Source organism: Bubalus kerabau, chromosome 2 (genome assembly GCF_029407905.1).
Source record: "Bubalus kerabau isolate K-KA32 ecotype Philippines breed swamp buffalo chromosome 2, PCC_UOA_SB_1v2, whole genome shotgun sequence".
Taxonomy (NCBI): domain Eukaryota; kingdom Metazoa; phylum Chordata; class Mammalia; order Artiodactyla; family Bovidae; genus Bubalus; species Bubalus kerabau.
Window position 1 is genome coordinate 132,753,388 of NC_073625.1, and position 144,179 is coordinate 132,897,566.

General features: G+C 37.6%; 2 protein-coding genes across 8 annotated transcripts; one reads left to right on the forward strand and one right to left on the reverse strand.

The window, feature by feature from the left end:
• Positions 1-35,164: 35,164 nt before the first annotated feature.
• On the forward strand, positions 35,165-86,901 carry CCDC39 (coiled-coil domain 39 molecular ruler complex subunit). 2 transcript variants are annotated; one of them, XM_055568965.1, is made up of 20 exons: positions 35,165-35,445; positions 43,594-43,713; positions 45,399-45,545; positions 47,491-47,649; positions 48,633-48,725; positions 48,822-48,950; positions 51,511-51,702; positions 54,495-54,598; positions 54,919-55,051; positions 57,669-57,863; positions 58,693-58,857; positions 62,039-62,176; positions 65,842-66,050; positions 69,995-70,118; positions 79,852-80,011; positions 80,458-80,564; positions 81,741-81,881; positions 82,022-82,201; positions 82,342-82,427; positions 86,340-86,901. In XM_055568965.1, exons 1-20 carry the CDS (start codon positions 35,356-35,358, stop codon positions 86,491-86,493), a joined length of 2,826 nt encoding a protein of 941 aa, XP_055424940.1. In that variant the 5' UTR covers positions 35,165-35,355; the 3' UTR covers positions 86,494-86,901. The 2 variants fall into 2 exon arrangements, with proteins under 2 accessions (XP_055424940.1, XP_055424941.1); XM_055568966.1 differs by lacking the exons at positions 43,594-43,713; positions 45,399-45,545.
• A 2,257-nt stretch (positions 86,902-89,158) lies between these two features.
• Positions 89,159-99,297, reverse strand: TTC14 (tetratricopeptide repeat domain 14). Of its 6 annotated transcripts, none has more exons than XM_055568969.1 (12): positions 99,213-99,297; positions 98,024-98,148; positions 97,725-97,924; positions 96,725-96,809; positions 96,498-96,627; positions 96,014-96,169; positions 95,535-95,606; positions 95,013-95,132; positions 94,786-94,908; positions 92,522-92,639; positions 91,498-91,607; positions 89,159-90,699 (listed from the first exon to the last, which is right to left on the reverse strand). In XM_055568969.1, the coding sequence occupies exons 3-12, from the start codon at positions 97,908-97,910 to the stop codon at positions 89,781-89,783; spliced, it is 2,019 nt and encodes a 672-aa protein (XP_055424944.1). In that variant the 5' UTR covers positions 97,911-97,924; positions 98,024-98,148; positions 99,213-99,297; the 3' UTR covers positions 89,159-89,780. The 6 variants fall into 6 exon arrangements, 5 of the variants coding, with proteins under 5 accessions (XP_055424944.1, XP_055424942.1, XP_055424945.1 ...); XM_055568967.1 differs by lacking the exon at positions 99,213-99,297 and adding an exon at positions 98,610-98,938; XM_055568970.1 differs by lacking the exon at positions 99,213-99,297 and adding an exon at positions 98,473-98,589.
• Positions 99,298-144,179: the final 44,882 nt, after the last annotated feature.

Below are 144,179 nucleotides of genomic sequence, written 5' to 3' on the forward strand. Positions count from 1 at the left end.
CTCAGGGCATTGAAAAGAATGTCTGAACACTCAGAAATGTTTAAGATTGAACTTCAGCCATTACCTTTGACTGTCATCATCAGCATATCCTGAAGTTGGAGCTCTTGAAACTTACTATGATTTCAGCAGTACAGGGGTTAAATTTTCTTCCAATTTGCTCTAGGTTTTCTCAGGAGCTGGGAAGGCAGTTCTCCCAATTCCCAAGTAAGTTATTCAAGACAGCATAAGGCAGAGCTCAAATTCTTCTGTTGAGAACTTATCACTGTACTCAAACCGAAAGGAAATCTAAAGAAGGCTGCCAGAACACTTCTCTGCTGCCCTCCCCAACCAAGAGAGATATAAAAATGGATGAGTTACAAAGCAAACTACAGTATATGGAATATATATATATATATATATATATATATATATATATACATTTTTTTTAAACCCCACCACTTTGTCTTATTTGCATGAGCACAAATCGCTTTCAACTTAATGCCAGAGAAAAAGGCAACATTTCCTGTGATGACTTGCTGAAAAGCTCACTGTATTTGTTTGATAATGGATTTTCATTCATTGTCCTGTACTTCACTCTTCATCAGCAGGAGCACTTCAGGGTAAAGAAACAGCCTTTTACCACACTGGAACAAAAGCTATATAAGAAAAAAAAATCCTGAGCAGATGGAATATTATTTGCATTTGCACAAATAGTGGTTTTTAGCACAATTCATATTACTCCATTGTGAGCTAAAGTAAGCCAGATGTGTCTACAGCATGCTGCAGACGTGGAATCGGCTTTTTGTTTGTCAGACTCTGAGGTCCCAACCTTATGATATCTTTGTACTTGTATATCCATTAGTTTTATTTCAGTTACTTATCAGGAGGGAAAAGAAGAAAATGGTGCTATGTATTTAAGAGGACCATTGCTGAGAGGGCCAAATTAGCATTTTTTATTTTCATGAGTGAGGATCAAATAGGTTTCAGTTATGTGAATGTCCATCTAGAGGTCTAGATGATGATGCAAAATTAGAAAGCAGAATATAACTGTAATAAAATTCAATTCTTTACGATTACATTAAATAATCCATGACATATATTTTTTTCTTAAGTATCTCCCATGCGAAGTAGATCAACAAATTGTTTCACATGACTGAAATGGAATTTTATATCTGAAAATGATATTTGATACTATCTAGACCAATTTCCTTATTTCACAAATCAGGCAACTTAGTGATTGAAGTGAGTTGGAACTGAAGTGAGTTGTAGGAACTGGTGCAGACAGAACCGAAGACTGGTCTCCTGACCTTGAATCCAAACATCTATCCACATTTCACCAATTTCTAAAATGTTTTAGTTGGGCTACAAACTTAGACAGGTTTGATAATTCAAGCATTAAAAAAGTGAAGCTAACAAATTTTTCTCAGCCTTTAGTATGTTATCTGTGCTATATCTTTCTAAGAGCAGGAAATAATAAGCAGCATTTCCCAAAGTTTCCTGGCCCAGATTCCCATTTTCCACAATACATACAAAAGGTCACTTGTGTACAATGTTCTTTTGGGAATTGCAGCAATGGAGTATTACATCTCCTTTTTCCTTTTTTAGAGTGAAAAGACATTGAGCAAATTTAAAGAAATCACAAGGGAAAAAATCATGAATGACATCGAAATTCTGATAAAGATAAAATAAAGGTATTCAGTTTAATTAAAAACAATGAGTGATATATTTAAATATAGCTAGACATTTTTGATCAGTTAACATTTATTTATTTCATTTCTTAAACAAGACTCTGCTTTCCATATTATTCTCTATGTCTTATATTTAAAAAGTGTCTGTCCATGCTGATAGTGGAATAGTGGCTGCTCTCTATCTATATTAATTCAGGATCTAGTGAGTAGCTCAAGAGACATTTTTATCTGGCTTTGAGATTCTCTCATTCATTTGTCCATTTAATCATGGAATGATATAATTGAGCTCCTACTCCTATTGGTGCTCCTATCAGGAACTGTGCCAGGCATTGAGACTACAGAAGTAAATAAGTAGAGCACTTCTCCTCCAAATAACAAACAAATAAGTATATATAATCAAGTAAACAAACATACAAAAAAAAAACAATTACAATAAAACATGTTACACTATATTCCTTACCACATCTTATCATAGCTTACTTTCTGATAGTATAATACACACAAGTGCTTATAACAGGATGTTCAATTCAGTTCAGTTCAGTCGTTCAGTTGTGTCCGACTCTTTGTGACCCCATGAACCGCAGCACTCCAGGCCTCCCTATCCATCACCAACTCCCAGAGTCTACCCAAACCCATGTCCATCAGGTCGGTGATGCCATCCAGCCATCTCATCCTCTGTCATCCCCTTCTCCTCCTGCCCTCAATCTTTCCCAGCATCAGGGTCTTTTCAAATGAGTCAGTTCTTCGCATCAGGTGGCCAAAGTATTGGAGCTTCAGCTTCAGCTTCAGTCCTTCCAATGAACACCCAGGACTGATCTCCTTTAGGATGGACTAGTTGGATCTCCTTGCAGTCCAAGGGACTCTCAAGAGTCTTCTCCAATACCACAGTTCAAAAGTATCAATTCTTCGGCCCTCAGCTTTCTTTATAGTCCAACTCTTACATCTATACATGACCACTGGAAAAACCATAGCCTTGGCTAGACGGACCTTTGTTGGCAAAGTAATGCCTCTGCTTTTTAATATGCTGTCTAAGTTGGTCATAACTTTCCTTCCAAGGAGTAAGCATCTTTTAATTTCATGGCTGCAATCACCATCTGCAGTGATTTTGGAGCCCAGAAACACTGTCTCCACTGTTTCCCCATCTATTTGCCATGAAGTGATGGTACCAGATACCATGATCTTAGTTTTCTGAACAGGATGACATGGATGCAAGTGGAAAGGCACATCACACAAAGAGGTCAAGGAAAGCCTCCTGCAGAAAAAGCTATCTGAACTAAGACCTGGAGGATAACCAGGTATCAGCTATTGTTAGGCACAATGAGAAGGGGAGAAAGAGGAAAACATTCAACGCATAGAGACCAGACTGTACAAAGATCAAGAGGACATGGCTAAGGCCATGGCATATTCTAAGGGTTCTGGTGCTAGTGTTTGCAAGTGCTGGGGCATAGAGTGTGACAAGGAGGCTAGAAGACATAAGGCTTCTTACGTAATTAAGTAGACTCCATAAGACGAGGCTATCATGAACTGTGTTAAAGAGTTGAGACTTTGTCTCCTGAACACTGGGTATGGGAAGCCTCTGAAGGATTTTATTGATATTTTGTCAGATTTGAAATTCAGGATAATCACTATGCTGACTAGCTGGGCTGAAAGGGAGGGGGCAAGGCTGAAAGTATACAGACAATTTAAAAAGCTGTGAAAAAAATCTAGGAAAAAGATGGTGGTGAACTGAACACAATAATGGTGGTGATAAAAAGTAGACTGAAGACTACTAAGGGGGAAACATATACCATTCTTAAGGCTAGATGATGCGTGTAGACTGGAAAGAGAGATAACTCTAGGTGATTCACAAGTTTGGGGCATTGATAGGTTGCTTTACTTAGTTATATCTGATTTTGATTATTTTTTTTAAATTTTCATTTTATATTGAAGTATAGTTAACAATATAGTGATAGCTTCAGGTGCACAGCAACATGATTCAGTTATACATATACATGTACCTTCTTTTTCAAGTTTTTTTCCAATTTAGGTTATTATAGAATATTGGACAGAGTTCCCTGTGCTATACAGTAGGTTCTTGCTGGTTATCTATTTTAAATATAGCAGTGTGTATATGTTTTAACCACTTGACAGCAAAGAAAAAAAAAAAGTACCTTAACTTAAATTTGAAATGATATAGAATCACAGGGTTGCAGTGACCTCCTAAAAGCTGAGGTTAAAAGAAAAATGCTTTTAATCTCTTCTTATTGTAACATAGAAATGTTTGTATCTTAACAACTTTTTAACTAAAAAGGAAGTATTTCAATTTAGCCAATGTGCCTAATCTGCAAAAGTAGGTGAAGAAAATAATGTCATTTCTAACTCAGAGATAGTTACTACTTTAACATACAAATGTTTCTGTCTGAAAGCTTATTATCTAATTTCAGGAAATAAATTTTGATATTTGCATTTCTTTTCACTCTTTTTATGTGTAAATTTCACAAAATTGGCTTCAAATGCATGTATAATTGTCTCAGTTTTTTTATTTAGCATTTTGTTGCTTACATTTACCCTGTGTCATCATATAATCTTTAAAAATGTGATTATACTGATAGGACAGTAATCTACTGTACTAAAATTTTTTGATCCATTTCCCTACTGAAAAACAGTAATTTATTTTTTTTCTCCATAATAAACACTGTGACAATGAACATTTTAAAATGCAATATTAGCCTTTGATTGTTTATTTAGGATACATTCCTTGAAGTGGAATTGCTAAATCAGAATTTACATCTTGAAGTCTCTTAATAGATAATGCCAAATTGACCTTATACTTGATAACAATGTTTTGAGTGTTCCCTGTGTTCCTGGAACATCGTGTTTGAGTGTTCCCAGAAAGCAGCAACATTTCAGGTAATGTCTTTAAATCAGGAGAACATAACAGAGATTTGAGTTGCGGGAAAATATGTTTTGTTATTTTCTTGAAAAGCGGCAGTACAGATACCTCCCATAAAAAAAAAAAAAACAAGTGCTTAGTGTCTCTTCATACTAACTGAATGCACTGCATTTACCATGGCCTCACAAAAGAGGGGACAATGAAAGCGATCTAGTATGAAGTGAGCTCATCATTTTGTTATATAGTCAGTGGAGAGTAAATCAGACAATACATGATCAAGATTTTGACTTATATACTTCCATCAAGATATGTCAGACAAAGACAAATACTGCGTGATAACACTTATATGTGGAACCTAAAAAATAAAGTCATGACTATAACAAAAAACAAGCAGACTCACAGATATAGAGAATGAACTAGTGGTTACCAGTGGGAAAAGGGGAGAAGAGAGAATATAGTGCTGGCGGAGCTGGAGGTACAAACCACTGGGTGTAAGAGAGGCTCAAAGATACAACATGGGGAATATAACAATATTTTGTAACAACAGTTATAACTGGACATGGAACAACAGACTGGTTCCAAATAGGAAAAGGAGTACGTCAAGGCTATATTGTCACCCTGCTTATTTAACTTCTATGCAGAGTACATCATGAGAAACGCTGGGCTGGAAGAAGCACAAGCTGGAATCAAGATTGCTAGGAGAAATATCAATAACCTCAGATATGCAGATGACACCACCCTTATGGCAGAAAGTGAAGAGGAACTAAAAAGCCTCTTGATGAAAGTGAAAGTGGAGATTGAAAAAGTGTTGAATTCAGAAAACGAAGATCATGGCATCTGGTCCCATCACTTCATGGGAAATAGATGGGGAAACAGTGGAAACAGTGTCAGACTTTATTTTTGGGGGCTCCAAAATCACTGCAAATGGTGACTGCAGCCATGAAATTAAAAGACGCTTACTCCTTGGAAGGAAAGTTATGACCAACGTAGATAGCATATTCAAAAGCAGAGACATTACTTTGCCAACAAAGGTCCGTCTAGTCAAGGCTACGGTTTTTCCTGTGGTCATGTATGGATGTGAGAGTTGAACTATGAAAAAAGCTAAGCGCCAAAGAGTTGATGCTTTTGAACTCTGGTGTTGGAGAAGACTCTTGCGAGTCCCGTGGACTGCAAGGAGATCCAACTAGTCCATCCTAAAGGAGATCAGTCCTGGGTGTTCTTTGGAAGGAATGATGCTAAAGCTGAAACTCCAGTACTTTGGCCACCTCATGCGAAGAGTTGCCTCATTGGAAAAGACTCTGATGCTGGGAGGGATTGGGGGCAGGAAGAGAAGGGGATGACAGAGGATGAGATGGCTGGATGGCATCACTGACTCGATGGACATGAGTTTGAGTGAACTCCAGGAATTGGTGATGGACAGAGAGGTCTGGCGTGCTGCAATTCATGGGGTCGCAAAGAGTTGGACACGACTGAGCGACTGAAATGAGCTGAACTGAAGTATCAGATGGGGCTTCTCTGGTGGCTCAGATGGTAAAGAATCTGCCTGCAATGCGGGAGTCCTGGGTTCAGTCCCTGGGTTGGGAGGATCCCCTGGAGGAGGGCATGGCAACTCACTCCTGTGTTTTTTCCTGGAGAATCCCCATGGACAGAGGAGCCTGGTAGGCTACAGTCCATGTGGTCGCAAAGAGTCAGACACGACTGAGCTACTAAGAACACACACACATGTATCAGATACTTTTTCTGACCCAATAATGTCCTCCCTTTTGGTTAAATACATTTAACATTTTTTTTTCCTACTGTACAAGAATTGTCCTTCTTGTTTCACTTTCTTTTTTTTTTTTAATTTTATTTTTAAACTTTACATAATTGTATTAGTTTTGCTACACATCAAAATGAATCCGCCACAGATATACATGTGTTCCCCATCTTGAACCCTCCTCCCCCCTCCCTCCCCATACCATCCCTCTGGGTTGTCCCCTACCTCCAGGTTTCTTTCTTTCCCTTTCTGGCAAAAGTTATCTAGACTTTCTGTCTTCTGATCTCCTTATCCCATTTATGCCTCAGGCACTGTAATCTCCTTTGAGATTCAACATTTCACTAGAATCACTAAGTGATCAAAGTCCTGTCTGTGGAATCTCATGCCATATTTGCAGACCTTGTTCTTTCAGATCCCTCTAGAGCATTTGGTACTGTTCATCGCTCCTATTTCTTGAAATGCTCTTCCTACTTCTTTCCATGTGACTGCTCTCTCCGATTGTCCTCTTGTTTTTCTAACTCTGTATCTACTCCTGTGTGAATTAAGCACATATTTCCTGAGTGGTCATCAGGTACCTCATGCTTTGTCAGAGAACATAGAAATAAAGATGAATAAGACATGGGAGAAATCTGAAAAGTAGAAATAGATTCATACACAAAGCATGTCTTCTCCTAATCCTGTGTTTTCTGTGTGCTAGCTTCTATACCAGAGTTTTACAGCTATCTTCTTTATTCTCAAAAAGAGATATTTTCATCCTCTTTTCATATAAGAGAAAATCATGACTCAAAAAAAGATATATAATTTGCTAAAGACCACATAACTTGTGGATCATAGAGTGGAAATTCAATGCAGGTTTGTCTAAATCTGATCTCTGTGCTCTTGTTCTTGATGCTATAGAATAAAAGTATTATAAGAACTGTGATAAGAATATTACTGTGCAAAGTTCCAGGGGCCTAGCACAAAGGTTGAAGCATTCAGTTCTACTGGAGGATGAATAATGGAAGAGGTATCATGCTTGTGTAATGTCATTACAAATGTCTATCCATACACAAGGTAGACAAGGAGAAGTGCACTTTAGAGGGGCAGGAACAAAGGCCTACTCTTTAAATGCTGATGTTTTCAAATCTAGAAGATTCATTTTCTGCCATCTTTTTTTTTTTTTTTTCTCATTTTATGGGCTGTCTGTGGGGCTTCCCTGGTGGTTCAGTGGTAAATAATCCCCCTGCAATGCAAGAGACGCAGGAAACTCAGGTTCGATCCCAGGGTCAGGAAGACCCCCTGGAGGAGGGCATGGCAATCCACTCCAGTATTCTTGTCTGGAGAATCCCATGACACAGGAGCTTGATGGGATATAGTCCATAGGGTTGCAAAGAGTTGGACATGACTAAAGTGACTGAGCTCACTTGCACAGGTTTGTGAACAGTCCCATCCACTCCAGAGGCAAACACTAGTATAGATATATTAGTCTCAAACCTATGGTTTTTCCTCCTATGAAATAGGGAATCATAATATTTATTTTTGAGGTTGTTGTAAAGACTTAATATTATAATGTACATAAAGTACCCAGTACCATGCCTAATACCTAATAGGTGTTCAATAAATGACAGGTACTTTTTGAGGTAAATGGAATTAAGAGACAAATGAAAGATGAATGCTATTGACACAAGCAACTGGGAATTTCACTCTCACCCAGGGTTGACACAATGTCCATAGAACTTTTTTTCTCCTTTCACATATTTTTTTCTTTTATGTTAGATTCTATTTTACACAGACTCTGTGTAATGACAGGATGTGTATGTGTATGCTTAGTCACTCAGCTGTGTCAGACTCTTTGTGACCCCATGGACTATAAGCCCACCAGGCTCCTCTGTCCATGGGGTGGGAGCTCTTAGCTTGTACCTTTAGATTATTTTTCTGAAAGGATCTACGAGTTGACTTCAGGAAAGAACTCTGATTGGCTTTGCTTGAGTCACATGTTTGTCATGAACCGATTGTGTGTTCCAGGAAATACAGCATTAAAATTGACCCAACCTTTTAGTTCTGTATGAGACACTGATTGACAGACAGTCTCACTAAGACCACACATAGGGAGAGGAAGTTCTCACTAGGAAATGAAGGCTTTCAGACAAAACAACATGCCCACCATACCTTTCTACCCAATCTCCTTGTCTCTAGTATTTCTATCTAGCATATCCTCCATGATATTGGAAAAGCATTTTTCTGAAATACAGAGTGTATTATGTAACACTCAAACCTTAAAAACCTGTACCCTGCTTAGGAACACCAACTTCTTTATAGAGCTTCAAATATGCACACTATTGACCTCAACCAAGCTTCCATTCTTTCCCATTAAGGTAAGGTAAGGTAAGTAAACTTACCTTCAGTCAGTTCAGTAGCTCAGTCGTGTCCAACTCTTTGCTACCCCATGGACTGCAGCACTCCAGACCTCCCTGTCCATCACCAACTCCCAGAGTTTACTCAAACTCATGTCCATTGAGTTGGTGATGCCATCCAACCATCTCATCCTCTGCTGTTCCCTTCTCCTCCCACCTTCAATCTTTCCCAGCATCAAGGTCTTTTTAAATGAGTCAGTTCTTCCCATCAGGTGGCCAAAGTATTGGAGTTTCAGCTTCAAAATCAGTCCTTCCAATGAACACCCAGGACTGATCTCCTTTAGGATGGACTAGTTGGATCTCCTTGCAGTCCAAGGGACTCTTAAGAGTCTTCTCTAACACCACAGTTCAAAAGCATCAATTCTTCTGCCTTCAGCTTTCTTTATAGTCCAACTCTCACATCCATACATGACCACTGGAAAAACCATAGCCTTGACTAGACGGACCTTTGTTGGCAAAGTAATGTCACTGCTTTTTAATATGCTGTCTAGGTTGGTCATAACTTTCCTTCCAAGGAGTAAGTGTCTTTTAATTTCATGGCTGCAGTCACCACCTGCAGTGATTTTGGAGCCCAAAAAATAAAGTCTGCCACTGTTTCCACTGTTTCCCCATCTATTTGCCTTGATGGGACCAGATGCCATGATCTTAGTTTCTGAATGTTGAGATTTAAGCCAACTTTTTCACTCTCCTCTTTCACTTTCATCAAGAGGCTCTTTAGCCTTACTTTACTTCAGTCTGACCTTACCTTACTACCACCAATACCATCCAGTGTTACCCATCTTCTAGCCTTTGCTCAAACTATCTGCTCAGAATGACTCTTCTTTCCATCTTAGCATGGGAGTAGCCAGTTTATTTTTCTGGACTGCAGTGGATTTCTTTTGATCCACCCAGAACTCCTATTTCTGGGAAAACTTGCTTCTCTCACTTTGCAATGATGTGTTTCCAAAAGCCTTGCCCGCCAACTGAGGCCATATACATCATCATGCTTGTGGTCACAATGATTGACCGAAGTGTGACCAAGTAATCCAAACTGGGCCAGTTGGAGTCCTTCCAAGATTGCTGGTACTCAAGAGATACCCTTACCTTCTGAATCATTACTCTGGAGTGACGTTTAGCCCAAAGCTGCTGGTGACCGTGTTTCCTAAGACAAGGAGAAAGCTCACGTGTAGTAGGAGGTTCTGAGGCCAACATGCAAAGAGAATCAGATAAGAGAGTTGGGGAGACAGAGAGTCGGGGTGTTCCAGACCTTGATCTAACAGTACCAAATCATAATCTTCTTCTTTTTTTAGAATTGAGTCTGTCACTTAAAATAAATAGTCCTCCAGGTCCATCCACATTAAATATTTCTTTCTCTATGAAGCCTTTCTAGACTGTAACCTTATAGATCTGCTTTATCATACAACTGCCATCTGCTTTTTCTGAAGGTATAGCTAATTATTTTCCTATTCCATTAGGTTCAATCATTTAGTAATATTTGCCAAGTGTTACCATGTTTCCCACTGGACTAGACTGGAGCTTGACTCATACCCCACTCAGCACAGAGCTTAGTACACGATAGAATTTAAAAAAATATTTACTACGTTGAATTGTTAAGGTTGTTCAAAGAAGGGTTTTCTTCGATTGTGCCTGATGACATGTATTTCTCTCTCTGTTTCAAGCTCTGTGCTGGTAATAGAATCACTAATGATCTACAATATTTCACTGAAAATGTAATTTTTGAAAAATATGTGAACAAGTGAAGAACATAAGCTACATTCAAAGCAGAAAAAGGGTAGTTTTCAAATAATGAACTCAAGCCACTTCTGTGTCTTACCTCTAAATAGCAGGTACAAATTGGTTTATTTGCATTTTCTTGGTTAATTACACATTTTGGAATGATCTTTCCATGTGGAAGTCATTGATAACAGGATCTAATTCCAGAGACCGAAGTGCCATTAGTTTCATTGAATTGAAGCATTTTCAGAGGTTGGAGTTAAAGCCTGGGAATTAGAAATCGTGGGTCTTAATTACATCTTGGTCACAGATTGGTTGTTTTCTTGGAAGCATACAACCTCAAAAAATTCAAGTGCCTGTAAAATGAAAATGAGAATCTTTGCTTCCTTCAACATCAGACTTTTATGTGGTTTAATGAAATATTACCTATACATGCCTTTGAATTCCTAGGATAGTGTGCATTACTTTCCTAAGTCCTTGAATAGAGTAGCTATTTAGCATCACGGACAAATGGGTAAATTAAGGTCTTTGGTTCAGTGGAAAACAAAGTCTAGCTGTTTGTAAGGGAGGTACAGATATATAAAAGGGAAGGAACCCAACTTTCCCTTTGGAACTGGATGGTCCTATCTACCAACTGCAAGGGTATTTACTTATCTTTATTTATTTATTTTTTATCCCATGATATATAGTTTATAGATGATTACAACATGCACCATCACATTTAAAATCAACTAAAATTTTATGAAAATGCACATTTGATGTGTTCAGTACAAGTGTGTACACAAAGTTATTCATGCAATTAATATTACGGCATACTTCAGGTTAAGGCACTACTTGAGAGCAGGAATGAACAGCTTGTCTCTCTTTATTTATTTATTTTTTTGTATTTTTATTTATTTATTTTATTTTTTAATTTTACAATATTGTATTGGTTTTGCCATATATCAAAATGAATCCACCACAGGTATACATGTGTTCCCCATCCTGAACCCTCCTCCCTCCTCCCTCCCCATACCATCCCTCTGGGTCGTCCCATTGCACCAGCCCCAAGCATTGAGTATCGTGCATCGAACCTGGACTGGCGACTCGTTTCATATATGATATTATACATGTTTCAATGCTTTTACTTATCTTTAATCCTTAGAAAATTGTATGAAATAGAGAATACATTTTACCCATAATGAGACCAAACTTCAGATACCTTAAATAATTTTCTTTAAGGTCACCAAACAACAATTGGATGACGGTCGTGTGCTGATCTTTGTAGAATTAATTATGCTGCAAAAAGGCTATGCTTTTGGTTCTGGCATACTAAGCCATTTACTCATAACACTGAATAAAAACTAGGTATGTGTTTTGGATTTTTTCAAAAGTAGTGCTGTACATTTTATTATTGATTATCAGCAATAAGAGGAACTTTGAGCTGCAGGGCATTTTGCTCTATTAGAATGGCTCATAAATTTTAAAAGTTAGTCCTTGAATTTGACTCTAGCTGGGACTATAGGAATGCTGTGGGCAGTCATTCTCGCTCAAAGTTCAGATTAGGCATCAGATTCGCTTGTGAAGCTTGAAAAAAGCAACTCTGGAGCCATTAGAAGCAGATTCTGACTCTGAAGGATGTGTATATATGTGTATATGTTTGCATGCTCTTCTCTGAGATAGGAAGACAGTGATCCCAGAGCAAACGTTTCCCTGGGAGAAAACTAAAGCCAGTCCTGGGGAGGGGGTGAGAAACTCTAAGAAATCTAGGTTATCTCTGAGGTATCTGAGGTATCTCTGAGGAGTCCCTAAACTCTCCCTCCAGTTGTAGACATTTCTAATTTGATTTCAGAATTGACCTGTTCTCCATAAAACCTGTGTAGCAGTGACATCAGCTGGTCCTGACAGGTCATGATCTCTCATCCTGGAGCAAGTTCAAGTCAAAACAGCTCACAGAGGGGAGGAGACGAGAAGCAGTTGAAAGAGAGAATCCTTTGGCAACAAGACCAAACCTTACCAACAAGGAGGCTGCAACCTCTTTCAACTGCAAGATAAGACAGAATAATACCTTCCTGTTTCACTTGGCCAGTTTATAATGTGACACTTGGAGGGAAGCAAATGTGTCAAGCTGGAGTGTGTGTTATCTGATTTCCCCCACACTGCCCCTGCTGGCCCCCTTTGTGTCAGCAGTGCATTACTTGTTGGAGCAGTGAGCCTCAACCAACCTGGAGAGTGGGGCTAGGAGGATTACAGGGAAGAGCAGTGAGGCTCAACTAATGTGGGGAGTGGAGAGGGGTAGGGAGACATATAACAACACAAGCTCTGCTTTGACTCACAGACCGAATCCAGTTGAAAAGACAATTCAGATTTTGGTGTAATGACTCTATTAGCAAAAGACAGCAAGGGTTTTCCTCAAGCTGTTTCTTCAGAATTCAGAAGAAACAATGCTAGAAGGATGCAAATACTACTCTTTTAATTTATTTTATTGAAAGAGGTTTAGGGGTATGTGTGTGTGTGTGTGTGTACATGTGTGCACTCATTCATTCTTCCCCACACTGGCAGAGAAACATGGAAGAAGTCTCTCTTGGACAAGGCCATAGAGTGCTACAGGATGACTCTATTTCATTGCTACTTTCTATAACACACAGAATTTAATCTGATGTTCCTTTCCATAGAAACTGGCGATAGTCAAACAATATAGCATGGGTGTCTGATTAGGATTAGTGTGCATGAGGGTCCACAGCTTAATACGAGACTATACACAAAAGCAAATAGTTTGTGGTATAGCCAAAACAAGTATAAATTGACTATAGATTCTGAAAGTGTGGAAGTGTCAGTCACTCAGTCGTGTCCAACTCTTTGCCCTCCCTGGACTGCAGCCCACCAGACTCCTCAGTCCAAGGGATTCTCCACGCAAGCATACTGGAGTGGTTTGCCATTCTGTTCTCAATCCTGACTAGTTCATAAAATCATTACTAATCATTATAGGTGTAGTAATCAAATGCATTATAAAAACCGATCTTAGCAAACCATAGGGATCATTTAAAATATTGAAGTTTAACAAGTGTTTAAGTAGATCAGATCATAGATGATGCTTTGGTTTTTCTCATCTCCTTACTAAAGAAAAATTTAAGTCCCTCAGATGAATATACCTGAAGAAAGTGCATGGTAACTTTTACTGGAGAATCTCAAAAGTACTTTAAAAATGAACATTAAGCAATAATAAGCAGTTATAATGAAACAGCTATCCTATTTTGTACCTGACATAGTGGTATTTTACACAGATTATCTCAATTAATACTCTCAAAAGCCTCAGATTTATTTAGATAAATCTAAATATTACTGTAACCTAAAAGACTTGAATAGACTGAGAACTGGGTGGTGTCCTACTCTTTTGGGCACCATTGATCAGGCTTTCAGATAAGTAACAAGATATAGGAGTGGGTTTCCTGAGTAGGTGTGGTCTTACAGAGTATAGGATGTCATCAGAGGAGACCTATAATACAAATGGCTGAAAAGATGAAAGAACTTAGCATTATTCACTTTGAGGAATTTGTCAGACTTTTTTTTTTCCAGTACAGGCAAGATTCTCTTAGAGAGGAAAGTGTACAGTTGTTTATTTCCACTGATATTAGAATAATAGGAAGTGGCTTTCAAACTGCAGCATGGAAGATTTAAGTTAGGATGATTGAAAAAAAATTTCTAAGTAATGTGAACTGTAAAACATTGCAAATGATTACTAATTAATACTATGCAACATTTGTAGAATTATTTAAATTTAGACTTTTTTTAATTAGTTTCAAATTATTTTAGTAGGTCTTAACTAAAGGCAGGAGAATAGGCTGGGTACACTCTCAAGTTTCCTTTCTAAGATTTGATGATAAAAAAGACTTGATCCTATAAAGATTGCTCTGGCTTCTTTTCTATTGCAGCTACCCAAGGAACAGCTGTTGCCTTGACAACAAGGGACATTCTTAGGTTCCTCATATGCTAATAGGAAAACGGCCAATTTTCTTGTTCATAAAAGAAAACTGTTGGTTAATGTGTGCATCTTTTTCCCTCTCTCCCCCACCTGTCTCTCTTTCATTCTCTCTCTCCTCCCGTTACTAGCCGCACTTACATGAACCTCAGTGAGAGAGTTAAAAGAAGTTGAGAAAAGAGGGTAGAATAGTTTGTATTTTCAGCATCCTCACCGAAACTTAAGAAACTCATTCACAAAAGACTTTGGAGTAAGGTAAGACTAGAGGACTAACATGAAATCATCATTCAGTGTGTAGAGAAGAAAAACAATAATGGCACAAATTTCTTATAATGTGGGTAGACACACTGAACAGATTTCAAGAGGAAGGACTCACTATACCTTCAGCGATGTCTCCACACGAGATGACAAAACTAACCCTTTCAACTATCCAGGCACGAGTATACAGACATCCACTTTTGACTAAACTGAGTAGATGGCATATAGACCTAGCTTTACATAGGTTTACGTAAATAATACTACAAAACACAGCGGGAGAACAGCAATTACTTCACATACAATTCACTAAAGTAATTGGTAACACTTATTTCCCCTAGCGCAAAAACCATAGAACAATTCCTCCTTTCTCCTTTGCTACCTGAACTGTAGCCAAATGCAGGCTGGAAAACAGATTGATAGCTCATAAAAAGTGCTTTAAGTAAACTTACCCATATATTATGTGGAGAGCTATAGCTCACTGAATTAAAGCAGGACACCACTCTGTGGTATTTCTTAAAGCCTCAACTATAAAAAGCCAAATCTCTTAGCCTAGTGGAATGGTGCTTTGTCCATGTAGCAGCATGGAAGCCACAGCCCTGTTCCACCAGACTTGTTTTTATATTTTGTTCACATGGATGGCGTGTACGTATCATAACACACATTTCCTTGTATATTTACCCTACCTTTTTTTATACGGTAGTTATATGGTGGGTGTGCATTTTTGTTTGCCGTTTTACCACTCCCTGTTACCTCTCAAGGATTTTTTTTGGGTGGTATTGTTGTTAAAAGTATTTTTCTTTTGGTCATAAAAATAATTCAGGCTTGTTGTACAGAATATGAAAAAGTTCACAAAAGAACAAAGAAGGATATAAAAAAATCTCTGTATTGTTTTGAAGAGCAGTACTGGAAGCAAAGAAAGTTGATACCAATATTTTTTTTTATTAACTGCTAGGATAGCATAAAACGCAGGACATTGTTTCCTGCTTGTTTTCTTTTTCTATTTTTCTGTGTCTATCATGGACCAAGAGAATAAGAAAACTGATGATGTACACAAACATACAGGTACCAGTAGGTGATGCTATATATTCTGATGATGTAGAGTGGCATTGTCAAGCAAGTGGGAGAATATAGAGGGTTTGAAAGGCTAAGCAAAACCACATTTAGACGTCTATAAGATAATCTTAAGGATATTTTGAAAACACTTCTATTTGTGGCACAATATTGTTGACAGGTTTTGGAACTAGCTTTTCTTATCCCAAGCCCACTCGGCCCCAACATTTCCCACAGAATGAGAGGACCATCCTCTTGGTTGGTCCCACTTTTAAACAGTCACAAAGTCTTATCTTCTGCCTTTTTTCTCTTTCCCTATTTTGCATCCTCATTACCGATCTCTTTTCCATTCATCTCCCCCATTTAAAACTACTCAGTGTGTCCTTATTGTCTATATGAAAATTTTTTGTGATGTTGTACCTTTCAGTTCTCCCTGCCTCATCTCATATTTGGAGAAGGAAATGGCAACCCACTCCAGTATTCTTGCCTGGAGAATTCCATGGACAGAGGAGCCTGGTGCGCTACAGTCCATGGGGTCGCAGAGTTGGAGACGACTGAGTGACTAACTCTAACTCATCTCATATTCCTCTCCCACGCAAATGCTACCCTCAATAGTCACTCCCTTCCCCATTCAGTAGTACTGAACTGCTTGTAATTTCTTGCTGCTCTCCACCTCCCAGGCTCAAAATTTTCCACATTATTACATTATTATTATTCTCTCTACCTGGAATACACTTTCATCTCAGCTTTTCACCAGGAACCTTTGTATCACCATCTTTGAGGTTTCAGATAAGACCTTATTCTTTTTTTATAGAGTGTATATATTTTATTGTTTTCTCATTGGCTACATTATTTATTTTAATTTTTATTTTATATTGGAGTATAGTTGATTAGTAACGATTTGTTAGTTACAGGTGTACAGCAAAGTGATTCAGTTATACCCATACAAGTTTCTTTTCTTTTTCAAATTCTTTTCCTATTTCGGTTAATACAGAATATTGAGCCAAGGTCCCTGTACTATATAGTAGGTCCTTGTTGCTTTTCTGCTTTAAGTATGATAGTGTGTACATGCCAATCCCAAACTCCCAGACTATTCCTCCCACCTCACTTCCCCAGTAATGATATATTCATGCTCTAAGTCTGTGAACATTTCTGTTTTGCAAATAAATTCATTTGCATCATTTTTTTTTTAGATTTCTCATATAAGCAAAATCATATGATATTTATCTTTCTCTGTCTGACTTAGTTCATTTGGTATGATAATCTTCAGGTCCATCCATGCTGCTGCAAGTGGACTTATTTCATTCTTTTTAAAGGCTAAGTAATAATCCATTGTATATATGTATACCACATCTTTCTTATTCATTCATTAGGTTGCTTCCATATCTTGGCTATTGTAAACAGTACAGCAATGAACACTGGGCTGCATGCATCTTTTTGAACCATGGTTTTCTCTGGATATACACCCAGGAGTGGGATTGTTGGGTCATATGGTACCTCTAGTGTTAGTTTTTTAAGGAACCTCTGTAATGTACTCCATTGTGACTGTACCAATCTACAGTCCCACCAATGGTAAAGGAGGGTTCCCTTTTTTCCATACACTCTCCAGCTTTTATTGCTTTATAGACTTTTTGATGATGGTCATTCTGACTAGTGTGAAGTGATACCTAATTGTATTTTTATCTGCATTTCTCTAATAATTAGTGATGTTGAGCATATTTTCATGTTCCTTTGGTTCATCTCTCTGTCTTCTTTGGAGAAATGTCTATTTAGATCTTCCACACATTTTCTGATTGGGTTGTTTGTTTTTCTGATATTGAGTCATATTAGCTGTTTGTAAATTTTTGAGGTTAATCCCTTGTTGCATTGTTTGCAAATATTTTCTCCCATTCTGTGGGTTGTTTTTTCATTTTGTTTATGATTTCCTTTTCTGTGCAAAAGCTTTTGAGTTTAATTAGGTCCCATTTGATTGTTTTTGTTTTTATTTTCATTACTCTGGGAGACAGATTTAAAAAGATTTTTGTTGCAATTTATGTCAAAAAGTGTTCTGCCTATGTTTTCCTCTAAGAGTTTTATAGTATCTGGCCTTAAATTTAGGAGATAAGACCTCATTTTAAAAATATTTATTTTTAACGGGAGGATAATTGCTTTACAATATTACATTGGTTTCTGTCATATATCAACATGAATCATCCCAACCTCTCTTTTAAGACCTTTTTTAATAGTATGACAGCTGCGCCCCTGATTCTTTCCCACCTGCAGACAGACATTCTTCCCTGGTGAGTTCTGATAGCTTTGCCAAACTGTGTGTACTTGGTATGCTTTAGCTTTGTTAACAAAAGTTCTGCAAGGCAGCATTCTACTCTAGTTTTGCTCAATAATACATGTCCCTATCACTTACTACAGAGAGCATGTCACATAATAGGTGCTCAGTGACTATACAATGAATGAATGAATGTCCACTTCTGGGGACTTCCCTGGTGGTCCAGTGGTTAGGGTTTCATGCTTGCACTGCAGGGGCCATGGGTTCAATCCCTAGTCAGGGAACTAAGATCACACATGCCACATGATATGACCAAAAAATTAAAAAGAAAAAAAGCCATTTCCCTTGTGGCTCATCTGGTCTTTGGATGAATATAACTCCCTCCAGGTAATCTAGTTATAGAAAGGAGATTTAGTGGGGAATAGATGGGGAAACAGTGGAAACAGTGAGACTTTATATTTTTGGGCTCCAATATCACTGCAGATGGTGACTACAGCCATGAAATCAAAAGACGCTTACTCCTTGGAAGGAAAGTTATGAGCAACCTAGACAGCATATTAAAAAGCAGAGACATTACTTTGCCAACTAAGGTCCATCTAGTCAAGGCTATGGTTTTTCCAGTAGTCATGTATGGATGTGAGAGTTGGACTATACAGAAAGCTGAGAGCCGAAAATTGATGCTTTTGAACTGTGGTGTTGGAGAAGACTCTTGAGAGTCCCTTGGACAGCAAGGAGATACAATCAGTCAATCCTAAGGAAAATCAGTCTGAATATTCATTGGAAGTACTGATGTTGAAGCTGAAACTCCAATACTTTGGCCACCTGATGGGAAGAACTGACTCCTTGGAAAAGACCCTGATGCTGGGAAAGATTGAAGGCAGGAGGAGAAGGGGACAACAGAGGATGAGATGGTTGGATGGCATCACCAACTCAGTGGACATGAGTTTGAGTAAACTCCGGGAATTGGTGATGGACAAGGAGGCCTGGCATGTTGCATCCACAGGGTTGCAAAGAGTCGGACATGACTAAGCGACTGAACTGAACTGAACTGAACTCCCTCCAGGTAATCTAGTTACACAAAGAAGATTTAGTGGCAACTCTTCCCTGATCTGGTGGCTCCTCTTATATCCCTAAGTTGATTTATCTCACCTTACCTTGTCTGTATTACAGCTGACCAGTTAAATTGTATTTTTTTTGCTTTTTCATCAAGATGTCATTGCTGAATTAAGATCATGGCTTTTCCATGTTGCACAACCTACCCAAGAATAATCTATACAATTCTGTCTCTTTGTGTTTATTCAAAGACTGGTGAGTTAATGAAGATACAAATGAATGAAAGTATAAATGATGAAATAGACATCTGAAAGGTTTCTACTGACTTCCCTGTATTTGTATTAGAATCTAGTCATTAAAGTGATATAATTTACTGAATAAAATCATTTTATTAAGCCTTTGGTCAGCAGATTATTAATACCTATATTATGTATAGAACTCATCTAAAATTAGTGATTACAGCTCTCATTTTTCTTTTGATACAATGAAAAAGTGTAAAAGAATTTTCAAAGTATGTGAAAGGACTTTGTGAAATCACATCAAAGTTAACTCAATCAAAATTCTATACAATAAACTAATGCAATAATAAAACTGTTCTAATTTTTATATTAGTTACATCTTCTTATCCCTATTTTATGATACAATGACACTTTCAAATCATTATAAATCTGTGAACTAATAACATACTTCAAATCTACAAAGATAAAAAAGACAAAAAACTTGATGATTTCTGATTCAGATCATTAGTGTTTCATTATTGTGTTTCCAGTAAATGAGCAACATAAATTAACTATTTGTAGGTTGCTGGGTGACATGGATTAATTTTGCTAATACCTAACTAGAGTCCCTACTTTTCTACAGCTTTCAGCCTTTCATGATTCACAATGAAACATTAATTTGCATGGTTCACGTAATCAGATTCAACAACAAACTTTGTTTATAAAATTTCACATACCTAAACTTTTTAGTATACATTATCTTCTAAGTGATTAATTTATGTGTCCATTTATCCATGATGATCTTACATTTAAACTTTCATTGTTAATTATTATCATTGTTATGGTTGCTTCACAATAATAGTAACTAACAGTGTTTAGAAGAATAAGATGGACTATGATTTTGCATCTGGATGTTTTTAAATGGAATGACACAGAGTTCTGTGTGACACCAAAGATTTTGTCATTAGAGTGAGAATGAGATGAGGGGAAAAATTGTTAAGAGATTGTTAGGTTGGTATTTGGGCCAAAATTATTTCTGGGGGTTTTCTCCTTAAGTACATCCTTAACGCTGTACCCAGAGATTTGGCTCAGATGTCAGGAATAATGAGCTTCATTATAATAGTAGACCTTGATGAGAGTTCTAGCTAAAAGAAAGAAAAGATTGAAAAAAAGAGACATTTGTGGTACTTTACATAGACAGACATGTAGCACCATCTACTGGATTAGAATAAATGAATAAAATCTGTAAAACAAGTGTTTCCACTAGCAAAAGTATGAAACTATGAATATTAAAGCTTGTTATAGTATTGGTTTAGCCAGTTCTTTTGATTTTGAGGATTGTTTTACTGTTAGATGAGACTACTTTGCTATAAAGGGCCTTCTTTTCCCCTTTGTCCTTGCATTTAGGAAATAGTCACCAAAAAATTGGTAGGTATTATTTTAGGTTACCCATCTACAGCAATTGATTTTTTATGTACACATACACGCACACAGAGGCACATCAAAAAATAAAATTGCGTAATTTTTTTTACAAAGCAGTGGTTGCCATTGGCAAACTCAATTTGTAAATGTAATTTCCCAGAAAAGGGTATTAGAAAGTCTATAATCAGGGAGGTCTTTCCTCTACTGTTTTTCTGCAGTAGAAAATGTTTTCTTTAAAAATAGCTATGGCTCCATTATGAGGAGAAATAAATCCTTAAAAATGATCCATTTGTTGATTCAGCAAGTATTAATCAAGGGATTACTATATTCAGTAACAATGATAAAAACATTGAAAAAATGGAACAATGATTTTAGTAATATTGTATATTTGGCTGAGGTAAGTGCTCCTTTGTAAAAACTTACATCTATTTGTTTCATTAACTGAGCAGCCAGTCATCCAATAGAGCCTTGTAAAATGTATAAGTTTACAAAATGTTATAGATACTGGTTAAGATATTCAATACTAGAAACACATATCATATAGGGAGGGAAATTGTGGAACAGGACACTTAAAAGACCCCTCTGACCTTCTTCCAATGCGATCGTTATCTCATTATTCAAGTCATTTTCTATTTCATAAAAAGAATGCATTTCCTCAGGAGGGAGTCAGTACCTAAACCATACAGCAGCAGTATAAAAGCACTGCGTGTTGCTGAGGTGCACGTTGTAGCCGGGGGCAATCTTAGAATTTTCTTCTAATCCTGAGGTTACATAAATGTTCTGAATCTAGTCAAGTGCAGCTATATTAAGAACAAATTGCAAAAATGAAAATCTGACAAAATGAAGATGTTTACCATGTTTCTGGATATGAAGACAATAAAAGTTTAATTTCTTCTTAAATTTTCATCTATTTTCAAGGAATTTCAATGAAAATTCCCAGGGTTCTTCAACTTTTTTTGAGCTTGATAACTTGATTGCAAGGAAGTGTTTGAAAATAAGAGTAGTTGTGATGGTGGTGATAGATGATGTGTTTGGCCCTACCATAGTAAGAAGTTTTCTACTCAAAACAGTTTGGTACTTTTGTACATATAGATAAATAAATCAATAAAATACCAGACATCCAGAAATATGTAAATTGTGTATATGAGAATTTAGTATACAAAAAAGGACACATTTCAAAACACAGAACATAAACTATTTAACAAATGGTGTTGGGAAAATTCCTATTTGTTTTGGAAAAGAACTATGAATCTACTTTGCCTCGTACACAAACATAAATTTTATGTGCATTAAAATTTTAATATTGAATATATGATTTTAAAAGTAATTACATAAGTGTGGAGATTCCTTAAAAAACTGGAAATAGAACTGCCTTATGATCCAGCAATCCCACTGCTGGGCATACACACTGAGGAAACCAGAAGGGAAAGAGACACGTGTACCCCAATGTTCATCGCAGCACTGTTTATAATAGCCAGGACAGGGAAGCAACCTAGATGTCCATCAGCAGATGAATGGATAAGAAAGCTATGGTACATATACACAATGGAGTATTACTCAGCCATTAAAACGAATACATTTGAATCAGTTCTAATGAAGTGGATGAAACTGCAGCCTATTATACAGAGTGAAGTAAGCCAGAAAGAAAAACACCAATACAGTATACTAACGCATATATATGGAATTTAGAAAGATGGTAACAATAACCCTGTATGCTGCTGCTGCTGCTGCTAAGTCGCTTCAGTCGTGTCCGACTCGGTGGGACCCCATAGACAGCAGCCCACCAGGCTCTCCCATCCCTGGGATTCTCCAGGCAAGAACACTGGAGTGGGTTGACATTTCCTTCTCCTTTACGTGAAAGTGAAAAGTGAAAGTGAAGTCGCTCAGTCGCGACCGACTAGTGACGACCCCATGGACTGTAGCCCACCAGGCTCCTCCATCCATGGGATTTTCTAGGCAAGAGTACTGGAGTGGCTTGCCATTGAGACAGCAAAAAAGACACTGATGTATAGAACAGTCTTTTGGACTCTGTGGGAGAGGGAGAGGGTGGGATGATTTGGGAGAATGGCATTGAAACATGTATAATATCATATATGAAACGAGTTGCCAGTCCAGGTTCGATGCACGATACTGGATGCTTGGGGCTGGTGCACTGGGACGACCCAGAGGGATGGTATTGGGAGGGAGGAGGGAGGAGGGTTCAGGATGGGGAGCACATGCATACCTGTGGCGGATTCATTTTGATATATGGCAAAATCAATACAATATTGTAAAGTTAAAAAATAAAATAAAATAAATTAAAAAAAAGTAATTACATAATTATAAAACTACTTGGGAACTTAGGGTTAGCAGATACAAACTATTTTATATAGAATGGATAAACAACAAGGTCTCATTGTATAGCACACGGAACTATATTCAATATTATATGTAAACCATAATGGAAAAGAATATATAGAAAAAAAGAATGTATATGTGTGTATAACAGAGTCACTTTGCTGCACAACAGAAATTAACACAACATTGTAAATTAACTATATTTCAATTAAAAAAAGTTCTCAGGAAGCTGAAAAAAAGTACTAGAAAAATATATAAATAATTTAATGTATAATCAATAATACATTTTAATGACTAAATACTAAATTTTAATATTAATATAAATTTAATATTAAGTATATTAAATTTTAACATTAGTTGGACTATAAAGAAAGCTGAGTGCCAAAGAACTGATGCTTTTGAACTGTGGTGTTGGAGAAGACTCTTGAGAGTCCCTTGGACAGCAAGGAGATCCAACCAGTCAATCCTAAAGAAAATAAGTCCTGAATATTCATTGGAAGGGCTGATGCTGAAGCTGAAACTCCAATACTTTGGCCACCTGATGGGAAGAACTGACTCCTTGGAAAAGACCCTGATGCTGGGAAAGATTGAAGGCAGGAGAAGGGGATGACAGAGGATAAGATTGTTTGATGGCATCACTGACTCAATGGACAGGAGTTTGAGTAAACTCTGGGAGTTGATGATGGACAAGGAGGCCTGGCATGCTGCAGTCCTTGGGGTCGCAAAGAGTTGGACACAAATAAGCTACTGAACTGAACTGACTGAAACATTTAATAAATAAAATTACATATTATGTATAATATATATATATAATATATTAAAATAGATCATCTCTATAGTCCTCTGGGAAAGGATTTCCTTAGTGAGATGCAAAATAAATGTTATCAGGCAAAGGACTGACAGATTTAACTATGTAAAAACTTAAAACTCCTCTTTTTATTTATATATTTATTCTCTCAGAAGGTTTTTATTGAGCATGTTCAGGTATTCTTCCAGTTTCTGAATATAGGGTTAACAAAATGCATATGGTTCCTACTGTCTTATATATATTATATAGTGGCAATGATAGAAAACAAATAAGTTAACAAGGAAATAAAAACATAAGTATTCATTGTGGTGAATGTCAGATTTTAATTACTAAATGTGAAGATTTTACTATAAGAGAGAGTAACTGATAAGAGCTATATTCAGTTGAATGGACAAAGAAGACCTCTCTAAGAAGGTTATTTATAACTAAAGACTGTAGAGCTCTGAAGAATACTCTAAAACTAGACATTATGGAAGGAAAATATTCCAGGTGGGAGGATCAGCATCTATGAAGACTCAAAGGCTATGAGACTCCTTGGCGTTTCTGAAGCTCTGAGGAAATAACTTAAAAAAATTCAAGGTGGCTAAAACATGGTGAATAAGGGGACAGAAGCCAAGAGAAGAAGTTGGAAAAAAAAGATCAGCTGAGATAAGATTTTGTAGACCAGGTTAAGAAGTCTGGGTTTAATTGCAACTAAACCAGCAACCCACCGAAGAGTTTTAACTTGGGAGAAATCTGAGTTAATTTTTTAGAATGTCCTTAAAATGGTACAACTATTTTGGAAAAGGTATGGCATGTTTTATAAAACTAACCATGCACCTATCCTAAGGTCAGCAATGGTACTCCTTGGTTTTTATCCAAGGGAAATAAAAACATATGTCCTTGAAAAGGCTTGTACTAAGATAAGTTCGAAGTGTTAGTCTCTCAGTCGTGTCTGACTCTTTGCAATCTCATGGACTGTAGCCTGCCAGGCTCTTCTGTCCGTGGAATTCTCCAGGCAAGAATACTGGAGTAGGTTGCTATTCCCTTCTCCAGGTGATCTTTCCAACCCAGGAATCAAACCTGGATCTCCTACACTGCAGGTAGTTTCTTTACTCTCTGAGCCACCAGGGAACACATTAACAATTCTGAAAAAAATTTAAATGTACTTTGGAGTTGAACAAATAAGTAAATGTATGACGCATAGTGGGAGCAAGGTTTCTGGCTATTAGAAGGGAAGTTTCAAATAAATTAGAAGGAAGGCAAGAATGGACTTGTGGTACTGGATTGGAGTCAGAGACATCAGTATGTACCAGGGTTTAGCTTATACAGATACATAGACACAAAGACAATTACAGATATGCATGAATTCCTGGGTTAGTAAACATTAATATAATATCTAATTTGGTCTGCTGAGAGGGCCCAGAAGCAATGACAACCCAGCAACAGCAAGCAGGCCCAGAGCCTAGATCTCAATTTCTACATACCATTCTCTAATAAAAAGAATCAGAGCTCCTTGGAGAAATGCTAGTTCTTGGGTTGTGGAAGGAAAAATACAAGATAAACCTAGAGCATTTTGCAGGCCAGAAAGGAGATACTCAAAAAACAAAAAGATGAAAGGATATCAAAGAAATAGGGGCCAATGGCCCCTGGAACAAATTGAGTAACAAAATAGCATAGTTTGAATTATAATCCAAAGTGTAAAATGAGTCCATGGTAATATAAATAAATAATTGAATAAGTAAATGAAGAGATGATCTCACTTACAGAAGGACTTCAAATAATATATGTAGATACTCTCTCTTTGGGAGATAGAGTGTAATCTTTCTTCCTGAAGGCAGACTGAGCTCAGTGAATTATTCAGAGTATGGGAGGTGAAATAGTAGCTTTACAGTGAAGAAACCTGGAAAATGCTATTTAAACAAAAGGATGACAGTTAATCAGTAATGCTATGATAAATAACATCATGAGCCCTCTGATATGATGTAATGAGAAGTGTATTTCATCTCTGTGGTTTTCTGCCCCAAGCTCATAGCTCCAAGCTATTCAGGAGACAGCCAAGAGATAAACCATTAGGAGACATTTCGAGACATTCTATAAAATATGTAACCAGTATTTCTCAATACTGTCTAGCTTATAAAAAGCAGACGAAAACTAAAAACTTGTTACAGACCAGGGGAAACTAAGGAGATATGACAATAAAATTCGGTGTGGCATGCTAGATTATATCTTTGAATCAGAAAAAGAACATTAATGGAAAGACTAGAAAATCTGGAGTTTACATCACTGCAGATGGTGACTGCAGCCATGAAATTAAAAGACGCTTACTCCTTGGAAGGAAAGTTATGACCAACCTAGGTAGCATATTGAAAAACAGAGACATTACTTTGCCAACAAAGGCCTGTCTAGTAAAGGCTAAGGTTTTTCCAGTGGCCATGTATGGATGTGAGAGTTGGACTGTGAAGAAAGCTGAGTGCCAAAGAATTGATGCTTTTGAACTGTGGTGTTGGAGAAGACTCTTGAGAGTCCCTTGGACTGAAAGGAGATCCAACCAGTCCATTTTAAAGGAGATCAGTCCTGGGTGTTCTTTGGAAGGAATGATGTTGAAGCTGAAACTCCAGTACTTTGGCCACCTGATGCGAAGAGTTGACTCATTGGAAAAGAATCTGATGCTGGGAGGGATTGGGGGAAGGAGGAAAAGGGGATAACAGAGGATGAGATAGCTGGATGGCATCAATGACTCGATGGACGTGAGTTTGAGTGAACTCCAGGAGATGGTGAAGGACAGGGAGGCCTGGTGTGCTGCGATTCATGGGGTTACAGAGAGTCAGACAACTGAGCGACTGAACTGAATTGAACTGAACTGAATAGACTTTTCACTTCTTTTTGGCTTCTTACTTTTGTCAGACATACCATGGTAATATGTGATGATAATGTTAGAGGAAACTGAAACTATATGAAGGATATATGGGTATATTATCTTTGCGAGTTTTCTGTTAATCAAAGTTACTGTGAAGTAAAAAGTTTATTAAATGGATAATCAACAAGGACCTACTGTATAACACAGGGAACTCTGTGCAATATTATGGAAAAACCTAAATGGGAAGTGAATTTGAAAAATAATAGATATATGTATATGCATAACTGTATCACTTGTACACCTGAAACCATCACAACATTGCTAATCAACTATCAGTTCAGTTCAGTTGCTCAGTCGTGTCCGAATCTTTGCGACCCCATGAACCACAGCACACCAGGCCTCCCTGTCCATCACCAACTCCCGGAGTTTACCCAAACTCATGTTCATTGAGTCAGTGATGCCATCCAGCCATCTCATCCTCTGTCTTCCCCTTCTCCTCCTGCCCCCAATCCCTCCCAGCATCAGGGTCTTTTACAATGACAACTCTTTGCATGAGGTGGCCAAAGTACTGGAGTTTCAGCTTCAGCATCAGTCCTTCCAATGAACACCCAGGACTGATCTCCTTTAGGATGGACTGCTTGGATCTCCTTGCAGTCCAAGGGACTCTCAAGAGTCTTCTCCAACACCACAGTTCAAAAGCATCAATTCCTCAGTGCTCAGCTTTCTTCACAGTCCAACTCTCACATCCATACATGACCACAGGAAAAACCATAGCCTTGACTAGACGGACCTTTGTTGGCAAAGTAATGTCTCTGTTTTTCAATATGCTATCTGGGTTGGTCATAACTTTCCTTCCAAGGAGTAAGTGTCTTTTAATTTCATGGCTGCAATCACCATCTTCAGTGATTTTGGAGCCCCCCAAAATAAAGTCTGACACTGTTTCCATAGTTTCCCCATCTATTTCCCATGAAGTGATGGGACCGGATGCCATGATCTTCATTTTCTGAATGTTGAGCTTTAAGCCAACTTTTTCATTGTTCTCTTTCAAGAGGCTCTTTAGTTCTTCACTTTCTGCCATAAGGGTGGTGTCATCTGCATATCTGAGGTTATTGATATTTCTCCCAGCAATCTTGATTCCAACTTGTGTTTCTTCCAGTCCAGCGTTTCTCATGATGTACTCTGCATAGAAGTTAAATAAGCAGGGTGAAAATATACAGCCTTGACGTACTCCTTTTCCTATTTAGAACCAGTCTGTTGTTCCATGTCTAGTTCTAACTATTGCTTCCTGACCTGCATACAGGTTTCTCAAGAGGCAGGTCAGGTGGTCTGGTATTCCCATGTCTTTCAGAATTTTCCACAGTTTATTGTGATCCACACAGTCAAAGCTTTGTCATAGTCAATGAAACAGAAATAGATGTTTTTCTGGAACTCTCTTGCTTTTTATGATCCAGTGGATGTTGGCAATTTGATCTCTGGTTCCTCTGCCTTTTCGAAAACCAGCTTGAACATCTGGAAGTTCACGGTTCACATATTGCTGAGGCCTGGTTTGGAGAATTTTGAGCATTACTTTACTAGCATGTGAGATGAGTGCAACTGTGGGGTAGTTTGCCCATTCTTTGGGATTGCCTTTCTTTGGGAATGGAATGAAAATTGACCTTTTCCAGTCCTGTGGCCACTGCTGAGTTTTCCAAATTTGCTGGCATATTGAGTTCAGCACTTTCACAGCATCATATTTCAGGATTTGGAATAGCTCAACTGGAATTCCATCACCTCCACTAGCTTTGTTCGTAGTGATGCTTTCTAAGGCCCACTTGACTTCACATTCCAGGATGAGTGGCTCTAGGTGAGTGATCACACCATCGTGATTATCTTGGTTGTGAAGATCTTTTTTGTACAGTTCTTCTGTGTATTCTTGTCACCTCTTCTTAATATCTTCTGCTTCTGTTAGGTCCATACCATTTCTGTCCTTTATTGTGCCCATCTTTGCATGTAATGTTCCCTTGGTATCTCTAATTTTCTTTCTAATCAACTATATCCAGTATAAAGTAAAATAGTTAAAAAATAAAAATTGTATTAAAAAAGAAGAATATTTATAATAGAGCTATTCATAGTTTCCCCAAACTGAAAACAGTCCAGGTGTTCATCATTACGAGAACAGATAAACAGAGTGTGTTATATTTATTATAAGGGAATATTATTCAGCAATAAAAAGAAATGAACCATTGACACTGCAATATGGATGAATATAAAAAACATGAAGCTGAGTGAATAAAAAGGCTAACATCAAAAAGTACATATTTTTATCCATCTGGGTGCAATCAGGAGAGCGAAAAGTCACACAGTGATTTTATAGAGAAGGCTCAATAAAAGAATTATTAACTGTAACAGAGGATGCAGTAACAAGAGGCTGGCTGTTAAGAAGTAAGTAAAACTGTAAAGAATGTAGAAACAGCAGATATAAGAACAGTTACTATCATTAAACCTGAGATAGTGAGCCCCGGGAGGAAGCTTCTCACCCAGCCCTGCCAGCTAAATGAATGGCAAAGTCATTGTGCTGGTTGAACTTGTTGGAAATCTGTTCTCTTTGGGGCCAGGGAAATCTATTAAAGGGGTGATGTCTCACTGGGGGCACTCTGTTGCCAGTTTCTCAAGTTGGGGTGGGGGTGGATGCTAAGGAGAGCTGCTACTGTGCACAGCAGGAGATGGGACTTGGAGAAGCTATAAGCACTGCAGGAACCTGATGCTGGAAAAACTGCTTGAGATGCAGGAGCTGGCTGCTGAAGAAACTGTATGCTTGCAGGAACCTGCCAGGTGAGCACACTGAAACCAGGGAGAAAGAAAAGGCTTTTCCCCTCCTGCAGTGTCTTTCCTGTGCCCTTAATTGATAAAGCTTGATGGTGTGCCAACTGTCAAAAGAGAAAAATTTAAGGGCTAATATCTGTTTTCACAGAGCAGCAAAATGGGTGAATTTGAAGCTGAGAGGCAACAAATTGTCAATATGGTAAATATGGCATGATATAGTCTCAATGTTGTTCTATTTACTTGAAGTTTTAAAAGAGAGGAAACTAATTTATGATAGAGAAAATACTAGAACAGTAAGTTACCTCTGGGAGGTTAGAGGAGGGTAAGAGCAGGGACTGAGTGGATAAGCAAGAAGAAACTTTTTGGAGTAGTGGTGATGTTCCACTTCTTTAGCAGAGTCTAGGTTAACCTGGTATATGCATCTATCAAAACTCAAGATTTGTGTATTTGTATATAAATTTACCTATAGAGGGAAGAATGTCAACAAAAGTCGACATATGCATAGTGAAGCATTTAGTAGAGAAGTGTATTGATTACTGCAATTTACTTTGAAATGCACCAATAAATAACATGGATTGATAAATGGGTAGACAGATATGTGATAGCACGAATAGTCAAACATTCATGGTAGGACCTAGGAAACATCTAGATCCGGGGGATAATGGTGCTCACTGTAAAATTATTTCAGATTTTATGTATGGGAAGTACTTCAGAATTAGATGCTGGAAGTAAAAGATTACCTTAGCTGTTGAGGGAGAATGGATTTCAGGGGAACAAGAGTAGAAGTGGGCAGATTGTTGAGGATGCAATTACAGTGGTGCATTAAGAGATGATGATAGTCTAAATTGGAATGGTGGCAGTGAAGATGGGGGAGAAGTCATAAAAGCCAAAACAAGAAGATGTTTTAATAGGGAAGGAATAGCCGAGCTGAATGTAGCCCAGAGAGCAGAAGAAGTTAATGATGAATATAGCCATTGGAATATGAAGGATATTGATGGCAACATGAGCAGTGTCTGGGGTGTGTACAGCAAAATGCACTAAAAATAAATTTTTAAAAGACAAACAAAAAAGATTAGGTGAAAAAAATATTCTTCTTAGACATAGACACAAAAATGCACAAAGAAACTACCAATATCATGAAAAACACTGCCATAATTCAATAAGAGAAGACAACCTAATGGGAAAAAATGGGCAAAAGATATGCTATAGAAATTCTTTGCAGAAGAAATGTGATGTTCAGTCGCACTCATAATTATTGATTTATCAATAAACAATGAGATAATATATTTTTCTCCTTAGGTTGTAAAATATTTGATACTTCATAATTTCCAGAGATTGCAAGAATACTGTCATACCTACTCTATGGGTATCCAAGACATTTTGAAAGAAATCTAGTGTTATCTATAAAAATAAAATCGCTTATACCTGTTTTCCATTAATTTTACTTCTAAGAAAATGTCATGCATACATACATAAGTGTGTAAAGTTATATCTTATTCACCAAATAAAACACTAACTGAAATTGCATTCCAATTTTGGAGATATTAAAATATGAAAATAATTATACTCTATAATTGATGACCTAGAGTATTTTAAAGACATTCATTATAGCATTGTTTATAGAGTTAAAATTGATTGATAATACTGAATTTTAAGCTGCCATTAAAAGACCAAAGATGTAATGTACTGATGTGAAAGCATGGCTACTGTTGTTAAATGAAAAAATGAATTTGCAAAAGAATGTTTTTTGTTTTATTTCTACAAGAAAAAATTTATATATATAGTTTCATTTATATATAGCTTCATTTTAAAAAATGCCAGTAGGATAAATGCCAAAATGTGGCAACCTTTTGACAGTGAGATTGGCATACTTCATGCTTATATGTATTTTTCTTTCTAAAACAAAGATCACATTATTTTTGCAAAACCAAATATCTCTTAATATTTTAGCCTGAACAACCTAATTTGAATGAAGTTATCTACTTGGGAATGAAATAGTAAAAGGGTAACATCTACCTTAGCATTTGGGAATTAAATTGATTATTTCATGGTCAGTGACAAGGCTTGTAAAACTTTGGGTTTTGTTTCTAAATCTAGATCCAAATGAATACAGTTATAATCTGGAAACTGTAGAATTTATAAAAGTGGGAATTGGATGATAGAAATACTGTGGCGATGAAGGGGAGAAGCAGGGATATTATTTAAAGGTGGAAAGGTAGAATTTGGAGGATGCATGGATATTTTGTCCAAAATTCAACATGGATACAATCATCATCCTGAAATTCAGAAAACAGAAGCCTTGAGTTATGGGAAATGGGACTATTTGCAGGGATTTGGCTGCCAAAGTTCTTATGTCAATGGGCCTAGAGGAGTACCCAGCAAAGACAGCTGCAATCATGCATTTGGCAGCTACAGCTGACACTGAGAGGGGTGGATCAACAGATTGGCACAGGCCAAGGCAGCTGCCTCAGTATTCACATTTTAAAATAATTGTTAAAAAAGACACTGCTATAACAATTTTCAAGTATAAATAATTATGCCATCTTAATATATGCTGGATACTAACATTTTTGTTAGCACGGATGATTAAGCCACTATGAAATGAAAGATGATCTCTATAAGCTATAAGTTATTTAAGCTGTAAAAGTCCATTATTTCATATAGGTCAAAATTCCCTCTACAAGTTGTTTTCTCGCAACCACCTTGGAAACTTAGGCATTGTAGAAATAGAGATTAAAATACCTTACTAACTCTTGTCTTTGAAGTCACTATTTCTAAGTCCGAATGATTAAATACATGGAAAACCATGTGAGCACAAAGAGCGAAAGCTACAAAAGAGGATTTCAAAAGTATAGTGACAAACCAAGGGAAAAAACATTTTCAAGACATTTGAGGAAACAGGAATGTGAAAAGATATTGATCACAAAGATATTTTGATACTGTTAATTTTGTTAGATGCAATAATGATACTCGTTTATGTTATAAAACATTAATAAGCTAAATGTTGGTGATGTATACTCAAGCAGTTACGGGTGAACTGTGAGATTTGTGTCTTACTTTAAAATGCTTCAGCAAAAGATATAGATGAAGCTAATATGGCAAAAAAAAAAAAAAGTGGTTAAGGTGATGAGTCAGTTCAGTTCAGTTCAGTTCAGTCGCTCAGTCGTGTCCGACTCTTTGTGACTCCATGAACCGCAGCACACCAGGCTCCCTGTCCATCACCAACTCCTGGAGTCCACCCAAACCCATGTCCATTGATTCGGTGATGCCATCCAACCATCTCATCCTCTGTCGTCCCCTTCTCCTCCTGCCATCAATCTTTCCCAGAATCAGGGTCTTTTCAAAAGAGTCAGCTCTTCGCATCAGGTGGCCAAAGTATTGGAGTTTCAGCTTCAACATCAGACCTACCAATGAACACCCATGACTGATCTCCTTTAGGATGGATTGGTTGGCTCTCCTTGCAGTCCAAGGTACTCTCAAGGGTCTTCTCCAACACAACAGTTCAAAAACATCAATTCTTTGGCACTCAGCTTTGCTTATAGTCCAACTCTCACATCCATACATGACCACTGGAAAAACCATAGCCTTGACTAGACAGACCTTTGTTGACAAAGTAATGTCTCTGCTTTTTAATATGCTGTCTAAGTTGGTCATAACTTTCCTTCCAAGGAGTAACAGTCTTTTAATTTAATGGCTGCAATAACCATCTGCAGTGATTTTGGAGCCCAGAAAAAAAAAAAAAATCAGCCACTGTCTCCACTGTTATTTGCCATGAAGTAATGGGACTGGATGCCATCATCTTAGTTTTCTGAATGTTGAGCCTTAAGCCAACTTTTTCATTCTCCTCTTTCACTTTCATCAAGAGGCTCTTTAGTTCCCCTTCACTTTCTGCCATAAGGGTGGTATCATCTGCATATCTGAGGTTATTGATATCTCTCCCAGAAATCTTGACTCCAGCTTGTGCTTCTTCCAGCCCAGGGTTTCTCATGATGTACTCTGCATATAAGTTAAATGAGCAGGGTGACAATATACAGCCTTGATGTACTCCTTTTCCTATTTGGAACCAGTCTGTTGTTCCATGTCCAGATCTAACTGTTGCTTCCTGACCTGCATACAGGTTTCTCAAGAGGCAGGTCAGGTGGTCTGGTATTCCCATTTCTTTCAGAATTTTCCACAGTTTATTGTGATCCACAGAGTCAAAGGCTTTGGCATAGTCAATAAAGCAGAAATAGATGTTTTTCTGGAACTCTCTTGCTTTTTCGATGATCCAGCGGATGTTGGCAATTTGATCTCTGGTTCCTGAGTATATGAGGATATATATTTAAACTTTATTAAAGTTTAACTACGAACAGCAAAAATAAAACTCAGAAAAGGGGAAAAAAGCAACAGATAGTGAACTATTGGATTAGCAAAATTAATTGATCCTCAGGATGCCATGGTAGGGGTTTCCCTGGAGGCTTTCGGTAAAGAATCTGCCTGCAATGCGGGAGACCTGGCTTCGATCTCTGGGTTGGGAAGATCCCCTGGAGAAGGGACCGGCTACCCATTCCAGTATTCTGGCCTAGAGAATGCCATGGACAGAGGAGCCTGACAGGCTATAGTCCATTGGGTAGCAAAGAGTTGGACACAACTGAGCGACTTTCACTTTCACATGCAGTGGTAGAGAGTATTCCAGCCAAAGAACACCCCCTCATTGCAGAAAGCATAGTTTGAGACCTGTATCTTAGTTTAGGTTCTGTCTGGTTCCGTCCAGTTACCCCTTCACTTCAGGGAGCTTCAGTTTATTATCTAGGAACTGAAAGGATTAAATTAGTTCACTGTTTTGTCCTTTCCAGTTCTGAGAAGCTCTACAACACAGGGCATAAACTCAAACACCTATCGGTGCCAAGTAGGTAATCCAAATGAGTTAATTGACGCGTTGGCCATTCTAGATCTCCTTTTTTGAGATTAGGAAACAATACAAGTTTTTGTGCGGAATTAAAGATTTTACACATGTTAACAAATGAAAATGTAAAGAAAATAAAGGTGTAGGAACTCTGCGCTGCAAGTCAGCCACCTCTGCGCAGCTCACGTATGCGGTTAGCTAAGATTGTAAGCTGGAAGACCAGAAGTTAAAACAGACGAGGATCAAAACATCCAGCAATGTTTCCAGGGAGTTAATTCTGCTTCAAAATCCCTGTTTACTTCAGTCTACCGAGATTTCACCTACGAATGAAACTCAAACGCCACTTGAACATTCTTTTCGTCAGCTTTCATCTGCCGCCTGGCGCAGTGAGGATCCGTGCCTTGCGGGCCCCGGGAGACCGCAGGCACCGGAGTTTACAGCCCCCGGACTCGAGCTGCACGTTGAAGGACTGTTATGCCGGCACCTGGCAACCCCAAGGAACCTCGGCTGCTACTGCTGCTGCTAAGTCGCTTCAGTCGTGTCCGACTCTGTGCGACCCCATAGACGGCAGCCCAACAGGCTCCCCCGTCCATGGGATTCTCCAGGCAAAAACACTGGAGTGGGTTGCCATTTCCTTCTCCAATGCATGAAAGTGAAAAGTGAAAGTGAAGTCGCTCAGTCGTGTCCAACTCTTCGCGACCCCATGGACTGCGGCCCACCGGGCTCCTCCGTCCATGGGATTTTCCAGGCAAGAGTGCTGGAGTGGGGTGCCATTGCCTTCTCCGAAGGAACCTCTGTAAGAGTAAATTGATTCTCTTCCCTGGATGCTCAAGAAGTTGCCCTGGATTCAGGGACAGTGTTCTCGACCGGAAGTTTTGCCTCAGGACCTGAGCGCTTCCGGTTTGGTAACTAAGGGCGCGAAACGGTTGCTAGAGCTCGGGTAGCAACTACTCCGGAGCTTTGCGAGTTCCTGGGGTTGCCTCAGGTGCCGCTCACGGGTGAAATGAGAAGGTGGCTCTTTCTTCTGCACTTTTTCTGAGGTCCCCTATCTATTTGTCATCATGAGTAGTGAATTCCTGGCGGAGCTGCGCTGGGAGGATGGGTTCGCTATCCCGGTGGCGAACGAGGAGAACAAGACACTGGAAGAGCAGGTAAGGATCAGGTGAAGAAGGCGAGGTGGGCGGGCGAGGGGAGAGGGGGCCTTTGGGGGAACTTTTCTGGTTGGCAGAAATACCCAAACTCTTTTATTTCTCTCGTTCCTTCCCTAATGCCATCTTTTCTCGGTTTACCTCTTCGGTACCATCTCTTTCTTTGCTCACCTGCTAGCCCTTTTCGGTTCTTGCTAAGCGTTGAAATCAGTCAATCCTTTGAAACGATAATTGGTATACACGACTATAAAGTTTGAATCTTTGCTCCCTCCTCTTCCACTTCTTGCATTCATTTGCAACCTCCTGAGTAGTAGAGGAAAAAAGCGCCGGCATTTTCCTGCCTCAGAATTAAGCGCGGTTTGCAAAGTGACTTCTGAGATTTGCGTAGCAACAGTTATTTGCGGATGTTTGTAAACAAAACACGTATGGTTGTCTTTTCTTTTTGAGTTTCTTCCTATGATATTTGAAGTGACCCGAGGAGATGTTTTCAAGAGGGATGTTCTAGTAAGTATGTACAGTGTGCAGTTTATAGCTTTTCAAAGTGAGGATTAAGTTGTCACAGAACGGTATAAAAATATTTTACGTTGCAAGGGCGTATTTGGGGGATTCCCTGGTGGCTCAGCGGTAAAGAATTCGCCTGCCAATGTAGAAGAGGCTGTTCCATCCCTGGGTCCAGAAGATCCCATGGAGAAGCAATAGCAACCCACTCCAGTATTCTTGGCTGAGAAATCCTTCCGTGGACAGAGAAGCCTGCTGTGTGTAGTTCATGGGGGTCGCAAAGAGTCGGACAGGACTTAAGTGACTGAACAACAACAAAGGAGTATTTTAACCAGCTTGCAACCAAAGCATGGTAGTTGTTAAAAATAAAAACTGTAACCAGATCAGGAAACTTTTAAAGACCTTGAGCAGTCAGTCTAAAGTTCCATCACATGGCAATGTGTTGTGTGGAAGAGTCCAAGAAGAACCTATGATGCTTACACTGCTTTAGAGAATGGAAGACAAGGTCTTCTCTCCTCTGAGAAATGAAAATGAAAATCCTCCGCTCTGCTTCTTGAAAATATATTTTTAAAAATATTCTTATTTATTTACTTATATCTAACTAGATGGTTTCAGATTTTGCTTTTTAAGTGAAGAACTACATTAGGAAATATAAGAGATCTAGCACTGAATACTGAGGAATAATAATGTTAATAAGTATCCAGTCCTGGGTTCAGATCCTGTATATCAGCATTGAGTCAGTTTCTTCTTATGTAAACTGGAGATAAGTAAAATAATCATTTCACAAGGTTGTTATACTGCTCTAAGGACATTAATATAGGTTAAGTTCCATTAAAATGTTCTTTTTGGGTATTATTGCCATAATAAGTCTTACAGGATTTTAAATACTTATTACTTGAATTAGCTATTTTTAAAAATATTAAAGAATAATGAGGACCATAATCATGTCACCTAATAAACTCTGATATTAAAAAAGCAACTCTTGAAAGTTTAAAATATTCAAACAGAAGAGAAGGGTATAAAATAAAAAATACAAGATATTCTCTCCCCAGCATACTCACTGTTGACCATAGATATGACTATCATGGCTTTAAACAAATATCCTAGACATCATGATCTACAGGTATATAGACAAAAAAGACAGGAGTATTATAAAAATAAGATCCTATTACATGTGCTATTTTTAGCATAGAAATTTAATTTTACTTGTGTTTAAGAGGAGAAAATGAAAGAAATTGTTGACTATCAGTGAGTGTTACTTGGTTATAAGAGACAGTGGTTGCAAAAAAATTTTTGTAACATTAAGAAAAACTAAATAAGAAAAATGAAATCGTTAAATTAAGTGTTTCTAAAAATTTCTTTGCTTCATTTGTAGACAGTATGAGTTGACTCCCTGATCTTTCATTTTGCATCTTTGAAATGAAGAGATTAGCCCTCCTACCCTTTCTGCTACCTTCTTTTCTCCATTAAAAATAGTGGGTTTATTATTTTTATATTATCAAGGTTTATTTTATTTGCATTCTATTCAATGCTCTTAATTTACTACAAGTGTTTAGTCTTAATTTTATATTTAATATGATTTAATGGTCTTTTATACAGCTACTTTACTAAGTTTATCTTATTTTGAAGTTTTCACTTTTGATTCATCTTTTGACTGGTTGGATACTGTTCATGTGTGATTGTTTCAAAAAGGGCCCACAGTCTGTGCTTTGCCAGTCTGGTTCCTTGCACTGCCTGCTTTAACTTTATATTCCTTAAATCATAGTATTGGATCATCAGGATACTCTCTCTCTGCCTTACTACTTCCTCCTGGAATCCTGTGTTTCCCAAAGTGGACTGTTTTTCCAAAAGCCTATTTCCCAGCTGTTAACTTGTGAATTCACTTTATTCCTTTACTTGGTTGATGGTCTATTTCCTACATCATATATCTCCATTTTTTCTTGAGTCATTCCCTTATTTTGATGAGCTACTTTCTTGTGTCTCCCTAAGAAGTTGTCTATGTGAGGCAAACACTCTGAATCTGAAAATATTTTTATTTATCTTCACATTTGATGGTAATTTAGCTGGATAGAAAATCCTAGGTTAAAAATAAAATTTCCACAGAATTTATCAAGAATTTTGCCCTATTGTCTTTCAAGCAGTGTTGATGGTGAATAATCTTACATTAAAATGATTTCCAGGTCTTATTTTTTTAAATTCATTTCCATTTCTTTGTAGGTTACTTTTTCATTTTCTGGAAGCTTTTAGAGTTTTGTTTCATCTTTACATAGCAGTTTTAATTTTGGCAACTATATCAATCATATTTTTAATTTTCAGGTTATGTGCTTGTTGTTTTTTTGTGTCACATGGTCTTGTTTTAGGAGTATATTATCAATTACAATCTAAGTGTGTATGTATGTGTGTGTCTTTAGTTCTTGTCTTTTTTGTCCTGAATTATCTGTTTTCTTTGGAATCTTTTTATCCTGATGTCCCATACATTATGTAAATTTTCAATAAGTAGCTGGTGGTCCTTGCATATCCTTTTATATTTAAGAAAGAGGCAGTAAAATGTTGTTTGGGAGCTCTATGGGGAAGGAATTATCAAGTTGTGGAGAATTAATCATTATGCTTTAATTTGAAAAGCAGATTCTTTTGCTTTGGGTTAATTATGCAATGATAAAAGTCATAATTGACAAAGAAAAGTGATAAAGTACCAAACAACACAACAGCCAAATACATAAAAGTAAAAGCTATTATAAATGCTAGTAAACCTTGACAAAAATATGCAGTGAGGTACTTCAATATCTGGACTTCCCAGGTGGTGCAGCGGTAAAGAATCTGCCTGCCAATGCAGGAGACACAAGAAACCCAGATTTAATCCCTGGGTTGGGAAGATCTCCAGAGTAGAAAATAAAAACATGTTCCAGTATTCTTGCCGGAAAAATTCCGTGTACAAAGGAACCTGGTGTGCTACAGTCTATGTGGTCACAAAGAGTGGGACATGACTGAGTGACTGAGCGTGCGTGCGCGCGCACACACACACACACACACACACTAGACAAAAATAAAGATATATAATATATGAATAACACAACAAAAGTAAAAACAAAGAGAACATACATCCTTTAAGTATAATATGTTCATAAAACATTTACAAAGGTACATTGTGTACTAGACCAGAGCAAAAACCTAAAAATGAATGATTAACCTTAAATACAGTATGCTAAGTGAAATAAGCTGGACACATAAGGACAAATATGTGATGTGGTTTGGTAAGGTATGATTACCAAAGGTATGATTCCACCTATATGAGGTAACCTAGAGTAGTCAAATTCATAGACATAAAGTAGAATGGTGATTTCCAGGGGCTGGAGATAAAGAGGATGTGGGGTTAGTATTTAATGGATACAGAATTTCAGTTTGGAAGGATGAAAAATTTTTGGAAATGGATGGTAGTGATGGTTGTACAACGTGTGGATATACATAATGCCATTGTACTAATATACACTGAAAAATGTTTAAAATGGTACATTTTATGCTATATGTATTTACAACAATTAAAAATTAATGATAAAAATTTTATAGGTCACATTTTATGATCATAAGCCAACAGAATTAATAATAAACAGTTTAAAAGATTACTCTCCATTATTACGGACTGAATGTTTGTGTTCCTCTCCCAGTAATTCATATGCTGAAGCCCTAACTCCCAATGTGACAGTCTTTAGAGGTGGGGTCTTTGGGAGGCAATTAGGTTTAGATGTGGTCTAGATGGGGTGGGGACTGGGATTAGTGTTCTTATAAAAAGAGGAAGGAGATCTGGAAAAAGTTGATCCTCATCCCAGTCACCAGAAGGGTAGTATCAAAGAATCTGCTAACCATCGGACAATTGCACTCATCTCCCATGCTAGTAAGGTCATGCTTAAAATCTTACATGCTGGGCTTCAGCATTATGCAAACCAAGAACTTCCAGATGTCCAAGTGGGTTTAGAAAAGGAAGAGGAACTAGAAATCAAATTGCCAACATTTGCTGGATTATAGAGAAAGCAAGGGAATTTCAGAAAAACATCTATCTCTATTTCATCGACCATGCTAAAGCCTTTAACTGTATGGATCATGACACACTGTGGAAAGCTCTTAGAGAGATGGGAATACCAGACCATCTTACCTACCTCTTGAGGAACCTGTATGTGGGTCAAGAAGCAACAGTTAGAACCCTGTATAGAACACAACTGATTGGTTCAAGATTGAGAAAGGAGTATGACAGGGCTGTCTGCTGTCACCTGTTTATTTAACCTATACGCTGAGCATATCATGAGAAATGCTGGGCTGGGTGAATTATAAACTGAAATCAAGATAAGGAGGACTTCAACAACCTCAGATATGTGCTAATGGCAGAAAGCAAAGAGGAACTAAAGAGCCTCTTGATGAGGGTGAAGGAGGAGAGTGATAAGCTGGCTTAAGACTAAATATTAAAAAAACTAAGATCATGGCATCCGGCCCCATTACTGCGTGGCAAATAGAGGGGGAAAATGTGGAAGTAGTGATAGATTTCCTCTTGTTGGGCTCCAAAATCACTGCAGACAGTGACTGCAGCCATGAACTCAGAAGATGTTTGCTTTTTGGCAGGAAAGCAATGACAAACCTAGACAGTGTGTTGAAAAACAGACATTACTCTGCTGACAAAGGTCTGTATAGTCTAGGCTATGGTCTTTCCAGTGGTCACATACGGTTGTGAAAGCTGGACCATAAAGAAGGCAGAATGTCAAAGAATTTATACCTTCAAACTGTGGTACTGGAGAAAACACTTATACGTCCCTTGGACTGCAAGGAGATCAAACCAGTCAATCTTAAGGGAGATCAACCCTGAATATTCACTGTAAGGACTGTTGCTGAAGCTGAAGCTCCAGTATTTTGGTCATCTCATGTGAACGGACAACTCTTAGGAAAAGTCCCTGTTGCTGGGAAAGATTGAGAGCAGAAGGAGAAGAGGGTATCAGAGTGTGAAATGCCAGGATGGCATCACTGATACAATGAATATGAGTTTGGGCAAACTCCGAGAGATGATGAGGGACAGGGAAGCCTGGTGTGCTGCAGTTCATGGGGTTGCAAATAGATGGACATGACTGGATGACTGAACAGTCAGAAGAGTAAGAGAGACCGTGGTCTTTAGAGGTAGGGCCTTTGGGAGTTCTAGATAGGCGGGGAGGGCTCCAATACTTTGGTCACCGGATGCAAAGAGCCAATTCATTGGAAAAGACCCTGATGCCCTGATACTGGGAAAGATTGAGGGCAGGAGGAGAAGGGGACAACAGAGGATGAGATGGTTGGATGGCATCATCAACTCAATGGATTTGAGTTTGAGCAAGCTCTGGGAGATAGTGAAGGACAGGGAAGCCTGACATGCTGCAGTCCATGGGGTTGCAAAGAGTTGGACATAACTGAGCCACTGAACAATGACAACAAGATATAGGGGAGAGGGGATTGCACTGGGATTAGTGCTCTTGTAAGAAGAGAAAGAGAGACCAGGGCTCTTTCTGTCATGTGAGGGCACAGTGAGAAGGCAGTCATTTGCAAGTCAGGAAGAAAAATTTCAGTGAAACCAAGTTGACTGGTGCTTTGATCTTGGACCTCCTAGCCTCCATAATCATGAGAAATAAACTTCCATTGTTTTAGCCACCCAGTCTATGATTTTTTGTTATGGCAGTCTGAGCTGACTAAGATAGACATCTTAAATGCTTAGGCAAGTTTCTCAGAAATATATTCTGAATTGTTGTTGTTGTTCAGTCACCCAGTCATGTCCAACTCTTTGTCTGCCCTTGGATTGTAACACGCCAGGCTTCCCTGCCCCTCAGCACCTGGATATCTTTATATTAAAGAGGAATTGAAAGTGACAAAAATCACCTTTTAGAAAACAGTAAAAGGAAACTACTTTGTACCCACATCCATGTGTTCTCATTCATGTCCAGCCCTTTGGACCTCATGGACTGTAGCCCACCAGGCTCCTCTGTCCATGGAATGAAAAACAGCAAAAATCTTAGAGAAAACTTGTAGTTTTAAATTCCTTTATATTTAAATCAGTGTCTTAGCTTGGTTGCTATACTGAAACAACATAGACTCAATAAAAAACAGAAATTTATTTCTCAAAATTTTGAGGGCTAGAAGTCAATATCAGGGTGCCATATTAGGTGAATATATTGGGCGAGAGCTCTCTTTCTAGCCTGTAGATGGCTGCCTTCTGGCTGTGTTCTCACATGGCTAAGATAGAGTGAGTTCTGGTCTTTCTTCCTCTTCTTCAGTTCAGTTCTGTATCTCAGTCGTGTCCGACTCTTTGTGACCCCATGAATCACAGCAGCCAGGCCTCCCTGTCCATCATCAACTCCCAGAGTTTACTCAAATTCATGTCCATCGAGTCTGTGATGCCATCCAGCCATCTCATCCTCTGTCGTCCCCTTCTCCTCCTGCCCCCAATCCCTCCCAGCTTCAGAGTCTTTTCCAATGAGTCAACTCTTCACATGAGGTGGCCAAAGTATTGGAGTTTCAGCTTTAGCATCATTCCTTCCAATGAACACCCAGGGCTGATCTCCTTCAGAATTGACTGGTTGGATCTCCTTGCAGTCCAAGGGACTCTCAAGAGTCTTCTCCAATACCACAGTTCAAAAGCATCAATTCTTCGGCACTCAGCTTTCTTCACAGTCCAACTCTAACATCCATACATGACCACTGGAAAACCCATAGCCTTGACTAGACGGACCTTTGTTGGCAAAGTAATGTCTCTGCTTTTGAATATGCTATCTAGGTTGGTCATAACTTTTCTTCCAAGGAGTAAGCGTCTTTTCATTTCATGGCTGCAGTCACCATCTGCAGTGATTTTGGAGCTCCAAAAAATTAAGTCTGACACTGTTTCCACTGTTTCCCCATCTATTTCCCAGGAAGTGATGGGACCAGATGCCATGATCTTCGTTTTCTGAATGTTGAGCTTTAAGCCAAATTTTTCACTCTCCTCTTCACTTTCTGCCATAAGGGTCATGTCATCTGCATATCTGAGGTTATTGATATTTCTCCCAGCAATCTTGATGCCAGCTTGTGCCTCTTCCAGCCCAGTGTTTCTCATGATGTACTCTGCATAGAAGTTAAATAAGCAGGTGACAATCTATAGCCTTGACGTACTCCTTTTCCTATTTGGAACCAGTCTGTTGTTCCATGTCTAGTTCTAACTGTTGCTTCCTGACCTGCATATAGGTCTCTCAAGAGGCAGGTCAGGTGGTCTGGTATTCCCATGTCTTTCAGAATTTTCCACAGTTTATTGTGATCCACAGAGTCAAAGGCTTTGGCATAGTCAATAAAGCAGAAATAGATGTTTTTCTGGAACTCTCTTGCTTTTTTGATGATCCAGTGAATGTTGGCAATTTGATCTCTGTTTCCTCTGCCTTTTCTAAAACCAGCTGGAACATCTGAAAGTTCACGGTTCATGTATTATGGTGCTAATTTTCCCATGGTTATCTCTAAATCACAACAGTATCTTATAACATTTAAAAGATCAGTAGATTTTAGAAATTCAAATGGATATTGAAAGAAGCAAAGTAAATGAAAATTTTATTTTCTTTTGATATTATATTTTTAATATGGTAAAAACTTAGGACTTTGGTTGATCATAACATTTATTATTTACAGTTATCAAAGCTGCAAGATGAAAGGTCAAGCATGCAAGATCAGCTACGTGACTATGAAGATCGAATTAATGCTATGACTTCTCACTTCAAAAATGTTAAGCAAGAGTTCTTGTTTACCCAGGTACAATACTGATTGAAATTCACATTGAGTGTATCATGTGTAGTCATGGAACATTTCACATTGCATTTACATCTGTGATTTGATTTTAGAGATATAATAAGAAAGTTTCACATAACTAAATGATTATGAACATAAGCTTAAACCTGAAAGTAGGTAGAAAAAAAGATTTTTAGGAACTCTACTGCCACCAAATTCAAGGAACAATTAATTCATCAGGAGATAGCATCATTCAGACACTCTGATATAATATTAGGCAGCTGATTATATGAGAAGGGTGCAGTGGCAGCAGTGCAGAGAAATGATGGCCTCAGCAGAAACAGATTAATAAAACGTTACAATAGAGTTTCTGTCTACTTTAAAATTTTTCAGCACAACTTCCTGGAGTGATTTTGAGAGGAGGCAAACTGTCAACACACTTCAGTAGTCCTAAGGACACCACAGTATTTTAGCATAGTTTAAGGACTGAATTTTATAATAACAATCCTGAGATAATAGAAAAGTTAATTTATGTTCAGGAAGCCCAGGTGACTAGGGACAGTACAATGCATTTTAGAAATATTAGTACAAACAATAAAAATTAAAACTTAGAGTAATTAAGTAAGCATCTGTTTTATGGACAGTCTATTCATGTGAAGAATCTCTTTCCCTGATGATGCCCAGAAAATTCAAAAGCTCTGTAAATCAGCATTGGAGACTTTACTAGCTTCTCTCTCAAACTTTTTTTTTTTTAAGTACATCTACGTTTCTATGAAGAAATATGTAATTCTTAAAACTGAACAAGTCTTGTTTCTAATACCAATTTATAATTAATATAGATAAGTAACTATTTCATGGGTTTTTACAAGTCTCATTAGAAAGCTATAAATTTATTGAACTTTTAAAAACAATCCCATAAAATTAAAAATAAGGAGAAAAAAAATAAAAATAAAAACAATCCCAAGATTTTGGAATCCTAATGTGATTTAGTAATTAATAAACAGTTTAGGATAACTTCTTTTCCTCAAGTTATTAAACCACTGAGTTGGGGATTTGAGAAGCAGAGATCGTCTTAAGGTGTATTTCATTATAGTCAAACTTCAAGTAGGCTAATAGAGATGAAAGACAATAAACTTCCTTCACCACTAACAGCCTTAATAATGTAAAAACAATACCACTGGTGATAATTTTGAAGTCCTAAAAGATCAGTAGGCAACAAATACAATTTTATTAAGTAAAACAACCCAAAGGCATCATTGTATGTTAACATACTCTAAGGCATATTTACAACCATCACTGTTTACATAATTATTTTAAAAGTATTTCTCTTAATTGGATATGTGGTCAATTCTTATAAGCATACCATTTCCTAAGTATTTTAATATTAATTTCTTATTTTTAAATAAATGAATTATATCTTTTAAAGTCTCAGTATATAAACTTTGGTTTTCAACAGTTTCCCTAGACCAGAATAAAACTGCTGACAACATTTTTTCCTAGCACATTCCATGAACTGTCTTTCTCACAACTAGTAAGCAGCACTGCCTACACTGAATCACAAAATCTAATGTGCACGTTTCAGAGAAGTGGAATTAATAATAGGTCATCTAAGCATTTTGTGGGAACTTTGTTATTTTTTGTCTAGTTTTAGAGTTATTTTATAATTTTAAAATGTAAAGAGTCTTTCTCTTTTGTATGTTATTCTGTAGTCTCTTTGCAAAGCCAGGGATCATGAGATTGAAAGTGAAGAACATTTTAAGATGATTGCTGAAAGAGAACTGGGACGAGTGAAGGATGAAATTCAACGACTGGAAAATGAGATAACTTCAATACGGGAAAAAAAAAATGATAAGGAAGTATGTGTTGAACTGTTACCTAAAATTTTGTGCAATTGCTCCTTCTCCCTTCAGCAAATAAACGTTGATTTTTTTTTTTTTTCTGTATGGGAAAGACATTTAGTTTCCTGACGTTTACTTATGTTGTTTTTTGGACACTGAAAGTCACATGGAGCTGTGATTTAAATCAACAATGATAGAATATTACATTTATTTTCTCAGTGTTCGCTTACGAAATAGTCATTGAGCCTTACAATATGTGAGGTACCCTGCTGTCTGCCTATTACACCATACTAGGCATAATTTATTTATAAGTGTTACATTTTAAAAATCTACATTTAAAAAGTCACTTATAATTTTGAATTTCATTTTTCAGTCAGAATTTTTACCTTTCATATTATCAACCTGTGACTCTAATATTAAAGTACTATAATCTGTTTTTCTCTTTTCCTTAGCTTTTAGTTACTTGGTTGGGAGTGCTTTCCAAATTCAATTCTTCTCTTTACTTATGCATATACTTATGGAAATGTATTTGTATATATGGAAATATATATATATTCTTATCCGGTCCCATCACTTCATGGGAAATAGATGGGGAAACAGTGGAAACAGTGTCAGACTTTATTTTTCTTGGCTCCAAAATCACTGCAGATGGTGACTGCAGCCATGAAATTAAAAGACGCTTACTCCTTGGAAGGAAAGTTATGACCAACCTAGATAGCATATTGAAAAGCAGAGACATTACTTTGCCAACAAAGGTCCGTCTAGTCAAGGCTATGGTTTTTCCTGTGGTCATGTATGGATGTGAGAGTTGGACTGGGAAGAAGGCTGAGAGCCGAAGAATTGATGCTTTTGAACTGTGGTGTTGGAGAAGACTCTTGAGAGTCCCTTGGACTGCAAGGAGATCCAACCAGTCCATTCTGAAGGAAATCAGCCCTGGGATTTCTTTGGAAGGAATGATGCTAAAGCTGAAACTCAAGTACTTTGGCCACCTCATGCGAAGAGTTGACTCATTGGAAAAGACCCTGATGCTGGGAGGGATTGGGGGCAGGAGGAGAAGGGGACGACAGAGGATGAGATGGCTGGATGGCATCACTGACTTGATGGATGTGAGTCTGAGTGAACTCCGGGAGTTGGTGATGGACAGGGAGGCCTGGCGTGCTGCGATTCATGGGGTTGCAAAGAGTCAGACACGACTGAGCGACTGATCTGATCTGATACATATATAATAAATATAATATTATACATAAATATATACACATACAATAAGTATATACACATATATATATACATATATATGGGTATATATATATATGTATATATACATCTAGGTCTCCTGCATTGCAGGCATATTCTTTACCATCTGAGCCACCAGGGAATCCTATATATACACATACATACTTATTTTATCATGTTAATTTGTATTTGTTTGTGTATTGATCTGTTTTCTTTTATGAATCTAAATTTGTTAAATACATTGAAAAATATTTTATCTCCTTAATTACTATATTCATTTTAATTAAATGTGCTTCCAAAATTTCTATATACTAGATCTTTTAGAGACAGCAATCTGTTTGGAAATGGGGCTGAAGAGAACTTGTCTTGGGCTTGAGTTAGCATATGAGGCACATTGTTTTTATTATAATTTCATATGTGCTTGGGTAGTTTTGGTAGAGTGACTAATGGGATTGCTCTAGGGGAGATACCCTAATGTCTTTTTAAGTAAACTTTGACTCAACTATTGTTCTCAATTTGGTAATCACTTCCCTCTATTTCGGAACTAAAGAACTGAAATACCAGTATGATGGTTATATAATTAAATATGATATATTGTATACATCTGGAGACTGGGGACAGAGACAAGATTTCTTTCTTCCTTTTAAATATGTAATGTTATATTTTATTTTAGTTTGTATAGTAAATAATGTTTTGTTATTTCTCCCTGTTCCCTCTCTTTGGAAATTAGAATTCCATATTTAAAACTACTCAAAAATTGGATGGTTTGAAATGTCAAATGAACTGGGACCAGCAAGCATTGGAGGCCTGGCTGGAAGAATCAGCTCATAAAGATAGTGATGCTCTCACTCTTCAGAAGTATGCTCAGCAAGATGATAATAAAATTAGGGTGAGATGTTATACATTGTAGTGTTAGATTTTCTCTAAATCTATAGTAAAGCAACCTGTAATTTAAATTGGACTTATAATTTTAAAGCAGTGCTTAAACATTTTGGGTCTAATAAAGCCAATTATCCTCTCTCTAGAAAAATGAATGTACTCCAATACTCACACAATCCTGATGCAAGTTTTATAGCTCCTCTAAAGCCCTTTGACCATTTAAGGATCTTTGGACTCCAGGTTAAGCATCCTGATTGAGAAGATTTCTCAAATGCATTTCAGAAAATAAAGTTTTGTACTAGAACTACGTGTTAATATTTTAACTTATTTTGTGTAATAGTTTGAATATTACAGATAATTTTTGCTGATTTGAGACTATAGTGCTATTGATTATTTAATATATTATAAATATAATTATTATTATAACCACTACTTAAAAATCTACTTGTAATTAAATCTGGTGATATATTAGTATCATGAAACATTCTGTTTTCTAACAGGTTAAAACCGCATGCATTAGTTAAAATAACCTTAAATGAAAATTTATTGTGTAATCTTTTTTTCTAACTCATTTTAAAAAGTATTAAGAGTCTTTTTATTGGTTTTGCCAAATATCGAAATGAATCCGCCACAGGTATACATGTGTTCCCCATCCTGAACCCTCCCAATACAATATTGTAAAGTTTAAAAATAATATAAAATTTAAAAAAATAAATAAATAAAAAAATTTGGAAAAAAAAAGTCTTTTTAGAAACAATTGGGTTTCCATTGAAGTTAGAAGATAAAGAATATATATATTATTTGGAGTTATTTTAGATGTCAAATGAATATGTGTCATATAATATGTATATGTATCAGTTCAGTTCAGTCGCTCAGTTGTGTCCAACTCTTTGCATATATATAATATAATATTAATGTGAGATATGCTGTCTAACAGCTTTTATGTTAGTAAAATGATAATTATGAATATTTTTGTATGTAACTACATTGTAGGCCCTGACCCTGCAATTAGAAAGACTGACTGTGGAATGTAATCAGAGAAGAAAGGTACTTGACAATGAATTTGCAGAGACTCTAAGTGTACAGGTTGGTTTAGTAAAGATTTTTATTTTTTATTTGTCAAAATGATGTTCACAAAAGCACTTAAATTCACAGAAATATTATTTGGTCTTCATTTTACAGTTAGAATTGGATAAAGCTGCCCAAGATTTTCGAAAGATTCATAATGAAAGGCAAAAACTCATTCTACAGTGGGAGAGCACAATAGAACAGATGCAGAAGAGAGATAAAGACATCGATAACTGTGCTGTGGTAAAGTGGTTGTTTGGTTCTTGCAACTTTCAGCTCTATTTATCTCTTTTTGTATTTAACTCATTCATTTCAAATTAAATCACTATTATTTGAAAGTCACTTTTGTAGCATGATCTAATAGTTTTGGTAAATGTTTTCTAAAGCTGGTTCTATATCTATTTGGAAATGTGATTTTATGAAGGTTATTTACTTATGGTATATAATGCCAAAGACTGGATTCTAATATCTCTGAAATGTGAAACAAGAGAAAATCTACAGACAACTTTATTGCAGCAAAGCCAATGCCTTGACTCATATATACACGGTGGTCCACGATGCCTTGGATTTAACATATGTGCTGTTTCTGTGTGAATCAAAAGGTGTAGGGAAAGGAGCCTCATGGGTAGCCAAGAAAGAAGGATGGAGAGTCAGGAAAGAAACCTGGACTGCAATAAATTGTCCCTTTTGAAACTGAGTTACCATCCAGAATGGGGTAAAAGCTCTGAAGGGGAGGAACACCATGCTGATTTTACACCCGTCTAGTGTTATCTTTTGCTCCTTTCAGAGGTAATTTAGGAGAACTTTTTGGGGAAGTCATTAAAGAGTGAAATAGTGGTGAGTGAAAATGGGAAGATTAGGGAAGTTGGGGAGGGAGAAGGAATTGAGGAGGAAAGAAGGCTTATGAGAAATGTGCGAACTTCCATTCTGAGTATACTCCATGGAAAGGCATTTAGCAAGCAATTCGGATCACTGGAAGTTTGGAATTCTGATATCTGGATGTGGTTTACTTGTTACATGTAACTTATATGAAAATGTTATTTCTGTATTTTAAATTTCTATGAGTAATCATTTTATCAACAAAATGGCTTATGCCTCCTTAGAGGGCAGTTGGAAGAACCAATCTTAACTCTGAGTTCCTCTTATTTCTTGCTATTAATGTTGGTTTCTCTTTCTTGCCTTATACTGGTTTCACACATCAAGTCCTGACTGCTTCCTCTGTGTAGATCACATCTAAGACTAAGATCTAAGACTGCAAATCCATAATCTGAATGCTCATACAGCCCTGTAGCTAAAGTTACTCAGCCTGCTGATTTGGTGGAATCCACAGCCTACAGCTCTCTGGTTACATCCTCAGTGATTCCTTATTCACAGGGTGACATCTCCTGGCTATATGTATTGAAAAAGACTAGGGAGGGTGCTCAGAAGTGGTTCCGTAGGTAGTGGGATGCCTCTAAATGTTTAACAACTAGCTCTTGATTTGTGGTGTTTTTGATCTGTGGTATCACCTACATGAACACTTAATTGTGAATAGATTGCCCTGTTAATGCCTGTAATGTAGGAATTAAAGCTTCTGAGTAAGTGGTAGAAAAATTAATATAAAGCAGGGAATTCTAGAATAATTATTTGACACATACAAATTTAGGAAGTTTTAACTTTGGTTGAATGGACACAGTAGAGATATAGAATGTTACAATTATAGAATATTAATTGTTATATAGATGGGAATACTAGAGTAAACAAATCTATAATGTGTTTTCAAATGCAGTGAATTTTGGATGTATATTGATTTAATATGCTAATATGTACAATATTACATGTACCATTTCTAAAACTTACCAACTTCAGAAACATAGCCTCCCCTGACCCAGTCTCCTGAGATTAGTTGTTTGGTGAGACTCTGTTTCAGAAAACTTGAAAGAAATATATCTTAGGGTAAATTTTCCTTCTCTCTCCAACTCATCTGACATACTGTCATCAGAATCACCTGAAAAACCACATATGATCTTTTTATTCCCCAACTCTAAGATCTTTATTCCATATTGCTTAAAACTTGACTCTCCTAAACATGGCAATTGAAAAGTTGAATTCTTCACCATTTGGCCCTAACCTCTGCCTTCCACCCTTCATCTCTGTCATCTGTATCCACTCTTTCTTAACATCCCCCCATTCCATCCTTGCCCTCCCACCCTACACTTTAACCATGTGAGAGTATTTATGCATCTCCACTTATCTTTTTAGGCCTGACTCAAATGAAGCCTCTTAGGTAATGCTTTTAATGATTTCTCTTGGGTAGATTTCATCATCTTTTTGCTCCCATGGTACATTGTCCACACCACAGTTATTACTTTGCATATTCTAGTTATTTTGTATCTCCATGACCAGCAGGAAGCCTGAGTGATCAAGATATTCCTATTGAAACAAATAACAAAAATAATATTCTCAAAAAATGAAAAAAAAAAACTGGTCTTGTTACACTGGTCTTGGAAAACTACATTGAAATGTGAAAACTATTCAATACTGTTTTAGTTACAAAAATTCAATATTGTTTTAGTTTTAGATGTCACCTTTTCTTGATAAAAGACTGACATTTTTCTTATCCCTTTAGCAAAGTACAAGATGGATGAAATAAAATATAGGGTTCTTTAAAAATATGAGCTTATAGATACTAGTGGCATACTAATATTTTATTTTATTCATTTAAATTAGTCTCTCCTTAAATTTTGGTAAAATAAGTACTATAAAAACGGAATTCCTTTTAGTTTTAATTACACATGTATTTAATGTGTATTTCAAATTCTAGGCATTAGCAAGGATAAAGCAGGAAATAAGAGAAAAAGAAAATCTGGTTAAGGAAAAAATCAAGTTTTTGGAAAATGAGATTGGGAATAACACAGAGTATGAAAAAAAAATTTCTGTTGCTGATCGTAAAGTTTTAAAATGTAGAACGGAATATCAACGTCATGAAGCTAATAGAATTCAGCTGAAGGATGAGGTATGTCAATTAAAAGGACTGGTTTGTGTGTTTATAACAACTAACTATACAAATAAGCATAAAAGCTTTCCTTTGTTAAGGACCTGCCTTCTAGTTCTTTTTGTTACATCCCTTCATGTTGTGAAACTTGAACTTATAGGATACACTAGGGCTTCCCTGGTGGCTCAGATGGTAAAGCATCTGCCTACAATGAGGGAGACCCGGGTTCGATCCCTGGGTCAGAAAGATCCCCTGGAGAAGGAAATGGCAACCATCCACTGCAGTATTCTTGCCTGGAAAATCCCATGGACCGAGGAGCCTGGTAGGCTACAGTCCATGGGGTTGCAAAGAGTCGGACACAACTAAGTGACTTCACTTTCACTTTCTATTGAAACCTTGATTCGATACAGGCAACAGGGGGCTGTCTTCACATCATGGGTGGTATAAAGGGTTCCCCTGGTGTTGTGCAGTGCCCAACTTGCCTATCACATGGGGTGTTTTGTTATTAACTCAAGGCAAAAGACTTCTGAAAGGTCTAGGGTGGAAATCATAAGATAAAGGAAAATGGATAAATGTGAAGATGAATTATTGACATTGGTGATATTTTGAAGTGTCTTTCCAGAGATACATGTATATGGTGGTTTTACCACTCAAATTCTAGGAGAAACTACTGTTGAAGTTCAGTGTTTTACCTTGTTAAGGGAAAACATTTCAGTGCAGTAGTGGGACAAGGTAGTGGTATAATGTCTTTAAACAGAGAGAGAATAAAATCTTCTGCTTTGGTCTTTTCTTCTTTTGAGCATACATGTCAACTAGATTATTCCATGGGTAGAGTTAGCAATTCCCATAGTTAGCAATAAAGGGATCTTTATGAAATTTTTGCCTTGAGGCCATATTATCTGAAGTTACTGATATTTGGGTGGGAAATTGAAACATTGCAGAGCATTTCATTTTATAAGTTGTTATACTTTATATTTCTGATAAAGAAGGAAAGTTTTTTCTATCTGAAGAGAAGAAGTAAGATCTTGCAAAAGCAAAAAAGTGAATTTCTTACATAAATTAAATGTCACTGCTACAATAGCTCATTCTCCAAAATTTTAAAGCTTAAACCAGTTGTAGAAAAAAATGCAGGTATTCATTTATTTATAATTTATTTATTGAGATAGAATTCACATATCAAATACACCCTCTTAAAGCATACAATTCAATAATTTTTAGTATTTTATAGAATTGTGAAACCATTATCACTATCTAATTTTAGAGTATTTTGGTCTTTCAAAAAGAAATCTCATACCCATTAGCAATGGCTTTCCTTCTGTCCCTTTCCTCCTCCCACCCAGGCCCTGGCAACTCCTGATCTACTTTGTCTCTGTGGATTTGCCTATTTTGGACATCATACAACATGATGCATTTTGTGTCAGGGTTTTTTTTACTTACATAATGTTTTCAAGGTTCTTATAAGCTGTAACATGTGACAGTACTTCATTTTTTCTCAAATTTTTTTTATTGTGGTGAAATACATACACAATTTACCATTTACCACAATTTAACTGTCTTCAGATGGACAGTTTAGTGTTAAATACATTGCTAATGTTGTACAACCATCACTGTCAACCATCTTCATAACTCTTTCCTTGTAAAGCAGAAACTCTGTACCCACTGAACAATAATTTCCCATTTCCCTGTCCTCCCAGCCCCTGGAAACCACCATTCTACATTCTGTCTCTATAATTTTAGCTACTCTAAGTACCTCATATAAATGGAGTCATAAAATACTTGTCTTTTCCTGGCTGGCCTATGTCACTTATTTTTCTTAGCATAATGTCCTCAAGGGTCATCCACGTTACAGCATATGTCAAAATTTTATTTTTTTAAGGCTGAATAGTATTCCATTGTGTATATATACTATATTTTGCTTATCAATTCCCCTGCCAATGACCTTGGATTGCATTCCTGTTTTGGCTATAATGAATAATGCTGCTGTGAGCATGGGTATAGAATTATCTCAGAATTGCTGGATCAAATAATAATTACATTTTTAATTTTTGGAAGAATTACCACACAATGGTAGTACTATTTGATATTTGCACTAACAGTGCACAAGGGTTCCGATTTCTCCACATCCTCATCCACACTTGTTATTTTGAGATTTTTTTGATGGTAGCTATATTAATGGTTGTGAAATGGTATTTCAATGTAGTTTTGATTTTTGTTTACCTAATGATGGATGATGTTGAGCATTTTTTCACACGCTTATTTACCTTTTATATCTCTTCTCTGCAGAAATATCTACTCAAGATCTTTGACCATTTTTGAGTCAGGCTTGTTTGTCGTCGTTGTTGAGTTTTAGAAGTTCCCTATATATCCTGGATATTAGTCCCTTATCAGATATATAATTTGTAGTTACTTCCCCCTCATTCTTTGTATTGCTTTTTTGCTCTGTTGATATTACTTTTGCTGTACAAAAATTTTTAGTTTAATGAAGTCAAACTTGTCTATTTTTCTTTGATTGTCTGTGCCTTTGGTGTCATAGCCAAGAAATCATTGCCAAATGCAATGTTGTGAAGCTTTTGTTCTATGTGCTTTTAACTCATATATGTAGATCTCTATAATTTGTCAGTATCTTATAAGTCATTTGAAATTTATTATCAGATCAAAAAGAAAAATTGTTAAATATGTTACAGAAACATGGTTATTATGTTTGTCACTGTTATGTAGGTTAGAAATGAATGTGTTCAGAATAAAAATTCTCAGAAATGGAATTATAAGTTATAGAGTAAATATATAATTTCTGTCTGTTAACTAATAAATAGCTGGATTCTTTAAAAGCCACTGTGAATAGAAGTTCCAGTGATTTAGAAGCTCTGAGGAAAAATATTTCCAAAGTAAAGATGGACATTAATGAAGAAACAGCAAGGTAAGAAAAAAGATATTTAAGAATGTTTGTAGTTTTTTAATATTTCTAGAAAAATTATTGAATATTGGTTTTTTGGTTCAATAACTATAAAATTATAGCTACTAGGTTATTAAACCTAAACAATTTTTCCTGAGTTTTTCAATATAAAGCCTTAAGAGCAATATTTGTATGACCTACTAAATATATGCTGGTATGAAAAGGTTTATGGCAAAAGAAGCTTCACATTATATGAAGAAATCTTAGGATAAACTGTTCTTTGTTTGTTTGCATTAAATATCTTTTAGACATGTTTTCTGCTTTTTCCTCATAATTCTCTATAGGTTAGGCAAAATTAAAAATCATAATCAGATTGTAAGAAAAAAATTAAAGGAGATAACTGAGAAAACTATGTCTGTAGAGGAGAAAGCTACCAACTTGGAAGACATGCTAAGGGAGGAAGAAAGAGGCGCGAAGGTAAAATTTAGTTTCAGTTTTAAAAAAATTACAGCAAATTTAGTAATAGTGAATAAATTAGACTCTTGAGATCAGATGAGCAGGAGGTCTTTTAATAAAGCTGTGATTTCTGAGGTAATCACATTTGTTATTAGATTGTTGAGTCGTTGAACCTCTTTTTATTTTAAGCTCTTAATTCTCCATTTGCTTCACTTCCAGCATTTAACTTTGATGTCGTCTCTGAAAGGTAGATCCTCTGAGATTCCATGTCCTCCCAATGCCTACTGTGTCCTTGTCCCTGTTTGCTATCCATATGTATTTTCTTAAATTGCAAATGTATCTTGAAAAATGCCCTTGTTTTACAACTGATTTCTACCTGCCTATCATTTTTTGCTTGTGATCCAGTTCCCTCCCAGTGGTCTGCATTCATTACATATATTTCTTCAGCATCTGCTATCTCTTTAACCTCTTCCAGCTTGGTACCATTATTGGTAAATGGGCTTATAAATGCTAACACCTTACTAACTTCACTGGCACCCCCTTTCTACTGAAATCTGTTCGGCACTCTGGTAGCATTAAAGCCAATTTTTGAGGAACTGGAATAGGCTAGTTTGCCATTTCCTCTTTGAAAACTCCAAATGATTTGTGTGACCTATCACCATAGGCACTGTGTAGGCACTACTTCTTGCTTTAATTCTTTTTTGTCTAATGGGGGAAAAGGAAGGGCAGTTCAAGGTGCTTGTAGAATCTCCCATTTGCAGAGGCTTGTTTCAAGTATGGTTTCATTTATATTTGGATAGAATCCAGCTTCCTTAGTGTGCTGTTGTATGTTTAAAATCCTGAGTGACAATGTCATGCAACAATCTTGATTTGAGTGGTATTTGAGTCCAAATCATAAAACATTATTTAAAAAGATGTTATGACTGTTTCCCCTCAGAAAGCATGATTTTCTGTTAGCACATGAAATGGGACAGTATTGGAGCTTATTAGAAATCTTAAAGACTGTGAATTTTATATGAAATAAACCTTCTGAAGAAAGAATTAAAAACTAGTGATATTTAAAAAGAAATTAGCTGAATTAATAAATAGTAAGGTTGGCTGCATGTGTGAGCAGGGCTGTGTTCTTGGGGTTTTGTTTGTTTGTTTGGGAAAAATCTCAGCCCTATATGTTTTGCTGACTTATTTACCACCAAGCACTGACTTTAAAACTCAGCCAGGCAGTCATTGAGAAGGTCCTGAACCCAGTGAAAATTTTCTATTATATGAAAAGCAATGTATTTTATAATCTTGTATATCAGATTATTAGGTTTCTTCATTTGTGAAAATTCACATGTGCCAGTCACAGACTTCTTTTGTTACATATTGAGGTTCATTGGAAACCAAAGAGAAATATGCTTACCTGTGTATAAGAGGACAGAGGCAAATTATTTCAACATTCTAAAATGAGAGCTTTCAATACATCTTGGCATGTGAGATCTATCTGAAGCCTAGAAGAGATCTATCTGAAGCCTAGAATACATTAATGTGACACTTTGAGGTCAAGACAGACCTGCCTCCTGAGACGGGAGAAGTGAAACTGGGGTACTGGTTTCTGTTTCCTAGTGGACTGCATGGGTAGGGAAGTCAGCTGCAGGCAAAATGTGAGTAAGGAATAGTGCCAGTAGTGTGTTGGTGCCAGTGCTTACCAGCTCACAAAAGCTGATAGTTAAATTTTCTGGAATTTTATAAGTTAGCTGCTAAATGTAGCTACTATTAAAAATCAAATTATATAGACTCACAATTAAATAAATTATATTAGAAACAAAGTAAAAAGTACTCAGCACATATCACTTCTAAATTAGTTTTCTACACTTTACTGTTGTCTATGCTTTTAAGGTTGGAGAAGGCAGTGGCACCCCACTCCAGTAGTCTTGCCTGAAAAATCCCATGGATGGAGGAGCCTGGTAGGCTGCAGTCCATGGGGTCGCTAAGAGTCGGACACGACTGAGCGACTTCACTTTCACTTTTCACTTTCATGCATTGGAGAAGGAAATGGCAACCCACTCCAGTGTTCTTGCCTGGAGAATCCCAGGGAGGGGGGAGCCTGGTGGGCTGCCATCTATGGGGTCGCACAGAGTCGGACACGACTGAAGTGACTTAGCAGCAGAGGAATCATATGAGTAGCTTGAAATTGGCCTTAGTGGGAATATAAATAATTATGGAAATCAGCCTCTTCCTCCTAACCTCCCATCTCCTAGAATCCTGGTGGTTAAGCATTTATCTGCTCACCACTGAATAGTGCTGAAAAGAAGGTGGGAGAGTTCTTCCCTTAACATTTTCAAGACTTTAGTAAACTTTGGGAACTTATAAGCTGTGTGTCTTCAATGTACTTTATATTCTAAAGAAACCAGTGAAAAATGGTCAAGTTCTAAGGCTAAGGTGACACAGAGTATATGACATATCAAGGTATATGATACAGGAATAGTGGATGAGAGTAGACTACAAGCAATGTTGGGAATGTGTTGAAATTGTAAGAAGGGCTTTATACTCTCTAGGGCTAAAATGAGGGTTCATTGATGAGCCCCTAAATTATAATATTCATTCAGTAAAACATTTAAAGGTATTATATTACATTAATCATTGTTATTCTTATTATCAGGAAGTAGAAGTTCAGTTGAACATAGTGAAAGATGTGTTATTTAAGAAAGTTCAGGAATTACAGACTGAAACAATGAAAGAAAAAGCTCTCGTATCTGAAATTGAAGGAACCCGTTCTTCTCTAAAGCACCTCAACCATCAGTTACATAAACTGGACTTTGAAACCTTGCAGCAGCAAGAAATTATGTACGCTCAGGTAGATGTTACTCTTATGAATGTCTTCATACTGATTTGTCATAATTGTGATGGTCAAGATACCGCAGTGTCCTAAGAAAAAGATTTCTATGAACTCTTGAGGTTGGCATAGACAGATGCTACAGACTGCAGGGGGTGTGGGTTCCATCTCTGGCCAGGGAACTAAGATCCTACATGCTGCATGGTGCAGCCAAAAAAACAAGAAAAAGAATTCCTAAAACCCCTGCAAAACTGTATGTTATGCATACATCAGCCTCTCCACCCCTGTCCCTGGACCAATAGGTTAAAAGTATTTTTAAAGTTTTCCTTTTTGGTTCTCTTTATCATATTCTGTCCCATGTTAATTGTTTAATGTCCTCCCTCTCTACATCTTAATTTTTGCCTCTTATATATTCTTAATTTCTCAGAATTACAGATGCTGAAGTGTAATTTTCAAAATATTGTTTAAAAGTTCATCGTATTTGAGCCTTTCATGGCTAACAATCTGTGACTCTTTTTTGTACTCTGTAGAAAAATACCCTCCAAAATCCACGTCCATGTAAACCTAGTAGATTTACTGATGTTCTATCATGATAGTACAATAAATACCCACCTAACTGCTCTATTATATTTTAAGATTAGTGTGTGTTATTATCATATACTCTGGTTGTTGAAGAATAGTTTACTCTTTCTCCCTTTGGAGTAAGAAGGACTTCATCACTAGAGAATTAAAGTGACTTTAGTAAATGATGACATCAGACCAAACTCATGAAAATATTTACAGTGTGTTTGCATCTAAAAAATGGTTTTAACTGTTTCTCCCTACTAACGTTCTTTAAAACCTGTAACAGGATTTTTACATTCAACAAGTAGAACGCCGAATGTCGCGCTTAAAGGGAGACATTAATTCAGAAGAAAAACAAGCCCTTGAAGCAAAAACTGTTGAACTTCAGAAGACATTGGAAGAGAAAAAATCTGCACTTTGCCTTTTGGAAACACAGATCAAGAAGCTTCATGTAACTTAGCTAAAATACTTTTTATGCTTCAAATATCCTAATTATTAGTCATTTTATGTTAACATGTTCCTAAGACTGACTTTGGATAGGATGATTGCCAAGCTACCCACATATGTAATAAATGTATGAACTAATGCCCGTATTTCTGTGCTTACATTTTCATATGAATATGAGAAATTCATGAAATATGAAATATGAAAATAACGTTACCATTGATTATGCATTTGATGTATGCTATGTCTATGTCTTTAGAGTTTTATTTCATTTAATCCTTATAAATGTCTTGTGAGGAAGATATTATTACCTGTTTTACAGATTAAGTAACTTGTTCATGATTTCACGGTGAGGATTTGATCCTTGGTCCATGTAACTTAAAAATAGTCTTAAATGGTACATGATTTAAAAAATTGATAAGTTCTAGTTTCTATTATGTGTCTCCTGTAATAACTTGATTGCTTTTTATCACTAAAGTGGCATCTAAAAGAAGCTGCTCTTTTATGGGTCTTCTTTTGTTATTCAAATATTTACTTAGTTACATATTTCATATGACTCTATTTTGTTAATAAGGTTAAAAATGTTCTTCATCCTTAAGTACTTTAATATGTTTATGGTAATATAAAACCTGTGTTAGGGGAACCTATGTAATATAGAACCTATGCTAATGTTTAACTGGCAAGAGTGAAGGCCTGAAAGCATGGATCTGAATGGGGGGAGAACTCCAATTTTAAATGTTGAACAGCTGGAAAGGCTAGTGATGAATGTCCTCTAGTGGTTAAATGAAAAATTGCCCTGAATTCCTTAAGGTCTACAAAGGTGAAAGGGAGCTATTACTTTTTTAAATTAGGAAAGAAAAAAAAAATTCAACATGACAAAATATTGGTTTCGAGTGGTTTATAGCCTGATTAAATTTTCAAAAGACTATTTCCTTGGTTTAATAATAGGAGCACATGTTTTGGAATCAGAACTGGTTTTGAATGTCAAGGTTATACCTAACTACCTGGGTTGGGAAGATCCCCTGGAGGAAGGCATGGCAGCCCACTCCAGTATTCTTGCCTGGAGAATCCCGTGGACAGAGGAGCCTGGAAGGCTGCAGTCCTTAGGGTTATATAGAGTTGGACAGAACTGAAGTGACTTAGCACAGCACAGTACTGCTTTTTTAACCTTTCTGAGTCTTAGTTTACTCATTTTTAAATGGAAAAAAATATTTGATATTATTTTAGGACATTTAGGAGAATTGGAAGCAATGTGTATCTTAACAGTGCATTTAGTCTGTTCTCAATAAATGGTATTATTTTAATTACATAGAATATGAGAATATTGGTGCTATAGAATGATAGGAGGATGACTTTCATATTTGGATGTGTTTTTTGATGCTAACTCAATTGTGTCTGTTTTGCTGTGTGAGAGTGGTTCTAGTGTTTCCCGTTTTAACTACCATGGGGCTCTGTCCATGACACAGTAGGCTAGCACTTATGCCTATCCCAACTCTGGTTGTGACAGAGAGGTGAATAAATTAATAGACATACAAGTGAATTTTTAAAGATATTAAAGCTAGTTAACTTTCTAATGAAGGTTTAATCTTCTCGATAGTAGTGTTAGATTGTAAAGTCATTCTACATTCTCTTCCCCATGCCACTCCATCTCTTATTTTGAATAACAAATTTCCTCTAGTTGAAAATTACCTTAAATTAATATTTTAATTCTAAAAGTTAATTTTTTGAAGTCATATCTTTATGTGAAAAAAGAAATCTTGTCTTGTTTCAATCTTAGGTTCTGATTGTTCAGAGAAATACAGGCAGTGAGAAAGGTAGGGGAGGGAGGAAGCAAGGGAGATAGGAAGCGAGAGGGGAAAGGGAGAGAGATCTTGGCACTAGAAACTTTTTGCTTTAGGTCCCATAAGAGGGACTAAGGAGGACAAAGAGAGCAAACCTCATTCTAGTTCTGGGTGGGAAGTGAAGTGAAGTGAAGTCGCTTAGTCGTGTCCGACTCTTTGTGACCCCCATGGACTGTAGCCTACCAGGCTCCTCTGTCCATGGGATTTTCCAGGCAATAGTACTGGAGTGGATTGCCATTTCCTTCTCCAGGGGATCTTCCCAACCCAAGGATCAAACCCAGGTCTCCCACATTGTAGACAGACGCTTTACTGTCTGACCAGGGAGGGAGGATGCAAACTTGTATAAAGCTGGAAGACTGATGAGTATGTATGACCCATTCATTCAGTCGATGGAATTAGATCTTATCTAGTATTTTTCTCTTCAGCAATATGTGATTATATACATAATAATCATAACTCCATTTCCCTGTGTCAAACATTGTTGCACATATTACAGTAACTTCTTAAACCTTCCACAACAGCCCAGGTAGGTAGGTGTTGTTATCATCTCCATTTTAGAAATGAGGAAACTAAGGAAGAATAGGTTGCCCACAGGCATTGGATGGCTGATAAGTAATTGCTGTTGCTGCTAAGTCGCTTCAGTAGTGTCCGACTCTGTGCGACCCCCTAGATGGCAGCCCACCAGGCTCCCTCGTCCCTGGGATTCTCCAGGCAAGAACACTGGAGTGGGTTGCCATTTCCTTCTCCAATGCATGAAAGTGAAAAGTGAAAGTGAAGTCGCTCAGTCGTGTCCGACTCTTAGCGACCCCATGGACTGCAGCCCACCAGGCTCCCCTGTCCCTGGGATTCTCCAGGCAAGAACACTGGAGTGGGTTGCCATTTCCTTCTCCGGATAAGTAATTAAGACCGTCTAATTCCAGAGCTTGTAGTTAACCAAAACCCTTTGCTTTCTCAGACTGTTAACATTTTTACCTTCTGGGGCTTGGGTTGAATCAAATGATGAAATCCAGAAGGTGAACCCTGTATTTAAACAAAACTTGAACTCTGCCCTCCCATGTCTTCCCATAAATGGCAATCACTTAATAATTCAGTTTGAATGGTAATCATACCTGATATTTCCTAGAATTACTAAAATCAAACTGAACCCAAACATCAACAAATAATAAAAATGAAAGTGTTTATATGTGAATATCCATGTATATCTTATTAGAGATGTCAGAGTATGAAGGGGTGAGATTTAAAAATCTGATTATTATAAATATTTAATGGAGCATATAATTCAATGTGTCATGCATGTAATATTGTTATTTAAAATATGTATTTATGTACCTTTTTTCCTCTTTACAGAATGATCTTTACTTTACCAAGAAGTCAAATAGTAAATATCGTGATGAAAAACAGTCCCTCATGACCAAAATAAATGAACTAACTCTTTTCAATGACAGATCAGAGAAAGAACTTACTAAAGCCAAAGCTTTAAAACAGGTGCAATAAAGTCATGTTTATATATAATATTAAAATCCACATATTTTCATGCTAATTGTAGAAAAAATTTTAAATATACCAAATTATAAAGGAAAAAAATGTCACTATAATCACTGTACAGATAATAAGCAGTGTTACACAGTATATTATCGTTTTTCAGTCTTTTAAAGAAAATGGATTTATATATTGTATTCAAAAATTTAAAAATATATGATACATGTTTTCTAAACATTAAATATCTTTAAAGACTTCCTACACCCCATTGCATGAAGTTACTATAATTTATTTGACTATCTATTTTTAGATATGTATTTTTTTTCAATGTTTGGCTATTATAGATAGTACTCTCATGTACTGTGCACATATTTCATTGTACAGTTGTTCATATAGTTCCTTAGGATAAATTTCTAGCTGTATAATTATGGTTCAGAAGAATGTATATTTCTAGTATCTTGAAACTATTTTTAAACCATTTTCCTTCTAGAATGTTCAACTAATACTCCCACCAGCAATGTATAAGCATTCTATTTTATTCACCACCACCAGGGCTGGATAATATAATGTATAAAATTACTGTTAGTTTGATGGGCAAACATAGTATTTCATTGTTTTTAGTCTGCATTTTAAAGTTGTGAATGAAGTGAAGTTGCTCAGTCGTGTCCGACTCTCTGCAACCCCACGGACTGTAGCCTACCAGGCTCCTCCATCCATGAAATTTTCCAGGCAAGAGTACTGGAGTGGGTTGCCATTTCCTTCTCCAGGGGATCTTCCCGACCCAGGGATTGAACCTGGGTCTCCCACATTGCAGGCAGACACTTTACCATCTGAGCCACCAGGGAAGCCTGCATTTTAAAGTTAGTGAACATTTTAAAACATTTTAAGCATAAAATTTAAAATATTTATGTTTCATTGGAAATGTTTAAGCATTTTTTCTGCTATGTTATTTTCTATAATTTTTCTTTTGGATTTCTAGTTCATTTTCTTGCATATATTTCCATTAGGTGGTTTATGTTTTTAAAATACTTGGGAAAAGATCTTTGTATATTAACTCATAAGTATTTGTCCCATTGTCTTTAAACTTCTATTCAGTTTTTTTCCATAAAACTTTTTTTAAACATCATATGTTTAAGTGTTTTTCCCTGTATAATTTTTATGCTTAGAAACTTTTTAGTCACACTAAAAATATTTACTATTTCTAGTGGTTGCATTTGGTTTCATCTCTTACATTAAGTTCTTTCATTCATCTGGAATTTATTTCTGGTACATATGAGATATGGGGGTTTAATCTTTGCTCTAAATAACAAGCTTTGTCTTGAAATAGTAAAATCTTATATTCTGGAGTATTTTTTCTGGGCTTTCTCTTCTGAAAATTGATCTATTAAGTGTGATCTTGTGTCAGTACTCTGTTGTTGTTCAGTCACTAAGCCATGTCTGACTCTTTGCAACCCCATGCACTATGGCAAGCCAGGCTTCCTCGTACATCATCAACTTCTGGAGCTTGCTCAAACTCATGTTCATTGGTTGGTGATGCTATCTGACTGTCTCATCCTCTGTCATCCTCTTCTTCTCCTGCCTTCAATCTTTCCCAGCATCCAAGTCTTTTCCAATAAGTTGGCTCTTTGCATCAGATGATGAAAGTGTTAGAGCTTCAGCTTCAGCATGAGTCCTACCAATGAATATTCAGGGTTGATTTCGTTTAGAATTGACTGGTTTGATCTCCTTGCAGTCCAAGGGACTCTCAAGAGTCTTCTCCAACACCACAGTTCGAAAGCATCAACTCTTCGGCTCTCAACCTTCTTTAATGGTCCAACTCTCATATCCATAATGACTACTGGAAAAATCAGTTTTAACTATAAGGACCTTTGTTGGCAAAGCAGTGTTTCTGCTTTTATAATACACTGTCTAGGTTTGTCATTGTTGTTGTTTAGTTACTAAGTCATGTCCGACTCTTTGTGACTCCATGGACTATAGCCCACTAGGCTCCTCTGTCCATGGGATTTCCCAGGCATGAACTTGAGCAGGTTGCCATTTTCTTCTCCAGGGGATCTTCTCAACCCAGAGATTGAATTTACATCTTTTGTACTGGCAGGCGGATTTTTTACCACTGAGTCACCAGGTTAAGGTTTGTCACAGCTTCCCTTTTAATTTCATGGCTGCAGTCACTGTCTGCAGTGATTTTGGAGCCTAAGAAAATCTGATCTGTCACTGCTTCCATTTTTTCCACCTCTATTTGCCATGAGGTGATGGGACTGGATGCCATGATCTTACTTTTTTGAATGTTGAGTTTCAAGCCAGCTTTTTCACTCTGCTCTTTCACATCATCAAGAGGCTCTTCAGTTCCTCTTCACTTTCTGCCATTAGAGTGGTATCAGCTGTATATTTCAGGTTGTTGATATTTCTCCCAGCAATCTTGATTCCAGCTTGTGATTCATCCAGCCCAGCATTTCACATGATGTACTCTGCATATAAGTTAAATAAGTAGGGTGACGATATACAGCCTTGTCATACTCCTTTTCCAATTTTGAACCAGTCAGTTCCATGTCTGGTTCTAACTGTTGCTTCTTGACCTGCATACCAGGTTTCTCACAGGCAGGTAAGGTGGTCTGGTACTCCCATCTCTTTAAGAATTTTCCACAGTTTGTTTTGAACCACGCAGTAAGCTTTAGTGTAGTTAATGTATCAGATTTTTTTTTGTTTTTGGAACTCCTTTGCTTTCTCCATGGTTCAAGACATATTGGCAATTTGATCTCTGGTTCCTCTGCCTCTTTGAAACCCAGCTTGCACATCTAGACGTTCTTGGTTTACATACTATTAATGCCTAGCTTGAGGGATTTTGAGCATAACTTTGATAGCATGTGAAATGAGTACAACTGTTTGGTAGTTTAAACATTCTTTGGCGTTGTCCTTCTTTGGGATTCCAATGAAAACTGACTTTTCCAGTCCTGTGGTCACTTCTAAGTTTTCCAAATTTGCTGGTGTATTGAGTGCAGTACTTTAAAAGTCTTAATCTTTTAGGATTTGAAATAGCTCAGCTGGAATTCAATCACCTCCACTAGCTTTGTTTGTAGTAATGCTTCCTAAGGCCCACTTCACACTTCAGGATGTCCAAGTCTAGGTGAGTGACCACAACCTTGTGGTTATTCAGGTCATTAAGATCTTTTTTTTGTACAGTTCTTTGTATTCCTGCCACCTCTTCTTAATCTCTTCTGCTTCTGTACTCTATTCTACTCATGACTCTCCTTCAGTATTCTACTTATGATTGAACTATTTTAAAATAAAAATGTATTTATACTTTATCTTGTAAGAATTAGTTTAAAATATAAAAATGCTTATCCATAGGGCATCATATATTTTCTGGATATTATAACTTTCAATTTTAGGAATAACTTCATTTTGTTTTTTTATTAATAGTAAAACTTGAATTTACAATAACATTATAATAAAAGTTGGAATAGTTATAAACCCTTCTCTTAAAATAAAAGGAAAAAGCAGAATTATGACTCAGAGCAATCTAAACTTAACCCTAATTAATATCTTGGAAAATAGTCAAATTAGAAAAAATTCTATTTCCAAGTTTGACTTTTATAGAAATAACAAAGAAACATATTTTGGATTGGTTATACAAATAATTGTTTCAATATTTGATGATTTTGTTATGTTTATAGGATTTGATTATAGAAGACAATCTTTTAAAACTTGAAGTTAAACGTACTCGAGAACTGCTTCACAGTAAGGCAGAAGAAGTTCTTTCTCTGGAAAAAAGAAAACAACAGTTACACAAAGCTATGGAAGAACGGACCGAAGAAATTAAGGTTCACAAAACAATGCTTGCATCACAAATAAGATATGTTGATCAAGAACGGCAAAATATAAGGTAATAATTAGAATTTTTAAATATTGCTAATGAATTTTGAAAACATGAGTAGTGTTAGAAGAACTGACTGTTCCCTCCACCACCTTGGATATCCATCTTTTTCTTATTTGTTTGAAAAGGCTATTAATATAATGTGTGTGTGTGCTCAGTCATGTCCAGCTCTTTGCGACCCTATAGACTGTAGCCTGCCAAGCTCCTCTGTCCATGGAATTCTCCAGGCAAGAATACTGGAGTGGGTAGCCATTTCCTTCTCCAAGGGATCTTCTCAACCAAGGGATTGAACCTGGGTCTCCAGCATTGCAGGCAAAATCTTTACTGTTTGAACCACCAGGGAAGATTAATATAAAACATAGGCCACATTTTAGTAGCAAATATATGCTTCTCTCTCTCTCTCTATTTCCTTAGGCTAACTCCTTGTTCTGCAGATTTATCATTTTACGTTAAGATCACCAATTCCCTTGGAATTGATTTTTATATATAGTTCGTGGTAAGGGTTCAATAACATGTTTTCCCTTATGGATCTGCCTGCTATGCAGGAGATGCAGGAGATGTGGGTTCAGGATCCTGCAGGGGGACCCAAGATCCCCCCTGAGTTGGGAGGATCCCCTAGAAAAGAGCATGGCAACCCACTGCAGTATTCTTTCCAGGAAAATCCCATGGATAGAGAAGCCTATTGGGCTATGGCTATGGGGTCGCACAGAGTCGATCATGACTGAAGCAACTGAGTATGCACACATGCCCAAGGGTCCAATAACATGCTTTCCCTTATGGATACCCAACAGCTGCATTTACTGAAGCAATTTTCCCCTAGAGATTTCACCTATCTTGTATAAGATTTATTTCTGGATTACATGCTACTTTTTAAGTGTTACTGTCAATGTTAATCTCTTTTTAAAGCATTTCATATTTGATTTGTTGCTGGTATGTAGAAATGCAGTTGGTTTCATTAAGTATTCAGCAACCTTGCTTAAACTTTTATTAATTCTAACAGTTGATCTGTAGATTCTACCTTCCAGGTATTTAATTGACATCATTTGCAAACAACAGTTTTGTGTCTTCCTTTTCAACCTCTATAACTTTTCTTGTTCTTGCTTTATCGTCCTTGCTATTTAACCTCCAGTTCAATGCCGAATAGTAATGGTGATTGCAGGTACCCTTGTCTTGCAGGTGCTTGATCTCAAAGGGAAAGTGTTCATTGTTTTATCATTAAGTATCAAGTTTACTATAATGTTTTTTGAGATTCTTTTTACAATATTAAGAGAGATCCCATCTATTTTCATTCTTTGATAAGAGGTTGTTTTAATTTGTTTAATCAGAAATGAATGTTGACTTTTATTATGTGATTTTTTTTTAGTCATTGATATGATATAGCTTCTTCAATCTGTTAGTATAATTGAAAACTGTATATTGATCACTTTTTCAAAGTTAAACTAACTTACCTTCTTGTAGTAAATGTAACTGTCACGTATTATATTTTGTATGTATCTAGATTTTGTTTGCTAATATTTTTATATAATTTTTACATTCTATGCTTATAGTTGCTTTCTCTCCTGTCCTTGTCAAATTATCAGGTTATTAAGGTTACATCTACTTTTATAAAATGATTTTTGTGTTTCTTTTTTTCCTATACTCTAGGTAAGTTTGTAAAAGAGCAGAATTACATCTTGAATTTTCAAACACCTCACCGGTAAAGCCTTTGGACATCTGGAGTTTTTTGAGGAAGATTTAGTTCAGTTGAACTGTTGGTTCAGTTTATTTATTGGTTATGGGACAGTGTGGATCTTGTATTTTTTCTTGCATCTGTTTTAGTAAATTTCTTATTTTTCTCTAGAAAAAAATTTTCTACAGACTTCTTTCATGAAAGTGACTCTTATTTCTGCATAATCTTCTGTATCTCCTTTTTTTCCTCCTCTCAGTCATATCACATTTGTTTTCCACTTTTTCATTCATAAAGAAATGTATCTTTCTTGTTTCCAGAGCTGTGGTAGGTTTTTTTTCCTTTTAATATTTTCTGTTTTAGGAAGGAGGAGACATGTTTGTGCTTGGTCCACCATCTTAAGCTGGAAGGCCAACAAGTCTTGTCTTTTACAATCACATAAAGGATGAGTAAATATTTTCTGATGAAACAATATTAATACTTAAAAATAAGCAAAGCTATAACTTCTGATACTTACTATATTTTACCATCAACTTTCTTTAGGAGTAGGAACCTAGTATGTTGAAGATTTCTTTTCACTATGGTTAGAAGGCTTATTTTCATGAAGCTATAGCAGGCAAATGAGTCTCCATGTTGCTGTACATATATTAGCATTATTAGTATTATTACAAAATAAGTTAAAAATGATTTAAAAATATAAATTTACTGGAATAAAAGGAAGAAAGTAACCAGCAGTTTTAAGGCTGTAAATCTCAGGAGATAATTCTCCAAAAGTTTCTCATATTTCTGCATACCTTGAGAGAAGAGGCAATAGCTATCCTGTTCTGGACCATATTTTAAAAAAATTTTGGTGAAAAACACCTAAAATTTATCTTAACCATTTAAAAATGTATAGATAGTAGTATTAGTATTTTCACATTTTTGAGCAACAGATCTCTAGAACTTTTTCATCTTGTAAAACTGAAACTCTATACCCATTAAATATTAGCTTTGCATTTTCCCCTTCCCCTCGCCCTTGATAGCCACTGTTTTTTCTGCCTGTATGAATTTGACTACACTAGATGCCTCACATAAGTGGATCATGTAGTATTGATATTTGTCTTTTTTGACTGGCTTATTGTATTTAGCATAATGTCTGCAAGACTCACCCATGCTTCCACTTCTTGGCTATTGTGAACTATTGTGAATAATATATGAACATCGATGTGCACACATGTCTTTGAAAACCATTTTCAGTTCTTTAGGATATATACCCAGGAGTAGGATGACTGGATCATACGGCTATTTTATTTTTAACTTTTTGAGGAACTGCCATATTTTTCATAGTGGTTGCATCATTTTACTGTCCCACCAAGAGTTCTTAAAGGTTCAGTTTCTCTACACCCTCACCAATACTTTATTATTATTATTTTTGTCTTTGATAGTAGCCATCCTCGCGGGTGTGAAGTGATATCTTATTGTGGTTTTGATTTGCATAGGACTATCTTTTAAAGGATATTTGGATAGTGAATAGCCTTGTGAGCTAGAGATAGTATCTCCCTCCGGAGCAAAGGTTAGGTATGTTTGCTTATTTCCCATTATGAAATATTTGGATCAGCTAAGCTTGAGTTCTTCAGTTGTGACATAAACCTACTGTATGTGCAGCATCCATTTGATCCCCTCCTCACTTTCATGTGACTTCAAGAGCAAGGGGAACCAATGCAAATAGGCAGCTCATGCTACTTGGTATGCCAATGAGTGGTAAAGTCCTTTTTCTGTGACCCAGATATCTTGTGTTTTCTGCCAGCATCCATGAAAGTGGCAGACTAACTTGCTAGCTTTTAAATAGGGTGAAATCTGAGACCTTTCACAGTTCAGTTCAGTTGCTCAGTCATGTCCAATTCTTTGCTACCCCGTGGACTGCAGCACAACAGGCTTCCCTGTCCATCACCAACTCCCAGGGCCTACTCAAACTCATATACAAGGAGTCAGTGATGCCAGCCAGCCATCTCATCCTCTGTCGTCCCCTTCTCCTCTCACCTTCAGGGTGAGAGGGTCTTCTCCAATGAGTTGGTTCTTCACATCAGGTGACCAAAGTATTGGAGTTTCAGCTTTAGCATCAGTCCTTCCAATGAATATTCAGGACTGATTTCTTATTTTCAAACTGAAATGTAAAACTGCAAAGTGAGAACCTTATTAAACTGTTTCAGTAGTAACACAAATACAGACATCTTCTCTAAGAACAGTATAGTCCTTTAAAAAAGTATATTGTTTGTTTTTCAGTGTTTAATTTTTCTTTTCATGTTAGTGCTGAGTTTCATGAGCGGCTAAGTAAAATTGATAAGCTGAAGAATAGATATGAAATTCTTACTGTTGTTATGCTGCCTCCTGAAGGAGAAGAGGAGAAAACGCAGGCCTACTATGTAATAAAGGTAAGCTTAATGGATTTATGGGCTTCCCAGGTGGCTCTGATGGTAAATTATCCATCTGCAATGCAGGAGAACAGGCTTTGATCCCTGGATTGGGAAGATCCTCTAGAGAAGAGAATGGCTATCCACTCCAGTATTCTTGCCTGGAGAATTCCACAGACAGAGGAGCCTGGTGGGCTATAGTCCATGGAGTCTCAAAGAGTTGGATATGACTGAGTGACTTACCCTTCCAGTTCTAATGGATTTACAGTTGTGGTAAAATGAAGTATCCATTCAGTTCAGTTAAGTCACTCAGTCGTGTCTGATGCTTCGACCTCATGAACCGCAGCACGCTAGGCCTCCCTGTCCATCACCAACTCCTGGAGTTCACCCAAACTCATGTCCACTGAGTCGGTGATGCCATCCAACCATCTCATCCTCTGTCGTCCCCTTCTCCTCCCACCTTCAATCTTTCCCAGCATCAGGGTCTTTTCAAATGAGTCAGCTCATCGCATCAGGTGGCCAAAGTACTGGAGTTTCAGCTTCAGCATCAGTTCTTCCAATGAACACCCAAGACCAATCTCCTTTAGGATGGACTGGTTGGATCTCCTTGCAGTCCAAGAGACTCTCAAGAGTCTTCTCAAACACCACAGTTCAAAAACATCAAATCTTTGGCACTCAGCTTTCTTTACAGTCCAACTCTCACATCCATACATGACTACTGGAAAAACCATAGCCTTGACTAGATAGACCTATGTTGACAAAGTAATGTCTCTGCTTTAATATGCTGTCTATGTTGGTCATAACTTTCCTTCCGAGGAGTAAGTGTCTTTTAATTTCATGGCTGCAGTCACCATCTGCAGTGATTTCGGAGCCCAGAAAAATAAAGTCGGCCACAGTCTCCACTGTTTCCCCATCTATTTCCCATGAAGTGATGGGACCAGGTGCCATGATCTTTGTTTTCTGAATGTTGAGCTTTAAACCAGCTTTTTCAGTCTCTTCTTTCACTTTCATCAAGAGGCTCTTTAGTTCTTCACTTTCTGCCATAAGGGTGGTGTCATCTGCATATCTGAGGTTATTGATATTTCTTCCAGCAATCTTGACTCCAGCTTCTGCTTCTTCCAGCCCAGCGTTTCTCATGATGTACTCTGCATATAAGTTAAATAAGCAGGGTAACAGTATACAGCCTTGACGTGCTCCTTTTCCTATTTGGAACCAGTCTGTTGTTCCATGTCCAATGCTAACTGTTGCTTCCTGACCTGCATACAGGTTTCTCAAGAGGCAGGTCAGATGGTCTGGTATTCCCATCTCTTTCAGAATTTTTACAGTTTATTGTGATCTACACAGTCAAAGGCTTTGGCATAGTCAATAAAGCAGAAATAGATGTTTTTCTGGAACTCTCTTGCTTTTTCGATGATCCATTGGATGTTGGCAATTTGATTTCTGGTTTCTCTGCCTTTTCTAAACCAGCTTGAACATATGGAAGTTAATGGTTCACATATTGCTGAAGCCTGGCTTGGAGAATTTTGAACATTACTTTACTAGCATGTGAGATGAGTGCAATTGTGCGGTAGTTTGAGCATTCTTTGGCATTGCCTTTCTTTGGGATTGGAATGAATCCCAAGCTCTTGTTAACAACCAAATGGCATTTTTTTTTTTTTTTGCTATGGAATTTCAAATTTCATAGCTGTCCAGTAGCTATTGCACATAATTAGGGTCATAGAACATGAGTTGCTAGATGGAGGTACTGAAGGACTATTAGTTTTATACACATGAGGTCAAAGAAAAGCCTAGACCATTCAGACACAGGTTTTTTTTGGCTATCATTTGTGTCACATTCAGTTCAGTTCACTTCAGTTCAGTCGCTCAGTCATGTCCATCTCTTTGCAACCGCATGGACTGCAGCCTGCCAGGCTTCCCTGTCCATCAACTCCCGGAGTTTACTCAAATTCATGTCCATTGAGTCAGTGATATATCCAACCATCTTATCCTCTGTTGTCCTCTTCTCTTGCCTTCAGTCTTTCCCAGCATCAGGGTCTTTCCTAGTGAGTCAGTTCTTTGCACCTGTGTCATGTTGTGTTCCCTCATTTATTCAAAGTTCATAAACTCTTACTCTAAAACCTACTATCACTCTCAGTATCACGTGCTTGTGACAACCCATTCACTTTAGGCTCAAAGCTTTACTTCACTGTATCCACTCATATGACCACAACCTAGACTTTGTTTCCTGGAGCTCCACCACCTTTGAATCTTACACTCCTGTTTACCATTGCTGTCCTGGTATGGCAGATATGCAGAGAGGAAGGGGGCTGTTCCTTTGCCTTCATATTAGGAGACAAACAGATCAGATAAATTTACTGGTTTTTTTTTTTTTTTTTTTTTCCTGATGTTTTGAGAGTTGACTGCCATCTTGTGGTTGACTTCTACTTACTCTTCTAAGCTTCCCTCTGTAGCCCTTCTTTTAGGCTGCCCTGAACACATACAACACTGTGTGATATGTCTGCCACTTTGCCTCAGGAAATTCCTTCCAATCTATATGAGAAATGAGTCCCAGCTCTCAAATGCTTCTTATCAGTCTTTAGTACCTCAGGCTTCTGTCCACTATTAACAGTATTTTCCTCCTCTTAGGTTTTGAAGGTTCCCAAGGGGTGAATTGGAGGCTCTATTCTGTTAATTCTTGGGAAGTAGATAGATCCTGCAATTGCAGTGAAGTTTCTCTCCCAAAAAGGGCTCTGATGAGAGTTACATAAAAAGCACTGGTGTTAGAGTGCTTTTGTCCAAGTCTTAATTCTATCACTTATTAGGTAGGTGACCTTGAATACGTTACTTAACCATTTGGGGCCTCAGTGTCCTCACTTGCAAAATTAGGATACTGTTACATTTGTTGTAAGAAGTAAATGAGAAAATATATGTAAAGCCCTTAAAGCAGTGCCTGGAACAAAATGAGCTCTCAATGAATGTTAGCTGAAATTATTGTTATTGCTGTTATGATGATGATGTTGATGGGAAGTATCCACTTTTTAGGGAAAAACAGGCAGGTCATATGAGGAGGAGTATTCCTTTGTGCCAATGTAACTAATATATGACATTAATCAAGGTTGTCAGTTGTTCTCAATTTCCTGATGCCACATTCCACTTTCCATCTTCTCCAGGGTTCATAGCTTGCCACACAGTTATTTACATGTTTTGTTTATAGAACATTTAAATGTTTTACTCACTATTCCTCATGTGTGCCAGATGTATAAAACTGAAACTTTCTTTAATAACTAAAGTCAGTCTGGCTTAATGTTAAGAAAAATCATCCATGGTCTGAAAATGAGGAAAAGCAATCAGTGGGTGTACAATGATGCCACTTCATGGTGACAGAGAAGGCTTGCCATTTTCTAGCAGGCCCTCCAGGGATTGTCTGATTCTACAGGAATGCACACCTCTGACTGATTTTCTGTTGACTAATCTATTTTACCATTCTCTAGAGGGATAGACTTTATCTTACGGGAAAATGATGGTAATGCATATGATTCTCACTCATAACAATGCAAATGAATTTTGCCCAGTGTAATACAACTCACTTAATGCTTGTAGGAAAGATAACCCAAGCATTATATTTTATTACCAAAGCCTTTGACTATGTGGATCACAATAAACTGTGGAAAATGGGAATACCAGACCACCTGACCTGCCTCTTGAGAAACGTGTATGCAGGTCAGGAAGCAAGAATTAGAACTGGACATGGAACAACAGACTGGTTCCAAATAGGAAAAGGAGTACGTTAAGGCTGTATATTGTCACCCTGCTCATTTAACTTATATGCAGAGTACATCATGAGAAACGCTGGGCTGGAAGAAGCAGAAGCTGGAATCAAGATTGCCGGGAGAAATATCAATAACCTCAGATATGCAGATGACACCACCCTTATGGCAGAAAGTGAAGAGGAACTCAAAAGCCTCTTGATGAAAGTGAAAGTGGAGAGTGAAAAAGTTGGCTTAAAGCTCAACATTCAGAAAACAAAGATCATGGCATCTGGTCCCATCACTTCATGGGAAATAGATGGGGAAACAGTAGAAACAGTGTCAGATTTTATTTTTTTGGGTTCCAAAATCACTGCAGATGGTGATTGTAGCCCTGAAATTAAGACGCTTACTCCTTGGAAGGAAATTTATGACCAACCTAGATAGCATGTAAGCAGAGACATTACTTTGTCCACAAAGGTCCATCTAGTCAAGGCTATGGCTTTTCCAGTGGTCGTGTATGGATGTGAGAGTTGGACTGTGAAGAAAGCTGAGCGCTGAAAATTGATGTTTTTGAACTGTGGTGTTGAAGACTCTTGAGAATCCCTTGGACTGCAAGGAGATCCAACCAGTCCATCCTAAAGGAGATGAGTCTTGGGTGTTCATTGGAAGGACTGATGCTGAAGCTGAAACTCCAATACTTTGGCCACCTCATGTGAAGAGTTGACTCATTGGAAAAGATCCTGATGCTGGGAGGGATTGGGGACAGGAGGAGAAGGGGACGACAGAGGATGAGATGGCTGGATGGCATCACCGATCGATAGACATGAGTTTGGGTGAACTCTGGGAGTTGGTGATGGACAGGAAGGCCTGGCGTGCTACGATTCATGGGGTTGCAAAGAGGTGGACATGACTGAGAGACTGAACTGAACTGAATTGAACTAAAAAGATATTAGCCAGTTTTATATCTATAAGAAAATTAATCTCAGCATTTCTGACTCTGTATATTTGTAAAATCTAATTCTCTTTTTGAACTTGTCTAAATGTCTTACTGGTTCTTTCACTAATGAATTGGATAAAATCTTTGACATGTTTATGTTCATATGAGCATATTATTTAACTTTTTGAAAATACGATTTCAGCAGTTTCACTGCTGGAAAAAACTTCGAAGCTAAACATCATTTCTAGTTTTGAATGTGGTAGACTTAGGGTGTAAATTCACTCAATTCAGGCTCCTTTCCCTTCCTTATATCCTTTACATTCCTCCCGAAGGTGGTCTTTCCTGATAGGCACATATATGTATGTTTATAGCACTGGGGGAGAGGAGTTTGGTTATAGAGCAAACCACTCTTTTATTTTCTGCATACTCTATTTCAGGGGTAAGCAAACCAAGGACTCTGGGCTAAGTGCTGCCCACTACCATTTTATAAATAAGTGCTGAACCACACAATACATAAACTCATTCATTTGTGTATTGTCTCTGGCTGGTTTCATGCTACAATAGCAGTGGTATTAAGTACTAGTGGTTTAGAGACTGACTGGCCCATAAAGCCTAAAATATTTACTCTTCCCCATACTGTTTGCTGACCCCTTGTATTAATTTGTTAGAGCTGCTATAACAAAGTGTCACAATTAGGTAGCTTATACTATAGACATCTTACAGTTGTAGTGGCTGGAAGTCCAAGATGGTGTCAGCAGGATTGGTTCTTTCTAAGGGTTGGGAGGGACAATATGTTATATGCCTCTCTCTTAGTTTTTGGTGGTTTGCTGGCAGTTTTTGGAATTCCTTAGCTTATGGAAGCATCATCATTAGCTCTGCCTTCATCTTCACATGGCATTCTTCTTGTGTCTTTTCAGCCTTTCCTCTTTGTGTTCAAATTTCCCATTTTTGTAAGGACACTAGTGATAGTGGAATAGGGCCTACCCTAGTAAGTTCATCATAACTTGACTACATCTACGAAGACCCTATTTCCATATGTGGTCACATTCTGAGGTACTGAGGGTTGGGACTTCTTGTATTTTTTTAGGTTAACAGTTTAACCCACAGTCCTCATTTTTGGTCCTGCAAGTATCGTCTATGTTACACACATGGTCATGTTCCCTTTTACCCACCTTGTATTGTTCAGTCACTCAGTCATGTCTGACTCTTTGCGACCCCATGGACTACAGCACACCAGGCTTCCCTGTCCTTCACCATCTCCTGGAGTCTGCTCAAACTCATGTCCATTGAGTTGGTGATGCTATCCAACCGTCTTGTCCCGCCATCCCCTTCTCCTCCTGCTTTCATTCTTTCCCACCTTAGCACCTTCTATATCTGACTTTTTTTTTTTTTAATATTTATTTATTTGACTGTGCCAGGTCTTAGTCACAGCATGTGGGATCTAGTTTCCTGACCAGGAATTGAACCCAGGCCCCTCTGCATTGGGAGCTCAGAGTCTTAGCCACTGGACTACCAGGGAAGTCCCTATATCTGACTCTTAAGAGTCAGAAAAAATATAATCAGCAATCAGTGAAGGTCTGGCATCTTTCAAATCACATTTCCAAGTTCCCTTTTATCTTTATAAGGAAACAGTTCAATTCTGATCAGAATTTAATCAAACAGCCCAATAAAATTACTTTAAAATGCTGACAGAAAGGTATAAACATTTCTACCAAATACTGCTGCTACTGCTGCTAAGTCGCTTCAGTCGTGTCTGACTCTGTGCGACCCCATAGACGGCAGCCCACCAGGCTCCCCCATCCCTGGACTTCTCCAGGCAAGAACACTGGAGTGGGTTGCCATTTCTTTCTCCAAATAACTGCTCTTCTAATCCAGGATAAAAGGTAAAACATTATATAATTGGTGATTTAGAAGTAAATGGGACCATAAAGGTTTAGAAGTTTAAGGTATATGTGGAATTAGATCAGGAATTTGTATAAATGAACAAATCCAATGCCTTTGACAAATTGAACTTGGAGTAGTGAAGTAAATTATTTAATGCTATTCTGCTTACTACAGAGAAGGCAATGGCACCCCACTCCAGTACTCTTGCCTGGAAAATCCCATGGACGGAGGAGCCTGGTAGGCTGCAGTCCATGGGGTCACAAAGAGTCGGACATGACTGAGCGACTTCACTTTCACTTTTCACTTTCATGCATTGGAGAAGGAAATGGCAACCCACTCCAGTGTTCTTGCCTGGAGAATCCCAGGGACGGGGGAGCCTGGTGGGCTGCCGTCTCTGGGGTCGCACAGAGTCGGACACGACTGAAGCAACTTAGCAGCAGCAGCAGCAGGGGGAAATCTACAACTAAAATCTAGCTGTTTTAACTCATTCTAGCTTTTTCCCACTACACTATATTTTAAATGAAATGTTTGCTAATTCTAGACTCAACTTGAAAGAATTAGATGTAATTTATCTCAGAATTTTTTTTTTGCTAAGCTTTTTATTACATACTATTTGATATAAAATGTATATCTTGAGGCATAATAAAACAATAAACAGTGAAAATGTTAAGAATTGAAATGTTACCAAAACTTTTCCAGTGATCACATTCTGATTTAAAGATAGATACTTGGGATTGAATAATTTTACCAAAGAAATTATTAGTTGGTTTTGACTAAAAATAGGTTTCGGTACTTTTTTTTTAAACTTTATTAAAGTATCATTGATTTGTTTAGTGTTAAATTTCTGCTGTACAGCAAGGTGATTCAGTTATACATACATATATTCTTTTTCCAATATTCTTTCCCATTATGGTTTATTCAATAGGATCTTGTTGTTTATCCAGCCTGTATGTATTAATTTGCATCTGCTAATGTCGAACTCCCATCCTTTCCCCACCCTCTCTCCCTTGGTGACCACACGTCTGCTTGCTATGTCAATCAGTTTATTTTTATCACAAATTTGCTTCAGTAATTGAGCCAATTGTAATATCTTAACACTTTAGGAAAGATAACTAAAATATAGTTAATTTCACAATAGTGAACCTGAAGACTTAAAAAAAACTGTAGATCTTAAGTTATGTAAAATTTGATCAGTTTGAAGGAGGCAACAATGTTGACTGTGAGAACTTTTTGCTTGCTTAAAATAAATGAGAACTAGAGGTGTGATTCCCGAACCCTGCTTTTACCATATTAGTCATTAAAAACCAACAGTCTTCTGGACTCCCCTCGTGGGCCAGTGGCTAAATTTGCATCTGCTAATCCCAAACTCCCACTCTTTCCCTCCTCTACCCCACCCTTTGCAACTTCAAGTCTGTTTAATATGTCTGTGAGACTGTTTGTTTCATAGATAAGCTTGTTTTAGAGTCTGCATGTAAGTGATATCATATGATATTTGTCTTTCTCTTTCTTACTTCATTTAGTATGATAACCTCTAGGTCCACCATGTTGCTGCACATTGCAGTATTTTATTCTTTTCTACAGCTGAGTTAATATTCCATTGTATATATGTACCACATCTATTCATTCATCTGTCCATGGACATATAAGTTGTTTCCATGTCTTGTGAATAATGTTGTGAACAGAGGGGTCCATGTATCTTTTCTGAGTTATCATTTTATATGAGTATATGCCCAGGAGTAAGATTGTTGGATCATATGGCAACTCTATTTTTAGTTTTTTGAGGAACCTTCATACAGGTCTTCCACAGTGGCAGCACCAATTTACATCCCCACCAACAGTGTAGGAAGATTCCCTTTTCTTCACACCTCCTCTAGCATGTGCTATTTTTAAGACTTTATAATGATGGCTGTTCTGACTGGTGTAAGGTGGGATCTCACTGCAGTTTTGATTTGAATTTCTGTAATGATTAGTGATGAGGAGCATCTTTTCATGGGGGCATTTTAAAATATATATGCATACTATCTCAGTCTTTAATTGGAGAAGTGCTTTGGAACTGTTTTGGCACAACTCTAGAAGGCCTAGCCCAGAAGTCCGCTGACTACTCACTGAGGAATTTTTGGTTTTCAGCAGTTTATAGACTTCACTTGTTCCTGGCCACATTTATCATAATTATCTTTAATTAAAGCTGTTTTAAAATATGATAATATATACATGAAGTGAAGTGTTAGTTGCTCACTTCTGTCTGACTCTTTGCAACCCCATGGACTGTAGCCAACCACGCTCCTTTGTCCATGGGATTTTCCAGGCAAGGATACTGGAGTGGGTTAACATGTCCTTCTCCAGGAATATATACATGAGATTTGGCTTAAAATTTGCTGTTTTAATAGTTTTTAAGTGTACAGTTCAGTAGTATTAACTATATTCATATTGTTGTGCAGCCAACACAACAGCCATCTCTAGAACTTTATCTTTCAGAACTGAAACTGTACCTGTTAAAACAGTAACTCCCCATTTCTCCCTCCCTGAAATCCCTGGCAGCACCAATCTACTTTGCCTTTGTGAATATGACTACTCTAGGTACCTCATGTAAGTAGAATCATGCAGTATTTTTTCATCTTAAAAATATTCAATCCCTGGGGTGGGAAGATCCCTTAGAGAGTGAAATGGCAAGCCACTCCAATATTCTTCCTGGAGAATTACATGGACAGAGGAGCCTGGCGGGTTACAGTCCTTGGGGTTGCAGAGTTGGACACAACTGAGCAACTAACACTTTCACTTTCATGGGTTTAGCTTGCTAACCTCTTTTACTCCTAAGATTTAAAATGTCAAAGTGTGCCAAACCTCTTCCAGGCAAGAAACATACATTCCTTTTATTTAATATCTAGTTTGAAACCTCTTCTACTTAACCTTTTCTTTTCTCAGTAAAGTTTATATTTTTTGGTCATTTTTGTTCGAGTCTTCATGTTAAGTTTTAGTTAACTCCCATCATGGTTTTGTATCCTAAGTGCTATATTTGGAAGGCCTTCAGGATTTGGTAAATCAAGTGCAAGAAATAAATGCTTGGTGCTGCACTTGCGTCCCAAGGCAAATTGGTATTGTTGTGAGTTAAGTACTTCCTGCCCTGATCACAGACATTCTTCTGCCCCCCCACCCGCCCGCCATGATAAATACTTTTAACCAATCTATTCTATTCTGTTTTAAATAGGCTGCTCAAGAAAAAGAAGAACTTCAAAGGGAAGGTGACAGTTTGGATGCTAAGATCAACAAAGCTGAAAAAGAAATTTATGCTCTAGGAAACACCCTGCAAGTGCTGAACAGCTGCAACAACAATTACAAACAATCTTTTCAGAAAGTGACTCCATCTAGTATGTAGAAATTATTGAAACTTTTAAATGAATGTACATGTAGTGAAAGCTGCATAGTTATTTTAAAAAGAGGATCACTATGCGATAAGGAAAACAAGTGCATCATGTTTGATTCAGCTGGAAAACCTAATCACCACAACCCCTCTTCCCTCCCCCACTTAAAATAAATGCTAAGGTGTTAATTCCATCTGTTACTAGTTGTAGTGATGTGGCATAGTACTCCTCTACAGAGTTCATTTCAAATCTGAAACACACAGCAGCATACTCGGTGCTCTATGTTGACAAAATAAGAATAGTTATTTCACATCCTATTTTTCAAAAATTAGACATACAGAAGTTGACCTTTCATAATGAAAAATATTATAAGTTTAAATTATGTATTATCTTAAATTTGCTTTCTACACAGCATGTTAAAAATTTAAAGCAAAAATTCTTTTAAATTCTAGGTGCTGAGTATGAGGTAAAAATTCAACTAGAAGAACAAAAAAGAGCTGTTGATGAAAAATACAGATACAAACAAAGACAAATCAGAGAACTACAGGAAGATATCCAGGTAAATTCTATAGGCTTTAATAATAAGCCCTTAGTAAAAGTTAACTATCACTATTATTATAATTATTCTACTCTTGTTAATATACAATTTTTTAGAGAAGCAGTTAGAGATATCTCACTTAAATGAGAAAAAAGTGATCCAAGTATTAACTAGTTAAAATCCCAGTGCTAAGCCCTGACAATTACTTGGTAATCAGTGGATAAATTATAGCTAGCTAACTATGATATCCCCTGATCTTTATTTCAGTTAAACCCTTTAAAATCACCTTAAAAGACTGTTACTTAAAACAAAAATTTGAAAGATGAGAAAACAATGTGCATGGTAATAAGCAGGCTCTATATAAACATTTCGGAGAAGGCAATGGCACCCCACTCCAGTATTCTTGCCTGGAAAATCCTATGGATGGAGGAGCCTGGTAGGCTGCAGTCCATGGGGTCGCTTAAGAGTTGGATATGACTGAGCGACTTCACTTTCACTTTTCACTTTCATGCATTGGAGAAGGAAATGGCAACCCACTCCAGTGTTCTTGCCTAGAGAATCCCAGGGACGGGCGAGCCTGGTGGGCTGCCGTCTATGGGGTCACACAGAGTTGGACATGACTGAAGTGACTTAGCAGCAGCATATAAACATTTAAGGGCTTCCCTGATGGCTCAGTGGTAAAGAATCCACCTGCCAATGCAGCAGACACAAGAGAGAGGGGTGCAATCCCTGGGTTGGGAAGATCCACTGGAGGAGGAAATGGCAACCCACTCCACTATTCTTCCCTGAAAAATCCCATGAACAGAAGAGCCTGGCAGGCTACACTTGAAAGGGTTGCAGAGCTGGACATGACTGAGTGCACTTACAGAGATTTTTTTTATTAAAGGAATAGATTATATGAGTTGGGAATCTTTGAAACCTGTGTGCTTTCAATAGTCATTGTTTGAATTGTTTTTCTCCCAAATACCATAAAAATAACCTTCCAGTGGAATTATATATAAAACTTAATCCATAAAACCATTATACTTATTATCTACCAATAGAATGTACATTATATATGCCGAGTTGGCCACAACTGAGCAACCAAGCACATATATACAAAAACAAAGGAATCAGAATTAAATACTTGACAAGTGGCAATTATAAAAGTTATTTCTGATCCTAACCAATAAATTTGTTAATATTTATTTTCTGCAGAGCATGGAAAATACTTTAACAGTTATAGAACACTTAACAAATAATGTCAAAGAAAAAGTAACAGAGAAGCAAGCTTATGTACTTCAATTAAACAGAGAAACTGAGGAACAGAAGCCAAAATTAGAAAGAGTAACTAAACAGGTATTGGAAACTTTAAAAAACTGACCTGTCATATTTATGTTTTGGAGTTCCAAATGGTAACCTCACATCTTCCTTCATCCATTAAAAAATACTTAGTTCTAGAAAATAGGTTTAAATAACTGACTTCTGTTGACCAACAGTGTGCAAAACTCACCAGGGAAGTCCGTCTTTTGAAAGATACAAAAGATGAAACACTAGAAGAACAAGATATCAAACTTCGTGAAGTGAAACAGCTTCACAAGATCATTGATGAAATGATAGTTGATATCACACAAGAAAATGCTGAGATCGGTGTTATCCTTCAAACATACTTTCAACAGGTAATAAGGTCATCTTCTAGTCAAATATTTCTTAAACATTTCATGAAGAAAAATTTATGGTATTCAACATAAAATGAAATCTATTGAAAAATATTCTGAAATGCAATGGTACTAATGATTGCTCTTGAATATTTTTCCAGAGTGGTTTAGAACTACCTACAACTACTACTAAAGGTAGTCGTCACAGTTCTAGATCTCCTTCCCAGACTTCACTGTTATCAGCAAGGTAAGTGGAAGGAGAAAACACCATCTCCTGACTCACTCAGTTACAGCTTCCATCCCAAGCAAACTCGGCCACTTCCATTTGCCATCGCTGTTGGGCCTGCCAGTGCACTGCTAGTACTCCCCCCACTTTCCCTACCTTCTCATGTTTGTCAGAGGCAGAAACCAGCCAGCAGCACAAGACTCTTCTGGCTTCTGTCTGGTGTTACCATTTCCACTTTGACATATAGTGCTTTGTGACTATCAGCTATTTCAGCAGGATAAAGCAGGGTGAAATTTTGGATGATACACATAGCATGGTCATCCCTGAGTGTGGGGAGAATTGAGTAAACCATAAAAGGACCACTTAGCTGTACATAAATATTGAGTAAGAATTATAAGATTAAAATCCACTGTAAAATCTAAGAAGTTAGAATTTTATTTATGCTGCTTTGGTTTGCTAAAAAGGAATTTATTTTTTCTTCTGCAGTTTAGTTTTACCCAGATTTGTATCAGGTAGACATTTAATCAACATTCCTGTGCCTTGCTGACAAAATAATAATTAATAAAGATGATCCTCATCTTAAAATTCCCAATCTGCCACATTCAGCACCGTATTACTTTTCATTACTCCACAGCAAGATGTCATGAAAGGATTTCCTAAAAGATATTTTTTAAGTAAAACAAAATCATAAACATTTTCTATGTAAACATGGTGACCACCCACTTAAACACCCTCAGTACAGTTCAGTCGCTGTCGTGTCCGACTCTTTGCAACTGCATGAACCGCAGCACACCAGGTCTCCCTGGACCGCATGAACCGCAGCACACCAGGTCTCCCTGTCCATCACCAACTCCTGGAGTTCACCCAAACTCATGTCCATTGAGTCAGTGATGCCATCCAGCCATCTCATCCTCTGTCGTCCCCTTCTCCTCCTTCCCTCAATATTTCCCAGCATCAGGGTCTTTTCAAATCAGTCAGCTCTTGCATCAGGTGCCAAAGTATTGGAGTTTCAGCTTCAACATCAATCCTTCCAATCAACACCCAGGACTGATTTCCTTTAGAATGGACTAGTTGGATCTCCTTGCAGTCCAAGGGACTCTTAAGAGTCTTCTCTAACACCATAGTTCAAAAGCATCAATTCTTCAGCACTCGGCTTTCTTTATAGTCCAACTCTCACATCCATACATGACTACTGGAAAACCCATAGCCTGGACTAGACAGACCTTTGTTGACAAAGCAATGTCTCTGCTTTTGAATATGCTATCTAGGTTGGTCATAACTTTCCTTCCAAGAGTAAGTGTCTTTTAATTTCATGGCTGCAGTCACCATCTGTAGTGATTCTGGAGACCCCCAAAATAAAGTTAGCCACTGTTTCCCATCTATTTGCTGGGAAATGATGGACCAGATGCCATGATCTTAGTTTTCTGAATGTTGAGCTTTAAGCCAACTTTTTCACTCTCCTCTTTCATTTTCATCAAGAGGCTCTTTAGTTCTTCTTCACTTTCTGCCATAAGGCTGGTATCATCTGCATATCTGAGGTTATTATTTCTCCCAGCAATCTTGACTCCAGCTTGTGCTTCTTCCAGCTCAGCGTTTCTCATTATGTACTCTGCATATAAGTTAAATAAGCAGGGTGACAATATACAGCCTTGATGTACTCCTTTTCCTATTTGGAACCAGTCTGTTGTTCCATGTCCAGATCTAACTGTTGCTTCCTGACCTGCATATAGGTTTCTCAAGAGGCAGGTCAGGTGGTCTGGTATTCCCATCTCTTGAAGAATTTTCCACAGTTGATTGTGATCCACACAGTCAAAGGCTTTGGCATAGTCAACAAAGCAGAAATAGATGTTTCTCTGGAACTCTCTTGCTTTTTCCATGATCCAGCGGATGTTGGCAATTTGATCTCTGGTTCCTCTGTCTTTTCTAAAACCAGCTTGAACACCTGAAAGTTCATGGTTCATGTATTGCTGAAGCCTGGCTTGGAGAATTTTGAGCATTACTTTGCTAGCGTGTGATATGAGTGCAATTCTGCAGTAGTTTGAGCATTCTTTGGAATTGTCTTTCTTTGGGATTGGAATGAAAACTGACCTTTTCCAGTCTATGGCCACTGCTGAGTTTTTCAAATTTGTTGACATATTGACTGTAGCACTTTCACAGCATCTTTTTGGATTTGAAATAGCTCAATTGGAATTCCATCGCCTCCACTATCTTTGTTTATAGTGATGCTTCCTAAGGCCCACTTGACTTCACATTCCAGGATGTCTGGTTCTAGGTGAGTGGTCACACCATCGTGATTATCTAAGTCGTGAAGATCTTTTTTTGTACAGTTCTTCTGTGTATTCTTGCTACCTCTTCTTAATATCTTCTGCTTCTGTCAGGTCCATATCATTTCTGTCCTTTATTGAGCCCATCTTTGCATGAAATGTTCCCTTGGTATCTCTAATTTCCTTGAAGAGATCTCTAGTCTTTCCCATTCTGTTGTTTTCCTCTATTTCTTTGCATTGATCGCTGAGGAAGGCTTTCTTATCTCTCCTTGTTATTCTTTGGAACTCTGCATTCAGATGCTTAGATCTTTCCTTTTCTCCTTTGCTTTTTGCTTCTCTTCTTTTCAAAGCTATTTGTAAGGCTTCCTCAGACAGCCATTTTGCATTTCTTTTCCTGGGGATGGTCTTGATTCATCTCCTGTACAATGTCATGAACGTCCATCCATAGTTCATCTGGCACTCTATCAGATCTAGTCCCTTAAATCTCTTTCTCACTTCCACTGTATAATCATATGGGATTTGATTTAGGTCATACCTGAATGGTTTAGTGATTTCCCCCGCTTTCTTCAGTCTGAATTTGGCAGTAAGGTGTTCATGATCTGAGCTGCTCCCCGTCTTGTTTTTGCTGACTGTATAGAGCTTCTCCATCTTTGGCTGCAAAGAATATAATCAATCTGATTTCGGTGTTGGCCATCTGGTGATGTCCATGTGTAGAGTCTTCTTTTGTGTTGTTGCAAAAGGGTGTTCGCTATGACCAGTGCATTCTCTTGGCAGAACTCTATTAGTCTTTGCCCCCTTCATTCTGTACTCCAAGGCCAAATTTGCCTGTTACCCCCGGTGTTTCTTGACTTCCTACTTTTGCATTCCAGTCCCCTATAATGAAAAGGACATCTTTTTTGGCTGTTAGTTCTAAAAGGTCTTGTAGGTCTTCATAGAACCATTCAACTTCAGCTTCTTCAGCGTTACTGGTCAGGGAATAGACTTGGGTTACCGTGATATTGAATGGTTTGCCTTGGAAACGAACAGAGATCATTCTATCGTTTTTGAGATTGCATCCATGCACTGCATTTCAGACTCTTGTTGACTATAATGGCTACTCCATTTCTTCTAAGCGATTCCTGCCCACAGTAGTAGATATAATGGTCATCTGAGTTAAATTCACCCATTCCACCCTAGTATTTTCGTAAAAGCATCCTTTCAAAACTTAGCATTCAGAATTGTATGGATAGTTATGTTTTTCAAATGATCCCACCACTTTATCCTGTCAATAGGTCCCTCATTTTCTTCTTTTTGGCTCAAATTATATAATCTATCATTTTAATCACTATTGCCAGCACTCAAATTTTCTTGCCTCTTTTCTTTTGTTGAATGATTTTGGCAAACTTTTAATACCTAATGATTCTAAATTATAGTTGCAACATTTTTTAAATAGAAATATGTTTGCAGAACTATTTTTCTACTGATTTGAAACTTTATGTTTATCATCTTTTTCTTAATTTCCTGATACTATTAGTGGTCTTTTAAAATTCATTATTAGCACTCTTAACAATGTATCTTTTTTGATCTCTTTAAGTACTTGTGGGATTATGGCATCTTTGTGATTAATGAGAGGGTCTCTACTAAAATACAAATTCTGAATTACCCTATAGTAATTCTGGTTTTATTCTAGGTCATCTAAGAGTACAAGCACTTCTGCTTCTCAGACTTCAATCAAAGTATTAGAGCTGAACTTCCCAGCCTCTCCACTAACCGGCAGCACTTCCAGACCAGCTAGTGCTAGCAGTGCCTCCAGTACTGGTAAAAGCAGAAAGACCAACAAATAAACTTTTAAATCTCTCTTGAACAAGTTGTAAACACAAAACCAAAAGTCTCCTAAGTTTAAAATAGTACATCACACCCTATACTTTTGGATGCCTTATACTGATATAGGGCCTACTAAGTGTTAGAAATACAAAATGACCAGAGAAAAGTTTTATTCAGTGAAAAATGTAAAAACTTCATGCTAGCCATGAAACTTCTCACTTCTAATGTAACAGAATCTTTTAGGAAGAGATCTCTAAAGATTTACTGTACTATATAGTTTACAACACTATTAAAATTCTTTTGTCCTAGATGATCCTGAAATTAGGTTTTATTTATTAAAAGAAACATATTTCTGAGACTTTGGGAGAAGAAACCTGTTAGTTTCTTCTTTTAGCATTGCCTCTCCCCCTCCCTCCACCAAGAAAACAGCTGATAGCAAAGAGAACCACTATATAGCAACAGTGGAGCTTAAATTTCTAGAAGTAGGCCATTCCGATCTTGAAAGAAGTCAAACATAGTGAAGATTCTGCTCTCAAGATACAACCAAGAATATGTTTTCAATATTTTCAATAATAATATTGCTTATTATTGATTTAATAAGCAGTTTAAAGAAAGCCAGGCGTAATTAGATTTACAATAGGAATTCTATAAATTTCCGTAGACTACCAGATTAAGAATTAGTTATTTCTGTCAGTTTTTATCATAACATGTGCCCAACACTTTGAACTTTGGAATAGAGGGTGAAGTATGACTATGTTATAAAACTGTTTTTTCAAATAAATGTATCAGAATATATATACTTAAATGAGTACTGTCTCCTTCAAATCTTGGGAAAAAGTATTTCTTACAAAAACTGTCACTGTTTACAACTGTCACTTGCAATTCCTTCTGAAAGGCAGTAATTCTCTGGATCACTGGTGTATTTATTGTCATTTCTTGTAATAGGAAGCAAAAGGCACAGCCAAGTCCAATGAATAAGATGGGTAAAAAGCTGGTTTGTTTTTTTGTAAAACATTATTCCAGTGAGATTTGTGAAATATAAAAACTGATTAATCTTACCATCACTTTGAATGTTCACCAAAATTCTCATTCTTCGCCCTATTTTACTTTGCAAATTACCTGGAAGTTGAAGTGTATTCCAAACAGGCAGGGACTAGTACTGTGACCTTGGGAAAGTTATTTCTCTATGCTTTCTCATTTATAATATAGAAACAGTAAAAGTTATCTACGTTGTTTATTGAAATCAGGTAATTTATATAAATGCACAGGGCCCAACACACTGGAATTGCATAGTGAAAATGTCAAGTTGCTCAGTCATGTCTGACTCTTTGTGACCCCATGGGACTATACAGTCCATGGAATTCTCCAGGCCAAGAATAGCATAGTGGGTAGCCTATCCCTTCTCCAGCGGATCTTTCCTACCCAAGAATTGAACTGGAGTCTCCTGCATTGCAGGCAGATTCTTCACTAACTGAGCTATCAGGGAAGCCCTAGAATTGCACAGTAGCTTCTATTATTGAGCCACCAACCAAAGCCTAGCACAGTATTTGTGGAATGGTTAAGTTAGAGTACATCGTGAGGAACGTTGGGCCAGAAGCACAAGCTGGAATCAAGATAGCTGGGAGAAATATCAATAACCTCAGTTATGCAGATGACACCACCCTTATGGCACAAAGTGAAAAGGAACTAAAAAGTCTCTTGATTAAAGTGAAAGAGGAAGAGTGAAAAACTTGCCTTAAAGCTCAACATTCAGAAAACTAAGATCATGGCATCTGGTCCCATCACTTCATGGGAAATAGATGGCCAGTGGAAACAGTGTCAGACTTTACTTTGGCCACCTGATGTGAAGAGTTGACTCATTGGAAAAGACTCTGATGCTGGGAGGGACTAGGGGCAAGAGGAGAAGGGAATGACAGAGGATGAGATGGCTGGATGGCATCACGACTCGATGGACATGAGTTTGAGTGAACTCCGGGAGTTTGTGATGGACCAGGAGGCCTGGTGTGCTGCAATTCATGGGGTCGCCAAGAGTCGGACATGACTGAGCGACTGGACTGAACTAAGTTATATTAAGTTTTGGTATTTTATTGCTGGCAAGAACCAAAACAGAACAAGGACTAAGTGTCTTCTTCTGCTGGCATTCTCTGTCACTTAGACGTTTGTAGATGGGGATACTCGCTACCCTTCAACCCACCCATCCAGTGTCAGCATGAATTGGAGATTCTAAAGCCTATGAGATTCTAAACACCTATGACTCCTATGTATACCTATCTCTATTCTCATCTAAACTGTTTTTAATAATTTGTGAAGAATCATTATGATCCAAGTTCCTTCCTTCTTCAGCTCTAGTTGCTGAAATTAATTCTGAGTAAGTCCAGGTTCTGTCAGCTGAATCATTTATTTAGACTCTAGGAAGAAAAGCAGAAATGCAAGCCAGCTCTAGGCTATCAAAAAACACACTCAGCTGGACATTTGCAATACTAGGACAGTTTCCTAACTTCCTTTCCCTTAGTGGAAGACCAGATTTATAGTGTGCTTCACTTGCCACTGCTGCTTTTGCCAGAAGGACTCTTTCCTACTCATCTATTCATGCCTGGAATGTATGGTCTTGTCAATATTTAAAGAAATTTCTTAGGGCTACACTGTAGCAAGGAAGAAAAAAAAAGAGAGATGAGCAAAATGGGCCCCTATTCAACTTTCATGGCTTTATTCCTAATGTACTTTTAAACATCTGGTACATAAATCATTTTAATTAAATCAGGTTTTAGAGGTCAATTAGACAAGACACATATCTGTCTACCATTTAAAAATGTTATGGAAGAAAATTCACCTTTAAACAAATGATTATAAAATGGTATTTAACATTCAAATAATCTCTTTAGAAAGTCAAGAGCTTTTAACAGAATGAAATAATTTTTCATAAAAATGACCCAAGTGTTCAATGTACAAATTTAATATGTTCTCAAACAGCAGGATAAGATGAACCTGAGGAATTCTAACATACCATAGTACAATGAAGAAACAATACTTTGAGAGTTATCTTTAGGTGAAGAAGTTTAAATCATCAGAATAAGAAATAACTGTACATAACATACACACATTAAAAAAAAAAATCAAGCTATGAAAAGGGGACCTATAACTGAAACAAATATACTTTGAGAACCACTATAAAAAGCAACTGATTTCCATAATGTCTACAAATAAAATAACCACAGGAGCAGAGATTTCTGCACTGGACTGTATTACTAAAAGATCCAAATATTTTATTAAAAGTCTTTAGTGTAATGTTGAGGATACCCTTGGCATGTTAGTTTTTTGGCTTATTTCCTTTTTCTTTCTCAAATGCAGCTATCTGATTAAATATATTGAGTAAATTTTGAGGTAAATTTTTTTTAACTCCACCTTCTGAATGCTCTTTGCTATTGAGTCCCTCTCCCGGAATCTCTGTTTTAATATCCTCCTCGTAATTACCCTCTCTTTCATATTCTCCTTGATTTCTATTTAATTGATATCTTTGCTCATGTCTACTTAGATCACGTGATCCAGAGTAAGTGGATTTCTTATATTTTTCTCCTGACTTCCAAGAGTAGTCTGAGCTTGCTGGTGAAGTAGCATGTCTTGTGGAACCTGGCTCCCACTTTCTATAGTGCTCTTTTCTTCCTTCTATATCTTTTTCAAATCTTCTATAACCATACATTTTTACCTTATCCTCTGAATTCCTATAAAAAGAATCTGAGGAATCTCTTCTACTGGAAAAATGTCTTTCTGATTTATATGGCTTTTCTGTTCTGCTACTACCTGCCTGAGTTTTATAGCTATCATAAAAATCTCTTGGATCTTCAGACCTACCTCCAAAATCATCCGGCATTTCAACAGAAGATGATGAAAAAGAACATTTATCTTTTTCTTTTACCTGTTTCTTTTGATATGGTAACCTATCCTGCTTTTCCAATAGTTTTTCCACTTCTTGTTTTTGGTTAAGAAAAGATGCTGACGTATTAGCTGGAACTGGGAAGCACTCATCTTTCTTATTCTGATCTATCTGATTTGAGGATGCCTTAGCTGAATGCCTTTTAGAACTTCGAGAAGACTCTGAGCGGTTCCTCTTATGTTTCTTATGCCTTTTGTGACCAGAAGATGAAGAGGATGATGAAGAAGAAACTGATTCATCAGCAGAAGAAACACTCGAAGAAGAAGAAGTTGATTTTCTTCTTTTTTTCTTTAGCCTAAAAAAATGTAGTTAACTCATCAGATATGTTGAGTATAAAAATGTTTAATTACCCATAAAGATTTTAGTTCTATTTTATTCTCTTTAAAGATTTCATAAAAGTTTGCAGCTTATAGAAGAATTATAGTAGTAAGTTTAGTTTTTACTACAATATCCAATTTTACCATTAGTCGTGACTTTTGGGAAAAAATACTTGTGTAGACAATTGTCACTGTAAGCAAATCTATCATTTTTGAAATACACAGTGACATTTCTAAAATTACCTTAAAAATTTAAGAGCATCTGAATACATAAAGGAGAGAACTGGAAATTTTACATTTGGCTACGTCTAGTTCATGGTTTTACCACCTCAGGACTATTAACATTTTTGGCCAAATAACTCTTTGCTGGGAGGGTAGGGTGGCAGTGGGGAAATTCTATATCATTGTTTAAGTATAGCAGCATCTCTGACCTCTATCCACTAGATGCCAGTAGGACCTATCAGTTATGAAAACCAAAAATGTCCCATGGGAAACCACACCCAGTTGAGAACTACTGCTCTAATTTTGAAATATTTCTCCCTAAAATACAGATAATTAAAATAACATTTTATTTGTATTCTTTTTTCTTTTTTTTTCAGAACTCTAGCCATCCTTTGCTCTCTTTTACAGAAAAATTTATGGTACACATACTTGCTAAGAATCATTGATTATGACTTGAAACACTTTAATTTTTTACTTACTTTATCTCCCAAATGGCACTTTGGTTCAACTGAGTACTTGCTTTAAGTTTAAAAATACTGAATATTATAGTTTACCTTTTTTCCTCTTTTAAGAGCTTACGCAACTTTTCTGCACTTGTTTCTATTTTCTTTGTTTTCTGTTTTTCTTCCTTTTCAGCTTGTTTTTCTCTTAATTCCAAAGATTTCTTTTAGAACCCAGATATCGGAAAAAACCACACGTTAAAAATAGCAGAATATATAAAATCCAGTTTTCAAAAGACCAACCCACCCCCCAACCAAAACCAAATGTGGTATACCCAAATCACCATATATCCAGCATTAAAAAAATATTTTTAACATATAAAAATTAATCACAGGTGTTTGGCATTAATCATTGAACAGCCAGAACAGTATTGAGGACCATATTGCAGTTGGTATTCCATGGAAAAAAAGGGAAGCCATTGCATTGATACCCATGACCCAGAGTGCAAGAAAGAGAAAAAATAAAATACATGAAAAAAATATATATATATATTAAAAAAAACCATTAAAAATTGAAACAGGACACAAATTTTATAAATAAAATTCAAAGGAAGAAATCCCGATATGGTGAGTTGAGAGGGGAATCACCATGTTCAAATACAAACCATTTAAAAAATAGCACAGCCCAGTTGGATGCATGGTTACATAAGAAATCATTTTCCAGTTTGAGGATGGGGATGAGCAGCACCAGATGTCAGACACAGCAGCAATGGTCCAATTCAGAAGAAAATGCATGAGAAAACATCATCATCAGTATTACAGGAAAAGACAGTATAAAATATTTTTCAGAATGGTTTTTATAATTAGCTCAATTACAGTAATAATACTGAATTTTGTAACCATCAGGAAAGCTCACTACAAGGACAATTCTACAAGGACAAGTGCATACCAAACAGGCAATGGGAATTTTCTCAACAAAACTATGAAGTAATATCAAACCCAATTAAGAAAAGCTCTATCTAAAAAACTTTTCGTAATGCCATAATTAAGTGATCTAGAATAGTTTTCCTAGAAGAAAGTTACGTTTTGGCATTAATCTTAAAAATGACTACATTTCTAAGAGGAAATAAAGAATCACCTGCATATATATATGAAGCTTCTGCAAAGCATCCTCTGCATCTTTGAAAGTTTCATCCAAAGCCAAAGCTTTCTTATAATAACTTTCAGCATTTAAAAACTTTTCTTCTTCTTCTAACCTAAATTCAAAAGGAAAATTTAGCTTTTTTGGTAAAAATTAGAAGTTCTCAAATATGCATATAGGGCAGAAGCTTATGTGAGTTCATGAGGGAAAAGCTATGTTTAGCAAATTATTTTCCAAATTGAACAATACTTCAATACTGTGCTTCTGCTATTTTTTTGTTAGTATTGTTGTAAAAGACAATATAAAACTACATAAAACAAATCAGAGAAACTGAACTCAAAGATACAGAGAATAGACTGGTGGTTGCTGGAGGTGGGGTAGGGGGTGGGTAAAATGGGTGAAAATGATTCATTTTATAAACTTCCAGGTATAAAATAAAGTCCTGAGGATGTAATATACAGCATGGTGATTATAGTTAGTACCATACTATATATTTGAAAGTTGCAAAAAGAGTACATCTTAAAAGTTCTCATCACAAGAAAAAAAAACATAACTGTGTGATGATGAATGTTAATCCGACACAATGGTCAACTCTTCACAATATATACATAAATTGAATCCTGTGTTGAACATAACCTGAAACCAACATAAAGTTATGTATCAACTGTATCTCAATTAAACAAATAAAAAAACAAACAGGAATTCATTACTGATAATTAAAGCCATATTATAGGTCAAGCAGTGGCATTTTAGTATAATTTGTGAAAACACACTATCAACTGATACCCTCTGAAATTTAGTATGATCTTGAACTTTAGCACAGAATTATGTAGGCTGGCCTCTCCTAGTAGTTTATGAAGAGTTTTCCTTTCTACAGAAAAATTTTCCCAGAAAATTTACTGCTAACATCACAAATACCAAGGCACACATATCACAACCAGCCTGCAGAAAGGATAATAATCATTATTAGATGATGCTCACAAGTCTATGTTGTGAAATATCAGAATTTAAAACAAATGAATAAACCCAGTGGTTTCAATGCAATCACTTCTGTGTCAGATAGGATGAGGGGAGGAAGGAACAAGCCAAAGACGATCAAGATTTCTGGACTGGATGACCAAATAGATGGTGTTGCCATTCACAGAGTTAAAAATCACGAGTATGTGAATAGTAAGACAACCACATCTAAGGAGGCACTAGCTATGTATCTAGGGGCTTCCCTGGTGGATCAGATGGTAAAGAATCTGCCAGCAATGCGGGAGACCTGGGTCTGATCCCTGGATTGGGAAGATCTCCTGGAGCAGGGCATGGCAACCCACACCAGTGTTCTTGCCTGGAGAATCCCCAAGGACAGAGGAGCGTGGCAGGCTACAATCCATGGGGTTGCAAGGAATCAGACACAACTGAACAACTAAGCACAGTTATGTAAGCTATGTAAGAAAGAAAAAAGCTGCTCCAATCACTTGGGTCCAAGTAGAAGTTCTTATCAGTTAAACACAAACATTGCAAAATTTCATTTATATGGAGTTCTGAAATGATCATACAAACCGTAATGATCTGGCAAATTCATGAAGCAGAAAAGGGATGATTCTATTTAAGAAAAAATGATAGCAAAAAAGATGCTGGCCCTTAATTATTAAAGCAGGATGTTACCAAAGTATTTATATTAAAAGTATACTGTATTTCTTCAAAATATTTCATAAGTTAGAATAGTCTGTTAGTCATTATGCCAAGTACTATGCCAGTATCTCAGGACAGTATAATATAGGTTACAGGGTTTGTTCTTAATGTTTTGCTCTTCATTTAATCTAAATTCATGGATTTTATTAGACAAAGTAGAGCAATAAGTTGACTACAACAGTGAAATCTTATGTATAATGAACTAAAGAGTTCTCAATTTGTATTTCTGGCATTATAATTACTAGAATGATGAAATGAGTTAGAAATTTCTATTAAACAAAAACTTTTGGTGTGTGTCCAGCATAAGATTTACCTATTAACTTTCTATGTATTAAAATACATACTCACAACAGTGAACTCAAGACACTAAAATATCTCCAATCATGAAGAAAGTAAATAATAAGGAAGGATAAAAGGATCAGAGAATGTAAAAAGGACTATATTTAAAAAACATTTTCAATCAAAACTGAAATTAAGAGTATCTGAACTAAGTCCAAGATGCTATTTCTTTAAGTTCAAGATTTTATAGTAGTTGGCTATTAAATATTAGATCTCTACTATTAAACAAATCTGACACTTACTGCCCTCCTCTTTCTACAAGTGTCTGGCAGAGGTATTTTCTTGCATTTCTGTGAGTTGGACAGTTTTCCAGTGCAAGTTCAAAATCTTCTATCGCTTTGTTTAGACTTCCTTTTGTTGCATATCTATAGATATGAGACAAAATTAGAGGAATTTATCTTGTGAGCTATTCATAAATCTTATATACATTTATCTTGTAAATATTCCTCAAAACCCATGATCCACTTACAATGCTCCACGAGCTACCAAAGCTTCCACATTTTGTTTGTCTATTTCCAGAGCCTTATTGTATTCATTCATAGCATCCACATGGCGTCCAACCTTAAAATAATCAACTCCAATCTTCACACTAAAAATATATTTTAAAGCATACATAACAAATTATTTCACAGAATATCCAAACAAAATGTTAGCATAAATAAAATTTTAAAGCAAACCAAATTTATTAGTTATTAGTCTTCAATATTCTCAGTATAACTAAGAGTCTTTAGATAATTTTGTAACAAATATTTATGAAATCCAGATATAATATACTAATTCCTTTTTAACAAAATTTAAAAAATATTAGCTAAAATGTAAATCTTTAAAGTTTACAACATAGTAGCATTTATATCTATAAAAAAGCTAATCTCAAAAAGGTATCATTTAAATTCATTTATAAACTTAGTCTTAAAGATGACATAAGCATGCTTGCCTTAACCTAACCTATTAGGTTAAATAATGCAATTGTTGAATGACAAAATCTTCATACCATTTTAAAGCCCATGATGCAGACTGCTTCTTTCTTAACGCAGAAGCAAAATCATCCTCAGAGAAATTTTTGCTATTAAAGAAAATAAAAGTCAAACTGTAACTACATCTCACTTTACCTGACAGATAAAAACTGAATCTCAAGCAAGAAATTTGTATTCCCATTTATACTGCAAAATTTTTGAACTCTCAGGAATGACTATTATTATTAAAAAGTATTTTCCTTTAGCATATACATGAAATTCTTATAAACTTTCTGCATCTTATAAATTTTTTCTGCATCTACCTGGTCACACGGCACACATCAATCACTGTTAAGACTCCACTCCAGAAGGAGAAGGGATAACCTAGTTCATTCAAATCTTGGCATATTGCTGCCACCAAGCGTAGGATAATCAACTATGTTCTTCAGTTATGCAGCTTCTCACATCAGCACCACAGACCTCACCACTTAACAGAACAAATACTGATTTACTATACCTTTGAAGGCCTCTCATTAAAGATGGTGGATTAGATTCATCTATTCCTAGTTTTCCTAAAAGGAATTCAACTACTCCTGGATTAACAAATCCCAAAGAACTCTGCATGATATTCTCATAGGATTCCAAAGAATTGCTATTTAGTTCAACGCTTTTCCTTAAAAAAAAAAAAACAAAAAAAACCACAAAATATAAAGATGATTAACACAATTAAACAGCGTGTCCCCTTTTCATTATGGAAATAACATTATTATATAGGATTTAAATACTCAGACCATTTTTGTACATGAAAGTGTGGCAATTATGATTTGGTTCCTTTTACCAAGTTTGAACCGATTTATGGGTTATAAAAATAAAATTAGCATATTTTGAAATAAGAGAAATTAGAATTCTACTTTCTTGTTAGAAGTTGGGCAAAATTTTCAATTTTTTAGCCAAGAAACTGTTTTGCAATTAACTTGTTGAGACAATGTGGATAAAATTACCTGTAGTACAAAGGAAGTTCTTCAGAACTAATCACACCTAATTTAATACCAGATAGGTGTGGTGGAAGAGATGAGCTATATAGAGACACTGCAAGCTTTTCATGGTATCTGTCAATATCCTTGATTCCAGCTTAAAAAATAAGAAAATTAAGTTGATTAGCAAAGCAACGCAAACTAACATAAACATGACCAGTTACTTTTTTTACTAATATGAGGAAACTGATCACCTCGAATGATGTCACCAGTTTGGTAATATGATAAAGGATCCCCATGGTTACTCATTGAAGGCACGTCTCTTAGCGGACATAGAGCCTGCAATGAGAAGCACTGTAAAACACTAGACATTCTATTCTTCAGGGAGAAGTGTCTTCTTTTTTCTAGCGGTTCAGTATAAACAGCTAAGACTTGACAGGAATATTAAGAAAACAACTAGCACGCTAGATTCTAAATTTACATTTCTGTGCCCAAACATAAATAAAAAAAGTTTTCTGGTTCAGGTCAAAGCTAAACTCTCATCAAACTTGCAATTAGTTTTAGAAACTGAATATAAGTATGCATGATGAAACAAAAAGATATTTTGTGCTTATTAAATATAAAACTAAAATGTGTCCAGAAAGTAGGAGACTTCCAAGAAAATGAAATGTGAATTCTTCTAGGTTTGGGTGTGTTATCAAGTTTGCGGTATCTTCTGGTTTTCTTCCCTCTCTATCTGTTTCAATAGACAATACCAAACCTTTCAAATTAAAGAGACATAGTGTATTTCAAATTTAGATCTATTCACCTTGGGCAAAGTATCATGATGTACACATCACTTAATTATTGGAAATATACAGAAAAAGACAGGAATTTGTTTCTAAATTATCCACATGCAAGTATCTAATGCTGAATACTAAATAATTAAAGACTTTTCAGCTAGACGATAACCCAGGCTACTAACTAATCTCACCAGGTCCACTAATAACTGAGCATTTAAAACAGGACCCACTTCTGCCAGCCAAAGGACCAACCCCCCCAAACTAGAAACAGTGGCAGAAACTAATTTTATTACTGCTAATAATTTTTTTAAAAAGTAAAAAAGTACTTAAATTTTCTATTAATACTTATTTAATTCTCAAAACTAGGTCTGCAGAGTACACTTAATTACAGCTGGATGAAAAGATATAATTTTTGCACTGAGATGACATTTTTATCAAAAACAATCAAATAACTAAAAGGTGAGTAACTTACTGTGATTTCTAAGTGGGATATATCTCTCATAATGCCACTGCCTAAACAAATCAACACTATGAAAAACCCAAATTCCCGAATGGAACTAATTCTTCCAATCACTATATCACCACGCTCAATATCTCGAAAAAACAGCTCTCTCCGGTCCATAGTAGGTATATCCATGAATTGCTCTAACGGTGGCATGACTGCATAATAATCTGAAAAAATAAGTAACAAAATTACTAACAACAGCTCTGTGTTCTGCTTCATCAAAGTGCTGTTAAACCAAAACGCAACAATTTTAAGACTAAACACACCATCATTGTCTTCACTAACTTCAGCAGTTGTAGGTGCATCTGATTTCCAGGAAAGTGCAAAAAGCAGATCCGCTTTTTTGGAAATGAATTTTTGTATTTCAATGTTGTCAACTCTCCTCTCTTTTCTTAAAAAGAAAACAAAATTTATGAAAACTGGTTTGTCTGCAAAACTTTTTAGTACGTACAAGCTTCTGCTCTCTGCTTGCATCGCCCAATCGTGACCATCCTAAGCTCTTGGCCATACATCCTCCGAAAAAAAGTTTTAACCAGGGATCCCCTCATACGCCAGTCCGTACATGGAGGGCGCGGAAACTTAAAAACACAGCCGCGCTGTTCCAGATACACACAAGCCCAAAGGATTTTAGCTAAAGAATCCGCGCCTCTGGTGGCCGTACTCGATTTAAAAGTTCAACCCACATCCCGCATTGCCCACATCAGGGAGAAGGTACCCTCCTCCATCCTGCCCTCGAAACCGGCGCCGTAGTCCTCACGTGCACACAGCCTCGGCTCAGCAGCCGGACTGCGGTAATGAAGTCCGGAACTGCGTCCCCTCTCCCGTCTCGCAGCGGCGCCGCCGTCCCATTACCTGCCCGGTAACTGCTGCTGGCCCGGCGGGCCCCGGGCAGGGTCGGCCACCGACCCCAGGAGGCTCCGGAAGTGCGGGTTGTCCTGCTGTTCGCTCCGGAGCAGCGAGAGCAAAGACGGGCCGTGGAAATTTAGTGACTGCCGCAAGAGGTCTCGGTCCATGGCTAGAGACTGTCGTGACCAAAGGCCAGCAGCTCCCGGTTCAGTGCCCACTACTTCAGGCCGTAGTCGTGGAGGCTAAGGAAGCGGCCTGGAAGCCGCCGGAAGCACACATCGCAGACACCTCCAGAGTGGCCTCCCGGAAGTGTTCTGGAACCGCCCCCAGCGGCGGTGCTGCGGAGCGCAGTTTTGGTATCGCGAAATTGAGCGGGATTACGGAAGCCGGGAGGATTGGGGCAAGATTTTCCGGAGTTTAGGGCCGGTTGTGGCTCTGAGATAGTGAAGTGTGTAACAAGTTTTCGTTTTAAAATTTCTGTGGCGTTATTACATTGAAATGGCCCAAGCTCTAATCTGTGGTAAATAATAATTCATCCTTGTGTTTAGCGAGGCGCTTCTAAGTGCCAGTGTCAGGAAGAGAACCCTGAACGGTTACAAAGTTTCTTACCTTGGAGTTATCGCTGGATAAGTATCTATGCCTCAGGCATAACCGCATTAAAACGACTGCTCTGGGAGACTTCCTGTTAGGCGGTAGGGCAGAAGAAAGGAAGAATATTAACATTTATTAAACCCTGGAGTTGTGTTTTCTAGCCGTACCCTGTTCACTGTTAGTGATTTTAGAGTTAAAACCAGAATAACTTTAATGCCTAGACATATGCGTATTTTGTTTTGTTCTTTAGTCGCTAAATCGTGTCGGACTTTTTTTGCGACCCAAGGGACTGTAGCCCTCCGGGCTCCTCTGGCCATGGAATTTTCCAGGCAAGAATACTGGAGTGGGTTGCGATTTCCTTCTTCAGGGATCTTCCCCACACAGGGATCGAACCCCCTCTACTGTGTTGGCATGCGGATTTTTTTACCCACTAGCTACCTGGGAAGCCCCAAATGTATGTATACATACATTCCTTTTTATTTGTTTTAGTTTAAGTGTTTTCTCAAAATTTAGTGCCCATAAGGTTTACTGTGTAATTCAGGTGATTTTTCGAAGATAATTATGACAGGCTCTCACCCCCTCCCCCACACTTACTGACTTTGGATCCTAACCGGTGTACTGAGGAAACAAACCCAGATACTCTCAGTATATTGCCCAATATCACCAGCTGGCAAAATGCTAGAGTTAGAATTTCAGCCTACCACTGACTAGATCTTCACCGGCAGAGTTGCTGGAGAAAGTATTTTTTATCATATAGAAGGCCTGTCTTTAATATTAAAATAATGTGACTTTGTTTTATTAAAATATATCAACGTCTGTACTACTTAAATCGTGTAGTTTAGTATCGTCCTTTTGAACAAAAACAAATAGCAGTGGTTATTCTGTCACATCTTCCACTTTGTATATTTGGGAATTTAGTTTGCCCTCTCACCACCTGGATAGAAGATCCAGTCAGAATATAGTGAATGCCTCCACACTATTTTGGGGAAAACCCAGGCAAATAGGTAAACAGTTTATTGAGACTCCAGAAGATGAAACAATGAATGTAACTTTAAAAGATAATAACTTTCAAGCCAGAAGAAGCACATCAGGAAAGTTTTATCAGTGGTACAGACTGACTTGTGTTAAGCTATAACTTCAGACAATGGCTATTTTTAGGAAAGAGGGTGCTGTCACTGAAAAGGAAAACTGATTTCTAAAAAGAAACTATATGGACATTCTGATAAATAAGGTATGTGATTTTAGTTAGAGTTGATCTGTTATTAAGGATCTAATTATCTCCGGAGAGATTGAGAAGCCAGTGGCTGAGAAGCTGATGTGAAACCTACTCTGAGAATGTCTGCTTATAAAGCCATTCTTGAGTAACGTTGTTTTTGGATCTGGTTACTCTTCTTGGGCTTCCCTGGTGGCTCAGTGGTAAAAAATCTGCCTGCCAGTGCAGGACACGTGGGTCCGATCCCTGGTTGGGGAAGATCTCCTGGAGAAGGATGAAACAACTCACTCCAGTATTCTTGCCTGGGAAATTCCATGGACAGAGGAGCCTGGGGTGCTACAGTCCATGGGGTTGCAGAAGAGTTGGATAGACTTAGCAACTAAACAGCAACACTCCTTTTCCTAATTCCAACATCAGAGTTACTACCCTGTATTTTGAACATCTAAAACTACTGTGATATGGCCATGAAAATAGGAAAAAGTAGCTGCTTTTAGAGGATAAGCATTGTTGTCAAGGGTGACATTTATCAAATGCTAATAAATTTCAAGCAGGGGTAATCAAAGCTCAGGCTGGGGTTTTCCATCTTTGGTTAGTGCCTTGAATGGAGTAGTGATAGCAGTAGTTAAGTGCAGAGGCAACATTGTTCTTCTCTTTCCAAATAACACTCCCACAGCAAAGGTTTGAGCCTTTTACAGTTACAAGTGTATTTCAATTCATTTTCTGCTGGGATGGATGCTTTTGGTTTGAAGGGGACCAAGTACTGGATCTTTGAAGTAGGACTGGAGGAAGTGAGGAGAGAAAATGGGGAAACTAGTTTTGCTTCTAGGAGAAACTAGTCCTATATATGGGTCTTTTCAAGTTGGGCATAGAAAGTTGACCCTTTTTTTCATTTCTTGATTTAATTTGTTTGGTTGTTCATTTGACCATTGAAAATATTTTTAAAGTAATTTTTCCACACTAAGCAGTATGAGTGATTGCATGAATATATGGGAGGTAAGAGAGGGCAGAGCATTAAAGACAACTAGATCTTTGGTGTCTTCATCCTGGGCGTATTTTTATGTCAAATTCCATTTCTAAATAAATACATATTTACAGCTTTTAATAAATGCTCTCTAGGCATATCAGCCATATAGTGTTTCAATCTTGTTTGCCACAAATACGTGATAATTCATCAGTGAAGCTGTATTAAATACACTGCTATGTATTTGCAACATTGTGTAATACCAAATATGACTTGTTAATGAAGGCAGAATTAATGGAGTACTGTAGTTTACAGGAGCACAAAGATAGACAATAGTATTACTCCTTTTTTCATAAGCAACACTTACCTAGGGTAATATTTCTCTGACAGGCACAAAGTAGCATTACATAAGGGAATCAGCATCATCTTTTCCCCTCACCAGGTCTGAGAAATTCAAAGCACCCACCAACAAGGGGAGAGTGGCTTCTGGTATGTATGCACAAAACATGTGGTTCCAGTTAAGATTTCCCTGAAACACACAGACAAAAGCAAAAAAAGAAAGAAAGGAGAAGAAAAAACTATAAATTAGTTCCATCAAACAACAGTCTGAATTCATTGTCTGAACTTTGTCATTAATATCATTTCTGTCTTCTAAGTAAAGAGCTAAGGGTCTCAAGGCATTTAGGCAAAGAGGCACAGAATATGCATCATATATTATAATTTTAAAACAATTGAATAATGTTCTAAAAATTCAAAAATAATGTCTGAAAAAATGTTCAAATGAATACTTCTAATGCATCCACTGAAGTTCATCAGATAAAAACAATACAATGACGAGCACTCTCATGCTATTCTCAGTGAAATGATACTTGAAATTATTTTATTATTGCATTGTAGCTATGACTTACTAACTGGATAATAAGATACAAAGAAGAAAAATGAGGAAAAGAATAAAGAATCAGAACAGCAAATGTGGAACACCTCAGTGGAATCAGGGAGGGAATTAAAAAGTTAAAATAGGTGGAAAACTGAGAAAGGACCAAATAAGAAGTCAGGGGAAAAATATATCCATAAGAGAAAAAACAGATAAGAATAATCCATAGCAAAGGAAACAGAAGCAACAGAAGTATAAGGAGAGAAGTAAAACCTGAAATTCAAGTAAGAAAGACCCAAGTGAAGAAAGATAAGAATTGAGAAGCAAATACTAAAAAGAAAATAGGCATATTGACAGACTTATAGGAGAACAAAGAGACAAGGAGGAGTCCATAGTGGCATGAGCCTGGAGGATGCCTTGAGGAAAAAAGAAGCAAGTATAATAATAAAGAGAAAATATGGAAGGAGTCATAAAAGACAGATGAAGAACAGAAGACAGAAAGATGGTTAAGAATAAATAAGAGGCAGAAACAAAACGAAGGTTTAGGGGAAAAAAATCCTCCAACTGTCTTACTATGAAAAAGAACTCATTTGAATGTTCATGCTTTTTGTGTCCTTGTGCCATAGAAGCAAAAGTCTGATTTCTGTAAAAAACTATTTGGAAGTCTGTACTGAGTTCAGATTTGAAATATAAAAGTGTAAGCCTTCTAAGGTTTTACTTCTTTGACTTTATACAGCTCAATTGAAAAGGTTCATTCTTTTTGAAACAAAAGGCTTTGTATTACCATTTAAAATTACCAAATGTCATTAAACAATTTTTGAGACATAATTTGGAGGTGAATGTAGGGGACACTTTGGTTATAGTTTTATTTGATACTCTTGTCTATAAGGAATCGGTTTTTTCTTTTGCTAAGATTAATTCAGGACTATGAATTTTAATGAAATATCAATAAGTGAGCAAGTCTCGTATTTTGGTTTTGACAAGACTTTCCAAAGATTAAACAAACCAAAGTACACTGCAGGAAATAGTATTCTTCTTAACATTTAAGTAAAAGTTGAATCATTTCAATATGTATGGAAGATATATAATGCATATGTATATATAATGTATTTGTATGTGTACATATACACACATAAAATTATAAACAATTTTTCACTTAAAAATGTTTAAAAGTTACTTGTTTGTATAATCATTCAAACCTCCTTTTTCTGATGGAAATTAAAGTTTCCTTTCATGAAATTGCAAAGAAATAAATACTTGAACCAGGAACAATTGTACAATTCTATTGCCTCTTTATCGGAGAAAGCAATGGCACCCCACTTCAGTACTCTTGCCTGGAAAATCCATGGACGGAGGAGCCTGGTAGGCTGCAGTCCATGGGGTCGCTAAGAGTCGGACATGACTGAGAGACTTCACTTTCACTTTTCACTTTCATGCATTGGAGAAGGAAGTGGCAACCTACTCCAGTATTCTTGCCTGGAGAATCCCAGGGACAGAGGAGCCTAATGGGCTGCTGTCTATGGGGTTGCACAGAGTCGGACAAGACTGAAGTGACTTAGCAGCAGCAGCAGCTGGCTCTGGATATTTAAATATGAAAAAAAAAAAAAACCCATCTGGCTCTTTTCTGGCACACCATTCAACAGAGGAATAAACACAAAAAGAAACAAATATGGCACAATGGTAAGTACTATTGTTGTGAACACCTGCTACGCATCTGCTTAGTTTCCTCTTTGTTTCTGGGGGATGAGGTAATGGGAATGGATAAAGGTAAGAGAGAAGAGGAGACAAGTATGTGTATTTTAGGATGAGGAACAATATAAGTAAAGGAGTAGAGATGTATGAAAGCAAAATACTTGCAATTGGAAGATTGAAATTGAATTAGGGATATTTTGTTTTTATTTTAATAATGGACATTTTGATTATTTAAGTGTCTTTTCAGGCAAATTATAGATTGGTGGTAAGAGATCCTCTGTCCCTGTGAATGCGCACACACACACAAACTCAAAGATTAAATGCCTGATTTATTTAGCAAAGAACCTAAAACCTTAGCTGAAAAAAAGTAGTCACATGAAGTAGGGGAAGAAACAGCATATTACAAAGTAGCTTTTCTTAGATCCCCTAATTTTCCCAAAATAACATGTGTGGTTACTGGTAACACTGTATGCCACAGATAAGGTCTGTCTGGATCTCATAAAGTTGTATATTACCATTTGGAAAAGATTTACACAGATAAATCTATGACTTTTATAAGAAATATTTGTAGATGGGTTTTTTCTGATTCTTGAACTGATATAAACAATTTCAGCAAAGCCCATTCCTCATCTGGGGTCAAGGTTGGGATGTGTGTATCAGAAAAGAGTGAGTAGAACTGAAAAGATCCTAGTGATGTGTTACTCCCTTTAGTTTTTCAGCATCTCTCTCTTTTTTTGTTGTTGTTAAAAAACTTCTTTTTTATTGCATAAGCCAGCTTGAATAAATTTAGGGTTTGGAACCAGAAGAACTTTGACTAATACACAAAGAAGCCACCAACTACTCTCTGCTCTGGTTTCTACTCTAATTTTGTGTGTGTGTGTGTGTGTGTGAAGAAACAGATACAGAGAGGTGAATAATTTGTTCAAAATATAATTTTAGAATGCACATTATTTTACTGTATATCTGGTACTATTTCTACCATGCCATATAGTTTGTAGGGTCGACTGAAATTATACTCCTTATGGACTTAACAAGCAGAAGATATTAAGAGGTGGCAAGAATACACAGAAGAACTGTACAAAAAAGATCTTCATGACCCAGATAATCACGATGGTATGATCACTGACCTAGAGCCAGACATCGACATCCTGGAATGTGAAGTCAAGTGGGCCTTAGAAAGCATCACTACGAACAAAGCTAGTGGAGGTGATGGAATTCCAGTTGAGCTATTCCAAATCCTGAAAGATGATGCTGTGAAAGTGCTGCACTCAATATGCCAGCAAATTTGGAAAACTCAGCAGTGGCCACAGGACTGGAAAAGGTCAGTTTTCATTCCCATCCCAAAGAAAGGCAATGCCAAAGAATGCTCAAACTACCGCACAATTGCACTCATCTCACATGCTGGTAAAGTAATGCTCAAAATTCTCCAAGCCAGACTTCAGCAATACGTGAACCGTGAACTTCCAGATGTTCAAGCTGGTTTTAGAAAAGGCAGAGGAACCAGAGATCAAATTGCCAACATCCGCTGGATCATGGAAAAAGCAAGAGAGTTACAGAAAAACATCTATTTCTGCTTTATTGACTATGCCAAAGCCTTTGACTGTGTGGATCACAATAAACTGTGAAAAGTTCTGAAAGAGATGGGAATACCAGACCACCTGACCTGCCTCTTGAGAAATCTGTATGCAGGTCAGGAAGCAACAGTTAGAACTGGACATGGAACAACAGACTGGTTCCAAATAGGAAAAGGAGTACGTCAAGGCTGTGTATTATCACCCTGCTTATTTAACTTCTATGCAGAGTACACCATGAGAAACGCTGGGCTGGAAGAAGCACAAGCTGGAATCAAGATTGCCGGGAGAAATATCAATAACCTCAGATATGCAGATGACACCACCCTTATGGCAGAAAGTGAAGAGGAACTAAAAAGCCTCTTGATGAGAGTGAAAGAGAAGAGTGAAAAATTTGGCTTAAAGCTCAACATTCAGAAAACGAAGATCATGGCATCTGGTCCCATCACTTCATGGGAAATAGATGGGGAAACAGTGGAAACAGTGTCAGACTTTATTTTTTGGGGCCCCAAAATCACTGCAGGTGGTGACTGCAGCCATGAAATTAAAAGATGCTTACTCCTTGGAAGGAAAGTTATGACCAACCTAGATAGCATATTGAAAAACAGAGACATTACTTTGCCAACAAAGGCCCGTCTAGTCAAGGCTATGGTTTTTCCTTTGGTCATGTATGGATGTGAGAGTTGGACTGTGAAGAAAGCTGAGCACGGAAGAATTGATGCTTTTGAACTGTGGTGTTGGAGAAGACTCTTGAGAGTCCCTTGGACTGCAAGGAGATACAACCAGTCCATTCTGAAGGAGATCAGCTCTGGGATTTCTTTGGAGGGAATGATGCTGAAGCTGAAACTCCAGTACTTTGGCCACCTCATGCGAAGAGTTGACTCATTGGAAAAGACTCTGATGCTGGGAGGGATTGGGGGCAGGAGAAGAAGGGGACGATAGAGGATGAGATGGCTGGATGGCATCACTGACTCGATGGACATGAGTCTGGGTGAACTCCGGGAGTTGGTGATGGACAGGGAGGCCTGGCGTGCTGCGATTCATGGGGTCGCAAAGAGTTGGACATGACTGAGCGACTGAACTGAACTGAACTGAACTGAAGGATGTAATTTATAAGTATATATGTATTGAACTTATTTTATTTAAAGCAGGTCTAGTATCTTAACATCTAAAGATAATCTTGAACATTTTTTCCTGTAACGAGAACACTTGGTTTCATTCAAAAGCACGTGGTGCAAGAGGTTTAGATTATGACTTGTTACCATATGGGCTTCCCTGGTGGCTCAGACGGTAAAGAATATGCCTGCAATGCAGGAGACCTGGATTCGATCCCTGGGTCAGGAAGATCCCCAGGAGAAGGGAATGGCAACCCACTCCAGTATTTTTGCCTGGAAGATTCCGTGGACAGAGGAGCCTGGTGGGCTACAGTCTATGGGGTCACAAAGAGTCAGACATGACTGATGGACTAACACTTTACCATATAGGGTAGCTTTGTTCTATTCAGAGTTCTACTCAAAGTCTTCCTAAATACTCAAGAAAAAGTGAAGAATATTAAATGAGAAGTAGGGATAGACCAGCCAAAATCCATCCTCATTTATTAAAGAAATAATTCAAACTACAAGCTGTTTATTTATTTATTTATTTTTAGTTGGAGGATAATTGCTTTACAATATTGTGTTTGTTTCTGCGATACATCAACATAAATAAGCCATAGATATACATATGTCCACTCCCTCTTGAACCTCCCTCCCACCTTCCACCCCATCTCCCCCTCTAGGTTGTCACGGAGCCTGGTTTGAGTTCCCTGAATTATACAGCAAATTCCCATTGGCTATCTATTTTACATATGGTAGTGTATATATTTCCATGCTACTCTCTTCATTTGTGCCACCCTCTCCTTCCTCCCCCCTCCCATGTCCATAAGTCTTTTCTCTATGCATCTCCATTGCATGCTAAGTCACTGCAGTTGTGTCCAACTGCCCTAGCAATAGTTTCATCAGTATCATCTTTCTAGATTTCATATATATATGAATTAATATACAATATTTGTTTTTCTGACTTACTTCACCCTGTATAATAATTGGCTCTAGGTTCATCCACCTCATAGAACTGACTCAAATTCATTCCTTTTTATGGCCGAGTAATATTCCATTGTATATATGTACCATAACTTCCTTATCCATTCATCTGTCGATGGATATGTAGGTTGCTTCCATGTCCTAGTTACTGTAAATAGTGCTACAGTGAACGTTGGGGTACATGTGTCTTTTTCAATTTTGGTTTGCTCAGGGTATATACCTAGTAGTTGGATTCCTGGGTCGTTTGGTAGTTTTATTCCTAGTTTTTAAAGGAATCTCCATACTGTCTTACATAGTGGCTGTATCAATTTAGATTCCTACTGTTAGGTAGTTAGAATAGGAAAAAGGAGTCTAGAATGGCGGTGGCTAAAAGACAAGGAAGGGAAAAGCCCACGAAAATAGAACAAAGGAAGGTCTGAGGACTGGAGTGAGGACCTCAGGTAAAACAAACAGCACTCCTGGCTAGCCCAGTTTACATAGGGCAGGTCCAGGGGGAGGATAAAAAACATTTAAAAAGAGGAGCCAAAATTGGGCCAGAGGTGGGTTGCCTCTCTTCTCTTGACGTCTTTTGGGTTGGCATGCCCTCATGCCTCGAGGATGTGTTTTCCTTCACTTTCTAAATAAAACTAAGAAGGCTATGGTACATATACATAATGGAATATTACTCAACTATTAAAAATAATGCATTTGAATCAGTTCTAATGAGGTGGATGAAACTGGCGCCTATTATACAGAGTGAAGTAAGTCAGAAAGAAAAACACCAATACAGTATATTAACGCATATATATGGTAACGATGACCATATATGAGAGATAGCAAAAGAGACACAGATGTATAAAACTGTCTTTTGGACTCTGTGGGAGAAGGCAAGGGTGGGATGATTTGAGAGAATAGCATTGAAACATGTATATTACCATATGTGAAATAGATCGCCAGTCCAGGTTCAATGCATAAGACAGGGTGCTCAGGGCTGGTGCACTGGGATGACCCCAAGGGATGGGATGGGGAGGGAGGTGGGAGGGGGGTTCAGGATGCAGGACACATGTACACCCATGGCTGATTCATGTCAATGTATGGCAAAAACCACTACAATATTGTAAAGTAATTAGCCTCCAATTAAAATAAATTAATTAAAAAAAAAAACTGAGCTATAACATGGAACTGTAACACTGGTCCATTCGAGGGCTGTAACACCGGTCTGTCTGAGGGCTGTAACACTGGTCTGTCCATTGCTTCAAATTTTTGTTGTGACGAGACAGAACTGCGGAAATTGCAAACTCCCCTGACGCTACCAGCGGTGCAGGAGGACTCCCTTTTCTCCACACCCTCTCCAGTATTTGTTTTTTGTGGATTTTTTGATGATTGCCATTCTAACCAGTGTGAGGTAATATGTCATCATATTTTGATTTGCATTTCTCTAATAATGAGTAATCAGTTCAGTTCAGTCGCTCAGTAACGTCTGACTCTTTGTGACCCCATGAACTGCAGCACTCCAGGCCTCCCTGTCCATCACCAACTCCCAGAGTCCACCCAAACCCATGTCCATTGTGTCGGTGATGCTATCCAACCATCTCATCCTCTGTTGTCCCCTTCTCCTCCTGCCCTCAATCTTTCCCAGCATCAGGGTCTTTTCAAATGAGTCAACTCTCCACATCAGGTGGCCAAAGTATTGGAGTTTCAGCTTCAACATCAGTCCTTCCAATGAACACCCAGGAGTAATCTCCTTTAGGATGGACTGGGATGTTGAGCATCTTTTCATGTATTTATTAGCCATCTGTATGTCTTCTTTGGAGAAGTGCCTATTTCAGTCTTATGGCCACTTTTTGATTGGGTTGTTTGTTTTTCTGGTATTGAGCTCCATAAGCTGCTGATGGCTACAAGCCCTTGTGATAAGGGTTCATACGTCTTCATTCAGAATTCTTTGTTTCTACCACTTTCTTTTTCTTTTTTTTCCTATCAAAGCTAATACATCTAAGAAAAATATTGCCACTTGAGGGTGCTATAAGATCATCATGAGTATCAGATTCTCTATCCTTTACCAGAAAACCAACTGCCAATTAAATGAAAATTCAGGAATGGGAAACTGTGAACTGTCATATAAAGTCATTTTAAGATAGTTGTGTCTCTAACACCTCTTTTTTACTTACTGTTCAACCAGCTTGAACATCTGGAAGTTCATGGTTCACGTATTGCTGAAGCCTGGCTTGGAGAATTTTGAGCATTACTTTACTAGCATGTGAGATGAGTGCAATGTGCAGTAGTTTGAACATTCTCTTGTTCAGGACTTTGTACTCAATAGCTAGCTCAGTGCCTGGTGCATATAAGGTACTAAAGAAATATGTTTGAGTGAATGAATAACAATGAACAAATATTCACATGTAGATATCACACCCACTCAGAGTAAGGGATAGGATGTAGCATGTCATATATGTCACATATATGGCTGAGCTAGGCTTAATTAACCATGAAGAGGACCTGGAAATAATTTCACATTCTGGGCTGCGATACCACCTCTTGCCTTGCAAGGTAGTCATGGGAAACAAAACATATCATCTGAGAGTTATAGCAACAAAGAAAAGGTGGTATTTCAAAAAAGTGATTCACACTATTGATTCAATGTGGAATAAAAGTGCTTTCTGGACAGGTGAGAGGAGCATGGTAACTGGATACTCCAGAAGCAGATGGGTGGATTTATTTTTTAAAAACTTACAAGGAGTTTTTTTTTCCCCCCTTTAGCTCAATTATGAGTTAAATGGTGTGATAACTAAAAAAGCAAATGTAAATTTTTCTCTTCCTCCTGGTTTACATTTGGTTGTTGTTCTTTATCTTGTATTAATCTTTGTTGATTTCATTTTATCTGTGATTATGAGTTGTCCTCTCTGAGGTGTTAGGAATAATCTCTTTGCAGTATTCTGTGTGTAATCTCTCTCTCTCTCTCTCTCTCTCTCTCTCTCTCTATATATATATATATATATATATATATAAATTTATAAATAAATAAATATATATTTATAAAGAGATTTATTTTAAGGAATTGCTTCATGTGATTATAGAATCTGACAAGTCCAAAACCTGCAGGGTGGGGAGGCAGAAAGAGCTGATGCTACGGTTCAAGTCTGAAGGCCATCAGGCTGGAGATCCAGGAAGTGCTGATATTGCAGTTCAAGTATAAATGCAGAATTCTCTCTTGCTTGAGGGAAGTCAGTCTATTGTGGTATACTGCCTTTCAACTGATTGGATGAGACCTACCCACATAATGGAGTGCATTTTGCTTCACTTAGAATCCACCAACTTAAATATTAATTTTATCTCAAAGCACCCTCACAGAAACATCCAGAATGTTTGGCTACATATCCAGGCACCATGTCCCAGCCAAAGTGACACATAAAATTAACTATCACATTTGTGTTGTATTTCAAAGCTACATTTTAAGACAATGATGCTTATTTGGAGCTGTGCAACCAACCCCATGACGGCAAAGCAGCTAGAGACAATGTCATGTGAAGAACAACTGAAGGTTCAGGGCTGTTTAGAAATTCTGCATCGTTTGACCTATTGGATTCCACAATTGTTTATACCCAGTATCTTTCTGAGTTGAATCATCATGTCTTATATCAGAGTTATAGTATGAGTTGTAGACATTTCACTGTTCTTTGGCTTGAAATTGCTTTAATTTCAGTTAAGTGCCTTTATCAACAAAATTTCTATGCTTGTAGTTTTTTATTTTGCTATTTCCAAGATCTAGAACTTAAGAAGATTTCTTATTCAGTCTTTTGATTTCTGTAAAATAACTTCCATGTTGAGCCTTGAGTAAAACATTTTCTTCCTTTTGCATAAAAATGTTTCTGCCTTTTGATTCCCCGCCTGGGAATCATTGACCCCAGGTGATTCCCTTTGCAGCAATAAAACATCTCTTCTTATTGTAACAGCCTTAACTGTAAACTGTCTCATGCTCATTTCTGTGGGCACATTTAAACCCCATCCCCAGAAATAACAAACAAAACCAAGAACCATCGTGTTAGGAAAGGTCTTTGATTTTGTTTTTTTTGTTGTTGTTTTTCTGTGACACTTAGACCTTTCATTAGCTGTTGGTCCAGAATTTATTGTATTCGTTTTTTGTATTGAATGAATTTGTTATATTCATTATTGGCATCATGGTGAGTAGTATGGGTGTAAGAGTTGTAATTTATTCATTCATTCACCTAGTGTTTACTGACTATCCACTTGTGCCAAGCATCTCAAGGTGCTGGGAATTCAATGATGAACAAGTCATAGAAACACCATATTTGAAAAAGATAGCATGAATGGTTATTGCCAATATTTTGCTTTCATCCTGATGAATCTTCCTTAATTCTAAACCTATGGATCTGGATACAAAAGTGAATTATTTCCATAGGTTTTATCAGTTATACAGAATAAAAGGACTAGCACTCTTGTTAAAATTTAAAGATTTAGAGATGAATAAAACTTACAATAGTATAGTATCATTTCACAGTAACATGTCATTACATTGATTATCTCTTTATAATTAAAATATTTCCAAGTCTTTGTCATTGGCTCTTATTAAATTAAGGATAATTCATTTCCTGTAGTATATAGCAAAAGAGTATCTGTAGAATCCTTGGAATTAGTGGAATAAGAACTGAATTATTGGAATTGAAATTTTTATACTACTTACTAGGAAATTTGTTTTATGGAATATTCTGAATTGACATAATCCCCTTTCCCAGCATTCATGGAGACAGAGAATGTTGAATTGTGAGCAAGTGTTCTTATGACAGATTCTATTTAAAATGATTAAACAAAAATGCATTTTATATAAGAAATACTAAGTGAATTAATAGCATATAAATGCTGAAATTTTCTGGGCAATCTCATTATTTACAAGCCAACTTTTTTTTCCCCAAACATTGATGCCTTATCTCTTCTTTTTTATTTTTATTTTTTAATTAATTAATTAATTAATTTAACTTTACAATGTTGTATTGGTTTTGCCATACATTGCCTTGAATCTGCCATGAGTGTACATGTGTTCCCCATCCTGAACCCCCCTCCTACCTTCCTCCCCATCCCATCCCTCTGGGTCATTCCAGTGCACCAACCCCGAGAACCCTGTATCATGCATCAAACCTGAACTGGCGATTTGTTTCATGTATGATATTTTACATGTTTTAATGCCATTCTCCCATATCATCCTGCCCTCGCCCTCTCCCACAGAGACCAAAATACTGTTCAATACATCTGCATCTCTTTTACTGTCTCACATACAGGGTTATCATTACTTTCTTTCTAAATTCCATATATATGCGTTAGTATGCTGTATTGGTGTTTTTCTTTCTGGCTTACTTCACTCTGTATAATAGGGTCCAGTTTCATCCACCTTATTAGAACTGATTCAAATGTATTCTTTTTAATGGCTGAGTAATATTCCATTGTGTATATGTACCACAGCTTTCTTATCCATTCATCTGCTGATGGACATCTAGGTTGCTTCCACGTCCTGGCTATTATAAACAGTATTGCAAAGAACATTGGGATACATGTCTTTTTGGCATGCTTGTAGTATTTAGGTCATACACTCTCCCAATTTTCCAAAAATGTCTTCTCTAAGGATAGTCTGAACTTATCACATTTTCAGTTTTTGAGGGAACCATGAAAATCCTCTTAGATAGTCCTTATTTAAATCCCTATTTGCCCTCTTCTAATGGTTATGTTTTATTATCCCAAGGCCATGCAGTGAACAAACACCAGTTCCCTATCCTGTCATTTACTGCAAACTCATATTATTAAATTCTGAAACTTTTAAATTTTATTAGAAAAGAGGAGAACTTAATCCCTCCTTTGTTCTCTAGGAAATTGCTTTTCCTTTGTTCTCCAGGAAGTCATTTTTAATTCCCATATTCTTCTCTTCCAATAACTTCTCTTTTGTTCTGTTTTATGAATAAATCTACTAGCTGATCTCTCTACATGGTGTATCTGAATTATAGTTATTACAGTAGTAATAAAATTTTACTATACAATCTATTTTATATACCTACTGAAATTTAGGGTGGGTTTTGATAGTATCATTTATGAATTATTAATTAATTTTTTCCTAGCATAAATGATTAAATGGTGATCCTCTTCTCGGTTGGCACATGCATAGAGGGATATCCATTATTTTAGGGGTTGTCAATAATATTTGTATAAATGAGACGATCAAAAGCCTTGACTCACCCTTCCACAATAAATAAATAAAACTGGGCAACGTATACAAAACAGCTGTTTTCAGAGATTGTACAACAGGCAGTGCAAAACTACAGTGTCTGAGAGAAGGCAATCAAGCTAGATTAGTCCTACCATTCCCAGTTTTATGGCTGGAGGCACTTCACATACAGTTGTGAAGAGAGGTGGGACCCAGACAAAACATGGCAGCCTTTCTAAACTGAGGAGACAACAGAGTCAGAGAGGCTTAGGAAATTAATTTATGGGGCAGAGGGCCAAAAACAAGGGAGGTAGGTAGGGAAAGATCTCCAGAAATTTGTATGGATGTCCCTTTGAGCATTTTGACTGAACACTAAGCTGTACATATATGAGGTAAGACTCCAAAAGAACTCCACAAATTGTACATATATAAGGTGAGACTCCACAAGACAAATGACTACCAGCAAAGGAGCAACTATAAGAAAGCTATAAACTGAAAAACTGTCAGAGTTTCACAAGGTTGGTAGATGTTTGAGTTCTGACCAATTGGGTGGAAAGGCCTGTTCATGCTCAGGGAATTTAATAGAGATCCCCAAATGGATATGCCATTCATTTTACTTCTAAGAAGAAGGGCTAAAACTATCTCTAGAGTAAAATCTGTTCTAGATTAACCTTAATAAAGTTAAAATAGAAGCTTCAAAATGATCATATTATACTTCAGGTGTAGGCATACCTCAGAGATATTGTGGGTTCCATTCTAGACCCCTACACTAAAATGAATATCACAATAAATTGAGTCACATGCATTTTGGGGTTTTCCAGTGCATGTGAAAGTTATGTTTATACTATACTGAAGTCGGAGATGGCAATGGCACCCCACTCCAGTACTCTTGCCTGGAAAATCCCATGGACGGAGGAGCCTTGAAGGCTGCAGTCCATGGGGTCATTAGGAGTTGGACACGACTGAGTGACTTCACTTTCACTTTTCACTTTCATGCATTGGAGAAGGAAATGGCAACCCATTCCAGTGTTCTTGCCTGGAGAATCCCAGGGACGGGGGAGCCTGGTGGGCTGCCGTCTATGGGGTCACACAGAGTCGGACACGACCGAAGCGACTTAGCAGCAGAAGTCTGTTATAAAGAATGTAATCTAAAAAACCCTTAAAAATTACATACCTTAATTAAAAATATTCCTGAAAAAATGTTTACCATCATCTGACAATGCAAATGGTAACAAACCACAGTATCTATGAAGCACAATAAAGTGAGATGCTGTAAAACAAGGTATGCCTGTAAATTAATTACTTACCAGAACAAAACTCAACTCCCTTTAATGAAACACAAAAGTCATTCAAAAATAAAATTCTTCATATTAAACATTCATTAAAAAATTGCTAAACACGTGGAGAATCATGAAACTGTGACCCATAGCCAGCTGAAAAAAAAATCCATCAATAGAAATAGACCAAGAAATGAAGAGATGATGGAATTAATAGACAAGGACTTTAAAACAAGTTATTATAAATATATATAAAGATTTAGAATGGTAATGGAGATAGAGAAAAGATAACTTTGTTATTTTCTATGTAAATGAAACAAATTCCCTTGGAATAAATTCTGGGGACCGTATAGGGACAGGAGAGAATGGTCGTGAATCCTCCCCCTCTTACTCTGATGGGTTTGCTCTCTATGAATCACTGATTCTCTCTGGGACTTTGGTAGACTTATCGAGGTTTACCGCACTATGACAAGAGAACATTACGGAACAGAGCATTCTCTAGAGATGGTATGTCACAGCAAGTGCCTGCTGCAAACATGGAACCTTTGTGGTCCAAGAGATGTATGAACAAACGGTGAACATTTCTCTGTGTTCACAAGAAAGGGCCCAGAATATAAGTGAGAAAGAAAGACTCAGCAGACTTGGCAGGAGGTTTACCAGTCTCTCAGCCTGGGTAAGAAGAACCCTAGAGAGATACATCTCAATGGATTATCAACAACACAGTGGTGAAACATGATCTCCAAGGATACCATTTTCCAAAAATGAGCCCGATTAAAATGCAAAATGGATAGCCCTTGTACCCAGATATCACTGTGGCATATTTAAGTCCCCCAGCTCAACAGGGAGGAGGAAGAGGAGAAAGGGAAAGCAATCTTACATAGGAATGAGTCTTCATTTTGATACATATTAGTTTGTTTATTGTTAAACAGGCTAAAAGAAAATGATTTCCTGCTCTCCAGTTGCTTTTCTAATCATCTAGCTTTAGATTTGTTACTGGATAATTTTAGAGATGTGATCTTTCTGTAGAGGAATAAACATGAAGCCAGCCTATAAACAGCAGCAGCCTATAAACCTATGAGAAGCTATGTGCTTTGTGTAGGTAAGCAATTTCAAAACAATATGTAGGTACATTATTAAGAGGAAAGGTTAAAAAAAGCACAGTATACAGCTAAAAATAGATGATTTTTTGTATCATTTTTGAGATGTGATGATTAAGTACTTGCATTCTTTACTTTGTCTTATCAGCAAATACACAGCTGCAGTAAAAAAAAACTCCATTTACCCTATAAATGTGATCTGAGAGAACTAAATTCTGTGTCTACCTGGTTTGAGCTTTTCTTCGTTTAACAGGTTGATTTAAGGGGAGTATACATCCAGGCTCAGCCTTAATAGTCACTTGCCACTCACATGGTTTAATTTACTGTGGACTGCAAGTTCATATAGTGTCCCTGGCAAATTTATATGGGACACAGAATTTCCTTTCTTCAAGATTTGATTTTAAAATGTTACCTAGTTTTTAGGTCACTTGAACTTGTTTGGTTCTCAGTTTCTAAAATAATCCAGGCCTTTCTGGCTTTAAATTTCTGTGACAGTGTGCTTTATGTTTGAAAGTAAAGATGTTTCCTTTTCAGATAAAAATATCCCAATGTGTAATTTTATTATTATTAGCCCCAAATTGACTCATTAATTCATCTTTCTATGCCAGTAGTTTGGAAAGAAGTGACACTAACTAAAAAAGAAATGGCTCCTTTTTTTTTTTTTCAAGAATTGCTGTCCTAAAGAGAATGCTTATGTGTGCACACTGCTTGTAGATCTAGAAAGCTAATATAAATGTTTAATACCACAACAAATCAAATTATTGCCAAGATGAAAAGTTTTATATATGTATTTATATATAGCAATATCTACATATATGTATACATAAATATATACATATTCATAAGTGTGCCATGGGTTTATTGGCATCAAATGTAGAAATAAAAGAAAAGTGAAAGTTTTTACCATATTTTTCTAATGCTCCATGGTCAGCCTAAACTGGTGGATTCATATATTCCTGAATGTCATGATAATTAGAGCTGAGACATGATTTAGATTACCAAATAGGCCTCTGTGGTCATTCGTTGTCTTTCGGATGCCTATCTTTTTACTAGTTTTGGTAACACTACTCACCTTTTCCCCACTCTCTGTCCTTGGGCTTTGTGTGGCTTACACTATTGAGTCTAAGAATAGGCATGTGATTCAGTATAGGCCATCATGTTTCACTCCTGTTTAAATTGATTGGTTTAGGAATGGGCAGGTGACTTGACTTAGGCCGCTGAGAGTTAAGCCCAGGAACTCTCTTTAAACTTGTTGAAAGGACCTTGTATTTTTTTGTGTTTTTTTTTTTTTTTTACTTTATTTTTCTTTTACTTTTTTCAAAAAGAATTTTTGAAATTCAAAATTTCAACCTGAAACTGCTATCAAATATCTTGCCACTTTGAATATAGTCTACACAGAAGGGAGCACAGCGAAGAGATGGAAAGATACTGAATCCCATGACATCCTTTGAAATGCTGAGTGAAGATGGGCCTGACGATAGTTTTATAGTTTCCAGATACTTAGGTGAATATATACCCTTGTTTGCTTAGATAAGCTTGAGTTAGATTTTATGTTATCTGCAAAAGAGTACTATAGTAGATATTTTCCATTTGCCCTCCAACCTTACTTCCTACTCTTCTCCCTTCTGTCTATGCCCCAGAGGGTTAACCTATCTGGACTGCATCAGAGAGTTCTATTACCCTCTGGCTTCTGGTTATGTTCAGCCAATGGAAATCTCTGGAAGCTTAAGTCAGGGCAGTTATTCCCTATTATTCTTAGGAGTTCTCACTCAATAATATGTTGATTGGTCTTTCTTGCAGAGGATGTATATCCTGTCGTGTCCTTCTCTCTCCAGGTTTGAATAGCCATTTTCTCCCTTCATACCATCAGATGTAGGGGAATAGTACCACCCTACAACTGCTGCTGCTGCTGCTAAGTCGCTTCAGTCATGTCTGACTCTGTGTGACCCCATAGACGGTAGCCCACCAGGCTCCACCGTCCGACCCTGGATTAAAGCACTGTGCTTAATTGATTTCCTGTAACGCTTCCCATACTTTTGTAGTCTTTTAAATTATCCTCAGTTATCCAATTTCAGGCTAATCCAGAGTTATCTCTTTGTGTCAGAACCTGAGTGGTTCTTACTCTGTTTATTTGGGTTTTCCAGGTGGCTCGGATGGTAAAGAATCTGCCTGCAATGTGGGAGACCTGGCTTCAATGTCTGGGTCAGGAAGGTCCCCTGGAGAAGGAAATCGCAACCCAATCCAGTATTCTTGCCTGGAGAATTCCATGGACAGAGGATCACAAAGAGTCAGACACGACTGAGTAACACTTTCACTTTCAATATAAAGGAAAAAAAACATAAACCACATAAATATGTGGTAGTTTAAAGACAATCAGTCTTTCCATATGAATAATTTATTGCTTGGTATTGAATGCTCAATTGAGTATCAAGACAAGGCTTCAGACTTTTTGCAATGCATAGAATTTTAGAAAGTCTTTGGTGAAGGGAACTGAGGCCTGTTGGCATCTATATGAGCTGGGACCTATTTAAGATTTTTTGGATTCTTTTCTAGTCTGTCACTTCTAGAAACTACCTTTTAGTGCAGCCATGATGGGAATCTTCTTTGTTATCCATAGTAGCTCTAAGTAAGAGTCACAATGCTCTCACAAACTTACATTTTCACTTCTTCAGGTCGTAAAAAGAAGGCTACTTGAATTTCTTTGAATAAAAATGAATAAAGAAATAATCTAGAAATGCACACCAAATTAAATGGCAGTAATCTATATGCACATAAATATTCATTTACATCTAGTGAATTTACACTCTGATAATTTGCTTAAAATTTTTTTGTACCATCTATGTAAAAAGGGTTTCCTAAGAAAATTAACAATGTTAATAAAATTTGCATGTTTATGTTAAAAACTACTTAAGAGAGCAAACTTTCCATGGGTCTTTATATACTTCAGAAAGACACAGTTGTAAATATGCTAATTTCCAATTATTCACTGAAGCAGTTTGTTAACTAGGTATTTGTTGTGTATATTTTAAGTAGTAAGTTTACTTTAATACATCTTTCAAACTTTTTACCACATTAGCCTTTACTTCAGTTAGTCTGAATGGTGAGCACTGATGAGCATTTTTCCTGATATAATATTAAAAAATTAACCTTACTGAATGTATATAATGGATTAACAGCTGGTGGCTCAGCCTGCAATGTGGGGAGACTTGAATTTAATCCCTTGGTCAGGAAGATCCCCTGGAAAAGGAAATGGCAACTCCCTCCAGTATTCTTGCCTGGAAAATCTCAGGCAGAGGGGAGCCTTGTGGGCTATAGTCCGTGGGATTGCAAAGAGTTGGACATGACTGAGTGACTAATACTTGCACACTTCTTTCAGATATTCAGTATTAGCCTGAGGCTGTGAAGTATGTTCAGTAGTCAAGATTAAGCAAAATATTATTTACACGTTAAGTTGAGAATACTTTATTAAATCAATCAAGGTATTTTTCCATGTCATTAGATTTTCCTGACTTCATTTATAGCACAATTTTTACATGCAACAGCAGTTCAAACTAATAAGAAATATATGGCTGCTATAATTTTTGGAACTTTTTATTGTGATAACGAACCAAAATATTTGAAATTGTCCCTGGTTTAAGGAAAAAAAAAATCTAAGCCATAAGATTGCTATGTGTACAGTGTTTTATGCGTGACACATTTCCTCTTAATCTCTTTTGTGAAAGAAAAATCAAAATAGAGTCAATATTGCTAAGAGAGCTTTCTAAAATGGAGACTGAGAAGCTACTGAGGAAATGTGACTTATGTACCTCTCAGTCCAGATGGAATCTGACCTTTTGAACACTTATCGTCCTACTCAAGATACTTATCCATCATGTACCCTAATATAAACTTGTGACAGCCTATCTACTTACTGAATCCTTAGCCTAAAACAACTCGTGATTCCTTAAGGACAAATATCCCCTGACTTGCATCAGTTCAGTTCAGTTCAGTCGCTTAGTCGTGTCCACTCTTTGCGACCCCCATGGACTGTAGCAAGCCAGGCTTCCCTGTCCATCATCAACTCCCGGAGCTTACTCAAACTCATGTGCAAGGAGTCGGTGATGCCATCCAACCATCTTATCCTCTGTTGTCCCCTTTTCTTCCCACCTTCAATCTTTCCCAGCATCAAGGTCTTTTTCAATGAGTCAGTTCTTCGCATCAGGTGTATTGGAGTTTCTGCTTCAGCATCCATCCTTCCAATGAATAATCAGGACTGATTTCCTTTAGGATAGACTGGCTGGATCTCCTTGAAGTTGGATCTCCTTGCAGAAGATGTCTTCTACAACACCACAGTTCAAAAGCATCAATTCTTCGGCGCCCAGCTTTCTTTATAGTCCAACTCTCACATCCATACATGACTACTGGAAAAACCAAAGCTTTGACTAGATGGACCTCTGTTGGCGAAGTAATGTCTCTGCTTTTTAATATGCTGTCTAGTTTGGTCATAGCTTTTCTTTCAAGGAGCAAGCATCTTTTAATTTCATGGCTGCAGTCACCATCTGCAGTGATTTTGGAGCCCAAGAAAATAAAGTCTCTCACTGTTTCCATTGTTTCCCCATCTATTTGCATCAGAGTCTATCACAATTCTCTCACAATTTAACATCCTTGTGGTTTTTGTCTTTTTAAACTCCTCTTTCTCTTCTTCAGAACAGTCTTTTGGTTTCACCTGAATCTGTGTGTCTCAAATTACAATTCTTAAAAAAAATTTTTTTTAATTAATTTATTTTTGGCTGTGCTGGATCTTTGTTGCTGTTGCTTTGAATGGGCTTTCTCTACTTGTGACGAGCAGAGGCTGTTTTTCATAGCGGTGCACAGGTTTATTGTGGTGGCTTCTCATTGCAGAGCACAGACTCTATGGTGGTCAGGCTTTAGTAGTTGTGGCACACAGGTTCAGTAGTTGCAGCTCATGGGCTCTAGAGCTCAGACTCAGTAGTTAGGGCGCATGGGCTTTAGTTGCTCCATAGCATGTGGAATCTTCCTAGACCAGGGATTGAGCCATGTCCTCTGCACTGGCAGGAGAATTCTTTTCCACTGCACAACAAGGGAAGTCCCCAAATTGCAATTCCTAAGACCCCCAAATAAAGCTCTTTGTTTTTTTGCAGCATCAATACTGATTATTGTTTGACATTCTCAAAACTGTATTAAAAGTATGTACCAGTCTTCTCAGAAATCTAATAGATTTAAGAAATATGTTTTATAATAATAGTTAATAATATACAAGAGTTAAGCAGCATGAATTAGTGCTTCACTATGCTAGGCACCCTTGTTGATTAAAGGGTACCATAAAATATGTTTCTTGCTTTTAAGGAGAATAAAATTTAAGAGAAGTGAGTTATCAAAAGTATAAAAATTATACTTTTTATATAGGTAGTATAAAAATCTTGACATTTCAAAGAATAGATATGTGGAGGATTATTAGATGAAGAAAGACAGTATTTACAGAATGCTGGCTATGGCTGCAATCTGGGCTTTAGTCCTGGCTATAGCATATGCTAGTTATATGACCCTGACTAATTATCCTGAGACAAGGTTCTTAAGATTGAAATGGTTACTTACCTGACTATGCCATAAAATCACTGGAAAGATGTGTCTTATGCCCTCATCTTTTCCCTACTAAACCCTCTTTTTTTTCCTTTAGTTTCCTTTGATATATTGTCTAGAACTCCATCTTTACCTGTGTTTTCAATTCCGTGAGTGTGCTCGGTCACTCAGTTGTGTACGACTCTTTGCAACCCCATGGACTGTAGCCGCCAGGTTCCTCTGTCCATGGGATTCTCCACACAAGAATACTGGAGTGGGTTGCCTTTTTTTCCTCCAGGGGATCTTCTCAGGCCAGGGGTTGAACCCACATCTCCTGCATCTTCTGCATTGCAGGTGGATTCTTTACTATTAATGTCTTCCAAAGAAACAGTCTGAATGTGCCAAAGGTACCTTAAGCCCACATACTCAGAAAGCATATTGATAATAAGATTTATTACAGTGTGTTTAAGGACTTCCCCGGTGGCTCAGATGGTAAAGTGTCTGTCTACAATGAGGGAGACCTGGGTTGGATCCCTGGGTCGGGAAGATCCCCTGGAGAAGGAAATGGCAATCCACTCCAGTACTATTGCCTGGAAAATCCCATGGACAGAGGAGCTTGGTGGGCTACAATCCATGGGGTCGCAAAGAGTTGGACACGACTGAGCGACTTCACTTTCCTTTCTTTTCCTAGATTGTGTTTAAGATGATGGCAGAATTTGCCCCATTGTAATTTTCACACCTATGACTTCAGTTATCAGTACATTAAAGTTGAAAAAGTAAATAAAATTGTGATCATATTTTCATTTTAAAAATAGCACTCCAGCATCAGATTATAGGAAAAACATAGAGGAAAAAGAATGGACTATCCAGGCAAAAGATTATGAAGCTCTGAGCTCAGGCAATGAATGGTACTGGGCATGGATCATAATTAAAGAGGTATATAGGAGGAGGATAGGCAGGTTTTTGGACGTTTGCTAGAATTTCCTCGTGAAACCATTTTGGCCTTGAGCTTTCTGTGGGCTACTGTTGTGAAAAAGTATATTTATTTATTTTATGAAAATTAGTTTGTTGGACATTTTATATACACTAGGGTTAATATTCTGAAGGTATATATTTCATCTAGATTTTACAATTTATTAGCAGAGTTGTACCATGCAGTGTCTTATGATTTTTTTTTAAAGTTCCTGTTTAATGGTTACTTTTGTAGATTTGTGTTCCTTTTTTGCTTGATTAATTAGCTAGCTGATTCTTATTTTGCTAATATTTTCCAAAACTGAACATTTTAATTTATTCTTTTTTATATTTATAACTCATTTTGCCATTATTTTTAATATTGCTTTTTTTCATTTTCTGTTTATTTTTAACTACTCCCAAGTGAAATTTTATATACTGGTGAAGAATTGACATCTCTGTATTAAATAAGTCCTATTTAAGAACAAGAAATGTCTGTCAATTCAAGTGGATATTTATTTATTGCCATCCTTTCATTTTTTTCTGTATAACCATTGATTATACAGATTTTTTTATTATACTATGATTTTTTTCTCTGATCTTCACTTTGATTGTATCTCATTGATACTGATAAATAATACTTCATTTCCATTATTTTTATTTATAAATAATTCTGAAATTTCAGTTCCCCTTTGCCTTGAGTTGTTTAATCATTACTTAACTTTATATGGAAAGGTCTATTTATGTTTTAATTTTGTTATTGATTTCTGTGTTTTTAATATGAGAGAATTATTTTTGTATCATTTCTACTTTGTTATGCTCATTGAGATTTTCTTTGAACCATAATATATTGACTGTCTTCATGAATGTTTATGGGATCTTGAAGATATATTTGGCATGCAAAGTTTGATATATATTCATATAATTTACTTTATTGCCTATGTTGTCTAGGATTGAGAGTAGAATATTAAAATTGTATATTACTGTGTGTTTTTGGCTATTTTTCCTTACATTCTTGTGTTGCTCAGTTGTGTCTGACTCTTTGCGACCCCATGGACTGTAGCCTGCCAGGCTCCTCTGTCCATGGACTTCTCCAGGCAAGAATACTGGAGTGGGTAGCCATTCCCTTCTCCAGGGGATCTTCCAGATCCAGGGATTGAACCCTGGTCTCCTGCATTGCAGGCAGATTCTTTACTGTCTGAGCCACCAGGGAAGCCCCTATATTTCTTGTAGTTTTTGCTTTATGAGGTGATAGCACATAAGTATTCAAAACTAGTATATATTCATATTCTTATGCTAATGACATGTCATTTATTTTAATGCTTAAGGTACTGAATTCTAGTTTGTCAGGGATTAAGATCACTACTCCTTCCTTCTTTTTGTTTGCTTTTATTTTGGTATACCTTTGTCCATCTCTTTATATTTAAACTTTCTGAATAATTTTGTTTTAGGGATTTCTCTTATATGTGGTATAGAGGGGGGTTGTACTTGTAATATATGAGTTTGAACTAGTTAATATTATTGATAATTTTTGGTGTTTGTCATTCACATTTATTATGTTTCCTTTGTCCTTTTTATATTGCTTTAGAAAGGTTTGTAATTTTATTCCAGTGTATTTTATTTTATGCTAATTCTAATAATTTTCTTTATATAATGCCCTTCAGTACCACTTTTTCTTACTTAGGCCTTTGTTTAGTTTATGACTTTCAAATAACATTGTTTGATTCTCACCTATTGCCTGTGTTGGTACATAGACATTTTGTAATTTAGTCTTAATTGTTGACATACATTTTTTTCTAATTTCTCCCATTGTTTGGTTAACTATGACTTCACATTTCTCTGTTCCTTGTTCACTTCTAGATTGAGTTTTAACATTTTTATATCTATAATTTATTGTCTAATTACATTTTATTTACATGGAAGCATTGTTAGTTTTCTCTGTTCTGTGGTTGCCATCTTCCTTCATTTTTTTCTTTCTGTCTTCTCTTTGTATTTTTTGCAGCTGAAAACTTTTGATTTCTCTTCAATTGTGGATGAGAAAATTTGAGGTACAGAAAAGTTTAATGATGAGTTTAGGGTCACACTACTAATTGTGAAAGAATGGAGATAATGACTCAGGTCTTTTGACATCTAACATGTGACATTCCTGAGCTATACTAAATTCAAAAGTACAGTTTTACAATGAATAACAGAAGCAAGGCTAGTGAGAGACAAAATATACAAATGGATAATGGCCAGACCATATATATGAATAGAACTATGGACCAGAATTTGCAGCAACTTGCCCAGGAAAATGACTCATTGCCTATAGTAAGCAGCTGAGGAATCCAGCTTGCTATAAATCTGACTGGTAGGAAGTCAGGGGTCTACCTCTAGTAACAATTAAAAAAAAAAACAACAACCAAATAATAACTCTATTACAATTTGCTCCAAATGCCTCAGTTCAGTCGTTCAGTCGTGTCCGACTCTTTGCGACCCCATGAATTACAGCACGCCAGGCCTCCCTGTCCATCACCAACTCCCGGAGTTCACTCAGACTCACGTCCATCGAGTCAGTGATGCCATCCAGCCATCTCATCCTCTGTCGTTCCCTTCTCCTCCTGCCCCCAATCCCTCAAAGCATTAGATTCTTTTCCAATGAGTCAACTCTTCGCATGAGGTGGCCAAAGTACTGGACTTTCAGCTTCAGCATCATTCCTTCCAAAGAAATCCCAGGGCTGATCTCCTTCAGAATGGACTGGTTGGATCTCCTTGCAGTCCAAGGGACTCTCAAGAGTCTTCTCCAACACCACAGTTCAAAAGCATCAATTCTTCCGTGCTCAGCCTTCTTCACAGTCCAACTCTCACATCCATACATGACCACAGGAAAAACCATAGCCTTGACTACACGGACCTTTGTTGGAAAGTAATGTCTCTACTTTTGAATATGCTATCTAGGTTGGTCATAACTTTCCTTCCAAGGAGTAAGCGTCTTTTAATTTCATGGCTGCAGTCACCATCCACAGTGATTTTGGAGCCCAAAAAAATAAAGTCTGACACTGTTTCCACTGTTCCCCCATCTATTTGCCATGAAGTGATGGGACCAGATGCCATGATCTTCGTTTTTTGAATGTTGAGCTTTAAGCCAACTTTTTCACTCCCCACTTTCACTTTCATCAAGAGGCTTTTGAGTTCCTTTTCACTTTCTGCCATAAGGGTGGTGTCATCTGCATATCTGAGGTTATTGATATTTCTCCCGGCAATCTTGATTCCAGCTTGTGTTTCTTCCAGTCCAGCATTTCTCATGATGTACTCTGCATAGAAGTTAAATAAGCAGAGTGACAATATACAGCCTTGACATACTCCTTTTCCTATTTGGAACCAGTCTGTTGTTCCATGTCCAGTTCTAACTGTTGCTTCCTGATCTGCATACAAATTTCGCAAGAGGCAGGTCAGGTGGTCTGGTATTCCCATCTCTTTCAGAATTTCCAAATGCCTAGAACTTAATAATTAACAGCTTCCCTAATTTTTGTCCCAGATTCCTGTTTAGGACCAACCAGAAAAAGCCAAATATGTACCTCAGAGAAGGCAATGGCAACCCACTCCAGTACTCTTGCCTGGAAAATCCCATGGATGGAGGGGCCTGGTGGGCTGCAGTCCATGGGGTCGCTAGGAGTCGAACACGACTGAGCGACTTCACTTTCACTTTTCACTTTTATGCATTGGAGAAGGAAATGGCAACCCACTCCAGTGTTCTTGCCTGGAGAATCCCAGGGACGGGGGAGCCTGGTGGGCTGCCATCTTTGGGGTCACACAGAGTTGGACACGACCGAAGTGACTTAGCAGCAGCAGCAGCAACTAATTGCATAGGAAGTCCCATTTCTAGTTAGCCGGTTTGCAACTTCTCCACACTAACAGCCTCCATTCAAGGAATACCTGAAACCTTTCCTTTTCTCCACTACAAAGTTTTCCCCACTCCTTTGCCTGCTTTGAGTTTCTGCCAAAATGCAAGTGATAGTGGCTAACTCCTCTTTATAGCAAGTTCTGCATAAATAGTCTTTGCTTGTTTTAATTTGGTTGATCTTTATTTCCACACTACTGTTCCTCATTGGAGAAGGAAATGGCAACCCACTCCAGTATTCTTGCCTGGAGAGTCCTAGGGATGGAGGAGCCTGCTGGGCTGCCATCTATGGGGTCGCACAGAGTCGGACACGACTGAAGTGACTTAGCAGCAGCAAGCAATGGCACCCCACTCCAGTACTCTTGCCTTGAGAATACCATGGATGGAAGAGCCTGGTGGGCTGCAGTCCATGGGGTCCCGAAGAGTCAGACACGACTGAGCAACTTCACTTTCACTTTTCACTTTCATGCATTGGAGAAGGAAATGGCAACCCACTCCAGTGTTTTTGCCTGAAGAATCCCAGGGACGGTGGAGCCTGGTGGGCTGCCGTCTATGGGGTCGCACAGAGTCGGACACGACTGAGCGACTTAGCAGCAACACTGTTCCTCATAATCAAATATTTCCTTCAATATGACTCAAATATAACTCTCCCAATAGGACTACCTTCCCCTGACCCTTTCACAGTGGCCTCATCCTCATTTCTTATTTTCCTCCTAGTGTATTAGACATGACAGAGATATGCTCCTTACTCCCCAATGTCATTTCGGGGACCTTTAACTGCCACTCTCATCCCACTTTTTAATCTGAGGTTCAGATAATCCATTTAGGTTATCTTATTTCCACTTGCACTTTGGTTACTGGCTTCCATAACCTATTCCTGTCTTCACTGTGTAGCCTGGGGCATATTTACATTCTCTGACCCTGAGTTATCCAGTAAGGAAGCCAGTATTCATGTATGGCTATTAAGCACTTGAAATATAGCAACCAAATTGAGATGTGTTGCAAGTGTAAAATATACAATAAATTTAAAAGATGGCAAAAGATAAGAAGAATGTTAAATTCTCAATAATTTTTATACCATGTATTGACATTTTTTAATTTACTTTTGAAATTGGGATAAACAATATATTCTTAAAATAATTTCATTTATTTCTTTTTACTTTTTAAAAATGTGGCCACTAGAAAATTTTAAATTATATATGTGCATATTATCTTTCTATGGTCATTGGTCCTTTTTCTTGTGTATCACAAAACTGAGATCCCCACTTTCTTGCTTTTCTTCCTTCCTTGATCTCTATAACTCTGAGTCACTAAAATTCTTATCTAGTCCTTGTTTACTATTCTTTTGTCCCTTTCACTGGCTTCTCTTCTTCTTCATATTTTAAAGGTCCATCCATGTGCTTTGCTTGTGTTTCTTTATTCCTTCTATTGAGATGTTTCATCCATTTAATGTCATAACCACTGCATAAATGAAAATGATAAATCACCCTCTCTGGGTCTGCCCCCCCTTTAGCTGTATTATTTTATCAACAGTTTTCTGCTTACATTTCTATTTGAATATTCAGTCATCAGTTTTAAGATTCTGTCTCAAGTAAATGCAATACTTTTCTCTCAAAACCAATTCTTATTTTTTCTGTTTTTGCTGGTGGTGTCATGATTTTCTTTATCACCCAGCTTGAAACCTCTGATTCAAGTTGTACTCTTCCACCTCTCCCTAGCCTCTCCTATCCATTCAGCCAGGAAGACCAGAAAGCTTTTTCCCTCATGGATTTTCTTGTATCCATTCCTTCCATCTGGTGCTACAGATGAATGTACTCCCATACTTCTCAGGCAGCTGCTTCTTTCTGAATGCAGAGTATGGCATGGGTATGAAACATCCAGGGCTGGAGTGGGGAGTGATAATGACCATTTCCTAGATAATTGCTCCAAAGAGATTTATTCACAGTACTTAAAAAAGTGCTAACAGATATCATTTTATAGTTTATCTATGAAACTAGATTTTTTTTGGAAAAAGGAACTGTTCTTGTTAGTTCCAATCAGAATTAGTGTTCTTTATTTGGACGTAAAGAGTTAAATGTAGACATACAGGCAGAAAAGACAGGATGAAAGCATAGTATATACATTAGAGAAGTGGAAGAGGAGAGAAATAAACCATATCACTCAAGCCACATTGACTATGAAACATATTAGAATCATAGTGTTATGAAATCCTTTTTATAGGATATATATTGGGACTATGGAAAAGACTTTGTAAATACTAAGCCTTTTGCATTACTAACAATATTTTAAACTATTTAATTTTTTGTTGCTTTCAATTTTTAGCCTTTCATCTTCTCCTTTTTATTTTTTGACAGAAGTATAGTTCCTAGAGAGACAAAAATCATTTTATGCATTCTTTTAATTCTTTTGACACTTTCTACATATATAGCATTTTTTTTTTTTTTTTTGTCCATAGGAAGACACTCTACATTCTCAAAGACATAAGACAAAAATCTTCAGGGAAGAAAAGCATAAATATCTTGGGTGGCCCTGGTTAGAAGTTACTTAGAAATTCAAATTAAATATAAGCACTGTATAAAAATGCAAAGTTATATCTGAGTTTGGACTGACTGATCAAAGATGGAAATGCCAAGGGACTGTGCCCAAATAGACTGCCAGATAGTTTTTCAGCAAAATGGGTTTATTTGGGATCAACAAAGAATTGCAATTTTGGATCTACAACCATGGGGAACCACAGTGCAAATCCCTGCACAACAAAGAGATAACCCTCTCAAAGAGGGGATCATTGAAGTTGGGAGGGCTGTAGAAAACAGTGAGTCCATCAGAGGAATTGAAAGTTCAAAGTATAGTTGCTTTTAATTGAGCTGTGACAGTAACTCACTTGCTGACCTCTTGCCAGGCAAGATGAAAGTCATCTTTCTCTTGGGCTCTATTGTCATAGCATGTGAGAGCTCCCCCTTCTGGCATCCTGACTCTTAGTTGTGGTTTCTGTTTTATTTATTTTTACACACATGACACACTAGGCTTTTCTTTTAAGTTCTATAAAACACTTCACAAAAACAAACTGTTCCCTTCTTGTAACTCCCTATGAAAGTCTTTGCTTCGCGGCTGCGACCAGCACACGAAGCACGGCTGAGAGGAGCTACCCCACGTCCGAGGTCAGGGGCGGCGGCCGGGAGGAGCTACCCAACGCCCCTATGCCCGAGGCCATGGGCGGTGGCCGGGAGGACTAACCCCACACCCAAGGCCAGGGGCGGTGGCCAGGAGGACCAACCCCACATCCAAGGAGCGGTGGCTACACGGGCACAAGAGGGCCTAGAGAAGCTATCCCACATTGAAGGTCAGGAAGGGAGGCGGTGAGGAGATACCCCTCGTCCAAGGTAAGGAGCAGCGGCTGCACTTTGCTGGAGCAACAGTGAAGAGATACCCCACGACCAAGGTAAGAGAAACCCAAGTAAGATGGTTGGTGTGCAAGAGGGTATCAGAGGGCAGACACACTGAAACCATACTCACAGAAAACTAGTTAATCTGATCACACTAGGACCACAGCCTTGTCTAACTCAGTGAAACTAAGCCATGCCCATGGGGCAACCCAAGACAGGCGGGTCATGGTGGAGAGATCTGACAGAATGTGGTCCACTGGAGAAGGGAATAGCAAACCACTTCAGTATTCTTGCCTTGAGAACCCCATGAACAGTATGAAAAGGCAAAATGATAGGATACTGAAAGAGAAACTCCCCAGGTGGGTAGGTGCCTAATATGCTACTGGAGATCAGTGGAGAAATAACTCCAGAAAGAATGAAGGGATGGAGCCAAAGCAAAAACAATACCCAGCTGTGGATGTGACTGGTGATAGAAGCGAGGTCCGATGCTGTAAAGAGCAATATTGCATAGGAACCTGGAATGTCAGGTCCATGAATCAAGACAAATTGGAAGTGGTCAAACAAGAGATGGCAAGTGTGAATGTCGACATTCTAGGAATCAGCGAACTAAAATGGACTGGAATGGGTGAATTTAACTCAGATGACCATTATATCTACTACTGCGGGCAGGAATCCCTCAGAAGAAATGGAGTAGTCATCATGGTCAACAAGAGTCCGAAATGCAGTACTTGGATGCAATCTCTGTTCGTTTCCAAGGCAAATCATTCAATATCACAGTAATCCAACTCTATGCTCCAACCAGTAATGCTGAAGAAGCTGAAGTTGAATGGTTCTATGAAGACCTACAAGACCTTTTAGAACTAACACCCAAAAAAGATGTCTTTTTCATTTTAGGGGACTGGAATGCAAAAGTGGAAAGTCAAGAAACACCTGGAGTAACAGGCAAATTTGGCCTTGGAATACGGAATGAAGCAGGGCAAAGACTAATAGAGTTTTGCCAAGAAAATGCACTGGTCATAGCAAACACCCTCTTGCAACAACACAAGATAAGACTCTACACATGGACATCACCAGATGGTCAACACCGAAATCAGATTGATTATATTCTTTGCAGCAAAAGATGGAGAAGCTCTATACAGTCAACAAAAACAAGACCAGGAGCTGACTGTGGCTCAGATCATGAACTCCTTATTGCCAAATTCAGATTGAAATTGAAGAAAGTAGGGAAAACCACTAGACCATTCAGGTATGACCTAAATCAAATCCCTTATGATTATACAGTGGAAGTGAGAAATAGATTTAAGGGCCTAGATCTGATAGATAGAGTGCCTGATGGACTATGGAATGAGGTTCATGACATTGTACAGGAGACAGGGATCAAGACCATCCCCATGGAAAAGAAATGCAAAAAGGCAAAATGGCTGTCTGGGGAGGCCTTACAAATAGCTGTGAAAAGAAGAGAAGTGAAAAGCAAAGGAGAAAAAGAAAGATATAAGCATTTGAATGCAGAGTTCCAAAGAATATCAAGAAGAGATAAGAAAGCCTTCTTCAGCGATCAATGTGAAGAAATAGAGGAAAACAACAAAATGGGAAAGACTAGAGATCTCAAGAAAATTAGAGATACCAAGGGAACATTTCATGCAAAGATGGGCTCGATAAAGGACAGAAATGGTATGGACCTAGCAGAAGCAGAAGATATTAAGAAGAGATAGCAAGAATACACAGAAGAACTGTACAAAAAAGATCTTCACAACCAAGATAATCACAATGGTGTGATCACTCACCTAGAGCCAGACATCCTGGAATGTGAAATCAAGTGGTCCTTAGAAAGCATCACTACGAACAAAGCTAGTGGAGGTGATGGAATTCCAGTTGAGCTATTCCAAATCCTGAAAGATGATGCTGTGAAAGTGCTGCACTCAATATACCAGCAAATCTGGAAAACTCAGCAGTGGCCACAGGACTGGAAAAACGTCAGCTTTCATTCCAATCCCAAAGAAATGTAATGCCAAAGAATGCTCAAACTACCGCACAATTGCACTCATCTCACATGCTAGTAAAGTAACGCTCAAAATTCTCCAAGCCAGGCTTCAGCAATATGTGAACCGTGAACTTCCTGATGTTCAAGCTGGTTTTAGAAAAGGCAGAGGAACCAGAGATCAAATTGCCAACATCTGCTGGATCATGGAAAAAGCAAGAGAGTTCCAGAAAAACATCTATTTCTGCTTTATTGACTATGCCAAAGCCTTTGACTGTGTGGATCACAATATACTGTGGAAAATTCTGAAAGAGATCGGAATACCAGACCACCTGACCTGCCTCTTGAGAAATCTGTGTGCAGGTCAAGAAGCAACAGTTAGAATTGAACAAGGAACAACAGACTGGTTCCAAATAGGAAAAGGAGTATGTCAAGGTTGTATATTGTCACCCTGCTTATTTAACTTATATGCAGAGTACATCATGAGAAACGCTGGACTGGAAGAAACACAAGCTGGAATCAAGATTGCTGGGAGAAATATCAATAACCTCAGATATGCAGATGACACCACCCTTATGGCAGAAAGTGAAGAGGAACTAAAGACCCTCTTGACGAAAGTGAAAGTGGGGAGTGAAAAAGTTGGCTTAAAGCTCAACATTCAGAAAACGAAGATCATGGCATCCGGTCCCATCACTTCATGGGAAATAGATGGGGAAACAGTGGAAACAGTGTCAGACTTTATTTTTCTTGGCTCCAAAATCACTGCAGATGGTGATTGCAGCCATGAAATTAAAAGATGCTTACTCCTTGGAAGGAAAGTTATGACCAACCTAGATAGCATATTCAAAAGCAGAGACATTACTTTGCCAACAAAGGTCTATCTAGTCAAGGCTACGGTTTTTCCTGTGGTCATGGATGGATGTGAGAGTTGGACTGTGAAGAAGGCTGAGCACGGAAGAATTGATGCTTTTGAACTGTGGTGTTGGAGAAGACTCTTGAGAGTCCCTTGGACTGCAAGGAGATCCAACCAGTCCATTCTGAAGAAGATCAGCCCTGGGATTTCTTTGGAAGGAATGATGCTGAAGCTGAAACTCCAGTACTTCGGCCACCTCATGGGAAGAGCTGACTTATTGGAAAAGTGATGCTGGGAGAGATTGGGAGAAGGAGGAGAGGGGATGACAGAGGATGAGATGGCTGGATGGCATCACTGACTTGATGGATGTGAGTCTGAGTGAACTCCGGGAGTTGGTGATGGACAGGGAGGCCTGGCGTGCTGTGATTCATGGGGTTACAAAGAGTCGGACATGACTGAGTGGCTGAACTGAACTGAACTGAACTGTGACATCCTTCTAATGTTGTCTATCATAGTTGAAGAATCAGTGAGTACAGATAAAGATATCATAATTTAGATTTCAGTATACAGAGTGTCATATTTCTACCCTCTGATCAGATTCACACCTGCTTGTCTAAGGAGATATACTCCTTATATTGGTATTATTTACTTTTGTTTTAGTTTACTGATTTTGAGACTTCAGTGTACATTAATTTAACTTAGAGGAGCTAATTGAAAATGCAGGTTAGAAGTCACCAGTCCCAAAGATGCTGATTCAGTACATCTAGAATAAGAATTTTAATAGGTTCTCTAGTTGTAATGCAAGGAGCTGTAAGATCATACTGTCAGCAATACTGGCTTAATTAATTTAAGAAAATGTGTTCCCTTTCCTAAGTTACCTGTGCATATTAATTCCTATTTTCCATTGTAGAATACAATTTTTATGTCCCTATACATTGAATTTCAGGTATGGGAAATATCTAGGGGCAGAATAAATAAAATCTACCTGGTATGTGAAGGATAAGTGATTTAAAGAAAAGTTTTTAAATGGTTTTAAAATATGTATTTCCCCTAGATATCTTTTTTTTTTTTTTTTTAAACACCTTAAAAAGAAAACAGTCAGGTTAGTCTTATTTGTATAACTCATTATTGAAACCACTAGACTGGGTTAACCCAGTGAAGAAGTGGGCAGAATCCCATTTTTAGTTTCTTTCATTGTTTTGTTACTTTCAAGGAAGAGAGAAATAGTATTCCAAAAGGCCTCCCTGGTGGCTCAGATGGCAAAGAATCCTCCTGCAATGCAGGAGACTTGGGCTGGGAAGATTACCTGGAGGAGGGCGGGGCAACCCACTTCAGTATTCTTGCCTGGAGAATCCCCATGGTTAGAGGAGCCTGGTGGGCTACAGTCCATGGGGTCACAAAGGGTCAGACACAACTGAGTGATTAAGCACAAGCACAAAATATGCATAATATAAAATTTACCATTTTAACCGTTTTTAAGTGTACAGTTCTGTGGCATTAGGTACATTCACACTGTTGTGCAGTTACCATCACCTTCCATATTGGAAACTTTTTCATATTTCCCAACCAAAACTATGTACCCATTAATATTAATACTAACACCGCATTTGTGCTCCCCCTACCCCTTGGCAACCACCATTCTACTTTCTTTCTCTATGAATTTAACTACTCTACGTACTACATATAAGTGGAATCACACAATATTTGTCCTTTAGTGAATGGCTTATTTTTGCTTGGTATAATATCTTGAAGATTCATCTATGTTGTAGTTCCGGGAGCCAGCACAGGAGATCCCACCCATGACAAGGTCATGCGGAGGAGACCTGACAAGCAAGGCAGATCAGGACTTGAGGGACTCCCCTGGACCTGCTCGAGCATCTACCCCAAAACCAAAGTCTGTCTGTCTACTGTTTACTGTATTATGCCTTTCACCAACTCTTCTGACATTAACAGGGGGCTATCCCCGACCACCTTTCTCTGAAGAAAATCAACTTAGGGCTCTAGTTAATAAGTCTCCTGGGCATGAAAGGAGTATTTCAATTCAAACTCCTGTTGGCATTCTAGCTTGCTTGGCAGGTTTGTCCATACTCTTGCAACTAATGCACATGATTGTTCACAACTTCCCAGCCATGAAAGGCACGGGAAGCCTAAGCATCCTAAAAGTCCTAATGGGCATAGAGCCCTTCGAGGGGTGAAAAATTATTAGAATAGTGCTGGTGAAGGGTTTCATTGTTGAGCCAATGCTTGCTGCCAAGTTTCCTTATCCCTTACCCATTGTGTGCCTGGGAGTGCATTAGTTGTTATAGTTGGAATGTAGAAAAAACAAGTAATAGCCTTGGCATTAGCAACATAAGACCTTTGAGTTAATAAGTTCTTTCTTTGTTGTAACCCACTACACTTTTGCTCAATAAGAATGTAACTTTGTTTAGTACTTTCTGCATGACTCTGCATCTTTCACTTCTGGGAATGTGTAACTCAGGGTATAAAAGCTCCTTTTGAAAATAAAGCTGCAGACCCTGCTTCACCTAAGCTTGTTCTCCCCATGTCATCTTTCACTGATGCCGTTCATCCTGAGAGTATCCCTGGACTCTGCTGAGCCTGGACCCCGGCATTGTAGCATGTACCAGAATTTCTTTTCTTTTTAAGGCTGAATAATACTTCACTGGGTTTTCGTTATGGCTCAGCTGGTAAAGAATCTACCTACAATGCGGGAGACCTGAGTTCGATTCCTGGGTTGGGAAGATCCCCTGGAGAAGGGAAAGGCTAACTACTCCAATGTCCTGGCCTGGAGAATTCCATGGACTGTATAGTCCATGGGATTGCAAAGAGTCGGAAATGACTTAGTGACTTTCATTTCTTCCAATATTTCACTATATGTATATGCCACATTTTGTTTAACCATTCATTTGTTGATGGATATTTGGATTGCATCCACATTTTGGCTCTTTTAAATAATGCTGCTATGAACATTGTTATACAAATATGTTTTTGAAGGAAAAAGCGCCTTTATAACTTAGAAAAAGGACTTCTGAGTTTATTCCTATGCTCTTTAAATACATAAACTTTCTCTGTCCTCAGACACCTACTCATAGAGTGGATATAATACTACCAGTTACTTGCAGAACACAAAAATTCAGGAGTAGAAAATCTGCTTCAATGTTATTTATCTTCTGTTCGGACACAAATAACATGCTTGCTCAACAGACAGTGAAGTCTTCAAGTGAATTACCACTCTGGAACTGGAGTATAGGTTTGCCAACTAGTGACCTGGAACCTATCCACATGCAGTAGCACCACAGCATACATAATACAGAGGTATAAGAGAAAAATAAAAATAAATCAGAGTACCCAATTAAACCTGAAGCAAGCTTGTTTCTAGCCCAGCCTTTTCAGCCTCTATGAAAAAGAAATGAATAAAGACTTAAAGCTGAAGTAGAACCAAAAAGGTTGAGTATAAAGTGGATGTGCTTTCAAAAAAAGAGGTAAATATAGTCAGAAGGAAGATAAAACCAGAGCTCCGGCTGGAGCATTAGGTTAAGCAGAGGCCCAGGAAATGAGGGAACGCTGCATTGGGGCATGTCCTCTGGACAGTCTTTCCAAGCCCCAGTCTGTGTTAGTTCTGTTACAACGCCCTACCAGTAGTTCTCATAACATCCTCTCCGAGTTTGAAAGGAGATAAAGCAGTCTTTGAGCTCTCCTGGAGTTTATACTCTGATAATGGAGAAGAGGAACAATTCAATAGCAGTAAAGCAACCAAGAAACAAGAAATAAAATGAGCAGCAGAGACAATGATGCTTTAGTGAAAAAGGAAATCGATACAGGCTAAAGCTTTTGGAAGCTTACTCAGGCAGAATTTGGAAGGGGAACGACTTCCGCTGCAATTGGAAGAACAGGAGAATCTGAAGAGATGGAAAGGGGGCCTCTGAGAGGCCCCCTTGTTAACTTGTGTGAGTTAGACCAAAACTTTTTTTTTTTTTTTTGCCAGTACTAGAGTGTTTTTTCTCAAAAAAAGAAGAAAGAAAGTAAAAAAGTACAGTTTAAATCTAAGCAGCAGCTCTCTCCTTTAGGAGCACTTCCACATTTATTTTAAAAAGTTTTCTTTCCTTAAGGTTTTTTTTTTTTTTTTCTGACATAACTAACATCACAGCTTGCCAAGATTACCTCTTTTCAAGGACTTGTAGTGTCAGAAACTATTTAGCCACCATTTTCAACTTTGCAAGCTGGGTCAATCTGTGTAAAACTTGCAAGTTAAGTTCTGAGTACATAACAGAGTTTCAGGTTGGGATTGGCAGAACTGGGTCTTTAGATTCCTTGATAACTTTGTGCTGCCATAAGAGTTAAGGACTTAAAGGATTTCAGGATACAGTGAACTCTTTGGTAGTTTTGCAGTTTTCCTCTTATCTTTGAATCAGCAATTCTAATGAGCAGCTTGCCAGAGTGCACAATAAATACTCACTAAAGAGCAATTAGAACAAACAACCATTGAGCATTCAATGAGTAGGAAATTTACACATTTCCCTAAAGTAATCAGCATTCTTTTTCCTTGCTTTGTTTAAATTTTGTTTTTACCTAAATTGCCTTTAATGCTGCCCTTAGTAAAACAGTTTAAAATAAGAGTTGTAAGAATTGGATCTTTCTTAAATAGACCAAAACTGTATCTGAAGCTATTGAGTACAGATCAGTGGTCCTATTTATTTTCCAAGGAAGTCTTATCTCTCACATTAGGCCTGGATTTTAAGACCTTGATGTTGACACTATCATGGAAATCCCTGGAGTTCTGTTTTTACCTGTGTATTTATAAAAACAAAGTACACAGAGGGCTAATGACTTGGAAGCATTATTGTGAGTTGGGAGAACTCCTTCCTTTTCACATCTTGTCTTGGAAACAAGCTAGTAAAAGTTGTATTACCCCAAGTGGAACTGAGGTGAGGCTTAGCAGAACTGTTCTGATAGTCTAGCCTTGAGCTAAAGAAGCAAGAATATCAAGAAATTAAATATCCCTGAACCAAAGGGTGTCAACTAAAAGAGATATGGCCCTATTATCCACAGAGTACATTTCTTGCAAATACAAAGGTTTTCAAAACTTTTGACCCTTTTCCTTTGGAATAAAACTTGTAACATAATAATAGTGTTCTTGTTAACCTTCCCTCCTCTATCCTTCACCCTGTGCCCTCAGGAGTGAATTTTGCAACACACTCCAGTACTCTTGCATGAAAAATCCCATGAACTGAGGAGCCTGATAGGCTACAGTCCATGGGGTCACAAAGAGTTGGACATGGCTGAGTGACTTCACTTTCACTTTCACATTTTAACAATAGAAGTGTGAATGATTCATGTTAGAGCTGTCAACTACAAATTGGCACTTACCAAGAGCATTGCCAATGACTGAACAACAAAGGCATTTGCCATCTGCCTCTATTAGATTGAACCCCATGCTGCTATAGCTATTGACCTTCAACAACCCCTGAGGGAGTTCAGGATGGAGTGAAGCACTCTGTGCTCCAGGGAATCTGGTGGGACAGGTCTTTAGATAGTTGGATGTTTTTAGGAACAGATTTTATGATCTCAATCCTTGCATCTCCTAATATCTAAAGTGAAAGTGAAAGTTAAGTCACTCAGTCGTGTCCGACTCTTTGCGTCCTCTTGGACTGTAGCCCACCAAGCTCCTCCGTCCATGGGATTCTCCAGGCAAGAATACAGGAGTGGGTTGCCATTTCCTTCTCCAGGGGATCTTCCCAACCCAGGGATCGAACCCAGGTCTCCTGCATTGCAGGCAGATGCTTTAACCTCTGAGCCACTACGGAAGCCCCTCATATCTAGAGAAGCACTAAATCCCTTCACAGTGACATCAGATCCTCATGACTAACAGAAACCTTTTGTAAAATGAGTGCTTCATGGCACTGAACTCCCCATTCACCAAAACCTTATATATTGACTTTCTCCCACTGCACATTTGGAGCAGTCTCTCAGAGCTATCTGAGATGCTGCCCCTGCCACCGGGCTGCAGTCCTTATTTTGCCCCAAATAAAACTTAACTTACAACTCTCAAGTTGTACATCTTTTTTTTAGTCGACAGAGCCACATTTCATTCTTAAGACCTGTCAATTTAAAATTATAGACCCCAAATATTGTTAGCATGAACATAACACTATTACAAGCAGTAAACAGCCATTAACAAAGTGAATTGATTATGTTGAAACTAAGTGAAAAGTTCTTTATAATTAAAAAACAAGAGTTAAAACAATTAATGACCGTAAACAATTCATTTTGTTCATCCAGTCCACAAATATATACAAATATATACCAAATACTTACAATTTCCTAGATACAGCTTCGGCTTCTTATATTGTGGTGAAGAAAACAGACATGACCATGGATCTTATAGAGCTAATCAGTTCAGTTCAGTTCAGTCGCTCAGTCGTGTCCGACTCTTTGCAACCCCATGAATCGCAGCATGCCAACCTCCCGGTCCATTACCAACTCCCGGAGTTCACTCAGACTCATGTCTATTGAGTCAGTGATGCCATTCAGCCATCTCATCCTCTGTCATCCCCTTCTCCTCCTGCCCCCAATCCCTCAAAGCATCAGAGTCTTTTCCAATGAGTCAACACTTTGCAGGAGGTGGCCAAAGTACTGGAGTTTCAGCCTTAGCATCATTCCTTCCAAAGAAATCCCAGGGATAACCTCCTTCAGAATGGACTGGTTGGATCTCCTTGCAGTCCAAGGGACTCTCAAGAGTGTTCTCCAACACCACAGTTCAAAAGCATCAATTCTTCGGCTCTCAGCCTTCTTCACAGTCCAACTCTCACATCCATACATGACCACAGGAAAAACCATAGCCTTGACTACACGGACCATTGTTGGCCAAGTAATGTCTCTGCTTTTGAATATGCTATCTAGGTTGGTCATAACTTTCCTTCTAAGGAGTAAGTGTCTTTTAATTTCATGGCTGCAGTCACCATCTGCAGTGATTTTGGAGCCAAGAAAAATAAAGTCTGACACTGTTTCCACTGTTTCCCCATCTATTTCCCATGAAGTGATGGGACCAGATGCCATGATCTTCGTTTTCTAAATGTTGAGCTTTAAGCCAACTTTTTCACTCTCTGCTTTCACTTTCATCAAGAGGCTTTTTAGTTCCTCTTCACTTTCTGTCATAAGGGTGGTGTCATCTGCGTATCTGACCTGAGGTTATTGATATTTCTCCCAGCAATCTTGATTCCAGCTTGTGTTTCTTCCAGTCCAGCATTTCTCATGATGTACTCTGCATATAAATTAAATAAGCAGGGTGACAATATACAACCTTGACATACTCCTTTTCCTATTTGGAACCAGTCTGTTGTTCCATGTCCAGTTGCTTCCTGTTGCTTCCTGACCTGCATACAGATTTCTCAAGAGGCAAATCAGGTGGTCTAGTATTCCCATCTCTTTCAGAATTTTCCACAGTTTATTGTGATCCACACAGTCAAAGGCTTTGGCATAGTCAATAAATCAGAAATAGATGTTTTTCTGGAACTCTCTTGCTTTTTCCATTTCTCGGTAAAGTTCTCTCTCTTTTTTTTCTCTCTCTCTGTCTATCCCACAGTTTGGGTTGCTATCTCACATTAGTTCCCTCAGATTGTCCTCAGGGCATTCAGGCCTGGTCCTTATGCTAAACAATACAGCCCATGCCTCTCCTTTCAGCTCTCACTTGCTGGTGGCCCTTGTGAGTGTCTGGGCTACTTCTCTGCTGGGAGTTGTGGTTAGGCACGTAATCTGTGGGTTTTATTTATTTATTTATTTATTTTCCTCCCGGTTATGTTGCCCTCTGAGAGTCCAAAACTCCCCACAGACCCACTAGTGAGAGGGTTTCCTGGTGTTTGGAAACTTCTCCTCTTTCACAACTCCCTCCCCGGGATGGTCTCCATCCCTAACTCTTTGGTCTCTCTTTTTATCTTTTATATTTTGTCCTACCTCCTTTCGAAGACAATGGCTACCTTTCTAGGTGCCTAGTGTCCTCCATCATCGTTCAGAAGTTGTTTTCTGGAATTTGTTCAGCGTTCAAATGATCTTTTGATGAATTTGTGGGGGAGGAAGTGGTCTCCCTGTCCTATTCCTCTGGCATCTTAGGACTGCCCTCTCCAGAATTGATGCTTTTGACTTGTGGTGTTGGAGAAGACTCTTGAGAGTCTCTTGGACTACAAGGAGATGCAACCGATCAATCCTAAAGGAAATCAGTCCTGACTATTCATTGGAAGGACTGATGCTGAAGCTGAAACTCCAATACTTTGACCACCTGATGTGAAGAACTGACTCATTGGAAAAGACCCTGATGCTGGGCAAGAATGAGGATGGGAGAAGGGGATGGCAGAGGATGAGATAGTTGGACAGCATCACTGACATGATGGACATGAGTTTGAGTAAGCTCTGGGAGTTGGTGATGGATAGGGAAGCCTGGCGTGCTGCAGTCCATGGAGTCACAAAGAGTTGGACATGACTGAGCAACTGAACTGAACTGAAAGAGGAACTAAGATCCTGCATGGCACATGGCCAAAAGGAAAAGTTAATCTCACTATAAAACACCCTCCAATTTCCTACATTAAGTTGATTAAAGACCTAAATGTCTTTAAAACTATAAAGACTATAAAACTCCTAGAGGAAAACAAAGGCAGACACTCTCTGACATAAATCACAGCAACATCTTTTTCAATCCATTTCCCACAATAATGGAAATAAAAAAATAAACAAATGAGACCTACTTAAACTCAAAAGCTTTTGCACAGCAAAGGAAACAGTGAACAACATAAAAAGGCAACCCACAGATTGTGAGAAAATATCTGCAAATGTTATGACAGATAAGGTATTAGTTTCCAAAATTCACGAACAACTTATGATGCTTAACAGCATCAAAACAGCCCACTCAAAAAATGGGTAGAAGACCTGAATAGACATTTCTCCAAAGAGGACATACAGATGGCCAATAGGCACATGAAAAGATGTTCAACATTGCTAGTTATTAGAGAAATGCAACGGAGAAGGCAATGGCACCCCACTGCAGTACTCCTGTCTGGAAAATCCCATGGATGGAGGAGCCTGGTAGGCTGCAGTCCATGGGGTCGTGAAGAGTCAGACATGACTGAGCGACTTCACTTTCACTTTTCACTTTCCACTTTCATGCATTGGAGAAGGAAATGGCAACCCACTCCAGTGTTCTTGCCTGGAGAATCCCAGGGACAGGGGAGCCTGGTGGGCTGCCATCTATGGGGTCGCAGAGTCGGACACGACTGAAGCGACTTAGCAGTAGCAGCAGCAGCAGAGAAATGCAAATCAAAACTAAAATGAGATATCACTTCACACTGGTCAGAATGACTATCATCAAAAAATCCACGAACAGCAAGTGCTAGAGAGGGTATAGAGAGAAGGAAACTTTCCTGCACTGTTGGTGGGAATGTAGATTGGTTATAGCCACTATAGAGAACAGTATGGAGGTTCCTTAAAAAACTAAAAATAGAGCTACCATATGACCCTGCAATCCCATGCCTGCACATATATCCAGAGGAAAACATGATCCAAAAGGGCACATGCACCCCAGTCTTTATTGCAACAGTTTACAATAGCCAAGACATGGAAACAACCTGAATGTCCATCGATAGAGGAAGGGATTAAGAAGATGTGGTACATATATACACAATGGAATATTACTCAGGCATTAAAAAGAACAAAATAATGCCATTTGCAGCAACATGGATGGACCTACAGAGTGTCAATAGTGAGTGAAGTAAGTCATACAGAGAAGGAGAAATATCAAATGACATCCCTTATATGTGGAATTTAAAAAGAACTTATTTTCAAAATAGAAAGACACTCATAGACTTAGAAAACAAACTTATGTGGGAAGGGATAGTTAAGGAGTTTGGGAAGGTCATGTACACACTGCTAAATTCAAAATTCAAAATTGATAAGCAACAAAGACATATTGTGTAGCACACGGAAGTCCACTCAGTGTTATGTGCCAGCCTGGATGGAGGGAGGTTTGGGAAAGAATGGATACATGTATATGTATGGATGAGTCCCTTCACTATTCCCCTGAAACTGCCACAACATTGTTAATGGACTATATCCCAATACAAAATAAAAAGTTTAAAGTTTCAGAAAAGAATTAACCTTCATACTAGCTATGCCAAACTTTAATTTGATTTGGATAATTAGTTAGCATTTGTTAAGTGCCTACTGTTTGTCAGACACTTTATTCCTACTTGAATCATATAGAACCAACAGGTTATGAATATTGTATTATTTTAGTGATAAAAAACTTGAGCTCTGTACAGTTAAAAACAGTGTTCAAGATTATACAGCCCAGGTTTATGAGCTCAGGCTTGTTTGATTCCAAAGTCTATGTTCTTTCTATTGTGCCATAGTACCTGAGAGATCAATTTCAGCTTCTGAGTTCTTGGTTAAATGATGCCTTGCAGGATCAGTAAGTATAATTTACTGATATGCAAAGCCACAATCTATTCAACTTTGTCAGCTATATGTATTTTTCTGTACTTAGGGTGGAATATGGCATATTTCAGGAAGCAATAGGCATCTGCTATAGCCAGAAAATTGCACCCACATAAACATCAGTTGCCTAAATGTTTTCTTTCATATATCCTGATATTTCTCAGAAGTACACCATCTGCTCATCAACTAGATATCAGAACATGTCTGCAGCAGTTTTTCCTGTTATCACTCTTACAGTGCATTACTTTGGTTCTTATGCATACTTAATCCAATCCAGTAGAGAACCACGCAATATTTGTTGACTCATTCACCCCAAAGGAAGGGGCTATATGTAAAATGAATTAAACACAGGGAAACTGAATATATGGAGATTAGAGTTCAGTCTTTGGTAATTTACAAACCTGACTTAAAACTCTGGTCTACTGCTTACTAGCTCTTGATTTTTGGAATTGATTACTCTAAGCCTTTGTTCCCTCATCTACAAAATGAAGACAGTGAAAATTATGCTTATCTCATGGGGTTTTGGGAAAATTAAATAAGGACATATGTATTTGTAATATAGTGATTATCACATAGTAGGAACTCAATAAATGTTACATATTTTTATCATTAGAGTAAGTCCCCCATATATAAAAGACTCCATTCCAAGAGGGCATTCGTAAGTCCAATTTGTTTGTAAGTCTAACAATTTAGCCTAGGTGCCCAACTAACACAATCAGGTCTATAGTACTGTACTGTAACAGGTTTATAGTATCAATACTTTTCACCCAGATAATACATAAAAAACAAACCAAAAAATATAAAGAAAAACAGTCTTATAGTACAGTTGGTACCTTGGAAAGTACAGTAGTACCAGCTATATCACTGCTGATTTTACTCTCGCTTCCAGACCTCTTGGGCTTGAAATAAAGATACTGTCCTACTGTACTCTAGACAGTAGTGTACTGTAAAGTAT

Coding starts and splice junctions, on each gene's coding strand:
- CCDC39 (XM_055568965.1), top strand. CDS start 35,356: ATGAGTAGTGAATTCCTGGCGGAGCTGCGCTGGGAGGATGGGTTCGCT. Junction 47,650..48,632: donor AAGATGATAATAAAATTAGG/GTGAGATGTTAT, acceptor ACTACATTGTAG/GCCCTGACCCTGCAATTAGA. Junction 58,858..62,038: donor CACAGATCAAGAAGCTTCAT/GTAACTTAGCTA, acceptor TCCTCTTTACAG/AATGATCTTTACTTTACCAA.
- TTC14 (XM_055568967.1), bottom strand. CDS start 98,770: ATGGACCGAGACCTCTTGCGGCAGTCACTAAATTTCCACGGCCCGTCT. Junction 97,925..98,023: donor AGTTAGTGAAGACAATGATG/GTGTGTTTAGTC, acceptor TTATTTTTTCAG/ATTATTATGCAGTCATGCCA. Junction 94,909..95,012: donor TTGGTAGCTCGTGGAGCATT/GTAAGTGGATCA, acceptor TCATATCTATAG/ATATGCAACAAAAGGAAGTC.